Source organism: Podarcis vaucheri (genome assembly GCF_965113315.1).
Source record: "Podarcis vaucheri genome assembly, chromosome: 15".
Taxonomy (NCBI): Eukaryota; Metazoa; Chordata; class Lepidosauria; order Squamata; family Lacertidae; genus Podarcis; species Podarcis vaucheri.
The window spans coordinates 42,139,914-42,284,092 of record NC_138753.1 but is presented as its reverse complement, the minus strand read 5'-3'; the positions used below and the strand labels follow the sequence as shown (position 1 = coordinate 42,284,092).

At 45.1% G+C, this 144,179-nt stretch overlaps 3 protein-coding genes and 1 long non-coding RNA gene across 7 annotated transcripts; 2 read left to right on the top strand and 2 right to left on the bottom strand.

The window, feature by feature from the left end:
* The first annotated feature begins 22,884 nt into the window (after positions 1–22,884).
* DPYSL2 (dihydropyrimidinase like 2) lies at positions 22,885–110,182 on the top strand. 4 transcript variants are annotated; one of them, XM_082200420.1, is made up of 14 exons: positions 22,885–23,562; positions 61,639–61,727; positions 64,595–64,779; positions 85,008–85,172; positions 86,656–86,717; positions 87,737–87,817; positions 88,244–88,312; positions 91,311–91,431; positions 94,200–94,356; positions 98,290–98,431; positions 99,683–99,853; positions 100,257–100,436; positions 103,530–103,707; positions 105,386–110,182. In XM_082200420.1, exons 1-14 carry the CDS (start codon positions 23,188–23,190, stop codon positions 105,475–105,477), a joined length of 2,067 nt encoding a protein of 688 aa, XP_082056546.1. In that variant the 5' UTR covers positions 22,885–23,187; the 3' UTR covers positions 105,478–110,182. The 4 variants fall into 4 exon arrangements, with proteins under 4 accessions (XP_082056546.1, XP_082056547.1, XP_082056548.1 ...); XM_082200421.1 differs by having other exon boundaries at positions 22,887–23,562; positions 103,530–103,695; XM_082200422.1 differs by lacking the exon at positions 22,885–23,562 and adding an exon at positions 51,784–52,269.
* On the bottom strand, positions 67,856–71,250 carry LOC309519612. The gene is made up of 2 exons (XR_014213874.1): positions 71,043–71,250; positions 67,856–67,973 (listed from the first exon to the last, which is right to left on the bottom strand). It is a non-coding gene; the product is annotated as an uncharacterized lncRNA (long non-coding RNA).
* Positions 110,183–113,944: 3,762 nt separating the features above from the next.
* Positions 113,945–119,196, top strand: LOC309519352 (putative CENPB DNA-binding domain-containing protein 1; the record flags this gene model as incomplete). The annotated part of the gene is made up of 3 exons (XM_082200185.1): positions 113,945–114,397; positions 115,297–115,437; positions 119,191–119,196. The coding sequence occupies 3 exons, from the start codon at positions 113,945–113,947 to the stop codon at positions 119,194–119,196; spliced, it is 600 nt and encodes a 199-aa protein (XP_082056311.1).
* LOC309519587 (uncharacterized protein) lies at positions 118,972–135,490 on the bottom strand. The gene is made up of 7 exons (XM_082200737.1): positions 134,377–135,490; positions 132,482–132,663; positions 127,744–127,824; positions 125,047–125,089; positions 123,189–123,242; positions 122,094–122,184; positions 118,972–121,442 (listed from the first exon to the last, which is right to left on the bottom strand). The coding sequence occupies exons 3-7, from the start codon at positions 127,770–127,772 to the stop codon at positions 121,300–121,302; spliced, it is 360 nt and encodes a 119-aa protein (XP_082056863.1). The 5' UTR covers positions 127,773–127,824; positions 132,482–132,663; positions 134,377–135,490; the 3' UTR covers positions 118,972–121,299.
* Positions 135,491–144,179: the final 8,689 nt, after the last annotated feature.

Sequence of the window (144,179 nt, the reverse complement as noted above, 5' to 3'; positions counted from 1 at the left end):
GACAACGACTAAACCTGCCTCCTCTGTAATGACATGGTCTGGTCTTAGCGTAACTCCTCCTCCTACCCGTGATCACTGAGATCGGTTGTCCCAGTGCATCCCCCCCCTGTGGAACATGCCCCAGCCATTTTGTGGGCTGGGGCCCACTCCCCGGCAGCCCTGACCCCTCCCCCTAAAAACAAAATAACACCTTAAACAAACAAACAAAACCAATAAAACAATACAAACAAAAAAATGTAAAAATTACAAAAACATCAAAATAAAAAAAATAATAATTCCCCAAGCCCAACCAAACACCCATCCCACCCCCACATACAAAAAATCCAAAGAAAATTTTTAAAAACATTTTAAAAACACTCTGTGCCTCTCCGGCAGTAACAACTGTCCTAGTGAGGCCTGTCAGGCCCCGCCCTGGGCCAGGTGGTAAGTGGCAGGGAGGAGCAGGGCCCTCAGGCACTCACTCAGGGGAGTCTTCCTGGGCAGCAAGCAGCACACAGTCCTTGTGAGGTTTCAGGCCCCGCCCTGGGCCAGATGGTAAGTGGCAGGAAGGAGCAGGGCCCTCCAGCACTCACTCAGGGGAGTCCTCCTGGGCAGCAGGCAGCAAGCAGCACGCAGTCCTTGTGAGGCCCCAGGCCCCGCCCCAGGCCAGATGGTAAGTGGCAAGAGCAGGGCCCTCAAGCACTCACTCAGGGAGTCCTCCTGGGCAGCCAGAGATGCCAGTTTGCCAGTTAGGGCCAGAGATGCCAGCTTGCGAAGGGAATGGGGAGGTAGCATGCGTGAGCATCACGCCTCTCTCCCTCAGCTTCCTGGGCTTTGGAAAGCAAGCGCCAGGGCTCTGACTGGATTCTGAAAACTTCCTGCCTCCTTCCCAAAGCCCTCCCGACTTTGGGGAAGTGGTGGGAAGGCTCTTGGACCCTACTGGAGCATCATGCACTGTAACTGCTGAGAGAGACAGGGGAGTTTATATTGGATCACAGTCAACTATTAGTAAACAATGTGATGTCACTGACCTTAAAAATCCATATTTGGGTTGCATTAACAGAAGTATGATATGTCAGCTAGTATGTCAGCTGTGCAGCATTGTTTAGCCTGAGGCTCAGAGCCAATCTCTATACCACTTTGCAGGAGACTGAGAAGCAAGCTGCTTTTGAAAAAGCCCAGATAGGAAAGGGAATTATTATCATATAAAGACATACTCCCAATGTGTCGAATTCCGCCTCCCATTTTTTCCAGCCGCACATTATCTGCTTTCCAACTGCACCAAACTTTCCCCAAAACAACTGGTCCTTATTTCCATATTAGCAAAGGAACAGGGTCCTCTAAGGGCAGCTGTGAGGGTGCCGGATAGTCAGATGGTACATACAGCTATTCTCCTGAGAAGGGTAGAGCCAAGGGGCTCAGGAGGAATAGCTGGGGGCAGGCGCTGCTATCACTGCTGGAGGCAGTTGCCCACTTTGCTGAATGCTAAAGCCAGCTCTGGCAGGAGACCCACTCGAGGAGGGGCCCCCACTGTGGGAAACTTGCCTGCAAAACCAGGTGTGGTACAGATGTCAACCCCCATCCTGGTGACATTTTAAGAGGCCTTTCCCTATATCTCAGAGCTGCGCGACGCCTGTCAGGCCTTCTGAACTACTCACATCTGAAAGAGCTTCTTCATTTCTTCACCGAACTGGCTGTCTGCCTGGGAGGCAAGACCCTTTCGCTACGGAGAAGAAGAGGACAAAAATGAGAGGAAGGCTCAGCTTGACAGATACTGCAAAGGCCTTGGCTTGATGACTGGTTACCAAGGCAACCAGGCTTTCCTTGGAATAATTGCTTGCTACGCAGACAACACCTGCCCCTCCCCCCCATTTTGTGCAGAAAGCTGCCCTGTTTCATTAGAAGATGCATAATATGCCACATATTAAAATCTCTGCACCACATGTACGCAAGGCTACACGACTGGTCCTCTTAGCAAAGCATTAGGTGGCGGGATCTATTCATATAATAATAATTATTATTATTATTATTATTATTATTATTATTATTTATTACGGCCATAGGCCCATACACAGCCATAGGCCCATATACAGTGGTACCTCTACTTACATTCACCTCCAGTTATGTATCCTTCAGGATATGTACGCAGCAAACCTGGAAGTATTTTCACGGGTTTCGCCGCATGCACATGCACAGAAGCGGCACCTCCAATTGCGAATTCCTCAGGATCCGACCAGAGCTCTGGAACAGATCCCATTCGCAACTGGAGGTACCACTGTACATTCATGACACCTAGTTCAAGATTGTCCTATAGATCTGGGATGAATGAAAAGAAAATTTCGTTTTTTGTTGTTCTTACTAATGCAAAACATGTATGACAATTTCCTGCCCTATATGTACAAAAGACCTCAAGTGGCCCACGATCATATCAAAACATAATAAAATGTAAGAAAGTAGAAAATGGTACAGTGGCAAAATTAAACTTGATAGGCTATGTGTGAGGTTCTGAAATTAGAGGGTGGAGTGCCCCTATTTTCCAGGGACAGTCCCGGATTTACAGATGCTGTCAAGGTTTCTGATCTGATCCCGGAATGTCCTGCTTTTCCTTAGGACATCCCTATTTTCAACTGAGAAATTTTGGAGGGTATGGAGTTATCAGACCCCAAGCCATCTGAAGGCAGCCCTGTATAGGGAAGGTTTTTTTTAATGTTTAATATTTAATTATGTTATTACAGATGTTGGCAGCTGCCCAGAGTGGCTGGGGCAACCCAGGTTATAAACAGTAAAATTTTTATTATGGAATACAGTAGGATGTTGGAGGCTATGTGGGGTCTTTCTATTTGTGGAACTGGACTTCTGGTTTCTAATTCTTCCTCTCCAGACCCCACAAAGCACCCAAAATCTGTTTCCTTCAGAGCGGACCTAGGTGTTATGAAAGCGGCTGTGGCTGGGGGGGGGGGAGAGACGGGACAGGAAGGAGAAGCCCCTTTGCCTCAGAGGATACCCACTTGCACTATGCTGCCTGTCACCCATAACATACTTACTGCATTAAAATAAAAACCCTTTGACATCTATTTTGCAATTTATTTATTTTTAAGAAGAAAGGGAAATGATAATAGTAAAACTGCAATTATTTGTGGAGGATTTTGGTCCAAGAGAGGCTATTGAGGACGCCCCTCCCCCCTTCCCAACAACACTTTAAAAAGCTGCCGCTATATCTAATATAGGTCTTGGATGAGTATTTCGTTGGACATTCTCTTATAAAGGAATCCCAATTCCTACGGGGTGTCCAAGACTCCTGTGAAAGAACCTTCATCTCAAGGGCAATTTAAAATTTATTGGCTGCATTTACCTGAGAGTAAGCACCGTCAAACATAAAGGGGCTTTTCTTAGTAGACATGTCTAGGATTACACAAAGTGGCAGTTAGGGTTGTCATGTGTTTTGGGAAACTTCCAGGCAGTTTCTAATTTTGGATAGGATTCAATCGCATCCCGGCAAATTCAGACTGTGCAGTTATAGTTGGTTGGGAGGCTTCATGCAACAAGCCCCCCTCCCACAAAGACCAGAATTTTTGAAATAAGGAAAGTAATGGGAAAATGCGCTGGGAAATCACTTGCTTTAAGGGTGTCCAACTTCAGACTTCAGAGTAAAGCTCCTCCGAATGTTTCCTTTAAGAAGAAGGGAATTTCATTTCCTCCCAGGCACATTCTGCAGCTATTGCTATAGTAACTTCTTACACTCCTGGGTTCATTATGAATGGCAGTGGGGGAAGCGCCCCCCCTCCCTGCACAGAAGCTCTATTCACACCCCACTGGCTGAAACATGCTTGGAGGGCTGTTTTTCTTTTTAACCATGGAAAGAACATTGCTTTGTGGCTGGGGGCCTCGCTGTGGGAACTCCCTCCCGGGGGTTCATGCATGTTATCAGCAGTTGGAGAAGGAGGAGAAAGGGCAATCTTGGATCCGTTTCTGCAGTACAAGGGATGTCTCATGCCCTGTGTTCTGTGGAGTTTTGCAGGGCTGAAGAAACCAGTTACAAAGGATTGATTCTCCTTGATTCTCATTTTGGTGTTTAAAGAGCCTGTTGCCCGCCATCAAAAGAGATAACTTATTATCTGATATCTGTGACTGGGAAATCACTGTGTTTTGGGGACCCCTTGACAAATTTTGTGGAAAAGCATCCCTACCAATATATAACACGCACCCACTATTTGTAGTTTCCAGAAACTATTGAAGACAAGCTTCTCTAGCTGGATGAGGGGAAGTGGAAATTAGGTCTGTGCCTTGGGTGTTTATTTGTATTGTTTTAAAGCCATATTTAGTCATTTTAATGAGTGATTGAAAAATATATATGAAAAGTCCTTTAGCCGACTGATCCTTTTTCTGGCTTAGTTTAGTCCAGGTCCAACCCCCAAGGCGTCTGAAGGCAATTCTATATACGGAAGTTTTTTTTTTTAATGTTTAATGCTTTATTATTTTTGTTTATATGTTGGAAGCTACCCAGAGTGCTGGGGCAACCCAATAAGATGTGTGGGTATAAGTAGTAAAATTATTGTTTTGGAATGGGACGTCCCTATTTTCATCAGAGAAATGTTGGAGCGTATGGGAATCTCAGACCAGTGGGGGGAATGTCTCTTCTCAGCCACAATCCCTCTCAGCAGGACAGAGGCACCTCAGGATGTCAAGCTGGGGCGGAACTGAACATGGCTGTAGGGCTTCAATGCCCAGCAGCTCCTCCTCTGCCTCCTCCTGACACCACCAATGGTGGGAGGCTGCTTCCACCCACCTTCCCCTCCTTGGCAGCAGAAGGAGAAGGAGGAGCTGGCCACTGGAGCTGTGCTGTGTTTGCTCTGTGCTCAGCTCTGAAACAGAAGAGTTTGGATTTGATATCCCGCTTTACCACTACCCTAAGGAGTCTCAGAGCTGCTAACATTCTCCTTTCCCTTCCTCCCCCACAACAAACACTCTGTGAGGTGAGTGGGGCTGAGAGACTTCAGAGAAGTGTGACTGGCCCAAGGTCACCCAGCAGCTGCAGGTGGAAGAGCGGGGACGCGAACCCAGTTCACCAGATTACGAGTCCACTGCTCTTAACCACTACACCACACTGGCTCTCACTGGCTCTGTGCTCAGCCTCCTCAACATTTGGGGGGTGGTCCCCTGCCAAAAGATATTGAAAGGGCCGCAAACAGCTCAGCCCCCAGGAGCTGGTGTCCCTGCCCCAAGACACACTCCTCCCTGGCCCTGCTATGCTTCCTCTTTGCCTGGATAGAGGGTAAAGTGTGCATGAGTGTGTAGAAATGGGCCCACTGTGCAAAGGTACAGTGGCCCCTACAAAAGATGCCCCCATAGAAATGAGGCCCTCGATCTGAAAAAGTCTCCCCACCCATATACCAGGCAGTTGTGGAAAGCAATATGGAATTGGAGGTGCAAAGGTATGCTCTCTGCTGTAGCTTCCAGCAGAGCTGAATGCAGTCAATGTGTTCCTTTTTTTTTTCTTTCAAATTCTTTTTATTTTATTCCATACAAACCAGACACACACAAAAGATCAACAAAACACAAACATATAAAGAAAAAGACAAAAATTCTCAATCACAACAAAAAAGCGCACAAAGTTCTTATTTCCATAGTTTTTTCATAACATATTTCTTTCTTTTGGGACTTCCTTCAGCCTGGCCGCAAATCATACGAAGTAAATAAGTAAAGTCACACGTTTCATCCTTTATATTGTCATTATGTCCAATTTTGTTCTCTATTTTCCTTATACAATAACCTTAGTCTGTCACAGTACATCTCTAAACCCCCTTAACGTTATTTGTCCATCACTGATGTTTTCCAGATAATTTGCATATTTTCCCCAGTCCCTGATGAACACTTGATCTTTTATATATCTGATCTTTCCCGTTAATTTGTCTAACTCTGCATATTCAGTTAGTTTACATCTCCACTCCTCTACTGTTGGAGTTTCTTCCTGTTTCCATCTTTGAGCTATTAAGATCCTTGCTGCCGTAGCCGCATAGTATACCATTTTGCAATCCTCCTTTCTTATCTCTCGTTGTAGTATTCCTAATAGGAAAGTTTCTGATTTTTTTATAAACGTGTACTTCAAAATCTTTTTCAGTTCTGTATATACCTTTTCCCAGAACTGTTTTACTTTTCCACACTCCCACCACATATGGTAGAAGGTGCCCTCTGCGTCTTTACATCTCCAACACTTGTTGTTCACCTTGTACATTTTTGAAAGTTTTACAGGTGTCAGATGCCACCTATAAAACATCTTCATAACATTTTCTTTTAACGCCGTACACGCTGTGAAGTTCAATCCATCTTTCCATAATCTTTCCCAATCCTCATATTGTATACTGTGGCCTACGTCTTTTGCCCAACGAATCATCACTGATTTCACCTCCTCGTCTCCCAGATTCCAGTCTAACAGCATCCTATATGCTTTAGATATATTTTTCTCCTTATTATTTATTATTTCCGTCTGGAATTTTGAGTCTTTGTCTACATACCCTCTTTCTTTAATATCTCTACTAAGCATCTGGTTAATCTGTTGGTGACTAAACCAATCGTACACATATTCTCTAATCGTCTCGTAGGGTTTGATTCTCCATTTCCCATCCACTTTAGTTACTAATTGGTTGTATGTTGCCCAGTTACCTCCCATGTTGATAGTTTTCCTGTTTATTATTTCGAGTGGTGCTAACCAGTGAGGTGTTTTCGGTTCCAATATATTTTTGTATCTTTCCCACACTTCTATTATCGGTCCTCTAAAAATGTGATTGCTAAATCCCCTGTGTACTTTCGTTTTATTCTTCCACAGGTAGGCATGCCAGCCGAAGTGGTTATCGAAACCCTCCAGATCAAGTAGCTCCATATTTTCTAATTTGACCCAGTCTTTTAGCCAACTTAAGCATGTCACCTCATAGTATAACATAAGGTCTGGCAGCGCAAACCCCCCCCCCTTTCTTTTACATCTGTGAGTAATTTAAATTGGATTCTGGGTTTTTTGCCCTGCCATATGAACCTCGAAACTACCCTCTGCCATTCTTTTAAAGTCTTACTCCCTTATATTATAGGTATAGACTGAAACAAAAACATCAATCTTGGTAAAACGTTCATCTTTATCATGTTTATTCTTCCCCATAATGATAGTTTTAATCGTCCCCATTTCTCTAAGTCTTTCCTTATTTCCCTCCATACTGGCTCATAATTATTTTTATAAAGGTCCATATTTTTAGATGTTATCCAGATGCCAAGATATTTGACTTTCTTTACCGTCCCTATCTGCCATTGCTGTTGGATTGATTCTATTGTCTTTGGGTCCACATTCTTATATATCATTTTTGTTTTTGTCTTGTTTAATTTAAATCCAGCCACCTTTCCAAATGATTCTATTTCTCTCATTATCTCTCCTATTGATGTTAATGGGTCTTCCGTCATCACCACTAAATCATCGGCAAAAGCCTTGGTTTTATATACGTTCTGACCTAAAGTCACGCCTTTTATATTTCCATTTTTCCTTATAGAGTTTAGGAGGGTTTCTAGCACTGTTATAAATAGTAACGGGGAGAGTGGGCATCCTTGCCTTGTACCCTTCCTTATCTTAATCTCTTCCGTTACTGTGCCATTTACAATCAGCTTGGCCTTCTGATCCGTATATATTGCTTTCACCCCGTTATAGAAATCACTGCCTACACCCATGTGCTCTAGGTTTCTTAACATAAAGTTCCATATCACATTATCAAACGCCTTTTCGGCGTCGATGAACATCATTGTAACTTGTTTATTAAACCTAATAGATAAAAATTCTAACATGTCCACAATGTGTCTTATATTGTCTCTCATCTGCCGACCTGGCAGAAATCCCGCCTGGTCCTTATGAATAACATCTGCCAGTACGTCTTTTATCCTTCTTGCAAGGATTCCTGCGTATATCTTATAGTCTACATTCAACAATGAAATTGGTCTATAATTTCTGACTTGAGTTAGGTCCGAATCTTGTTTGGGTAGGAATGTGATAAACGCCTCTTTCCAGGTTTCCGGGATTTCCCCTTTCTTTAATATTATATTCATTGTTTTTTTCAGAGGTTCCACCAAGACTGATTTCATTTCCTTATAATAGCCAGCCGTGAGCCCGTCGGGACCTGGGGCTTTTCCCCTCTTCAAATTTTTAATTATCTCCTCTATTTCCTTATTTTCAATAGGTATGTTCAGTCTTTGTTTTCCTTCCAGTGGAATTTTTTGTCCTCCTTTGTCTTTCAAAAATCTCTCTATCTTCCTTTGTCCTATCTTTTCTTGATCATTATATAAGTTGCTATAAAAATTTATAAACTCGCTCCTTATTCCTTTAGGATCAGTTCTTTCTTCCCCCTCTACTGTTATTTTATTAACTATCCCTTGTTCTTTCCTTTTTTTAATTTGCCAGGCAAGCCATTTGCCTGGTTTATTAGCATGTTCAAAGTTTCTTTGTTTAAGTCTTTTTATATTCCATTCCACCTCCCTATTTATTATTGTGGCAAACTGGGTTTGAAGAATTTTTATTCTTTCCTTTGTTTCTGAACAATTGGGTTTCTGAACTAATTTTCGTTCGTTTATCATTATTTGTCTTAAGATTTCCTCTTTGTTTTTTTCTCTATTTCTATTTTTAATTGCATTTTGTTGAATAAAAAGTCCTCTTATGACCGCCTTGCTGGCATCCCAAACTATATTTTCTTTCGTTCCTTTGCCACAATTATCCTTAAAATATTCCGTCAATTTTTTCTTTGCCATTTCCACCACCTTTTGATCATCCAACAAGTAATCTTTTAATCGCCATCTGTAAGATCTTTTCTCATAACTGTCCACTTCCATCTCTAGTGGGTTATGATCTGAGATTACTTTTGGCTTTATCTCTATATATTTAATTCTTGGACATAATTCTTTAGAGATCCAGATCTGATCCAGTCGAGAAAAGGATTGGTTGGGTTCTGAATGAAAGGTAAATTGCTTTTCTAGCGGGTGTCTCAAGCGCCAAATATCTACTAAGCCGCAGTTTTCCACCATGGAAAAAAAAGATTTTGGCAACTTCCCTTCTTTATTTGCTCTATCTCTAAGTCTGTCCATCTCAAGTGAGACCACTGCGTTCATATCCCCCATTAATATTATTTTTTGATCGGCATATTCCATTAATTTTTCTTCTAGTTTCTTAAAGAATTCAGTTTTGCTGCCATTCGGCGCGTATATCCCCACTAGCAGTATTTTTTCCCCCTGCCAATTGATGTTAACCACTATCATCCTCCCCTCCTCATCTTTAAACATTGTTTTGGCTTCTATCTTATTACTGATATACAATACCACACCTCTTTTTTTAACCCTGTCCAGGGCTTCATACTCATTTCCCAACCGTTTGTTAATTATCACTTTTCTATGCTTTCTGGCCACATGTGTCTCCTGGAGACAGATAACATCCAGGTTTTTCCTTTTCAAACATTGTTCAATTTTATTTCTCTTTCTTTTGTCATTCATCCCGTTAACATTCCAATTCCAGATTTTTAACCCCATAGCCCGTATATTATCCTTTTGTTATTTTTGAAATTTTCTTATCTATTGTATATTTTCTAAATCCTCTGTTTCCTCTTCTTTTTCCTCTTCTTCAATGTGTTCCTTGAAACATTGGTTGAATTAAAGTCACAGCAGCAGCAGAAAGCAGACTGGACTGCAAGTGGATGCAGTCAAATCATTTAAGCATTCTGCTACATGCAGAAACCCATGTTTTTCATAGTGCCAGGTTACATCAAAAGCTAGATGTGCTTCAAATGGATTTTTTTAAAGAATAAATCTTTGAGCCACAGTGATCATCAGCTAGTTTGCTCCCTGAACTTTTCTTCAAAACTCTTTGATTTTTCATTCTGGTCTTGCTTGGTAGTGAGTACAGTATGGGATTCAGTGGGACAGGATGATAACATTATTTGAAAATTAGCCTTTAAAGTTTTATACAACAGCCTTTTCTTTTGTTTGCGCTACTAAACTGCCATCCTTGGATTTCTCTCTTTGACATTGATGACTTTTTATATGCAAAGGAATTCAGTCCTGCATCTGACCAGATTGCATGTTTACTCATTAGCAGAGCAAATAAGAAAATTGCAGAACATATGTTTGACATTAATCCAACTCATATGCTTCTGAGACAAAAATGGCAAACAATTTAGTCCTTTTTTCCTCTCACCCCCATCTCTTACTTACAAGCTGTTGGTTGGAAACTATGAAATGGTATACAGTGCTCCTTTTTTAAGATAAAATGGTAGTTGAGATTTCTGAGCTAAAACCCCACCTTGTGTTCATTCATTTCCATGTGGAGAAACCTTCTAACCCTGTTAAGAATGAGAAAAATTCTCAATTTCTGGTGTATATGTGTGTCTTCAGGCCTTTCTATATGGCCCAAAAGATTTTGCATACAGTACTGACATTCCTTGAACAACACCAAAGTGAACTGAAGAGCAGTATGCTATTATTTGCTTGGATATCAGAAGGGGTTGCTACTGATTTATTTCCATAGCCACAAGATGTGATTTGGGTAGCATAACCACCATAAACCTCATGTAGTCTTTGTCAGCTGCTGAAGCAATTAAGACCCTATAGTTAATTCAGCTACAATGGCAGGCCTTTGCATTGGATAGCTGTAATGTTTGCTCAAATAACCACCTTGGTCAGGGGTGGTCACTATGCAAGGAAAAAGAGGATCTTAGTGGATGGAGGTCTGGCAGACCATGAGGAGAAGAAAGCCCTGTTTAGGGAAGATTTTAATGTGTGAAGTTTTATTCTGTTTTCATTGTTCTGTTGGGAGCTGCCCAGAGTGGCTGGGGGAACCCCCCAGATGGGTGGGGTATAAATAATACTATTATTATTATTATTATTATTATTATTATTATTATTTGGCAAATGTTAACAAAGAGACATATTAACATTATAGAATGGAATCTAATAACTAACATAAACTATAAAGCCAATAATAACTAATATGAAATATAAAACTAATAACACGGGCAATAAGCAAAGCAATAACAGAGATATAATCACAGAATAGTTTCAGCTGCATGTCTTCCCTAGCCATTGGAGATCCCTGGTGCTTCAGGTGGGCAGACAATTTTTCACTTGGGCTCACAGCCTATGTTTACATTACGGGATTCATATCAATATCTCAATGTCTTATCAAACTGCTGTCTCTTATATAGTTTATAGAGGGGGTCCTGTGCCAAGCCGATAGCAGGTGGTTTGTGCTGTAATCATTTCCCCGTACTTTGAGGTCGGCACCTGAGTGGGCACAGGGCAAGGTCAGCCTTTGCTTGCCTTCCTTCTTTATCTCTGCAGCTGGTCCAGAGCAAGGCCACTTCCTGCTTTCTAATACGGACAGGTGTTTGATAGCTGGCCAAGCCAGGATGTTGCAGCAGATGTAAATACTGTAATAAAAGCTACAGTTACATTGAAAACAGGAGCACCACCTACTGGCTGTTTCCCTGGCAACACAATAGCTCAGTTGGCTACAGCATGGTTCTGATAACGCCAAGGCTGCAGGTTCGATCCCCGTATGGGACAGCTGCGTATATGTGCATTGCAGGGGGCTGGACTAGATGACCCTCAGGGTCCCTTCCACCTCTCCAATTCTATGATTCTATGTTCTTCTTTGGAACTGAAACAAAGATCAATTGCTAAAGTGTCATTTCAGAATCAGCAGAACATCAGTGCGCACCATAAAGCACATTTGAAGAACACTCCCCCCCCCCAGGAATGCTGTGAGCTGTTGTTTGTTAAGGGTGCTGGGAATTGCAGTTCTGTGAGGGGTAAGCTGCAGTTCCCAGGATTCTTTGGGGAGGGGAATGTGCTTTAAATGCATGTTGTGTACAGAGGCATACCTGGGGTTGGCGAAACCAGTGCCCATCATAGGTGTACGATGTAGATGCATGTGGCGATGTGACACTGCTGATGCGGTGAGATAAAACATGTGAGAAGCTTGCCATCCTTCTCACACTGCGGCGGAAAGGTGTGTGGTCTTTTTTCACCCTTCCTACTCCCCCCCCCCCGGATGCTTCAAGTACTTTGTTCACGTTAAATATAGTAATTTCCAATGTGGCTATTGTAATAAAGTGATTTTTCTTTGGGTTGCGTATGTGCACGGGCTGATACAGCTCCTTTCCAAGGGTGCAACAGATAGCTATATACACGGCAGCACTGATATTTGCTGCTTGGGGGGGAAACCTGTATAGAATTGATCCAGTCTCTATCACAAGTTTGACTAAAATAAGCATGAATGATACCACTAAATACTTTTATCTGAAAATTATAGTGATAAACATTCCATACAAAGGCCACTGATTCTTTCCCCCTTTTTCAAGCAGTGAATTGCTAGTAAATCTTTGTTCTGCTTACAGCCAATGGAATCCTAGAGGGGTGGTACCATCTTTTTTTAATTATTATAAAAAAACCCCCTTCTTTTCTCCGCTAATAAGATGCAGTTTTGTTCACAGCACGGCATGCAACTCCTTTAGAGAAGAATGAATGTCAGGCATCTAAGAATGTGTCAGAGAAGCTGGGATTGCTAAAACGACAGGGCTAATGAGGATTTAACTACTCCTGACACCTTCTTTCTTGGAGCAAGGGGAGACAATAGAGCAAGCTACAGGGTGAACAAAGGGTTTCATCCAACATGGATCCAAGTTAGGCTGCATGCCCATACGACTTCTCCCAAAGAATCCTGGGAACTGTGGTTTGTTAAGGGTGCTGTAACTCTGTGAGGGGGAAACTACAGTTGCCAGATCCTTTGGGGGAAATAAACGTTTTTGTTTAGGCAAGCGTCTCCAGATATGTAGAACGTTGGCATGTGTTTTAATCCAGTTTTTAGGTGATCATTGATGATAAATGTTTTTGAATGTTTTAAATAGTTGCTTTTAACCGATTTGACTGTTAATTTTATTGTTCTATTCTTTTTGTAAACTGCTTTTGGGTATATAAATATTGTAAAATAAATAAATGGTGTGTACACAGCCTGAGTCATTTCCATTAGGAAGCTACTTTGTCCTGAGTCAGACCGTTTGGTCCATCTAGCTCACTAGCTCTACAGGATTTCAGACAGGTGTCTCTCCCAGAACTAACCTTGAGATGGAGGGAATGGATTCCAGGACCTTTCACTTGCAACGTGGTTGCTCTGCTACCCCCAAACTACTGTCCTCTCCTGTTGATTTCAATGGACCTACCCTGAATGGAACTTCATTGGATGCAAGCCATGATATTGGACAAAACAATCCAATGGGATCTGGAGCCAGTTGAATTTACCTCTAGGCACTCCCCCCTGAAAACACTGACAGTGAAGTACTGTTGAAAAGGAAAACAGCAAATATTTATTTAATTGTTTGTGGCTTTTTGACCTTTAGCCAAAAAGGCTTACAAAAAATTAATGTCAAGGTACTCTGTGCCTCTACACTCATGATCTAAAAAGGCATGACACAAAAAAATTGCAATATGTACTGGCAAAAGAGCTTTTCAGTTTTCTGAACATCTCCTACACTTTGAGATATAATTTTTTTTTTTTACAGTTGGAGACTGTATGCTGACATAATCCCCCCCCCCCTTCACTCCTCTTGTGTTTCAGGAACAATGTCACCGGAGGAGTAGCTATAAACAGATAGCCTTGGGAAGAGACATTTTCAGGGCCACCTCAAGACATTTTTGCTGCCTAAGGCAAAGGACAACACAGTTCAGAAACTTCAGCTGGTGCAGAATTCAGCGGCCAAGTTGCTCACTGGGGCAAGACAGTTTGAGCACATAACACCAATTCTGGCCCGACTGCACTAGCAACCAATTAGTTTAAGGGCCCAATCCAAAGTACTGTTTTTGACCTATAAAGCCTTAAATGGCTCAGGACCATAATATCTCAAGGTCCACCTCTCCCCATATAAACTGACCCAGACTCTGTGATCATCATCTGAGGTGCTTCTTCATGAGCACTCTCCACAAAATGTTATAAAAACAAAATTATGAAATGTGAATTCAGGACTTTTAAACAGAGGTTGCATGGCAAACTGTCAGGGATTCTTTAGCCCTGATTTTTTGCATTGCAGGGGGTTGGATTAGATGATCCTTGTGGGGAGCGGATTGCTTCTAATTCTGCAGTTCTATGATTCTGTGATACATTAGAATCCTGTGTCAGATTGCTTGTTCCCATTATTTTATAGATGATGCCTTCTCTTTCCCCTATAATTTGATAATTAAAATTCTTGCAACCAGCAGTATATTTGCCACCATAGTTCTGTCTTTTTAAACTACTGTCCCCTCAATCTTATTTATTTATAAAAATATTTCTATACCACTGTTTCAGGGTGGTGTACAGAAATAAGGCATTGTTGAAAATAGAACAAAGCAATCATTACAATGATGGGCCAGCCAAAAAAGCATAAAACAGATAGGGCTGTCGGCATAAAAGATTATTCAAGAGATGCCTGAACATCCAAACAAGGATGCCAAATTGCATCCCCCACTCTTCCAGCAGAATTTTCTCAGCAGACTAGCCATGGGGTGTAATTCCAATATATAAGTTGTCATTTCATCAATCTTCTGAATTCATTCTTGTGGGATTATTATTATTATTACTTTCATTACTATAGTGTTTGATATTTTTAAGGGGAAAAATCCAGTGATTTACAACCTACGTTAAAACACCCAGTGAAACAATCCAGAACAAAACATTACTGAAGAAATTCCAATACAGTGGTACCCCGCAAGACGAACGCCTCGCGAGACGAAAAACTCGCAAAACGAAAGGTTTTTTCGTTTTCGAGTTGCCTCGCAAGACAAATTTCCCTATGGGCTTGCTTCGCAAAACGAAGCTTGCCCCGGGGACAGCGGGTCTTCTCTTTTGAAGCAAGGGGCAGCGGGGAGATCGCTTCTCCCGGTGCTCCGAAGCCGGGGGGGCGGGAACACCTTCTGAAGGCTGGCGGGGGGCAAAAGTCTTTGTCCCCCCTGCCTGCCTTCCCAGGGGCTTTTAAATCGCCCCGGACAGCGGAGAAGTCCTCCGCTGTCCCGGGGCGATTTTAAAATGCCGCCCGCCAGCATTTTAAGATTGCCCGGACAGCGGAGAAGTCCTCCGCTGTCCCAGGGTTTTTTAAAATGCCGGTGGTGGGAAGAAAAGCCCTTGTCCCCCCCCCCCCAGCCTTCAGAAGAGGTCCGGGGACAGACTGTCCCCGGACCTGGTCTGAAAGCGGTTTCCCTAGGAACGCATTAATTGATTTTCAATGCATTCCTATGGGAAACCGTGCATCGCAAGACGAAAAAACCGCAAGACGAAGAGACTTGCGGAACGAATTAATTTCGTCTTGTGAGGCACCACTGTATAAAGTATACATTTCAAGCAAGATAATTAACCAGAAACTAAAATATTCTCGTAAAGATTTCAAAAGAAAACATTGCGAAGGAGGTCAGCTACGGAATACACATTTGGTGCAGCAAAAATAACAACAACAACAACAAAATATTATGCATTTTGAAAGAAAACGTTGCTAAAGAGTTGTTGCCAATCAAGGATAGACAGTAGACTGTATTAAAGAAGGGCCAATGGTTTGACTTAAACTAAGGCTGTTGCACAGCCTGAGATTTTCAGGTACCCAAGCGGAAAGCGCAATCCAAACCTTCTTTGTGTGTGTGTTGGGTAGCACTGTCCCACTGCTTGGACCTGCTGCCCTTTGCCCAAGCAGTGACAATTACCCATTGTTCACAATAACAATAATTTCTTTTAAAAAGAGAGAGGAAAAGAAAGAAGCATTCCAGAGGGTATCTGGTGTGGTGCTCCCTGTACCTCCTCCCAGGGCAGGATCCTTGCTAGACATAGCCCATGGCAAGCCCCCAAATGAGACATTACAGGGACAGTGAGTGTCCAAGTTGTCCTGGGATCTACCAGGTCTTAAGCTGGTTCCGCTACCATCACTTGATGGTATTGGACCTAACTGTTGCATCAGTTCCAGGCTGGCACAGCAACATGCCGGCCCCTGCAGCTTCTGACCCAGCTGCCATGCGCAATGGGGCTGAAGATACGGTGGTGCCTCTGATGGTGGGGTTTCAATTGTCCAGCCCTTGTCCAGCCCTATTTTGGCATGAATGTTGTTGGAAGCACAACAGAACGGATCATTCCATTTATAACTTCAGGGTTATTCTGTTCTCAGTAAGTCAGCTAACAAGAGGGCAGAGGAAGTACTTCTCAACAACCAGGCCGAGTGGCATGCTCTCTGCTGAGGTGTCATGTGCCTGGACTGACTCCGTTACCTCCATAAAGTATTACGGTACCTGCCCGCCCCACCCTCTGAACTCCATCTGCATTTCTTAAGTGACTTTGCTAACAAATGTAACTTTGACTTGTTTTATATCTGAAGGCAGCCTTGTTTAGGGAAGCTTTTAATGTTTAACAGACCACTGTATTTTAATATTTTGTTGGAAGCTGCCCAGAGTGGCTGGGGAAACCTGGCCAGATGGGTGGGGTATAAATTATTATTATTATTATTATTATTATTATTATTATTATTATCATCATCATTATGGCATATATGATGTTTTGTACTGATCATTCTGATATTTTGTGTTAATTGAGTTGTTTTCAATTTTCAGTTATCTGCTTTGGGCTTCACCCAGGAAAGAAAAGCAAAATGTAAGCAATAAATGAAATGAAAAATGAAATCAAATCTACAACCTTGAGGAATCATTTAACCAAACTGACCCAATATGATTATCACGAGGCTAAACTGGGAAGCCATTGAGGAACTCTCCCATTCTACAAAAGAAGCTTACTGTAATTTGTGGTGACTTACCATGTAGGCACCATGTAAAAATACTTTTTAAAAAAATTATCCTGAGGCTTTTACTCTTTCTAGATAAGGCTTTCTTATAAGTTCCTTGCTTTCTGGGCCATCTCCAAACTTTTCCTCAGTGTATTTATCACAACTGCACGAAAACAACTGCTTTAAAAATGCATTTCATTTGTTTGAGCAGATGCATGGTCTTTGGTCTTCATCATTCATTGCTGTATTATGAATGATATCTTATACTATAAGACATTCAGTATGAAAAAAAGTTTAAAGGAAAATGGAATCTCTCTTTCTTTGGTTCAAAGAGCTTAGGTAGGATCTGATATTAAGTTGGCACCTGTCTGTCTTGAGAGAAAATGCAGTGTGCCTCCCGGGGTGAAGTTAAACTACTGCATTAGCAGCACCAAAATTGGGGAAACAAGCTTGGGCTGTTTGTTTGGAGGTCCTGGGCTACCCAGACAACAAGACTCCCCTCTTGGCCTCGCTGGTGTGGTCCAAAGGAAAGCAGAGCAATACATTTGGCACCAGCTTGGCTGCAGGAGTTGCTGGAAAGAGGTGTACAAGGCACCATCCAAACATCTTAGAGACTCCATTTTGAATTTGTGTAGGGTTTACTCCTTAGCCTTTTCTTCTAATGAAGATATCCCACAAGACAGCAGAGGGTGAGGATCATAGTTTTCCTTCTCCTAGATGGGGTACCTTCCCAGGTTGTCAAGTTCCATCTGCCCTTCAATTCTCTCTACACCACATGCAGAAACTGCCTTCTTGACCACTGGATCCGCTATTGGTCTCGTCTGCTCAGTCTGCTGGAGCCTGTCTTAACATGCATGGGAAGTCCCTAACTCACATAGAGTTTGAGACCCTTTGGCTACCCTCACCTAGTTTAGCCAGCCAGTTGAAGCCATTCCCAGAGTGTGGCCGCTGTTGCATGCTGACAGCTTCTAGGAGCCACAGGTGAGAGCTGAGTGCAGGGTGGGAACCAAATGTGGACAAACAACCCCAGAAGGAGAGCAATGTCTCCACCATCAGAGGTACTACACCTTCCCTAACACCCCAACACCCCAGCTGATATTAAATACTGAGGCAATTAAAAAGATAGCTCCTTTCATCTCTGACCACTGATCATTCTGGCTGGGGCTGATGGGAGTTGGAATCCAACAACATCTGGAGGGCCACAAGTTCTCCAGCCCTGCTCAAGATTCATTATTGCAAAATTAATACACAATGCCCATGTGTGCTGGAGGTGGGGCTGTGGCTCAGAGGCAGGGCATCTGGTTTGCCAGGCTCAATCCCTGACTTCTCCAAGCAGGGCTAAGAGAAGCTTCTGCATGAAATTCTGCAGAACGGCTGCCAGTCAGTGAAAACAGTCATGGTCTGACAATTCTGACCAAGAGTATGACTTGGTATAAGGCAGTTTCCTATTTTCCTACATATGTGTTTGTAGTGCTTTTACAATCATGCCTGGATCAACTGGTGTGTTATACAAGTCTGTGTGGAAGACACCTACTGAATTTGGCTGTGGCCTGAAGGTATATGGGACCAGTATCTTGTTGAAGCTAAGCAGGTCTGTGTCTCACCAGTGATTGGATAGGATACCTCTTTGGGACTGCCTTGGATGGGATATATAAGGAACATTTTGGATATGTTCTTCAATTACTGGTACCTCATGCCAATCAGTTCTGTTGTGTATCATCTATTACAGTGGTACCTCGGGTTAAGTACTTAATTCGTTCCGGAGGTCCGTTCTTAACCTGAAACTGTTCTTAACCTGAAGCACCACTTTAGCTAATGGGGCCTCCCACTGCCGCCGCGCTGCCAGAGCATGATTTCTGTTCTCATCCTGAAGCAAAGTTCTTAACCCGAGGTACTATTTATGGGTTAGCGGAGTCTGTAACCTGAAGCGTATGTAACCTGAAGCATATGTAACCTGAGGTACCACTGTATTGCAATGGATTGCATTAATAATTACATCAATTGAAGAACTACATGTCAGTTAAATGAATGCATTTTAAAATTACCACAGTTCCAATATAGTTTGGAATAGCTGAAATCAGAACCTAGATCTTCATAGACCGGGGTTGGGGAAAACCAAATGGGGCCCCCAGGTCTCTCTAGCCCAAGAGAAAAGATTTTGCATCTTGGGAAACCACCACATATATTAGATTAAGTCTGATAAATTGGTCAGACAATGAAATACTTGTGGGTTCCTTTAGAAATTTCAGTACAAAAATAATAAAAAAGCAAGGAGGATAAATTTCAGACAGTGTGTGGGGGAAGAGACCTGCATATATATATATATATATATATATATATATATATATTCCGCACTGTACCGGAGATGTAACTATAGCTGAGGTCACCCACTCCCCTTAACATAAATGCAGCCATTAAGGAAGCACACCAATGCCATTCAAATAGGCTCATTCAAATGGAGCTGATTTGTTCAGCAACCCAGAATAATTTCTATCAGGAGTGCAACAGTGGCGTCAGAAATGGCTTTTGCTGTTGTTGAAACATTTTGAATGTTGTGACTTTCTATTCTGGATTCAGGGCCACATCAGGTGAGCAGCTTTAGAAGTGTCCCATTTTGACCTTGTCATAAGGACCATCCATGGAGCTTTGGGATGCATTTCATGTCACACCCCAAGCTTTGTTTCTGGCTGCCTATGAAAAGCACGTTGTAAATTGCAGCCAGCGTGGTTATTATTATTGCAGCCTCTTGAACACCCTGCTCTTGAAGGCTCTGGCAATGGCCTGCATTGATTAACTGTTCATCAGCAAGTCTGCTATTAATATTTATAAACCTTAAGTAGTGCATAGATTTACTTACCTGATAGACCATATGCTGCCCTTTGTCCTGTCAAGGCACCTGAACAGGAGAGGGGATTGTAGCTCTGTGTTATTTCTAAGTCTGATCTTGAGAGTGGTGGAGGGAATGGAGGTGGGGCAGAGATTCCCCATGAGGACCTACATCTCGTCTTCCTCATTAGTCCCCAAAGCACATCTTGGGTTTTCTACAACCTAAAGCTCAGGGATTATTTCCTTCCTTCAGAAATGTCTTTTTGTTTGTTTGTTTAAAACCATTAGGTTGTGTTAGATTTGTCTGCTTATTTTTTACAAAATATTTTGCCCTTCCTTGTGACTTTGACCGATTATGGTTGCAATCCTAAATACACTTTCTAGGGAATAAGTCCCACTGAACACAATGGGTCTTCTGAGTAAGGCTGCATACCATTGCTCTCTTAGAAATCCTGGTGACAAGGAATGTGTGTGTGTGTGTGTGTGTGTGTGTGTGTGTGTGTTTTAAAAAAGATTTGTATTTCCTAAGGGTGAGTATCTATGCTGGGATTGGGGGCAGGAAGTGCACAGATGACTGTAAATTAACATTTAATGCTATGCATCTGAATGAATGAATGAATAATGCATAGCAATAAATGGCTTGGGGAAACTATTTGGACTGGGACGATACTGAATATGGATTAAAAATGATAATATTCCTGAACAGCATTTTGATTTACTTTATTATATGGGTGTGTCCAAAGCTTGTCTGCATGAGGCTTGTCTTTCTTTTTGGTTTGGAAATGTCTCTGTACTAATCCACTCACATGCACTTGTCATATTTTATTGCAATTGCTCAGTGGGTAATTATTGGAATTGTTTGAAAATTTGAAGGCATTAGTCCATAATGAAAAACCACAAGATAATAATATACTGAAAAATGGTTAACCTTCCTCTGTTTGACAGTGGAACGGTCTCTCTTGGGAGGTTGTGGTCCTTTCCAACTCTACAATTTTATGATTCTATGGCTGAGGCAAAGCTGTATTATGTGGATGGCATGAATGTTATGCATAGTCCCTTAAGAAGAAATCTGTTGGATCAGATCAAAGGGATATCTCCAGTCCAACAACCTGTATCCCACAGTGACCATCTTGATGCATCTGGAAGCTCACAAGAAAGTTATGAATGCAAAAGCCCTCCCCCATGGTTTTCTCCCAAGCAAGAGTCATTTAGGGATAAACCGCCCCTAAACCTAGAGGTTCTATTAAGTTATCATAGCTAATAGTCATTGACAGGATGGTTTCATCCATGATTTCATCTAATTCTTTTTCTGTTCTTCTGCTGTTGTGTTGCCCAAGCTTTCTGTGGCAGTTATGGTGTGTGTGTGTGTGTGTGTGTGTGTGTGTGTGTGTGTGAATGAATTGTAAATGCTCATATGAGAATGTCAAGGTTTTGTATAATAATAATAATAATAATAATAATAATAATAATATGTACTATTATTTATATGTTAACCATATGAATTTTTAATGGTATAATGTATTTATGTTTTGAAATGTAAGTTGTTGGAGACCTTGGTAACAAGCTAGTAATAAATCTAATAAATTACTATCATTGATATTATTAACATATTTTCTTATAATATGTCCTGTCTTTCATCTATTCTGGAACACGTGGTTCCCAGCCAGTCACTCATCCAGGCCCTGTCCAGATTCAGACGTGCTTAGCTTCAGCAAGCTGGTGGTTTCCTGTGCTTTCCGACCATTCCTATTGTATACCCAAGAAGTTTGCTCTGCTTATCCTTTTAAAGCTTGTTTTAACCTTGTTTTAAAGCGTCTTAACCTTTCTCGTGATTTAACAATGTCAAGTCAAACTCTAATTTCCTTAAATAAATTCTCCTCCCCACCCAAATTACATATATTATTTATTCTCGGGCAATCAGCTAGCTAATGGTTTGAGGTGCCTTCCGATCATACCCTGAAGGTACATCTAAGCCAGTCGACGTCACCTCGTTAATAAAGGGGATGTATTATTTGCCCAAGGCCCACTCCTCTTTCCTGCTTCGGGGGTGGCTCTGGTTTCCTCACACTAGGAGCAAAGCGGCGTGGTGCTGAACGGACAGCGCCACCAGCGCGAGGCGAATAGAAGAGACCGTCTCGCTCACCAAGAGGATCCCGTTGATCGCCAAGGTTGGTACTTTGTAGGTAGAGCTTGAGGCTGGTTGCCTACCATCGAAAAACGCAAACTCCAGCTCAATGATAAGCACACTTTTTCATGCAGGGGTCCTAGGATCAGTCTCCAGCACCCTCTGGAGTAAAGGATCTCAGCTACCGGAGACCTTGAAGAGCTGCTGCCAGTCAGAGCAGGACAGGGATGGAGAACCTGTGCCCCTCTCATGTGGCTGGACCCTAACTCCCATCAACCTCAACCAGCATGACTAATGGTCAGGGATAATGGGAGTTGTAGTTCAACAGCGTCTGGATGGCCGCAGGTTCCCCATCTATGGAGCAGGCAATACTGGACTGGATTCTTCAATGACCCTCTCCCTTTGCCTTAAGCGCCCCTCCTCCCTTACACCACTTCACCATACCCACAAGGACCACAGCCTTGCCAAGGTCAAACCCTTATGGTCTGAATACTGCCTTTGCTTCGTTTCCTCCAGCCTCACCAATGCCAGCTGTCTCTCGCCTCTACCCTCCCATCTCTTTTCAGGCCCCAGGAGAGTAGGGTGAGGAGAGAGAAAGAACACTTCGACTCACAGCAGGGGCTCCTCATATCTCTGACTCAGCATCCTCCCCCCACTGCCCCCTCCCCAAATCCCCCCTCTTCTGTATACACGCTTAGCCTTGAAAGCGGAGTGTGTGTGTGAAGAGCAAGAAGCCGGCAGCGTGCTAGCAGGAGACGCGAGGTGGGTGTGGCTGAGAGGAGCAAGCCTTCAGCCTCCCGACGCGACGCAGCCCCTCTGGCCAAAGTGGCGTGGTGGGCGTTGAACACCTCCCCCCCCCCACACACACAGACACACCTTCCAGCTTCCTCCCCACCACTTGTGGAAGCTGCAGTGCACCCAGGGATCCACTCCCCCTTTCCCACCAGCTGATCCAGTCCATTTGCCAATTTCGTTTGTCACATCACTTCCGGATCAATTCCCAGTTTCTGCTGCAGAGTGAGTGAGGCTTTTTTAAATTAAAAAAAAACCTCTCTCTGCTTTGCCTGTCCCCTCCCCCTTCACATCATCCTCATCGTCATTTGGATGCTGCTGAGAACTTAAACCCACCCCTCCCGGCTGCACTGCTACCGACAGTCTCTCCCCCCTCGCCTCCTTCCCTCCCCTGATCGCCTCTCAACTTTGCATCGCCTTCAGCCTTCCAGCTGCTGCCCTCCACCTCGCCCCGCGAGCAGCCCGCCCTCCTCTCTATGAAGGCGGCCAGCAGTACAAAGGCTCGGCTTCTCCACCGCCCAGGCGTCCAGCCCTTGCTCGCCTCTGCAAGCCGCTAGCGCCAGCCGCCGCCGCTTCCCCTGCCTCCAGGGCCAGAGCCGGAGCTCCGATCGGGAAGAGCTTTGCCTTTCGCAGCTGCGAGACCCGACCCGGGGAGAGAGCGAGGGAGCCATGGCCGAGAAGAGGCAGTCGGGCAAGGCCACCGAGGACGAGGAGGAAGTTCCAGCCTTCTTCAAGAACCTGGGCTCCGGAAGCCCCAAGCCCCGGCAGAAATTCTGTGGCATGTTCTGCCCCGTGGAAGGCTCCTTGGAGAACAAAACCATCGACTTCGATTCCCTCTCGGTAGGACGCGGTTCCTTCTCCTCCTCCTCCTCGGGCGGTAGGATCGTGGCCAAGCAGAAGGACGTGGCCCACCTCGGACCGGATGCTCAGTCCCATTATTCCTGGCAGAGCAGGAAGGGAGGGGAACCATCTGTTGATTTCGGGAGGAAGGTGGAGATCCGGAGAGCCACGGGCAAAGAGGCTTTGCAGAACCTGAACGACAAGGTGAGAGGTCTTTTTTGCTGCGGGGAGCGGGGGAGGGATCTGAGACCCAGTTGATCTTGGGCTCGCTTTTTCACCGGGGGCAGACAAAGTAAACGGGGAGGGGAACCGTGCTCAGACTGTCCCCATCGACAGATCGTCAGGGAGGTGATTCTGCTCTTTAGGGTGTGAGTGTGGCACGTGTGAGGCTGCAGCAACCTTCCACCCCAGCCCCGCCAACCGTTTCTTTCAAGCTGGCAGACTTTTTCCTCCTTTTCTGCCTTAGGCATTTTCCGAGCAGTGGTATAATAAGGAAGCCCCACCCATCTGATGCAGGTTCCAAGGCGGTAGGGAGTCAATTGCCAGACAAAGATGCTCACTGGCAAGCAAAGCAAAACAAAAGCGAAACGAAACGAAACGAAAAGAGCTACATTTGCAGATTGTGTGGACTAGGATCCTCTGCCTGCTTTGGAACTCTCCCAGACTCAGGTCATTTTGAAGGCTTTGCCTTTGAACAGGGATTGGGAGAGTCAAGGCCAAACTGGTCTCTGTCTGGCCCTTGGAACACTCCCCAAGCCACACCCCTCACGAGCCATGCTACACACACCCCTTGGGTGTTTTTGCTTGTTTGGAATGTCCCTTAGAAGTCTGATAATGACTTTTGTTTGCCCTGATGGAGAATGGAGAGGGGTGAGAATAGTGTGTTGAAACTAGTGCATTGTACAAAGGTAACATTAAATTAATTGCTCCACCCTCTGGCCCTGGAAGGCTGCCCAGAACGGAATGTGGTCCATGGACTGAAAAAAAATCCCCCATCCCTGCTTTAAGAACTTGAGCTGAACTTGTGTTAGTCCAGAGAGAACCTTTCTTTGGGTGCAACTGGAGCAGTCAGTCTGTTAGGTAAATGGGATATTTGCTCCAAATCACAAATTACAGCACTGTTCCAATTCTGAGCCAGTGCTGGTCTGTCTGGTCTGACTACCTGTAGGCCTGGTCCCAAAGGGAAAGATGTACTTTGGAAGTTGTCATATTGAATCAGACCCCTCATCCAACCGGCTCAGTACTGTCAACACTGACTGGCAGCAGCTCTCCAGGACTTTCAGCAGATGTATTTTCCAACCCAACTTGGACACTCTGGGGATGGAATCCAGTGTGGTTGCTGTTAGTAATATAATAATAATAATAATAATAATAATAATAATAATAATAATAATAATAATAAATAAATATTATTTATACCCCACCCATCTGACTGGGTTTCCCCAGCCACTCTGGGCGGCTCCCAACAGAATATTAAAAATACAATATAACACCAAAGATTAAAAACTTCCCTAAACAGGGCTGCCTTCAGATGTCTTCTAAAAGTCAGGTAGTTGTTTATTTCCTTGACATCTGACATCTGGAAGGGCGTTCCACAGGTGGGCGCCTCTGCCTGGTTCCCTGTAATCTCACTTCTCGCAGTGAGGGAACCGCCAGAAGGCCTTTGGATCTGGACCTCAGTGTCTGGGCTGAACGATGGAGGTGGAGATGCTCCTTCAGGTATACTGGGCCAAGGCCATTTAGGGCTTTAAAGGTCAGCACCAACACTTTGAATTGCACTTGGAAACGTATGGGTCACCTTCAAAGGTAGCCCCACATAGAGTGCATTGCAGTAGTCCAAGTGGGAGATAACTAGAGCATGGACCACTCTGGCGAGAGAGTCTGCAGGCAGGTAGGGTCTCAGCCTGCGTACCAGGTGGAGCTGGTAAACAGCTGCCCTGGACCCAGAGTTAACCTGCGCCTCCATGGACAGCTGTGAGTCCAAAATGACTCCCAGGCTACACACCTGGTCCTTCAGGGTCACAAGTCACCCCATTCAGGACCAGGGAGTCCTCCATACCCACTCGCCCCCTGTCCCCCCTAAACAGTACTTCTGTCTTGTCAGGATTCAACCTCAATCTCTTAGTCACCATCCATCCTCCAGCTGCCTCAAGACACTCACATAGGACCTTAACCGCCTTCACTGGTTCTGATTTAAAAGAGAGGTCGAGTTGGGTGTCATCTGCATACTGATGAACACCCAGCCCAAACCCCCTGATGATCTCTCCCAGCGGCTTCATATAGATGTTAAAAAGCATGGGGGGGGGAGGACAGAGACCTGAGTCACCCCACTTGAGAGGTAGGGTAGAATTGGGGAGCAGAAGTACAGGGCCCCCATCAGCAGAGACAGCATGGAGGGACTAAGGGCACAGGAGAGCCGACTTACTACATTTTGAAGTGAGTGAAGTACTCACCATAGGAAGATGAGCCACCCAGACCATTTGGCCCAGAGCCTAAAATTTCCTGACTGCATTACTGATTGATGCAGTGATGAAACTCACTCCATGCAAAACAGGCATCTGACGCTGAGAGACAGCCCTTCCCTTACAAAAACCTAGTTCCCCTGCAGCTGGCCCTAGAGCAAAAGACATTGGACATTGTTCTATTGATTTCAATAGGGAATGAGTGGGTAGCAGTTTCAGTCTGAGGCCCACATACCCCCATGGACAACCCCCAGCGGACCACATGCTTCAGGTGGGCGTGACCAGAGACAAAAGTGGGTGGAGCAAAGGATGAAATACTTAGCTTTGCACAGTAAGCTACATTCCACCCATGCAAAATATGTAATGTTTCCACACACACACAGTTCTTCATCAGGGCATGCTAGAGTCTTTGACACCAACAGTTAAGCACTTAAAGAGTGGGTGGAACAGGACCAATGAGGGGAGTGGCATGGGGAAATGTTGTGGTCCAGGGAGAGTCCTGAGGGCCAGATACAGATGCCCAGAAAGGTACATTTGGCCCCCTGCCCTGAGGATCCCCTCCTCTGCTATAGGATTTAGGGTTCTTATCTTATACAAGCACATGGCTTGATAGAATAGGTTGTGGGATGTGAATGATGGTCTCAATAATGAGAGAGGGGATGTAGAGCCATCTCAGTACCTTAGGTGAAAAAAATCTGTCCACCTTCACTTGCAAACCTTCAAAGGTATCATACATAAAGACCAGGGAAATATAATATATGATGATGTACAAAAAATGTTGTGTGTTTCTTAGCACCTCTTGGTCAATCCAAGCCCTGAATGGCTGCCTCCATGAGAAAGCAGTGCATCCCCTGCCTAGGTAGGGGAGAAGAAGAGAAGGTGGAGAAAATGGAGAGAAAGATTTCTCCTCTACAATAACACTCAGGGGTATCCAGTAGATCTGGGACATAGAAAAAGGAGGAGTCATTTCACACAATGTACAAGTAACTTCCAGAATTCATTCCCGTAAGACATGGGGATGACCACTTGCTAGGATCGCTTTAAAAGTGGATTAGGCAAACTTAAAGATGAAATATTTGTATCAACAGTTATTAGTCAAGACAGTGATGTAGAACCTCAATGACCAGAGGCAGTGTATCTCCAACAGTTGCGGGGAAGAAGATCTCTGTTAGCTCAGCCAATAAACAACTATCCTGTCCAGAATCCCAATTCTCACAGTGACCAACTAGATTCCTATGGGAAGCCTGAAAGCAGAACATGAGCACAACAGCACTGTCCCAATTTGTGATTTACAATAACTGGCGTTCAGCCTCCATATCCTAACTGGAGGCTCCCATGAAGAATCTGGCTGGCCCCTGTGGGAAGTAGGATGGACCTTTGGTCTTATCTGGCAAGGGTCGCTGGTTATGGTTTGAGCAAGCCATTTTTAAGGGGCTCCCAAAATGGGGTGGGGAGGGGGTGGGAATTAATAACTCCTTATTTAATAATCACTCAACTGTCAGAAATCCTGCCTGCTGCAAGTAGAGGCAGCCAAGGCATATGTTGACCACTATGTTTATCCCTTTTTCTGTACCATTTCATTTTCTTTTTATGGCAACGGTTATAAAAAGAAGCAGGTCTTCCCTTTTTGCAAACACATATTTGAGGCACAGTTCCGGCTGGCCGTGAACAGTTGCTTTCTAAGAGCAATATAGAAGCAACTTCAAACAAGCTTCTCCGGGATGTCAGCCAAGGGATATTGCCACACTCTGCATTTTCCTTTGCCATTAAAGAGCTCACATTTGCAGCTTTAAAGATCAGAAGCAGCTAAGTCTACCCAGCAACTAACAGACTTTCCGTTTCAAAGCAGAAAGTGGCTTTTTGTGTACTTCCGCTTGCACAGCAGCTACAATCTCTTTAGGTAGCATCTAAGGAATGTGGCTGATGCACCACTTTGTTAGATATTACACAATTGCAGCTCCCCTAAGTGCTTGAATTTTCAGGAGTCAGCAGCTCAGCTTATCACCTCAGAGAAAACCCCTATCCTCTCTGTGGAAACCAAATGACAAGTTCACAAACTCTATTTTTAAAGCACACACACAAAAATTTTGTGTGTGAATGAGGGCCATACTAAATGTGACACCATTCATGCAAGTAGTATGATTAAAAAAGAAAAAAAAGTGGTGAGGATCTGCCCAGGGGTCAGATCCAGGACTGGCCCACCCTCCATAGGCCCTCCTACCTGTCAATCACCTGATGTTATATGGTGATTCAAATTTTATGCTGGTAGCAGGCACAGGTTCAGATATGATCTTAGTGCTGTAGACCCACAGTGCTAAGATTGGACATGAGTCATTGCTTGCCAACTTGGACTGACTCCCCATTTGTATGAATGGGCAGCCGTGCCATCAGGGCAGGTACGAAGTCCCCCAAACATAATAAGGTTGGCTTAGGACATTTTGAAGTAAGTGAATAATAATAACCATTGTCAACTAAAGAGCCCTCCGAATAAGGCCATTAAGTTTCGGGCATCAATACCATTAAGCCCAGAGTCTAAAATGTCCTACCTGCAGGGGGACAAAGTGTCAACCCCCCCTCCCCCACCAAAGTCCTAATATAGACCAAGCCTCATCTAACTTTTGTAAAGAGCCATTCCACTATTGCTAATTGTGTGAATGGCATCACATTTAATTTATTCCAAGACAAACATTTATTTGAAACTGCAGAGAAAGCTGCTTATCCTGTCAGTCCATTGATCCATCTATGTCATGACTGTCTACATTGACTGGCATTGACTCTCCAGGGTTTTATATGATGGGCATTCCTACCTGGAGATGTTGGGAATTGAACTTGGGATATTCTGCATTAACCAGAGACCCAGGATTGGCTGCAGGTCCCTATCAATTGTGTACTTGGCCATTAACTTAGATTTTCTGCACAAAATGTGTATGTCAATTGTACTTGGAGCCTTGTACCTGTGTGGAGCCTGTTTCCAATCCTACGACAGTTTTGCACTGGTAAACTTAGCTCCTTCTCCATCCAGGTGCAACATTAAACTGGAATGCTGAAACACCAGCAGAGAAATATTCATCACTACGGCTGAGCACACTTTTCTAGTGTGGGGACAGGCCTGGGGGTCAACTGTGGCCCTCCAGGCTTTTCTATCCAGCCCTTGGGACTCTCCCCAGGCTAAACCCTTTATTGGTCCTAGTTTGCACCCTCCTTGATTATATTTGACTGGCTAGAATGTGTCCATGGACTCTGATCGTGCTTTTTGCTTGCCCGGGCAAAATATAGAGGGTGTATGCAAGTGTGTGTCAAAACTATCTTACAGGTAAAATGTGCATGCTCTGCTCTGCTCACTTGTTGTCTATGACCTCCTGCCCACCACTAGCAAATATCCACCCAATACTGCCTGGAAGATAATGCTGCCCTCGAGCTGCTCTAGTGATTTGATAAGGGTGATTCTGCCTCTGATAAACGCTTCCAAGCCCAGGCATAACTCCTTTTTAGCTGAGTGTCATTCACTTGGCTTTGGGCTCATAGAGAATTTCTTTGCTCCCTTACTGTTGGCCTTCTCTAGCAGTCATGCCCCATTCCTTGATCTTTCAGCATTGGGTTATATTTTACTCACAGTGGCAACATCACTTACGCTCCCTCCTCTCCACCATGCAACTAAATGAGTGCATGCCACAGAACAGGGTGGGAAAGCTGTGATAATCCAGAAGTTGCTAGACACTGGTCAGAGATTATGGAAGTTACAGTCCAACAACATCTGGAAGGGCCTAAGGAGCACCACATGAGGTCTATCATATGCAGCCAGTGGGACTCTCCTCCCACTTGGGTGCTGGTGGTGGGGAAAGATAACACAAAGCACAAATCAAAGCACCAAGAGCACATGCCTCTGCATGCGGTATCTTATGTGGCACATACTATTAAGTGCCTGACAAGTGCCTCTACATTTCTCGCTCAAATGAGTGAGGTTGCCACTGTGACTAATGTATGTACTAAGACTCTTGATTGCCAAGCTGTTGACCCCTACTGCCACAAGGGATGTATGAATATTCAGATGTAGGATTTATTGTGTGAATTTCATTGGTTGCAATGCTAGCACTTCTGCCCAATTTCTAACATTCCTTTTACAGCAGAGTACCTGTTGCATTATGGAACTATGACTTTTTGACTAATGTACTGCAATGTCGTGCTAATTTTTAAACAGTGGGAAAGAACTGGGATACCACGCCAATTTTCATCATGTGAAATTACAACACAAAATGCCCGTGATTTTCCAAGTTTACAGGGTTGCATGTGGACTTTTTCTGGAAACAATTTAACACAGAAATGAGCACTAAATTTCCATTAGATTCCACTAGATTTCTAGAAGTGGCTTTTACACCATGTGTGATATAAAAGAAGAGAAAATTTACAGGCAAGAAAAAGTTGCAAAGACTGAATAAAGTGCTGTCTGAATGCAGGCTTCAGCAATTTCAGTTTCTCTTTCTCATTTTTCCAGTATCAAATTCAGTTCTCTAAATTTCCACATCAGATTGAGATTTTTTTGTGGGTGTGGGGATCCTCATGAAAATTCATAAGCATTTTGGTGCGAATTTCTTCAAATATACACATTTTTGCAAAACAATTTCCCCTAATATAATACAATTTAATACATTATTTTACCAATACATGCATCTATATGCACACTTTAAATCCTGGGATCCCGGAATTGCACCCCTTGCAATTTACACATGCTTTAACGTTCATAGATAACTATATGGATGGTTAAGGAAATACACCTGTAGCTTAAAAAACAGGACAGGTTTCCACATTTTTCCTGTGAGCAGGAGATATTTAAATTCATATTTTCAGTCCATTTGTAGCACACCATCTACACTTCCAAATGTAATATTTTATACTGGGAGAAATCAGGATGGTCAAAGCTTCAAGTATATTAAAAATCAAACATACTCTGCCTCAGTGGCGTGGGGGGTGCCAGGGGTGCCGGCCGCACCGGGCACAACATCTGGGGGGGGGCGAGTCCAGAGGGAAGGGACAAGTTCCTTCCTCCGCCGGGCTCCCTGCCGCCGCCGCCATCCCCTCGGCCCAGCCACAGGCGGCGGCTGCTTCTGCCGACTGGGAGGAAGGAGAGCTCCGAGGGGCCTCGCCGCGCCCTGCGCTCCCCAAAACCCTCTGAGAGGAAGCCGGCGGGCGGGCGAGAGTCTCCCAGCAGAAGGGGGCACCGCTGGCTCCGGCTCTCAGCGCAAGTCTCAGTCGTGGGGGGGGGGGCGAGGACGGAGCACGGCTGGAAGCCCCCGGACCCGGCTGGGAGGAGGAGAGGCACTCGCCAAGCCCGGATCTGGAGCTCCACCTACAGCCCAAGGAGAGGAGGGGGCGGGGAGGCGCCCGAGGGGAGGGGGCTTCGGCTGCCTCGGCCCGCGGGGGCTCCGCAAATAATAAATTTAATAAATTCCTGCTGAGCCTTTGGGGGGGGTCCTTGGCTCCTTCGCTCGCCCCCAGCCCCAGTGGCGTAGCGTGGGGGTGCAGGGGGGCCGGGCAACATCTGGAGGGGCGCGCTCGCACTCGAGTCCTAAAATCCACGGGTTAGGGGGTGCAAATTACCTGCCTTGCCCCGGGTGCTGACAACCCACGCTACGCCACTGCTCTGCCTGCAGTTGTAATGTTGCAAGGTGGTTGATGTAAAAGAGTTTGTTGCATAAGAGGGTGAAGAACTCAGAATTCATTAACAACTTGTAGAATGGTGGGAGATTGAGCAATGATTAGGGGTTGTACTACCACTACCAACAAACAATAAATATCTAGTCGAGTCTACACTATGTTCAGTTTTAATGTGCACACATTTTTTATGTGAATTGTTTAATGTTCTTGTAAATGCCTAGCTATTGAATCCTGATATAGTACTTCATCCCCTCCCCACCACGGCTTTCTCATGAGTTCTCATCTTGTTAACGGTTCGGGTATTTAGTGATAGCAAATCAGTGTATTAGTAGAAGGAATAATAATGTTTCGCCTTTAAGAAAAGGGAGTGCCTTTCCCTTTTCCAGACCTCACGGCAGGCGGGGAAATGAAGGCACAGTAATATTCTAGTTTCTGTTGGCTCTACCCAGAGCGGTGGGAAACTCCCTCTCTCCTTCGCAACCTAGTTCAGTTTATTTATTTATTTTATTTATTGAATTTATATACAATGGTACCTCGGGTTAAGTACTTAATTCGTTCTGGAGGTCCGTTCTTAACCTGAAACTGTTCTTAACCTGAAGCATCACTTTAGCTAATGAGGCCTCCTGCTGCTGCCGCCGTGCCGCCATAGCACGATTTCTGTTCTCATCCTGAAGCAAAGTTCTTAACCTGAAGCACTATTTCTGGGTTAGCAGAGTCTGTAACCTGAAGCAAATGTAACCTGAAGCGTATGTAACCTGAGGTACCACTGTACTACCCTATATCCAGAGGTCTCAGGGTAGTTCACAGAAAAGATCACAATATATAAAATCAAAATAAGAACAGTAACCCAATAACACACACACACACCCCGAGTCAAATTTTAAAAGGGTATAGGATGTCGATCAGGTCAACCAAAGGCCTGGTTAAAAAGGAACATTTTTGCCTGGTACCTAAAGGTGTAGAATGAAGGCATCTGGTGAACCTCCCTGGGGAGAGCATTCCACAAATGGGGAGCCACTGCAGAGAAGGCCCCGCTCTCGTGTTTCCACCCTCTGGACCTTTTGAAGAAGAGGCACATGAAGGAGGGCCTCAGAAGATGATCTCAGGGCCCAGGTAGTTTAGTTCTTGCAAGCCCAGGAAGAGGAATAAACTCACTCGTTCTCCACCAAGGAATCCATAGAGAACTCTATAGAGAACTTCATAAAGAGCTCCCTAACCACATTCATTCAGAGCCAAAAGAACAGCCTACTGGAATGTGAGTAAATACCTCTACATGTGCCCTGTGAGCCAATAAAATAAATGTCTGAGAGCTTTGTGGACTTTTGTTTATATTCTACAGACTGACAGAAGTCTCAGGATGGAGCATTAACCATTTCTCCTCCATTGTTCATATTCTGATTACCTTCACAGTCCACTTCAGAAGTTTATTGCTGCAATAAACCAACTTTCATATCATTTAACCACTCTGGATCCCTTTCCCCCTTTTCTGAAACAGATTTTCAAGCCCAGGGTCCAAATGCAGCCATCCAGGTTTCTCTGTCTCCGCCATGGGACCATCCACTCCACCTCCCCAGACACACCTGCTTTGTTTCAAACCCAGCTTTACTGTTTTTGCATTTTGGAATGTGTCTCAGAAGTTTGAGAACTGCTTTTGTTTGCTTGGATGGAGAATAGAGAAGAGTGTGAGGGTGTGTGAGTCACTTTGAAAGGTGAGAAAGATTTGTCTTCAAGCCCATCCGAAAAGGAAAAATGTTCCTTTGCTCCCATGGTTCAACTGCAAACTGCATGGGCAAAAGAAGTGAGGATGTAGCTGCTGCTGGTCAGCTGTGGCTGCAAATACTGCTTCCTTGGCTCTTGTGATTTTGCCTGTATCGAGAATATTTGCTACATGGCAAATATTCAATAATGTGGCACTGAAGGAGGGCAACCCTACTGCATCATAACAGCCAGGCAGATGGATAAGGCAGGAGGCATTCTATCAAGTAAATAGACCTTTCCAAGGATTTTGCATATCACAACAAGCATCTTTAACTTGGCTCAGCAAATTGAGAGCCAATGCCACACCTTCAAAACTGGTGCAATATGCTTTTGCAAAGTTGTCCTGATTAATAACCCAGTAGGAGGTGATATAAGGAACGCAGGTAACGCTGTGGGTTAAACCACAGAGCCTAGGACTTGCCAATCAGAAGGTTGGAGGTTCAAATCCCCACGACGGGGTGAGCTCCCATTGCTCAGTCCCTGCTCCTGCCAACCTAGCAGTTTGAAAGCAAGAAGTGCAAGTAGATAAATAGGTACTGCTCTGGTGGGAGGTAAACGGCGTTTCCGTGCGCTGCTCTGGTTCGCCAGAAGCAGCTTAGTCATGCTGGCCACATGACCCAGTAGCTGTACGCCGGCTCCCTTGGCCAATAAAGCGAGATGAGCGCCGCAACCCCAGAGTCGTCTGTGACTGGACCTAATGGTCAGGGGTCCCTTTACATTACCTTTAGGAGGTGATACGGAAAATAGAAGGGGTGGCTTTTGCTGCCTAATTCTAAGTCCGTGATTGGTCAGAGATGAATGGATGGAAGCAGTATGCAGTGAAAGCAAGGCAAATCTTTATTTTTCTTTTGCAACAGAGTTCCCTCCCCTCCTTGCAAGGAGGTAAGGGAGACCCAGAACAAAAGTGTGCAAACCCCTTTAAAGACTTTTGAAATTGCCCACCCCTTGGCCAAATACCATCCAAAAAGCATTGTACATACATCACAGGAGATGGTCTTTCACAGATATTTGAGTGTTGCTTTTCTCCTGTCTACCAGGATACCTGATAACTGTCACAGGCCGCCTGACCATTCTATTGAGATGGTAAATACTTTAGTTCCTGAATTTCTTATTTACAAATTTATACCTATTGACAGTTCCCTCAGCTTAGCAGAAACTTGCCAGACTGGATTTGCAGGGAGGAGTAAACTCCCTAGATTCCAGGCCATTTTGTTAATAGGATTTGCAACTCAAATGACAATTGGAAAGTTTCCCCACTTGTTTCCTCCTACTGCAGAGGAATATTTGAGGTCATTTTGGGACCAAATCACACAGAACACATAGCATTAGTCTAGTAGGAGGAGGTGGCAGAACCTGGCGTGGGGTAGCTCCCTATGATTTGTTTGCAAAGCATTTTGAGGATAAAATCACTTGCATCTACTGGGATTTTGACTCGGTTGTTACAGAATCTGAAGGGGTGTCCAGAGCGCTGTTTAGTCCTGTTGTGTTGGATGAGTTTCAGTTGGCAAGGCTTGAGGATGTGGACAAGGTGCTCGGATCAGTCAGGGTGAGCCTGATAAAAACTAGCAGGGAGAGAACAGTTGGCTGGGCCAGGGGGTGGTCCCTACCTGCTTGAATGAGGCAGTGGTAAGAAGCTCACCCTAGGTTTGGAAAATCTTAAGTAACTACTGGTCAGTTGCCAATCTCCCGTCCTTGGGCAAGGTTCTTGAGTGGGTGATTGTAGACCAAATCTAGGCACTCTAGGAGAAAACTGGCTTTCTAGATCCATTTCATTTGGGGTTTTAGCTAAGTTTCGGCACAGAAACGACTTTGGTCGTCCTGTATGATGACCGTTGTCAGGAGAGAGACAGGGGCAACGTGTCCTGTTAATTCTCCTTGACCTCTCAGCAGATTTTGATACTATCAACCTTGGTGATCCTCCTTCTGGACTGGCTAAGTTGCAGGTGGGTGGCACTGCTTTGTGGTGGTTCTGGTCATACTTGAGTAGTTGTTCCCAGAGGGTGATGCTTGGGGAGTGCCCTTTGGCCCAATGTGTTTCTCAGGTTTTTATCTCCTGTGCTGTTTCACATCTACATGAAACAGCCCAGGAGGGGTCATCCAGAGTTTTGGAGTACATTGTCAGCAATATGCTGATGATGCACAGCACTACTTCTTTTTATCTGCAGGTGTGGAAGTGAATGTGCTGGACTGTACTGTTGTTTTGCCTTGTTAATGGGTTGGATGAGGGCCAACAAACTGAAGCTCAATTCAGATAAGACTGAGGCACTGTCACTGGGCAGTGGACTGGACTGGATGGATGAGAGGTTGCCTGCTCTTGATCTGAAGGAGCAGGTACGTGGCTTGAGGGTACTTCTACATTCATTGTTGTCACTTGAGCTTCCGCCGGCCTTCCATCAGCTTTGGCTGGTGGTCCAACTGCATCTCTATGGAGCTAACTTCTGTTCTCTATGCTCTGGTAACCTCTAAGGTATATTACTGCAGTGGCGTAGCGTGGGGGGTGCAGGGGGGCTGGCCGCACCGGGCGCAACATCGGGGGGCACGCTCTCACTTGCAGCTCTCTGCCCCTACCTGGCTCACTCACTCTCTCTCTCACTGCAGTGCTGGCTGTGCGAATCCGATCCGAGCCGCTGGGTCGCCGCCCACTGTGGAGGGGGTGGGTGCCAGGCGTGCGGTGCAGAGAGAGAGTGAGGGACTATCTGGGGGAGGGACAGTGCAGCGGCCGCCCAGCACAGCGCTGAGCGTGGGAGAGAACCACACCAGACCAGACCAGGCAGCAGCAAGAAGAAGCTGGCAGCTGCGGCAGGTTAGGGGTTAGGGGACTCAAATTACTTGCCTTGCCCCGGGTGCTGACAACCCACGCTACGCCGCTGTATTACTGCAACATGTTATACATGGGGCTGACTCTGAAGATCATTTGGAAACTTCAACTGATGCAGGGCAAGACAGTTTGAGCATATCACACCGATCCAGGCCCAACTGCACTGGCTGCCAATTACTTTCTGGGCCCAATTCAAAGTACTGGTTATGAACTATAAAGCCTTAAACAGCTCAGAACCACAATACATCAAGGCCTGCCTCTCTCCATATGAACCTACCAGGATCCTGAGATCATCATCTGAGGCACTTCTTCATGTGCCTCCTCGTGAGAGTAGCAACCTGAGAACAGGCCTTTTCTGCAGTGGCTCCCTGTTTGTGGAACGCTTTCCCCAGGGAGGGTCACCAGGTGCCTTCATTACATATATTTAGGCACCAGGTGAAAATGTTTCTTTATTACCAGGCCTTTAGTTGATTAAACCATAGATGGCTTTTTAAATGTTTGTGAGAAGGGGGTTATTGGCTTGTTTTTCTTTTTATTATGTATTTTGTTCTCTCATTTTGTATTTTTGTGTTGTAAAATGCCCTGTGAACTTACAATGAAGGGTGGCATACCAAACAAACAAACAAACAAACAAACAAACAAACAGGTTGCAGCAACTTCTGTATGGAAACAAAGTTAACACATTTGGGGCTTTTTAGTTTGGAGGAAAGTTCATGACTACAGAAGGAAATGATAAAAGGTAAAGGTAAAGGGACCCCTGACCATTATAGGCATATATAAAATAAGAGGGATGGGTGGCGGACACATTGTGCTCCTTCTGGGTTAGATTGTCCACTTTTGGTACCCACCCTTCACTCAGTTCTCACCTATGGCTCCTAGAACAGTGTTTCCCAACCTTTTTTGGGCAAAGGCACACTTGTTTCATAAAAAAAATCTCGAGGCACACCACCATGCCAGATGGGGAAAGGTCACTTTTTACTTATGTAAAAAAAAATAAAAAAATAGTAACAGCATAGAAGGTAATGGTTAGGCTAGCATCCCTCTTCCAAATATGCTAGGTTTTTATTTGCAGGGACTGTTCTACATGGGAAGGGGAAAGGAAAGTTAATAGAAGGAAAGGCAGGTGGGAGAGAAAGAGAAAGAAAGAGGGAAGGAAGGGGGGAAGAGAAGTGGAAAGGAGGGAGACCGAGGCAGGGGAGAAGCGTCTGGAGAGTTGCTCCGAAGTTTGGGGGCCGCGGGGGTGGGTGCGCGTCCCAGGAGGCGGAGGCCAGCCCGGGCTGGGAGCCGCGCCGCGGCCCGGGGGCGGAAGGCGGACCGCGGCTCCTAGGATGTGGAAAGGGGACGGCGGCGCAGGGGGAGGAGACCCGCACGGCTAGGGCAGCGCACAGGGGGGGAGCGGGCCGGAGGCGGGCGAGGGGGGCCGCGATCCCGCGCGCCGCGAACATGGCCTCCTTCCCCGCGGGCCCTGCCGAGCCCCCTGGCCGGGGAGGGCGGCGCGCCCCCGCCACCGGAGGAGAGCAGAGGCAGGAGGAGGAGGACGAAGGCGCTGCCGAGGAGGCGCGCCAACTTCTGCCAACTTCGGCGCCCGCCCCGTCGCTGCAGGCTCCTCCCGGCCGAGAGCCAGAGGACAGCGGCGGAGCAGGAGGAGGAGGATCGGGTTTGGCGACGGCTGCTGCGTCCTCTCCAAGCAAGGGGCTGGCCTCCGCTGCGCCCGATCCTCCGCGCTCGCCGCGCTTCTCGGCGGAGCAGGTCTCGTGCGTGTGCGAGGCGCTGCTGCAGGCGGGCGACCCCGGCCGGCTGGGCCGCTTCCTGGGCTCGCTGCCGCCCGACGCCAAGGCGCCGTGCCTGGAGGCGCAGGCGGGCGAGAGCCTGGCCAAGGCGCGCGCGCTGCTGGCCTTCCAGCGCGGCGACTTCGCCGAGCTCTACCGCCTGGTGCAGAGCCGGCGATGGGATGTGGGAGGGAGCTCGCTCGCCGCCCCGCGTGTGCCTATGTGGGGCACGTTACAGCCCCGTGACGTCAGCGCCACGCAGGCAGCCAGGCAGGCAGACGGCGAGAGCCCCGCGCTGGGCGGCCTCTCCTCGCTGCCGCTGCCCCGCCTCTCGCCGCCCGACTCGCCCGCCTCCCTCCCACGGCACACCAGGCAACGTCTCGCGGCACACTAGTGTGCCGCGGAACACCGGTTGGGAAACACTGTCCTAGAAGCTGTCACCATGCGAGTCAGTGGGTCTCAAACTCTATGTGAGTTAGGGAGGTCCCCTGCATGTGAACAATGGTTTTGGCAGATGGAGCAGACGAGACCAATAGTGGGCCCAACAGTTAAGAAGGCAGTTTCTGCATGTGCTGTTGAGGGAAATGAGGGGCAGATGGGGCTTGTCAGCCTGGGAAGGTAGCCCAGCTAGGAGAAGGAAAACTATGATCCTCACCCTCTGCTGTCATTGGTTCCATACCCTCCAACATTTCTCATATGATAATAGGGACGTCCCATTCCATAATGATAATTTTACTATTTATACCTCACACTTCTTAATGTGTAATGGAGAGAGCTTCCCTCTTTTGCATTGGAATCACTGCAAGGAATATGATTAGCATCAGTCTGTGTTGAAGTTGTCAGCAGGTCTATGCATCTAACGTTTTACAGTCAAATGCTACCACTGCTCAGGGGCGCCAACTTGCCCCCCACATTGAGGAGGCGAGGTCATGTGATGTGTTAAAGGTAAAGGTAAAGGTACCCCTGCCCGTACAGGCCAGTCTTGCCAGACTCTAGGGTTGTGCGCTCATCTCACTCAAGAGGCCGGGGGCCAGCGCTGTCCGCAGACACTTCCGGGTCACGTGGCCAGCGTGACAAGCTGCATCTGGCGAGCCAGCGCAGCACACGGAACGCCGTTTACCTTCCCACTGGTAAGCGGTCCCTATTTATCTACTTGCACCCAGGGATGCTTTCGAACTGCTAGGTTGGCAGGCGCTGGGACCGAACGAAGGAAGCTCACCCCGTCACGGGGATTCGAACCGTCGACCATGTGATCGGCAAGTCCTAGGCGCTGAGGTTTTACCCACAGTGCCACCCGCGTCCCCTAACACATGTGATGTGTTAGGTTACACATTTATGCCCTCCAGGCCCAGAAAAGAATAAAAGAATGCAACATAGACCCCTGGGGTTTGCAGGCAGTATGCAACCTCTGGATTGGCTATGGCTGCAATCCTGTAGACAACGGAGTCTACATTGTAAGTCTGGTATAATATTGGAAACTTTTCCTTTTTTGTTTTGGAAAAAAAATACAAATGCAAACAGAAGATTTGAAGAATCACAATTTTAAAAAATTAAGATCTATTTTTTAAAAAACAAATAAATAGTATTATGCATTTAACTTTGACCAAATTTAACTAAATTAACCAAAGCTGAAGAAGGAGAAGAAGACAAAAACAAGATCCAAGAATACAGCATAATCATTGGCAACAGGAAAAAATACAATAAAACAATTCTGGGATCCTTTGTCCCTTTTCTAGGGAACACAGCATGGTAACAACAGTGCTCAAGCGATGGAGGTTTGCGAACACACACAGTTTTCAGGTCTTTTTGGCCTGGCCCTGACATATGAGCTGCAATTTAAAAGATAATTGTCTAGATCAATGTTACAGGATGGAACAGGTGTCTTAAGTGCTTCACTGCACTTTCCAAATGTTTGAAAATGAAATCCAAAAGCTGCCAAGTTTTGGCATGATGAACTAGCACCAAGGCTGATCCACATCGCTGGGCACTTGCTGAGGCCCCAGTAGATCCCACTGCCAATTTCTGGAGCTTCCTGGACATGAACCTCCTCCTCCTCCTCCTTGTTGTTTCTGGCTGGTGTCCTGACAGTTCTAAGTGGAGAGAAGGAGCAATAGCCACTTCTCTCTCTCTCTCTCTCTCTCCCCCCCCCCCGGTGGGTGAAGAGATTTTGCTTACATAAGAGGTGGGGAAACTTTGGCCCTCCAGATGTTGTTGAACAACAACTCCCATCAGCTGCTGCAAGCATGTTCAGTGGGTAGGGATGATGGGTGTTATTGTTCAGCAACATCTGGAGAGCCTAAGATTCCTTGATTATTTGCAGAGCAACCTGGAACGTTAGGTCCTTCTTAGCGTAGAGGCGTTGTTGCAGCTTCTCATCCTTCAGGCCACCAACAAGAAGAAGAAGAAGAGTTTGGATTTGATATCCCGCCTTTCACTCCCTTTAAGGAGTCTCAAAGCGGCTAACATTCTCCTTTCCCTTCCTCCCCCACAACAGACACTCTGTGAGGTGAGTGGGGCTGAGAGACTTCAGAGAAGTGTGACTGGCCCAAGGTCACCCAGCAGCTGCATGTGGAGGAGCGGAGACGCGAACCCGGTTCCCCGGATTACGAGACTACCGCTCTTAACCACTACACCACACTGGCTCTCGAAGGCGGTCACGAAGCATGTTCTCCAGCTCTGAGAAGTTGCAGAACCGGGCGGCTTGGCGGAGAGAGGTCACAAACCCAGTTATGGTTTCCCCAGGGGCTTGCCGCTTTACGTAGAAGGCATTTCAACGAGCCACCACTGAGGGCTGCGGCGAAAAGTGCCCCTTCAGCTGTTCCATTATTGTTTTGTATGGAACAGTAGCGACGTCTTCAGGTGCAAGGAGAGCCCGGGCGATTTCAAACGTCTCCTCTCCATAGATGCTGAAGAATATCGCCCTCTTCTTGGCGTCTTCTTCATCGGTGACCCCTTTGGGTTCTTGGAGGAAGGTGAAATGGGAGGCGAACGCTTCCCAGTCTCCAGATGCTGGGTTGAACGGCGAGAAGCTGCTGTCGGTTGCCATTCTGAGTTCCTTGTGTCCCGGAGCTGAAGCCTGGATATACGGTGCGAGGCAGCGGTGCGGCAGGTGCAGCAGGTGGCAGTGCTGCGGTGCTGTGTGTGGCAGTCAGCTCAGCGGGATCCCACCTTCATCTCCAGTGAAATATACTCAGAGTCGCAAAGTGATTTCATGCTCTTTATTCAGCTCATAGTGGTGAGGAGGAATGAATGAAAGTCTCCTCAAAGTATCTGCTTTATATACATTATTTACACAATGGGCTGCACATGATTGGCTAATTCTGGAATTCTACTGTAAGCCAATCAGGTTGTGGATTCACTTATATCTGGAGCATGATTGGGTGGTTCCTGCCAACCAATCATACTGCTGCATTGTTCTAGGACCAATCAGACTGCTGCATTCTGAATCCTATTGTTCTAGGACCAATCAGACTGCTTCAGTTTGGATCCTATTCAACTCAGTACATAACAGCCCCCAAAAGCAGTTGTGGAATTAAAAGAAGAGGAGAAAAAGCAGCAAAGCAATTCTGTGGCTAATTGAAGAATTCCTCTAAATAGGGTCTATTCATGAAGATCACACTTTGGACAACCAGGCTAATGCTTTTGCAGAAAAAATATTCCTAGACACAAGACTTTTATTTTTTATATTTTAAGCCCTTTCAGTCTTCCATCTCGAGGCTAAGTCCAGCAAACTGTACATTCCCACCCCTCTCCCCAGGGCCGGATTATTGACTTCTGTGTGCTTGTGTATCTGGGTCTCCCTTGTATCTATTAGGGGCTATTCTCTCGCCTTTCCGATGATATCTATGCTGCTGATTACTTCTGCCGTTTTAATTTTAGAGAAAGTGTTTAATTTAAAAGGATCTGTACTATAGAAGAACAGTGGTAACAATACATTGAGGACAAGTAAATATTTTGGGGAGGGTGGTCCCAGAGCCCTAGTGCCCCCATCCCAAAGAGGATCAAATGGACAGACTTTGGCACTCTTTTCTCCTCCCCTCCCCCAATGTCTTTCCCTCTATCTGAGCTGGCTCCCTGCCTGTTACGTTACATGCGGGGAAACCCATGTGGGGTTCCTCTCTGTGTAAAGTCTTTAAGCTTTTCCTGCACACGCCTGACAAATCTGCCCCATTGTCAAAATTTACCTTTTCCCCCACCTCCGGTCTCTGTTGTTGGGTGTCCTGGCTGAGGGGGAAAACAGAAGACAGATGGCCATCGGCCAGGGATGGTCTAGTTGAGATTCCTGCATTACCCCAGGGGTTTGGCTAGATGACCCTCAGGGGTCCCTTCCAACTCTACAGTTCTCTGGTGCAGGCTTGTGCAGAGGTTTAGGTACAAGTTGGATGCGAGGGGTGCAAATGATTGCAGCCCATCTTACGCACCGTCAGCTAAGGAATAAGTCCCACTGATCATGATGACACTAGATTGCTGCTGTGCAGTCCTGCTTTTTAAATAAATGTTTTCCTTTTCAGATAATACAGAGCATGATGAAATCACAATAAATAAAACCTCCCCTTCAGTACATTGGTACCTCGGGTTAAGTACTTAATTCGTTCTGGAGGTCCGTTCTTAACCTGAAACTGATTTTAACCTGAAGAACCACTTTAGCTAATGGGGCCTCCTGCTGCCGCCGCGCCGCTGGAGCACAATTTCTGTTCTCATCCTCAAGCAAAGTTCTTAACCTGAGGTAATATTTCTGAGTCAGCAGAGTCTGTAAAAAATAATAATAAAAAAATAATTGGGGGGGGGGTGACAAGAAATTTTCCGCACCGGGCACCACCTGACCTTCTTTAGGGCCCGCTCCACTGTCATGTTTGGTGTTCAGCAGCAGGAGTTTTTGAAGGAATCCTGTAAGCAGGGCCAGTTGGGGGGAGGGGTTGCAGGGGGGCATTTGGCCTGGGGCAAAACCTCAAAGGGGGCCTCAGATTTAGTCACTTCTTAATATTTTTGGTATTTGATTCTTCTCTCAGCTTGTTTCTACCTGCAGCAAACCAAAATGTGACTCCCACTCCCAGCTTAGAGCTGCAAACTTAAGCAAATGAGAGATGTGATTTGGTAAAAGACATGGTTCTTTTTTGTTCGCAGATATTTCATCAGATTTAATTACATCTCACTTCTTTGGTGTCTGGCGCTATTTTGTTTTGTGTTCCATCATTTTTAATTTTTTACTCTGCCTAAAGCTGGAAGTGGCCTAGGTCTCTCTGGACCCCTGAAACCGGGTGTCCCTGATCATTGGTCTTGCTGGCCAGGGCTGGGAGCAGCACACAGACACTCAAAGGCTTGGCCAGTATTCTCTGTAAAACAGACTGCAAACACACACAGACACAGACACACAGAGGAAGCATGCCCCAGAACCTTTTGCGATTTGCAGTGTTTCTGAAGAAAATTCAAAAAGCACCATAGACAGTAGAGTCTGCAGTGAAATAAGCACTCCAGCATAAGTTTGCGATGAGATAACATTCTTTTTATTGTTAAAAGAGATATAGCATAAATATCTACAGGGAAAAATAACAGTTTTATACTTTTCATTTATTCCCCCAATTTATAGTTAACCCTGTGTTGTAAGCATCCCAGAAGCATTCAGTTTTTAAAAACCAACAACAGAATATGCATAAGAAAATAAATATACACAATGTCCCCTGCTACAATTTTTAAAAAGCCAGTCACCGGACGGGAACCATTCGTTAGCCATATTGCTAGTGAGCTTGGCATGGTTTCCATTTTAATATGACTTTGACATCTCCGCTAGATAGTGGGTTTTTCTCCTTCACATTCCAGTGTCACAGAAGAGAAGTACTGTCTGTATTTCATTGGGTTTTCAGTGTCTGTAACACTTTCTGGGTCATTTACAAATTTTTGCTTGGGAGTGTTTATTTCACTCATTTTCCAAAAATATTTTTCACTCAGAACCAGAGTTCCGCTTAAAAGCTGCGAAGCTGCAGCAAGAAACCCAATATAGATGGCCATTCCAGCATGTTGTTCTGTGGGAATCGGAGGCACTCCCAAAACCTCCGAAAGCGGAATTCCTTCGTTTGATAATACAGAATGAAGATTCCATGAAATGGGAATCAGTACACAAGTACCCGCTGCCAACTCTATCCTTGCTCCGATTGAAAAGAAGCTATCGACGAAATTCTCAGCTTTTCCCGGCTCAAAGATGTTGCATAGAGCAAAGGCCATCCAAAGAACAGTCAGCGCATTGGCCACTGAGGCCATTGGCATCAAGTCCTGGGCCACGATGATTTCAGGTGGTAGGGACTCCTCCTCATTGAATGGTATGCATATCATGTTGGTTTTCTTCATAGTAACTCTTCTTACAGAGCAGGCACCCCAGATGCCAATGCCCACAATGCCCTGCTGGTTGCTGCCCATGATTTTGTCCACTTGCCACACTCTCCAGTCAAGGTTGGCAGATGTGGAGCAGATGCTCATTAGGCAGCCCAGGACAGCCAGGAGAAAGGCAGCGAGTTGCACGCAGGACACCCTGCACAACAGGCGGACTGGGAAGGACCCATCATGCGCCCGGGGTGGAAGTTCCGCTTTAGTGCTGGGAAGGCTGGCGATAGAAGGCATGCTGGAGAAAAAGACAGACAAAAGATAACTATTAGATACTTCGGCACAGTATCATATGGACACCTCCTAAAGTTTGAGCAAATAGTGATGTGCAGCTAAAACAATGCCATCATTCTAGGGCAAATTCTGCATTTCCCACCTTGAGACGTAGGAATGGAAAAGTCTGCTGTTCCTGCAATCGTAAGTGCCAGGAATCAGAGTTCCCCAGGGGTGAAGAAATTGCACAACCGCACAACCCCTTTTGTTCTAGGGACCCCCTCCATGCAGATAATTGGGCTCTTGTCTAGTCCACTCCTCCTCTGCATTCCTATGCTCCCCTCCCTTCCCTCTCTATTGGTAAAATGTCAGGCATGATCCCACCAAAGTTATGCATTCTACCCTTGAAAGAAAGTTTGGTGCAACAGACCAATACAGCTCCTGTTCAGGAAAGAATCCCTTCTGGCTTTAGTCCTCATTCTCTCTCTCTCTCTCTCTCTCTCTCTCTCTCTCTCTCTCACACACACACACACACACACACACACACACACAGTGAAAAGCCTACCAAGTGGCTCTTAGACAGGACAAAAGGCAATAAAAGTCAATTTGTTCCTATCTGAGAAAACACTGCTCTGTTGGTGGGGAACTGAGGAGCGCTGCATATATGCACCTGCGTGAATCAGTTCTTCAACCAGTCTTTTTCCAGAGCGAGGGCTTTTTCCAGGTCTTTCTCTTCCAGCGTCTGATCTAGGAGAGGACCTGGAAAGAGTGAAGCTGGTCGGAGCACCGTAGCAACTGCTCCTTGGAGTTCTGAGGCAGTTAGAATGCAGCTTCCTTTGAACGCTCAGAAGAACACAAATCATAACTCCAGGGTACTGGTCGTTTGGAACATTTGGCAACTGCTTGGAGGCAGTGTGCATTTGAATACCAGTGTGATTCTGCAACTTTTAAAAGACACTTTTTTGTTAGATGTAAGATTATGCAAAGATTGAATGCAAAAGGTGGAAATAAACACCTCAGCTGCCAGTTCCAAAGGAATGAGAGAGCAAGAGTTGAAATAAACCAGGGGTCAGCAACCTTTTTTAGCCGTGGGCTGGTCCACCATCGCTCAGACCATGTGGTGGGCCAGACTATATTTTGGAGGGGGAAAAATGAACGAATACCTATGCCCCAGAAATAACCCAGAAATGCATTTTAAATAAAATAGCACATTCTACTCATGTAAAAACACGCTGATTCCCGGACCGTCCATGGGTCAGATTGAGAAGGCGATTGGGCCGCATCCAGCCCCCAGGCCTTAGGTTGCCTATCGCTGGTGTAGGCGGTCAAAGAGGGCAGGGGGGCAGTTCCCACTTCATGGCACCACCACCTCTGGTCTGATATAAATGTGGCAAGCACATCTACCTTGCACACTATTGCAGATCACAATTTCTGAAACTCCAGGTTGATAAGAAATAGTTTTATATGGGTGTAGTAGAATTGGGCCGGGAGCATGGAAGGACTGGAATCAGCTAGTGGAAAAGAAGGAACAATGTCAGCCTTTAAACTAGACATGGGTGCTCAGGTTAATATGTTGTCCGATGATTATGAAAGACTCCAATTTAGGTGAAAAATACTTTCAACAAGTATTTAACTAATGGACTATTACCAGTAAAGGGACACCATATTGGCAGCATCAGATACAAAGACACTGAATATAGCTTGCCATTTATTATAATTCCTAAACAGACTTAGCATAATTAAATGGGAACTAACCATGCAAGACAATGGGAAACAGGAATATGACACACTGATTTTGTGTTAACAAAATATATTTGAAAATATATATACTTGGCTACTTACCAGGTGAACATACTATCCAAATAAATAAACAAACTACCATATTTTTCCATGTATAAGACAATACTTTTTCCTTTAAAAATTTAGTCAAAAATTAGGAGTCGTCTTATACATGGATGGTGAATCTCAGGTGTTGGTGGGGCCTGCTCCGTTGCTATGCTGGTTCTGGTGCTTTGAATAGTTAATAAAATACCAAAGTTGTTCTGTTTGATGTTTAAAATATCAATTTCTCAATTTGGGATTAAAAAAAAATAGGGGTCATCTTATAGATGGCGGCATCTTATACACAGAAAAATACGGTACTAATGTCCTCAGAGATCCATCCGTGCAGAAATGTGCATTTTGCACTTTGTGACAAACTCAGAGAGAAGTTCTCAAGAATGGGTTTTTTTACAGGTCATAAAGAAGATTGAGGAACCCACAGAATGGGTGATGCCAGAAGCCTTAAGGCCATCAAGACTGAGTATTTCAAACTCCCCACTAGAGAGAAAATCATGGCACAATTTGCAAATGCTCACAGAGGACAACCCAAACACTTCACAGTCAATACCCCTTTGAGAGGTATTACTTTCTGTGACACCTATTTGATGTTGCTTCAGCACCTGACATGTACTATAGAACCATACACATGATATATGAGCACACCGATGGAATTGACACTTCAATAGATGATATTGTGCGGCACTCTGTCAAAGGTGAACATGATCTAACACTTGGGAAGGTCTTAGATGCAGCAGGAAATTAAACTAAATAAAGAACATTGTGGTTTTGGGATCACTGAACAGACATTTTGGCGAAATGTTATCTCTACTAATAGGGTAAAACCTGACATAGAGAAGTTTGAGGCTACTGGAAATATACCATGACCCTAGTCCAAGAAGGATGTGGATTGGCTTCTGAGGTAGTTAGCTAAATAGCTCTTGTCTCAAGACACTGAACCTAAAATTATTACATTATGGTGCAGGGCAGGACTTCAGGTTGGCTCCAGGTATGATGGGGGCCTTGGCAATGTGCCTTCTGTGTCCCGTCCTATGTTGGTAACCTGGCCTGGCTGTGGGTTTTACTCGGCTGCTGAGCTGCCAATTCCCAGCGCAGGAAGCAGCCCAGGGGTCAACCATCTTTTGGCGCCTGTGGGCACATTTAAAATTTTGAGAAAGGGCTGTAGGGGCTAGTTAGAAAATGTCTGCTATGGGTGTGTGGCATGACACAAAATGGCTGTTGTGAGGGTGTGGCAAAACACAAAATGTCTGCCACATCTAAAAGAGCAGAAAAAATGCCAGGATGACTTAGTAGTGCACACTTCCCCCTCCGCAAATCAGCAGGGGAAAGGTATCTCCATCCTAGAGTTGCCATATTCTGAAGAGGAAAAAAGAGGACACATTTGCTGGGGCAGGGTGAGCGGGTGCAGGAGCAGGAGCGGGTGCCAGGGTCATAGCTGTCAACGTTTTCCTTATTCCCTTATTCCGAATAGGATTCCTCACAAGAAAATGGAAAAGTTGACAGCTATGGCCAGGGTGTGTGCCAGGGTACGCTGTGGGCAGGGTACGCATTAGAGGGTGCTGGGGAGGGATGTGGCAAAATTTGTGTATGCAAATTGTGGGGGAGAGAAAGAGAGACGGACCCCCCCCACACACACACTGCCATCCCCTCCCCTGTGCGTGCTTTCCCCTCCTCGCTACCTTGGACAACACTCTCACACAGGCACACACTCCCTGACAGTTAAACACACAGACCCTGCACACGCTGCCCCCCCATGCTTTCCCCTCCTTGCTATCTAGGGCAGCTTTGCAGCTGGTTGGAGCCCAGTTGGAGGGCACCGGGGAGGGGTGCTGCTGGCATAAGCCAAAGCAAACAGGAACTGAGCAGAGAGAGCAACCGTGTTTTTGAGGTGATAATTACTGAGATCACTTGTGGGTGTTATGGGGAGGTACTGGTAGGCACTTTGTTGCCCATGTGGTGACCCAATGGTGACCGAGGTATTAGCTGTTGGGCTTTGCTGGAGTGCTGGGTCTCCAGCAGTTCCCCAAAGGCCCAATGGGCCTTCTTTAAGTGGGAGGGCCCAGATCCTGGAACCCCCTACTTTACGAGTCCTGGTTGGCCTTGTCTTTAATGGGTCTTCAGTTTTTTGTTAAACAAGCACTGGGGGTTAATATACCGTATTTTTCGCTCTATAAGATGCACCAGACCACAAGACGCACCTAGTTTTTGGAGGAGGAAAAGAAGAAAAAAAATATTCTGAATCTCAGAAGCCAGAACAGCAAGAGGGATCGCTGTGCAGTGAAAGCAGCAATCCTTCTTGCTATTCTGGCTTCTGGGATAGCTGCACAGCCTGCATTCGCTCCATAAGACGCACACACATTTCCCCTTACTTTTTAGGAGGGAAAAAGTCAGTCTTGTAGAGCAAAAAATACGGTATGTTCCCCCCATGCTACTCACAGGAATTCTGTTTTAACCTGATCTTGAGTTTTAATGGTATTTTATTTTCCCCCAATTATCTTGTGACTGAGCTGCCCGGCATAGTGCCTAATGGCAGGGTAAAAAAATTGCAAATAAATAAACGAGAAACTTCTGTTTGTGATATGGTGAATATGTAATGGCTCTGCCTGTAATGCTAAGCCATAGAATCAGCAAGCAAGAGTGCAGGTATGCAAGACAAAAATCGCAGCTGTTTTGCTGCTGCTACTGTGGTACCAGAGATTAAGCCATAGTTTGACTTAGTTGTGTCCGAACTCAGGCTAATGGTTTGCCTTGTTCCAAAGAGATCATAAGCTGTAACCACGGTTTTGTGTGTGTGTCTTACTGCCTTTTTTTTTTTAATTGTGCACTCATAAAGATATCGGAGTAGCTATATGTAATCCCACTTTCAATACTTTTTGTGCCTTCAACACTTTCAGAACGAACATATTACTTTGTTTCCAGTCAGTGTATGTCCCACCGTTGCCTGCTGAAATCCTGCAATTTTTACACCACAAATATTCTGGTTAATTTTTTTGTCCTGCTTTTGTGGGAGTGTCCCTCCAGATGGCAATAATGTGGTATCAGTCAATGTCACAGAACAACTAATAAACCAGAATTACCGTATTTTTCGCCCTATAGGACCCACTTTTTCCCCTCCAAAAATGAAGGGGAAACGTGTGTGCTTCCTATGGGGCGAATGCAGGCTTTTGCTGAAGCTTGGAGAGCGAGAGGGGTCCGTGCACACCGACCCCTCTCTCTCTTCAGGCTTCAGGAAGCTATCCGTAAGCCTGGGGAGTTTCCGCAGGGCTCCCTAGGCTGCGGATAGCAGCCTGCTGCCCGGAGCGCGCGGCGCACTGAAGCAGAGCGCCCCGTGCTTTGGGAAGCTATCCGCAGCCTAGGGAGCCCTGCGGGAGTTCCCGTGGCTGGGGGGGGGGGAAATATTTTTTTTTCTTTATTCCCTCCCCCCCAAAAACTAGGTGCGTTCTATGGGCCGGTGCGTCCTATAGGGCGAAAAATACGGTATGTGCAGAAGCTCCAGAATAAATGTACCACTCAGTGGCAGAGCTTCATGTTCTGGCACGGGGGGGGGCAGAGAGCAGGTGGGGGGCGGGGCAGCCGCGATGGCACCCCACCGGGATCGTGCTGCTGGGGTTGGTGTGCCCCCCCTGCACTCTTCCTCCTCCACCAGTGGTACCACTATGTTGCAGAATCTTGCAAGCAAAAACAAAACCACTAGTATGGAGGGCCCTGTTTTAAAATCATGATGATGATGATGATGATAATTTGCAGGCTTCCTCCAGGCATCTGGTGGGCCACTGTGAGAACCAGGTCTGTTCTTGGCACTAGTAGGGAGTGGGTGGCACTGTGGTCTAAACCAGTGAGCCAGTGTGGTGTAGTGGTTAGAGCGGTAGTCTTGTAATCTGGGGAACCGGGTTCGCGTCTCCGCTCCTCCACCTGCAGCTGCTGGGTGACCTTGGGCCAGTCACACTTCTTTGAAGTCTCTTAGCCCCACTCACCTCACAGAGTGTTTGTTGTGGGGGAGGAAGGGAAAGGAGAATGTTAGCCGCTTTGAGACTCCTTAGGGTAGTGATAAAGCGGGATATCAAATCCAAATCCAAACCACTGAGCTTCATATGCTTGCTGATCAGAAGGTCGGCTGTTTCAGTCCATGCTCCTGCCAACTTGGCAGTTTGAAAGCATACCAGCACGAGTAGATAAATAGGTACTGCTGCGGTGGGAAAGTAAACGGTGTTTCCTTGCACTCTGGCACTCACAAGTGTCCCATTGCACCATAGCAGTTTAGTCATGCTGACCACATGACCTGGAAAGCTGTCTGTGGACAAACCCCAGCTCCCTCAGCCTGAAGCCAGATGAGGTCAAGTTTGACTGGACTTAACCGTCCAGGGGTCCTAAACCTTTACCTAGATAGTAAATTTTCCTAGGTTTACTCAATGTACTAGCCAAAACTTGTTCATCAAAGGACAATTAACATGCACGTGGGAACTGACCAGCCCAGATTCAAATTCGTAAGACACACTTTATTAAAAACAATGCCTCCGCAGTGCATGAAACTGAAAGCAGTTTGAAAGCATGTTAATGGATAACTGTATGCCGTTTCACAATAACCTGCAATTTCTATTTTCGAAGAGGCACAAACGTACGTTTTGGAGGGACGGGAGAAAGTGTTAAAATTAAAAATTAAATGCACCAGTAAAGCTAGTATCAATCAAGGGAAAGAAATCTAGTCTAGCTCCTTTTAACATCCTCCATCATGGCCAATGTCTTTCATGGGTGGATGCCATTTCCTGCTTCACAGAAAAAGCCAAACAATACCTTTTCAACCCTTCCCCGCAAACTAACTGATCCAGCAGTTAGCAGCTGCGAATGCAAATGCAGCCAAGCGAATGCAGAAGCCGCTTCTCTCCTCCCCACGACAGCAAGGGATCAAAAGCATATACGCATTAGCCCTCTCTCTGTATATGTCTGGCTGGCAGAGAACAGGGCGTGGGCAGCAGCAGCAGCAGCAGCAGCAGCTCATCTGCAAGACTGCGGATATTCTCTCTCCTTCCTGCTGCACCAGGATGCAACTGAAACCAACACTGGAGCAACCCTTTGAAGGGTACAGCCGGAAATAAAACTGGCTCCCGTTGCAGCATTTTTAATTTTATTTTAAAAACCAGCCCCCGAAGGACAGGGATTTGGATGCATCCGTGCAAAGGAGATAAAGAGAAGCCCCGCCCCCGCCCCGCCGCTTCCTTATTGGCACTGCAGCCCGAAGGACGGCAGGGGCGGCGGCGGCGGCGTCCAGCCCGCTCCCTCGCTCGCGCGCCCTGCCTTCCAAGTCGCGGCGAGCCCGCCGAGGCCGCAGCCCGCTGCCGGTTGGCTCCTCCGCTGCGCCACTTTGCATGTTGCCGCTCTGCCCGCTCCCCATTGCACGGCGGCTGGGCGGTATTTGCATGCGGCCGACGCCTGCGGCCAATCAGGGCCCCGCAGCCGGCCGGCCCCTCTCGTCTGTGGAGGACAGGGCGTGGCGCGGCGCGCAGGCGCGGCAGCCCCTTCCTTGTGCTCGGGCTTTGATTGCTGCCGGAGAGGGCTTCTCTCTCTCTCTCTCTCTCTCTCTCTCTCTCTCTCTCTCTCTCTCTCTCTCTCTCCCGCCTCCTCCTCCTCGAGACTGGGCTGGGTTTGGAGCAGAGGGAAGAAAAGGCGTCGCACGGGGGGATCGCGGCTCCTTTCTCATCCTTGCGATTTTTTTTTTGGGGTGGGCGGGTGTGCAAACGACACCGCTGCACGGTTTGCTTTTCAAATATATATATGCTGCATCTGTACTTTTAAATTTTATTTCTTGCAAGGAAGACAAGCGCAGCACTGTTTGCGTGCCCTTTTCAAAAATACGAACAACACTATTGCAATTTTTTAAAGCAAACGAGCGCTTTTTTTGGGTGCACGAACAGAATCTGCAGAAAGTAGGGGTTTTATTTATTACTATTTTTTAAAAAAGAAGGGTTGCGTGGGACTTTGTTTCCCCGAGATGTCTTACCAAGGGAAGAAAAACATTCCACGCATCACGGTGAGTTGCAGGCGGTGGCGACGAGGGTGGCGCGTGGGAGGGCGATGTGGATCAAGCCCTTTGTGTGTGCATTAAGGGGGGAGAGGCAGAGAGGCTTCTGCAAGCAGCGCGCTCAAGAAAGCCTTGGATGCCGCCGTCGAGATATATCTAATGATGATAATAATAATGAAGATGATGGGGAGGGAAGGAGGGGGAACCTGGTGCAAGCGGGGGAACAATGGTTGCCTTGAAGTTGCGTAGCGGATGCAAACGTGAAGAGCTCCTCTTTCTCTCTCTCCCCCCCGCGCTTTGTTATTTGTGGCCGCCAGAAAGATGCTTTTATCTTGCCATCCCCGGATAGTCACAAGCCGATTGCAGATTTTTCAAGTGTACATGCCTGAAATGATAAAACTGGACACAGAAAGGGGGAGAGAGAGGAAGAGAGAGAGTTGTCCTGTGACTGTACGTTGTTTCATAAGCCCGTGATGAATAGCTGCCCTTAGCGGTCTTGAAGATCTGTTTTGTTCTTCCTTTAAAATACAAATTAACTCTACGCATTCATTCTGGTGGTGGAGAAATGGGGTCCGATGGGGTGACCCTCTTGGCAGCGAGGGTGGGCAGTTGGGAGGTCGACCTGAAGGTGTAGCCTCTGGCAGGAGAGCCAGTGGGTGTATTTTAAAAATTATAATGTCTTTTTAATTTTACTATTTGAAGCGAAGGTTGGAAGAAGGTGGTTGCGATGCTGGGAGCTTTGGCAAGTCTGCCCCACCCGCTGCCTTTTTGGGTGCTGGTGAAGGGAATGGTTGAGTGGTGGGCTTGGCTGGTGTCTTAAATTTCTCTTCTCCGCCCTCCCTTTCCTGATCTCACACCAATTTCGCCCTCTTTATTCATACAAAGGAGGCAAATGGGAGCGGGTAGGGGCAAGGTTGGAAGACGAACCCAGGTCTTTTCCCTCCCACCCCACCCCTTGCAGGAAGTAATGGCGGTGGTGGCTTGGGTGATTTGAGCAGAAAGGGGCTGGCCGCTTGGCTGTTCATCTTTGCTGTCCCTCCCCAGCAAGGAAAAATGGGGAGTGGGCAAGGAAGTGAATAAATGGTTGGTACAGGAGACCCTCACCCTCTGCAGCATGCTTCCATTCTCCCCTCCACCCACCTTTCCCCATCTTTATCCAAGATGAAATAGGAGTCATTTGTCTTCTGTAAGTATTTCTCCCCACTTTGTCAGTCAGAATCTCCCCATATTCATTCCTGCAGGGAATCCGAAGGGGGGCGGGCAAAGGAGAACAGTTACATAATAAAGTCCTAGTGTTCGTTATTGCAGGACCTGATTGCCATGCATGGATTTCAAGATGCAGAGGCATGAAACATGGTACACAGCACAGTTGGATGCGATTGCAGTATATATATTAGTAGGAGATGCAGCTCACTTCTTAAATTAATACTATAATGTGCTCTAAGAAGCAAGAGGCTTAATTTCCTTCTCTTTCCTGTTACTTAAGTGACAACTAGACATGACTGGGACATCATGCCAAACCTTTTTTCTTTGAGTATTAAAGCTGAGAGTTGTGAAGAAATTTTTAAGAATCCAAACAAAATGTTGGGTTGGACAGCAGTCTCTCCCTCCCTCTCTCTTTACGTAACATGGCTCATGTCAAAGAATCCTTTCAGTGAATTGGTATTTTCTCACCGACTCCTAAAATCTAAAACCTTAAAAAAACACACATTGGAGCGACATTAAGGTTATACTCTAGCATGAGGCTGAGAGCAATTCAGGCCTTCAGCTGTTTGGTGCACTTGTTTTTTCCTGCAATGACAGCAGTGCTCTAAGATAAACGGGTGAAATGTATAAAGAGTCTGATCTAGTTTGTTTCAGTGTGTAAACCTAGAATAACTGCAGGGTTAATGGTGTGACAACAATGGAAAAGCACTGACCACGTGACTGCACAGAAGTGGATTTTGCCAGGAGCAACACTTCTGCATCCAACAGTTAATAGAAGAGTGGAATTACTAGGCCTGGATGGGGTTTGAAATTCGTTTTGACTAGTGTCCTTCAACCTTCCAACTCTGTGGTTCATTTTGTAACTCTTAACTTGCAATATGGGTACTGATTTTATGTATTTATTTTTATCTTGTTCTTCCACATTCTTTCTCTGCTCTTTCTCCAGTCTTCTATACTCCTCTTTACAAAATGTAGTTGTGGCACTCTTGGTGCAATCTACTTAATCTAAAGGCATATCTCAGTTATCGGTTGCAACTCTCTGGTTGAAGGCCAGTGACCCAACCCCTTGAAACAAGACAAGTTTCAGTTAACCCAATATCCTTTAGAGACTAGGGTCACATCCACAGTATACATTTACAGACCTCACAGAGCTACAATTCCTGGCACTCTTAACAAATGACAGTTCCCAGGATTCTCCATCACTGTTAAGCTGGTCTAAGAGTTCTTTAAATGTATGGGATGGATGTGACTTAGCTCACGTATTCCACACTTGTAGAGGGATCATAGGACTTCTTCAGAAGTGTGCATGCACACGAAAGCTCATACCAATAACAAACTTAGTTGGTCTCTAAGGTGCTCCTGGAAGGAATAATTGCTTGATTTATCCTGAAGAAGAGCAGATTTAGCTCAAACACCTGAAGGGCTTTCACACAGAAAAGGCCAATGGCGTCTTTGCTGCCCCAGAAGGTAGGACAAACAAGATCATATGGGCCTATATGACGTGAGATTTCAGTTTAACATTTTGGAGGAATGGTAAATCATTTATGGGGTGGGGAGCGGACTGTCCCTCCCAGAAGGCCTTCAAGCAGAAACTGGGCAATTTGCTATGCTCTAAGTTTGGACTGCCCTCTTCTCCAAATGCCAAAGAAGGCTCTCTCCAATTCCTATGAATCTCACTCATTACAACATAAGAAGAGTCAATCTTGGTGAGTTTCATAGGCACCTGTTTGTGGGTCATTGTGCCTTAGAAAACCAGATCTAGATTATTCCAGGGAGTGAACATCTCATGCTGCTTAGCAGTGATGACGACAGGTCTTTTTGGCAAAAGTGTTGGGAATCCAAGTTTAATGTATAAGAGGTTGCCACCACAGAACATTTCAGATGTCTACTTTGACTTGCGGACGCATTTTGCGCTTAAAGATTCTCCATTTGCGAGCACTTCCAAAAGTCTGGGTGCCATTTTTTTGCACCTGGGTGACACTCATGAATTACTAAAATGTATGTGCTTTGAAACCACGAAGTATATGTTAAGGATAGACAATATGTTAAGGAATTTAACAATGAAGAGTAGAGTGTTTTGAAAACTGAAGTAAAGGTAAAGGGACCCCTGACCATTGGGTCCAGTCGCAGCCGACTCTGGGGTTGCGGCACTCATCTCACTTTATTGGCCGAGGGAGCCGGCGTACAGCTTCCGGGTCATGTGGCTAGCGTGACTGAAAACTGAAGTATGGTACCAATATTTTTATTGTAAACACCAAATTAAGCATGAATTAAGAATTTCTGCTAAAAATTTGATATTAGCAATGTTTCACTTATGTGAAATGTGTATTAATTCGTGCTTATCAAATTAATAAATAAAAAGTGTTGCCAGCCCCTCCCCCTGGTGGTGACTAGACATTCTGTTTTGGCGCCCACAACCCAGGTCCCAGAAGCCATTTGGCTCCTAGCTTTTCTACCCCAGTTTCTAACACTGGTTTCAGAGCAAGTTACAGTGCAAAGTTGAAGATGGATTCAAATGTGTGTGTCTGAGGCCCTATCTGCACTGTCATAGGGGCTGAGGTGGTGCTTGAATATGTGTTCCCTACTCCCCTGACAAAGCTACGGTTCTGAGAGTGGTTTAACAATCCCTCTTCCCAGGTAACTGGGAATTGTAGCTCTGTGTGAGGAATAGGGATCTCCTAACAACTCTCAACACCCTTGATAAACTACAGTTCTCAGGATTCTTGGGGGGAAACCATGATGGTTTAAAGTGGTGAGATACTGCTTTAAATGCATAGTGCAGATGGGGCCCGAATCTCTGCTGAAAAGAGACCTATGGCCTCTTGCATTTTGTGCCATGCATCTTGCATTTTCCACCTGCTCCATAGACTGACAACCCATCTGCAGCAAGAGTAACCTGCGTCCCTCCAGATGATGCTCTGTGTTCTTGGCAAACACAGCCCACTATCTACAGTGGTGGTCCCCAGATGTGGTACTCCCTCCCTGTGAATATTGCGTGTGTCTCTAACACGAGTGTCTTTTAAGGGCCAGTTAAAGGCTTGCTTCCGCCCCTCCCCCAGGCCTTTGGCACATAGTGTTAATGATACCCACAAACTTCTGCCGGTGGCATTTTTATGGTTTTAACAATGATTTCCGATTGTTTTGATGTTGTGGAATGATGATTGAAGGGCAAGAGATAAGAAAAATGATTGGATAATTACATAAGGTGGACCGTCGCTAGTCATGTGACTCTTGACCACAAGATTGCCGCTGTGCTGAGAGGATGGAGGAAGAGGTCCCAGTTTGATTGGAATAAGGCATGTGATTTCTTGCCCATGTGACTGGTTGTGAAAACTTGCTTTAAAGTAGAGTAAGGTTTTTACAGCCTCTGGCGTATCAATTTTTATGTTGTTGTTCCTAGCCTGAAACCATAGGCTGGGAGGTATGATTAGGCCAATGCAAAGGAATTGGGTTTACTCCTTGTAGTTGATCCTACCACTCTGGCTACCGATTGCAGCAGATCCCACCTAAATATTCTCTATATAACTACCATGGGTTATCTTTTGGTTTTCGAGTGAGGGTAAACCTAGATCCTTGGGGAGACAGGCAGAAGTTGAGCAAATAATAAAATATTTATTTTACAGAACAAAACTGATAAAATACAAGATGCATCAGCTGATAAAGGTCTTTCAGGAAACAGTTAGCTTATTAATCATTATACTAAACCTAGTAGGTGTTACTGGCTTCTAAACAAGGTAGTAAACACACAGTTGCGTAATTCAGTTATTACTCCTCATTTAAATGTTACAGGTTTCTAGACTAGTTGGTAAATGCTCAGCTTATTTCCAGTTATTTTGCTTCAGTTTTTAACTTAGTTGTTGTGTAGCTGTTACAGCTTAATACATTGGTTCTTAAACAAGGTGGAACTTTCTGTCAGTTCCCAACCTTTTCTCAATCCCACTCCTGAGGTACTTCCAACAGTATAATAGACAGTGGATCACTACACTGGTTTGGGAGTCTTTTCTTTCTAGAAGATCTCTTTCCTCCTGACTGACCAAGGAGACGGTATCCTCACAGCTTCTACTTCTCTAACTCAGCCCTCCAGTTAACTCCCGTCTAAATACTCTCCCAAGACAGTATTTTTGTATCTAAGGTCAGAGGCTTCCTTCTCTGGCTACAGATAATTTCCTCAGAGTGGATGTTGCACGCATAGATCCGAACCAACTCTCCTTCTCTTCCTCTTGCTCTCTCTTCAGCCTACCCTATCTGAACCCTCCCTCAGAAACGGCTCCTTTTATTTCCTCTCCCAAAGTGCTGGTCCACCTCCCTCTGACCAGCTGTCTTGGTAGCAGTCGGAGAGATGCTCCAGCCTCTGGTGGAATTCCAAGGCACTGGTCTGGCTCAGCTGTCTGTCACACTCCTCTTCTAATATCTCTTGGACCCACAGCTCATTGTCAGGCGGCCAGCTTCCATGGAGGCAGCTTATACTGTTTCTCTGTTAGGGATAGCCAGCATCCTGCTCCCCCCGTGGCCAGCCAGGTGGCTATGGGAAGCCCACCATCAGGACGGGAGCACAACACTTTCCCTGCTTGTGATTCCCAGCGACTGGCATTGAGAGGCATGCTGCCTCCAAGAGTGGAGCTAGAACATCTGCAAAAACCTTGCATTCTCTCAAAGCTGCAATTCCATGTGTGCTTCTTGAGCCTAAGCCTTTAAAACTGAAGTGGAAAAATGTTTTATTTTATGTACCGCTTTACTGTAAAAAGAAACAAAGCAAACCTTTAGAACGACAGCACAACTTCCCAGTAAACATGCATAGGTTCGGATTGTAATAGTTGCTTGAACCTTGCACATGAGCATTTATTTTAACCAGCCTGCTTTGTGTTTCTGTTCGCTTGATCTCCTGTTGTGCAGCTATGAGTTTCTCAGCAAAGATAATTAATCTGCACGGTTGCTTCTTTCTTCCTTTAAAAGCAGTTGAGTGTAGTCTCTTCATTTTTAAGATGCTGGGAGCAATTAATGGCCACAACGCTTGTTGCACGTTAGTCTGCTGTTTTGTTTTGGGGATCCATTATTAGAGATGCTAAATCAAAGGGACTGGATCACACTTTCCCAGCCTTGTGCTCACCAGTACTTTTAGATTGCAGCTGCTATCATCCTTGATGGGGTTTTTAAATAATAATTTTTTAATTAGTTTTTAATTACAGTCCAATAATAGCCTCATTATAACAATACCAACTTATAATACAATTATTAATACCAACCATTCAAGTAGCAAATTATATAATTTAGTTAAAGTGGCCCCCCGCGTGCTAGATTTGATGAGTTCATAATTTTCTTTATTTCTGCATTCCAAAATCTTATTTGTTTCAAGTACATTCCAGTCATAATAATCCGTTATACAGCAACTGCAATATTAATAACTTCCATTCCTGTTGACACATTAAATTATTTATAAAACTTTAAGTGAGGAACTCAAACTATATCCTTGTTCTTCCTGTGTGTGGCAATTATTCTGTCCATGGTGTTTCGTCCTGTCCTTGTAAGATGTTATGCCTTTCTTTCCCCCAATTGTTGCTATTATCCATCATCTCATTGTTATTCCAGAAATTTCTCCATCGCTCCATCTTGTGCTTCATTGTTTTGCACCGAGAACTTTAACAACAGCTGCAAAAGTCGCTCTGTCCCAGTAAATAAACTGTTGCCACCATTTATACCCTCAGCCTGGGAAGAAGAGTGGTCTGTCAGACTGCAGATGACTCAGTAAAGAACCTTATCAGTTCCTTGGCAGATCACAGACTCCTTTCATCCTTCCTTCCAGCTGAAGATATATCTTTCCAATTAAATTAACTTCCAAGTCCTCTTAGCGTTACTCTGTTCACTTCGTAGATAATAAAGGATGGGGAAGAGTCAGCTCTAAGTTTCCATCACACACCTTTTGTAAAATAGAGCTTCCCTCCCAAAATAGAGAAACCGTAGGCTCCCCTCCCCCTCCCACCGTCTTTTGCACTGAATGAAGTCTTATCTCAAATTCAAACCTTGAAGTCCTTGCAGTTGGTTTGTTCCGCAGTTTGTGATCTCATCTCTTCCAGTACTTTATTCCAATGAAGCTCTAATTAACTGGAGAACCTCGGCTTCTTAATGGCGGCATTGGAGGGTTTTTGTTAGGCGAAGTGCTTTTAAATTCAGTGCCTCCCTGCCCCCCCCATTCCATGCAGGAGCGAGAGCCAGGTACCCAGAGGAACTGTGAGCGAAGCCAGTTCCCCCTATCCTTGGGGGGGAATTTGCAAGGATGATTTACCCTCAATCATCCTTGTTTTTCCTTCGCCTACGATCTCCTGCTGTTGTGGGGCAGCCTCCATTAAGGCAAAGTGGAACTGGATGGTTGGCTGTGGTGACTGGTAGGGATGGGTGACATATTGATAAAACGTCCAAAATTGTTTGGAAGTCCACACCATGATAATGGTTTCATAATATTTGACATGGTGATATATTGCAAATCACAATGTGTGTGTGTGTGCTACGCAACTTTTACTGTCCCTGGCCATCGGGCATGCTAGCTGGGGCTGATAAGAGTTGGGAGTCCAGCAGGGGTGGAGGAATTGGAAGTTCTGACAACCGGGCAGGGAAGGTGACCCATTTCTGCATGCACTGTTTGAAATTGTGGCCAAGTGATTGCCAGTCCCTGCAAACTCTTTTATTTGGTTTCCCTGAGAAATTTGATTCCATTCACATTTAAAGGTGAATCTACCTAATTTGCACTTTCTGAAACAATGTGTACACTGAAACATAGTCATCCATCAAAATTGGCATTTTCCCACATTTTGCAATTCAATTTTCTATCCCTGGAATGAGTACAAAAATGCATACACTGGGGGAAAGTGTGCATAAAAAATGCATATTTTTGTGTGTGTAGAAAAGTGCATCCTATTATGGGAAATTGCTTTGCAAAAATGTCTGTATTAGGCAAAATTGCATTAAAATGTGTCTGCCTGGCTAAAATAGCACTACAATGCTGATGAGTTTTCATGGATATTCTTTTTATTAAAAAAACCTGTAAACTGACATGGAAATGTGGTGAACTGCACTTAAGACTGAAAAAAGGAGAAATTCAGGTGGAATCTACACACATATAAAAACAGTTCTGAAAATTCTTTTTAAAAGCGTTTTTAAAAACACATTGAATTTTCCATAAGGCTCACCAATGCCACCTAGTGTCACATTGTATATTGCACATAAAACACACTTTAAACGGTTTATTTGCAGCTGTATAGTCCTCAGAAAAATCAAAACTGACAGGTTCCACCATTCCTACTCACACTTGAAATAGATGGGCGTGGCTTGAGCGAAACAGCCTCAAAAGACAGAAGGGGAGGCCTGTGAACTGGTGGTTCACTGCCACAGATCTGGAGGGTCACATGCTCGCCATCTACAGTGGACAGGATGCAAATAAACATGTCTTCCTTAACACACTGGTTTCAGTGTGGGATGTGCTGGCTTCAATATTAGTGCAGGATAAACGCTTCTGTTTCTACTATTAAAACATTTTGATCTGGTTGAAATGTCGTCTCTCTGGCTTTCTGCTTCCCTGTCCCTCCCTTCTCCTGCTTAACTTGTGACTGTAGATGTGTTTTCATTGGACTTTACAGTAGCTGCATAAGAGGGGAGAAAATATCTCCTGAATTGAAACCTTTCTAGCCCTGAGCTGAAAGGACTTGTTTGTGTTGGAAATCCCATGGCAACAGACTTTTGGTCAGTTTCCTTACTTGCCGTTGACTCAGTACAAACCCAAGTGAAGTAACCTCTATGGTGTCTTTAGGCAGCTAAGCTTGCAGCTAAATTAAAAATAAGGCTTTTTGGAAAGCCATTAATATGCCTCATCTAAAGCATGTCACTCTGCAGTAGCCAAATCTTGGAAAGACTTTAATTGGTGGTGGATGCTGCTTAATAAACAGATATACAAACTCTGTCTGTGTAACCTAATTTTTACTGCTTTTCAGTTGTCACATTGACGAAAGGTTCTGTGGCTCTGAAGCATCATTTCATCTTTCCAGTTGAAAGTCTTGTAGCTGACTTGTTTATATGAAACAGCCTTTGAATAATTCAAAGAGAGATCCTGCCGCAGCTTTTTAATCTGGCACTGTACACTTGTCTTCGCATAATTAAGTATTGTTTGATGTCTCTTTGTTTCAGAGTGATCGTCTTTTGATCAAGGGTGGTAAAATTGTTAATGATGACCAGTCTTTCTATGCAGACATTTACATGGAAGATGGCTTGATAAAGTAAGTACCCAGTAATATATTTTTTTTGGAGTGGGGTTGCATATCAGAAATGTAAAATCTCATAAAAGAAATCGCAGAAGACAACTCAGCAAGGCTTTTGTGTTTTTGTTTTTAAAACCTTAGCTGATGATCGTAGGGTCCGGGTAGGTTTATGTTGGGAGAGTCATTTGTTAGATACTGGGTTCTGAACCATATAATGCTTTAAAGGTCAAAACTGGCAGCTTTCTAGGGTTGTCTAAAAACTGGGCATAGGGTTCCATTCTCATAAGAAGCTACCTAAGAACCACCTTGCCTTTAGGGAAGTGGCGAGAGCGAAAAGGTATAACACCTTGGAGAGCTGCCCAGTATCTGACTCTTGGTGTTCTAGCTAAGGTGGCCTCTCTCCCATGCATTTGAGGACTCATTTCTTCTTCTTTTTTTTTACCTTATTCTTGAATGGTGACCCACCTTGGATTAAGCTGTAGCCTGGTGGTAGGTCCCGATCCATCAGCTGAAGATCAGCGCTCTAGAGCAGCCTTCATTCAACCTTGAGTTGTTGGCATACAACCCCATTGTCCTCACCCAGCATGTGCAAAGGTTGGGGGTAGTGGAGTCTGCAGTTCACTGGAGTCTGGGGACCAGGGGTTGGGGAAGGTTTCTTTAGGATCTTGGGCAGAGCGTTTCCCATCACCTGTTCCCAGAACTCCTTTAACTTGTCCTTCTCCAACCTGGTGCCAGAGAGTGTGGTTGTGGAGGCACCAAGTTGCAGGAAGGCTTCTTTAATTGGAGATGCTAGCAACTGAATCTAAAAGCATTTGCTGTGCTTTTGGGTGTTTCACCCTCTCCTAGGCATTTTTTGCTTCAGTGTCCCAATAATAATAATAATAATAATAATAATAATAATAATTATTATTATTATTATTTTGTTCTCTAGTGTTATCTGCAAACTCATCCCCTAATCGACAGTAGCTTTGCCTACTTTAGTTTCTGAGCTATAGGTTGTCAGTAGAACAAGCTTTTTAGGCTACAGTCTGGTGCACACTTACATTAAACTCAGTGGGACTTCCTTGTGAGTAAGCATGCATAGGATGGCAGTGTTGCAGTAGGGCTGGGAGCCCTATCTCAAATCCTTTGGATCCAGTTGGGTGATTCTGACAATGTCGGATCCAGGTTTTAAGAGAGTTTCTTCCAGCACGTACTTTCTGACATAATAAAAACATGTTCCAGACTTCCTTGGAATAAAATTTTCTTTGCGTAGGAGAAAGGAGGAACATGGATACACATCTTGGCTACATGTTCAACACATCTGTTCTTTTACTCAGAATTTAAAGTAAGAGTAGTGAGTGACAGACATGTAATTATATTATCTCTCTCTCTCACACAAACAACAACAACTTTAAAATACAGTGGTGCCCCGCAAGACGAATGCCTCGCAAGACGGAAAACCCGCTAGACGAAAGTAGGAGACTCCACCACACTCCTTGGCAGCAAATTCCACTGTCGAACAGCTCTTACTGTCAGGAAGTTCTTCCTAATGTTTAGCAAGAAAGAAGATTCCACCTAAACATTAGGAAGAACTTCCTGACAGTAAGAGCTGTTCGACAGTGGAATTTGCTGCCAAGGAGTGTGGTGGAGTCTCCTACTTTGGAGGTCTTTAAGCAGAGGCTTGACAACCATATGTCAGGAGTGCTCTGATGGTGTTTCCTGCTTGGCAGGGGGTTGGACTCGATGGCCCTTGTGGTCTCTTCCAACTCTATGATTCTATGATTCTATGAAAGGGTTTTCCGTTTTTGAGCTGCTTTGCAAGACGATTTTCCCTATGGGCTTGCTTTGCAAGACGAAAACGTCTTGCAAGTGTTCCGATTTTTTTCCGCTCCCCCCCTTTTTCTAAGCTGCTAAGCCGCTAATAGCCTTTTAGCCGCTAATCCTTTAATAGCCACTAAGCCTTTAATAGCCGCTAAACCGCTAATAGCACTAAGCTGCTAATAGGGTTGCTTCGCAAGACGAAAAAACGAAGAGACTTGCGGAACGGATTAATTTCGTCTTGCGAGGCACCACTGTATGAGCAGGTTTAATATGCTTCTTGGATGAAGAGACCTGAAAGGTTTCAAGTCAGTTTCAGAAAGTTCTAAGTTTCTCCTATATCCGGGTCCTGGGGGCCACATGACATCCTAGGGAACCTTTCAGGGACCACATGACAGTGGTGGGTGGGGCCAGAGGAAAAAGTGGGTGGGGCAAAGAATGTGATTGTTATATTTGTACCGCAGGCTACATTCTAATTACAGTATGCTAAGTGAGAGGCTCCTGCGCACGCACATTTCTCTGATCTCAACCAAAGCAAACAAAACACATTATTCAACTGCAACTATTATTTCTTAGATTTATTAGTCACTTTGTTACCAAGGCCTTCATGTGGCTTACTTTTTTTGTCCTATTGAGGAACAGATGTGTATTAAACTTGGTTTTTCTAGAATTTAGATCCCACAGAGCTTCAATAATACTGTATACCATGTTGCAACTCCTATAGTTTATAAAAAAGCAAACACAACCTCTCTTGGTTTTGTGTAGCCACGAATGCAAACATTCCTGTTGGGCGATGAGAATGATGGCAAAGCAGAGGTGGAAAAAAAGAATCTGATTATATACCACATTTTTCTGTGGAGATGAAGTTGATGTCTCAAGTCTGCTCCTGTTCATGTTACAGCACAGAAGTTGCATTGCTGGAAAGTTCTCAAAATATGATTGGAGGGACACCTGGTGAAAATTTATTAGTTATTGAATTTATTGAATACCACCCTATACCTGGAGGTCTAAAGGCAGCATATGCTTGACTCTGTCCATGTGGTTATGACATTTTGTATGACTCTGCACAAATGGTCTCTTCTCAGACAAATTGGAGAGAACCTGATTGTGCCAGGGGGAGTGAAAACCATTGAGGCTCATGGACGGATGGTGATCCCTGGAGGAATTGATGTCCACACTCGCTTCCAGATGCCTGAGCAGGGGATGACCTCTTCTGATGACTTCTTCCAAGGAACAAAAGCAGCCCTGGCTGGAGGCACCACTATGATCAGTAAGATCTCGCTCTCTATCAAATATAAATGTAATAGGCTTAACACCAATACTTGTACAGTGGTACCTCGGGTTACAGATACATCAGGTTACAGATGCTTCAGGTTACATACTCCACTAACCCAGAAATACAGTCATATCTCAGGTTACAGCCGCTACAGATTGCGGACGACCAAAACCTGGAAGTACTGGAACAGGTTACTTCCGGGTGTCGGCGGTCGCGCATGCGCAGAAGCGCTAAATCGTGCTTTGCGTATGCACAGAAGCACCTAATCGCCAGGTGCAGGTTGTGAACGCTGTGGGTTGCGAATGTGCATCCCACACTGATCACGTTCGCAACCTGAGTGTCCACTGTAGTACCTCGGGTTAAGGACTTTGCTTCAGGATGAGAACAGAAATCATGTGGCAGCGGCGGCAGGAGGCCCCATTAGCTGAAGTGGTACCTCAGGTTAAGAACAGTTTCAGCTCAAGAACAGCCCTCCAGAACGAATTAAGTTCTTAACCCGAGGTACCACTGTAATAAGAGAGAGAGAACACAAGCTGGTTCCAGGACAAATGAGGAAAAGGCTCTGGTTGAAACAAGCTACAAATATCAATAAAGGGGTGTGACCAATGGAAACTGGGCATGAAATTGATTTTATAGTGTAAAAAAGGTTACCAACAGAAAATGCTCCAAGACTCTGCTCAAGTTCACATTGAGGTTGACAGCCCTCATGGCCAGTGGTCAGGGATTGTATTTATATTGTGATTTTATGTTGTAACCGCCCTGAGGCCTGATGATGATGATGATAATAATTAATTAATAATAAAAAGGAGTTCTAGTCCTACAGCAACTGACAGGTGACAGTTTCTCTTGCACATTTTACTGGGAAGTCATCAGAGAACTTTATTTGCAGATTCAGGTTGTGTTTGCAGTCACTTTTACTTAGGGGGAAGATTACAGCCCATCCATTAAAGAAGAGGCAGCTCTGTCATTTGCAGAACTTCCTTATGGGAAACCTATGATTTTGCTGAGCAGAGAACAGCCACACTTAGGGCAGACTTTACAAACCTTTCAAGTCAAGTAAAAATTTATTGGTTAACCCAATGCATGTTAGAGCCAAACATTTCAAGTGAGACTGATATTATTCACTGTTCCTAAGCCACCTTCCATGGCTCTTCAACTCCAGGTCTATAAAAAGTTCCAAGGAATGCCCAGGAAGGGGCAGAAGTAACCCTGTGCTCCCTCCAACCTTGCCTCAGATTATTTCCCTAACTTCAAAGGGGGTCACTGGCTGTCAGTGCCAGACCCAAGACACTATGCTGCCATAGGTATGAATTGAAAGAGCTGGAGTTGAAAGTGACTGTACCAATGTGAGCAGCTGTTCCAGTGCATATTTACACTGGAAGATGAAGTGAGACTGCCGAGTGAGACTGCTGTTCATGACCCCAGATATCAAAGTACCCACTAGCCACACCGCTAGCAGCTGCTAATTCAGCGTTAATTGTAAGGCATTAATTAGAAGGGGCTGTATGTGCGTGACCTCTTCCTCACAAACAGGACCTCGGTTTGACCCAGATGTACTGATTTGCAGCATCCACTTGTCTTTGCAATTAGAGACGATCAGAGCCTATACATTTTGTTTTGTATCTCTGGTTCTACAGAATACTAGAACGTTATTCATTTGAAATGAAAATTTGGGGATAATAGTTTGGGGGTCTGGCACCCTTGTACACCCCCCGATGCCCAAGTCTCTCACTTATTACCGTATTTTGCGCCCCATAAGACGCTCCGGCCCATAAGACGCACCTAGTTTTTTTGGGGGGGGAATAAAGAAAAAAATTTTTATTCCCCCCCCCCAGGTGCGGGGCTGGAAGAACCAGGTCGGGGAACAGTGGGAAGGCACGCTCTGCCTCCCCGCTGTCCCCCGAGCTTGTGGGGCTGGCGATGGGGAGAAGTGCACCAGTCCCGGGACCGCAGGCAGCTCTGCACGGCCACCTGGAGCGGGGCGGAGCTCCCCCCCCCGGCTCCCGGTGGCCGGGCAGAGCTGCGCTGGTCCCGGGACTGCAGGCAGCTCTGCGCAACCCTCGGAGCCGGTCTCCCGAGGCTTGCACAGAGCTTCCTGAAGCCTGGAGAGCGAGAGGGGTCTGTGCGCACCGACCCCTCTTGCTCTCCAGGCTTCAGCGAAAGCCTGCATTCGCCCCATAAGACGCAGGCACATTTCCCCTTCATTTTTGGAGGGGAAAAAGTGCGTCTTATGGGGCGAAAAATACGGTAATTTAGAAACAATCTAAAATACTCTCAATAGTAACACAGATAAAATCATCACAAAATTTAAAATAACTATACATAACTAAATTATATGCCTGGGTAGACTTGCTGGGGGACAGGTTTTGTACTCCCCCCGCCCCATACACATTTGCTGTGTCAAGAAGGGAAAGGCAGCCGGGGTGTGTGTGTGGCTCAGTCATGTGAGCCTCACTGGAGTCAGACGTCGTACATACTAGGTAGAGTCAATATGGTGCCCTTCAGATGTTGCTCAAGCACAACGGCCACCATCCCTGATCGTTGACCATGATTGCTGGGGTAGATGGAGGTTGTAGTCCAGCGACACCACATTGCATACCCCTGGCCTATAAAGAGACTCCTCCAGGTTCCTAGGTCTTCAGCCTGATATATATGAGTCTTTACTCATATTTTCATGCTTTTCCTCCAGACCTGAAATGGGGATCAACCATTTGGTACACTGACAACTGAGCAACTGCTTGCTCACCATGATCAGCTTTTAGCTTGCAGATGGCCAATGCGGTGTCCTCTGCCCGTCGCTGAACTACGGCTCCTATCAACCCTGAACAATTCTTGCTGTGGCTGATGGGATTTGTAGTCCAAGCGCTGCAGGGCGAGACCCCTGTTTTGGCTGCTGGCCTTTGATGCCTTAATAGGAACACAGGAGACCTCCTTGTACCAGGCCTGACTGCTTGCCCATTTACTGCAGGTTCCTTTTAGTCCCTGGTGTTACTATTTGTGGGCTTCCAGGCACCTGTGCCTCTGGACACTATATAGGGGGAAAAAATGTAATGTGAGACAGAAGCTGGTAGACAGTTGAATTTCTCTAGCAGATTCAGAGGTGTGATCCATAAGTTGACACTTTGCACATGGTGATACTTATGCCTTCCAGGTACGCAGAGATTCAAAAGACTCCACCTTTGAAAAATCTGGGGAAACAAAATCAATTGCGTTTCCTTTGGTTACTTGCAAAATATCATAAGATATGTATTTCTGCAGAGTTTGGAATGAATCAGGGATACTGGGCAAACAAGACACAGATTTGCAGATTTCCCTTCCCTTTTCTATTTTATACTTTGCTCCATCACAGTACATAAAATATAGCTCTGTTTTAATGAATCTTAAAGTTGTTACAATCCTAATTTAATTCCAGCGTTAAATAAAAATGTATTTAGTTTACATTATTTGAGGGGTGTGTGTATATATAGGCATGAATTAGAATCTTTTATTCTTCCTGTGGAAACTTAAACCTGACTTCCCAATACATAATAATTTAATTGATTGTAATAAGACCTATAAAGTTTTACAAGGAATATTAAAATTATCACTAAAAACAATTAAAGATAATTTTAATTATTAATAAAAAGGATTAAAATATGTCAACATTTATGTGTCTGCAGAGGCTAGCCTGAACAAAAATGTTTTAAGAAGGTGCTGAAAAGAGTACTTCCCCCTTATCCCCATTTCAGCGGCTCAGGGGAGGCTTTGGAGCAGCCGGCAGCTGCGCTCCTGGGCTGCTTCCGTGGGGGAGCTGCGCTGCTTTGCCAGCGGCGTATGGTCCTGAATATAAGCCTTCCTTTAACTTTTCACGTTCAGAATTTGGAAAACAAACTGTGGCTTATATTCGGGCCAATATGGTAAATGCTGTGTTTGATGCTGATCCTGGCCTTTGGGGGGGGGGGGTTAGGTCAATTTTTTGGTGTCCTATGGACATTGTCTTGAGTTAGCTGCTTTTCTACAAAATTCATAATAACCGCATGTTGTTCAAATGGGAAAGAATTGAAACTGGATACTCTTTTCACCTCTGGCACCAAAGTATTTTTTTGGTCTGCCCTGACACACTTTAAAACATTAATTATTTAACTTAATTTGATTAACATTTGTATGTGTGTTATATAACCACATTTATTTTTTATTACCTGAGGGATGAAAACACTTTAATAATTGCACTTTTACTTATCTGAACTTGCAGAAGCATTTGTTTGCCAAAACTACGTGGAATAAAAAACAAAAAAAGTCTGGCAGATGGATTGCATGCAGAGATATACTCCCTGCCCCACACCTTTTAGTATTGCTTTCTGGTAACTACTGTATTTTTCGCACCATAGGGCACACCGGACCATAGGGCGCACCCAGTGTTTTTAGGAGGGGGGGAATCAAGGGAAAAAATCTCCCCCCCCAGCCCCAAAGAGCAGCATACAGGCTGCGCACAACCTCTCCCTGCCGGAGAGGTCCTATGGTGCGAAAAATGGCACAAGCCAAGGCAGCGAGCAGGATGGATCCCGCTCGCTGTTTTGGCTTCCCCTTTAGCCCCGTGCAGCCTCTCCCTCTCGGGAGACGCTGCGCAGGGCTTTACTGGGAGGTGGGGGGATTCCCTCACCTCTCCCCAAAGCCCGCAGAAGCCGTGCAACCCCTTTAAAGAGATCGCGGCTTCTCCTGGCTTTTCTGGGAGGTGGGGGAATTCCCCCACCTCCCACAAAACCGGCAGAAGCCGTGCACACTTTAAAAGGGCTGCACGGCTTCTCCTGGCTTTCCTGGGAGGTGGGAGAAGGGACTGATCTCCCTCCTGTGGAAAAGCCTGCAAGAGCACACGGAGCTTGTGTGCAGCTCTTGGGGGCTTTCCCCTCCTGCCTCCCCCCTGCATTCGCTCCATAGGACGCACACACATTTCCCCTTGCTTTTTAGGAGGGAAAAAGTGTGTCCTATGGTGCGAAAAATACGGTATATATTAAAAGGTAAAGGTAAAGGATTCCTGGATGGCTAAGTCCAGTCAAATTTGACTCATCTTGCTTTTCAGGCCGAGGGAGCCGGTGTTTTTCCGAAGACAGCTTTCTGGGTCATGCGGCCAGCATGACTAAACTGCTTCTGGCGCAACGAAGCACCATGACCGAACAACGGGAGCTCACCCTCTCACACAAATTCTTACCTTTCCCATATATTGAAAAGCATGACTCAAGCCCTTAAGTTTAACATTGTCAAGAGGACTGGAAACAATTACAAATGAACAAAAAATAATTTATCAAACCCTGCTTCCAACATAATTTATTCATATGAACATATTAAGCCAACCTTGTAAATAAGCCCACAAATTCCTAGCCTGATTTCTTCTTTTTAACTACTCAGCTAAGAAACTACGTCTTCTACCAGCCTGTTCAGTAGAAGACAAAGAAGGAGCACAGGAATCTGTCTTATACTAAGTCACACCATTGCTTCAACTAGTTTGGTCTTGTCTACACAGTGGGTGGCTCAGTGGTTTAGATCACAGAGCCTCTTGGGCTTGCCGATCAGAAGGTTGGCAGTTCGAATCTGCCTGACAGGGTGAGCTCCTGTTGCTCTGTCCCAGCTCCTGCCAACCTAGCTTTTCGAAAGCATACCAGCACGAGTAGATAAATAGGCACTGCTGCGGTATTTCCGTCTGCTCTGGTTTCCGTCACGGTGTCCCGTTGCGCCAGAAGCAGTTTAGTCCTGCTGGCTTCATGACCTGGAAAGCTGTGGACAAACTCCAGCTCCCTCACCTGAAGCGAGATGAGTGCCACATCCCATAATCGCCTTTGACTGGACTTAATCGTCCAGGGGTCCTTTACCTTTTATCTGTCTACACTTATTGGTAGCAGCCTTCCAGATTTTAGACGGGACATTCCCAGTTTCATCTGCAGATTCCAGGAATTGAACCTGAGACCATCTGCATGCAAAGCTGGCTCTCTGCTACTGAGCTTGGCTCCTTCCCTCAGGTGTACCTAGGGGTTGGTTAGGTAGGCCCCCGCCAAGAGCGCAGTCCCTGGAGGGTGCAAAAATCACCCCTCTCCATTCTGGTTCAGAGTGGCTAGGGGGGCGACACCAATACATCTTGTCAACTCTGCCTTCCCTAAAGGATCATAAGAGGCAGAGCTGAGATGTGGGCTTCCCTTTCAGAAAACAGCACAAAACAGTGGGCTGTTGGAAGAGGAATGTCCCTCTTTTGCCAGTCCACTCACTTGCATGTTATTTTGCATACTCACCTCCGTGGGATTCCTGCTCCTCTAAATCTACCAGATGCACTGCTGAGTCAAATTATTGGTCCAGTTTTGCAGTGCCCCCTACTCTGATTGGCAGAGTCTCCCCACAGTCTCTGGTCATGGCTCTTTCCTAATCTCACTTGAGATGCTTTTAGCAAGAAATGCTGGCAACTAAACATGGGGCCTTCTAGATGCAAAGCATGTGCATCTCCCCCCCCAACCGAGGTGACTCAAGTTTGTTCTGTCTGACTTCACAATAAGAATATATTGTATACCCTGTCATCTGTCATCATAATAAATGGAAATTATTGCTTTTATGGGATTAACTCATGCAAATTAGCTGTGACATTCCTGCTCATGGTAGTTCATTCATTGGAGATACATTTGTCAAAGTGGCTTATGCCGTAAGAGACCTGCTACTTTTAAGGTGTCCCAAAGATCTTTGGGTGCTGTTACACAGCAGTTTATTGTGGACTCGATGCGGCCCATGCATGCAGGTTTTGTGCGTCGTCCACACAACATCACCACACATTATTTTCCTGTTTTATTGGTATTCATCATTTCCATGGAAAAGGTGTGCAGAGCAAAAATGTGTGGATTCTTTTCTTTCCGCAGTGGGCTAGTTTCTCCACCTGCTTTCCCTTTCTAGTGTCCAGGCAAGCAGGAGGCATTGCAGTTCAAGGTCACAATCCAGCCAGGCAAAAAATACTCAAAGAGGGTACAAAGTGGGACCAGTGAGGGATGTAGTTTGGGAGGCATGGGTGTGGCTGGCAAAGGTGTCTGGTCTAGTGAGATTCTTGAGGGCCAGAGCGAGAGAGGCCTGGTGGCCCCTGGGCCTCAGCTTCCACATCCGTGTTGTAGTGCTAAAGGCAGATATTGTATGTGTACTGTTACATGCCCAATAGCCTTGTCTGAATCCTGAATAACGCCTCAGATATTCCTGCCACTTGCTGAAGAGTGTAGCCCCCATCTGTTTCCCTGTCCCCTTCTTACTCCATGACTCTTAAGTGCATTGTGATAACACAACCAACATGAAGCCCGGTTGTGCATTGTGTCTGTGTGCTCCTGTAGCTGAAATGCTGCTTAAAAACCTTTCCAGTGCTATTTTCCTAGCTAAAGTAATTTTATGGATTGCTTTAATGTCGGGATTCTGCTGGGGCCCCTCCCCAGATGAAAGTACTGCTCAGCTGAGCCTGTGGGGTGGCTTGCCAATTAGCACAGAAGGAAACAGCTGCTTATGCTTTCACGTTGCATCAAGCTTTTTGCATCTGGTCATGTTGATAGGATTTATTATGCCATCTTGCTTCTGTCCAGAAAGAAAGATTACTGAGGGTGGAAGCCTCTTTTTGAAAGGGGGATGGTGTAAACAAAGATTATGGTGTCATGTCAGGCCAGATAAGGCACTGTGTCGTCTTTCAACAGGTCCAAAACAGAATCTTGAGCTTGTTTGTCTTGCAGGATATTGTAGCAGGAGCAGAATCCCATGGATTTTGCAGTCCGTTGCCGAATCCAGTAACAGCTGGCATGCAGGATAGGAAGGGCGTTGGAAAATATATTCCCTCTGGCCAACAGGAGGTGGTACCACCGAGATTTGGTTTGAAATTAAATTGAGGGTTGAATGAATGAATTTTCATGAGCACCTTCTTGAAGAAATAGTACAAACTGAATAAATATTACAGCTGTACAAACTGTGGAACACAGATGTGGGAAAAATGAGAGAGAAACTGAAACTGACAGATTCATCCAGCCTTACTAAGACGTGTGCACCATGTCTGCCGCAAACGCTGTGAATATCCTTCCACAGCAGGCTTGCTGTTGAAATTATGTATATCTACGTTTGCAATCTATGCCTCTCTTAGACTGCAGGCCTTGGTGCAGATTTATTCTGGCCATTAAAAGAGGTGAGTGTGATGTTGATGATGGTATGGCAGGTTGAACCCTCTCTTGGCTCATGGTACATTAAAAGGAGCAAAGTGGGAACACGGTTGCTTTTTATTCTAGTTGCACTGTCTTCCATACTGTCACTTAAGAGTGTGTGTGTGTGTGTGTGTGTGTGTGTGTGTGAGAGAGAGAGAGAGAGAGAGAGAATATGAGAATGTAGTTTTCCCTGTAGGTCCCCTTCTCCCAATCCTCCCGAACAGTGGAATTTGCAGATAGGGAAGGGAGAGAAGGAACACTTCAAGATCTAAACCAGTGATAGGCAACATGGTTCCCTTCAGATGTTGTTGAACTATAGTTTCTACCAACCCCACCCAACGTAGCTAATGGTCAGGGAAGATGGGAGTTGTAGCCTAGCAGCACCAGAAAGCTAAAAATGAGGTAGGGCCATAGCTCAGTCGGTAGTGTTTAGGATGCAGAAAGTCTCACGTTCAGTTCCTGGCATCCTCAGGTGCGGCTGGGAATGTCTGCTGCCTGAAACCCAAAAAAGCAACTGCCAGCTTTCAGTGTTCCTAATGAGGCACCTGAGTTTTAAAGAAGAAAAGCATACCCATAAAATTGTATTTAATTGTGTGACTTGATTTCATAAGCAACTGCATTTGCCACGTTCATTATTCAAGCTACTGTATGGTCATTAACAGGGGCTAACAGGCTTGAATGAAATTGCCTTATGGGATGGCGAATTCTTTGCTTAGCTGAAGACTACAGAGTGCTAAAATGGCATTATTGCCAGCCTCTTTCCAACAGACGTATGTGGATGGCTGACCTAGATATTTCTCTCTTCCTTCTCCCCCTCCCCACATACTCTGAATATGACAAAAAGGATTTGGCATCTTTTCTAGGGAAGCAACCACTGTTAAGTGCTCTGTGCAATCACATTTTAATCTCAAAATGCCACAAAATGGCCCAGATCAATGCAAGCTTCTTTCATGCTGGAGGGTAAACAACATTCTGATGGACTTGATTCATGCTCTTCCCCTTTTGCCTTTAGGTTAGTATTGCTCTGTTCAAACTCACAACATTTATGTCTCTTTCTGGATGACCTCTGTACTTAGTTTGTAATAACAAAAGTGTGAGGATATAAGGTTGCATGGAAATAATTTATCCTGGCATGCATATTACCGTATTTTTCGCTCTATAAGACACACTTTTTCCCCTGCAAAAATTAAGGGGAAATGTGTGTGCATCTTATGGAGCGAATGCAGGCTCCATGGCTTCGTGTTGCTTTCACTGAAGCCTGGAGAGCGAGAGGGGTCAGTGCGCAGAGAGGGAGAGCTGCGCAGTGCCCCTTCAGCGAAGCGGGAGGAGAAAAGGAGCCCCTTCCGTTTCTCCTCCCGCTTTGCTTGTTCTCCTCCTCTAAAACTAGGTGCGTCTTATGGTTGGGTGCGTCTTATACAGTGAAAAATACGGAAATTGGGAGTGCTGTGGACTGAACCTGGGACCTTCTGCATTCAAAGCGTATACACTGCTGTTGTGTTATGGTCCCTCCCTAGAGGGATAAGCGTTGTGTTAGTTCAAGAACAAAATGGCAGAATTTGGAAGATCTACACAGATGGAACACAACTTCTGGAAATAAGAAATTTGAGCTTTCCCAGGGGCAACACTGGGGCTTTGGAAAAATGTAATGAAAGAGTGCACTTCAGAAAATGAATGGTTGTTGCCTAGAGACAATGGTTCTTGGCAATGGTTCTTTCCAGTGCCTTTTGGGTCAACACAGCAGTGGTTGGTGAGCACATACTGTGGTTGCTAGGCACTCACAAAACACCCCCAAAACCATCAGAATAGGTGTTTAGGAGTTGCTCAGGGCTGCTCACTCACCACCCTCTTAGAAGTGTCTGTGTGCCTGAGCACCATAGCATGAAAGCCAATTCTTGCTCCTTGTTTCCTTCAAGCATACTCATTCTTAAATTGGCTTAACTTTGATTCAGGGTTTAGTTGCCAGTTCATAGGAACATAGGAAGCTGCCTTAGACCACACCAGACCATCACCCAGGGTTGTCCACACTTGGTCAGCTTTGACTCTCTAGGGCTTCAGAGCAGGGTCTCTTCCAATCAATACTTCCAGTGTAGGCAGCAAGAATGAATCTGTGTTTTCTCTGTATTCTGGGTATTTTTATCATTTCTGGGCATTTGGACAGATTAACTAATGGTTTCATTTTGGATGTACACTCTCCTATTGTTTAATGCTTTTGGATCCAGATCTTTTTATTCATTTTTTTATTTTGGAATTGATGTGGCAAGTGAAATGTCAGTGGCTCTGTGCACAGCAGTTGTTTATATCCCTAGTGATCACCATTCTTAGACTAGCTTGCATCATCTGGCTCCCCGCTCACTTTTCTTTAAGCTCATCCATTTCGTTTTGGAAAGAGAGACTTATTCATTGGATCTAGCAGACAGAAAACAACATATAACATCATTTGTCTCCTTGGATTCATTTAGAATCAAGAAGTAAACAAGACATTGTTGCATTTGCAATTGGTTTAGCAGTTGTCTCCGAGTGGAATATCGCTCTTTTCCTAATCTGCATCTATTCCAAGTCAGTTACTTAAATATTTGATTTGCAAAGGATTTGTGAAACAGAAGGGAAGCTTTTGTTTTATTCTTAGCTTGGAAAGGAATTTTAGTTGCAAATGATTCCCAGGCTATGCACACACTTCCTTTTTTCTCTTCTTTTTTGTGGGTCAGTGGCGACAGAACGTTGGAGATCTTTTAACCATAGAAGAGGTGCTGTATCCATAGAAGTCATGCCTCTTACTGCTCCAAGCCTCCCCATCACATATTTCCCTTTGCAAACCTTCATCACAGTAAAGCATTACGTTGATTACCATCAAGGGAAGATTCCCAGCTGGGTATAATTGCTGTTTACAACTCAGCAATTCTGGCATCGTCGATCTCATTTCCTTCCTTTCCTCTTTCCCTCCATACTTCTTCCCTTGTGTGTTGTGTCACCGAAGCTAGCCATGGTTAACGCTAATTGGACTGTTTTAAAGCAGGTCTTGAGGCTGGTTAGCAAACCCTGGTTAAGAGGGAAGCTGGTTAGTAGGAACCACAGCAACTTATGATTGTGCTTTCTTCTGTTAGCCTGATTAAGCTAAGTGGCCTGGTTAACACATCAGTGGTAAGCCATGGTTTATGTAGCTTAAATGATTGGTTTGTATAGCCAACTAATTATGGTTTGCTTATGGTCTATGAACCAGAAGATGAAAACATTGTTTTAATTGTTTTAATTTGGCAAATGATTCTTTGCTTAAGTAAACAATGGTTTCTTGTTACCTATGACACCATTATCCATTATATATATTTATTTTTTTATTTTGACTATGGCAGACCAACATGGCTACCTATCTGTAACTGGAACCATTATCCTCATTTGTTTTGGTGCCGCATCCCCACATGCTTACCAGGCTACAGAGAAGAGAGGCAAGAAGAGTTAGAAAATGAAACCAACACTGAGCAAATAAATAAATAAATAGTGCTGTGGCTACTCATCTGTGAGACTGATTTCTGGCGTATTATTGTTTGTGAATTCAGCCACCATGCGTGCTCCATTTCTCAGCCTGGCCTTGATAGCCATTGTTAAGAGAATTCCAATGTTATATCTGTATTGTCACTATGAAACTGAGAAGAGGTTTCCCAGGACTTGGGCAATACTTTGCCTTCCAGTATTTGCCAGGTGCAAATAAAGTGTTCGTTCTATTTCATGAAAAGCAGCAGTGTATTTTAATAAAACAGTTAAACAAGCCACAGTAAGGAACCCATTGGGTGGGATGTCTCACTAAAGGACTCCTCGCCTCTTGAAAAATGCATGACTTTGCTTTATTATTATTATAATTTATATACTGCCCTTCATCTGAATATCCTAGGGCGGTGTACAACATTAAAAACATAATTTACATAACATAATAAAAAAGCAATAAAACAATCTCAGAAAATACTAATAGTAATAATACAATCCTCCATATTTAAAGGGCATTGATTGTTTAATGGCCAAAGGCCTGGGGGAAGAGGAATGTGTTCCCTTAGTGCCTAAAGACATGTAATGATGTCACCAGGTGAGCCTCTCTGGAGAGACTATTCCACAGACGGGGAGCCACTACAGAAAAGGCCTGTTCTCATGTTGTCACCCTCTGGACCTCTCATTGGGGAGGCACATGAAGAGGGGCCTCAGATGACAAGCGCAGGGTTTGGGTCAGTCCGTATGGGGAGAGGCTGTCCTTAAGGTATTGAGGTCCTGAGCCATGTAGGGTATAGCAGATCCCACTGCTAACCCCAAAATGTTGCAGATCCCCCTGCTCCGGTTGCAAAATGCGGCAGAGCCCACCTATGTCTACATTATATAACCACCCTGGGTTATCTTTGGGTTTTTATGTGGAGGTAAACTTTTTCAATTGATATTTTATTGAAAAAAATTAAATTATAAAGCAATAAAGTGATACAAAAAGATTTTTAAAAACTGTGTAAAGAAAACAAAACTGTGTCAGGGGAAAAAACATATGAATATGAACAAAAATACCCTAACCCATACATTCTTTTATAAATTTGATATTATTATACTAATACTAATGTAAATATTAATGGCCTACTACATTTTGTATAAATTCATTCCAAAATTGTCATATTTATCCAAGCAGTTGCAAGTGTTATCATATTATCAATCCACTGATTAAAGGAGATAATGTCTTTATTCTTCCAGTTCATCAGTATCGTTCTCTTGGCTACCATTAGAGTGCATAAAATCCATTTTTGTTGTCCTGTTGTTAACTTCCATATAGTAGAAGAAGCAGCTTATACTCTTCTCTTGTCCCTCACTGGAAACTTCCTAAATCAGTGGTGTCAAGTGTGAGATGTGGTTTTAATAAAAGTCCCATCCCACAAAGTTTGCTGAGCACTGAGTAGGCATATTCTGCAACAGCAACTCCAAATTCATGTGTAGGGAGGAAGCTGGCCAGCTCCCACTGCTAACTCGTAATTACATTCTTAAATGAAATGGCTTGCAAGAGGAAATTCACTTTGGTAGAGTTCCCACAATTTCATCACATGCAGGCAGACCTAATGCTGTTGAGGTTAAGTCACCCTACTCAGATGTATTAGAACATACAAATGTTATTTAATATTTCACTTGGGAGGCAAAGATGTCCACTAAGAGTTTTTTGTGTATCCTTTTTTTTAAGGATTTCTGTGTTATAAATGACTTTTGACTTATGATCAGCTCTTGCTAATTTGATTTTGTGTGCATAAAACAGTAAGCGTTTTTATAGTGTGCGGAAAGTTTGATGCAACCTTAAAGCAAAGTTTCTAATTAAAACTAACACCCGTTAACATGAAACAGTTTTCCTGCTGTTGTTCCCTAACTCAAATAATGAAGGAAATTTCCTATATGCTTTTAATGATTAGCCAGACCTTTGTGTGTGAGAGCATAAAGTTTAGGGGAGCAGGGAAGAGAGAGCGTTCCCTATGTGCAGATAATTGTTATAGTGTCTATTAATAGTTATGCCAGGAAAAAGTGGCCGAATAAAGCACGCACTGTTCATTTGCACAGCCAGGATGTTTTGTACACACACATGTGCACAAAGATGGCAGTTCAGTATAATAGCAGGAAATGATAAAATGCTTCTTCCTTGCCTATTCCCTGCTCCCCAACTGTCCACAATTGATTTCACTTTTTTATGCATGCAGAGCTTTTACTATCAAAGGGGAGGTTTTTGCTGCATAGGATGTTCTCATACTCTTTATTTATTTACTTCATATAATTTATACACTGCTTGATTGTAAAAACAAACCTCAAAGCAGCGTGCAAGAGGAATAAAAAATGAAATTGTCAGTTAAAACAGTTCAAAACAATTATTCTTTTTAAAAAAAGTTAAAATGGGTGATACACTTGAAAAAAGATTAACATACCGGTCAACATTCTGCATGTCTGTGTAGGCTTGTCTAGCAAAAAATGTTTTTAACAGGGTCCGAAAAGAGTACAACGAAGGTGTTTGCCTGATGTCAGCAGGCAGCAAGTTCAAAAGTATAGGTGCTGCCACACTAAAAAGATCAGTTTCTTACGAATGCAGAATGGGCGTTATATGGCATTTGTAACAGTGCCAGTTGTGCAGATCAAAGCGGTCAAGTGGGCATATGTTACCTGAGGCAATATCTCAGGTACACCCCCAGACTATAGATAGTAGTAATTATCCATCCATCTATCTATCTATGGATGACTTTGCTGTTACACAATCCTGATGGAGCCCCATTCAAATAAAATAACTCCAATAGAGTGTCATTGTCCTGGGACCCACCAGGTGACTAAGCTTGGCTTCATCCAGGGCAGCTTGATTCCCTCTGTGCCAGGAGCAGATTGAGCCAATTCTAGCCAGTTGGTGTGGCAAATACACTAGAGTTGTTTGTCTTGATTGAGGGACTGCTAAACATTTTCTTTCAATGAGTGGCTTGATACTGGGGCACCCTTCACTTTTGATTGGCTCCTGCAGAACACGGTCCATCAGTAGAGTTGTCTGTCAGAGTAGTCACTATTTTGCACCTCAGAAATACCAGTGGCTATAACCCTGATTTTGGTGGAAAACATGCGTGATGCAGGAGATCTGTATGTTCTCCTTGTGTGCCCTGTGCCCTAAGAGACATCTTCTTCTTTTGCTCTGTAAGGCCCTACGTGCACTACACATTTATAGCTGTATCATACTGCTTTAAACAGCCACAACTTCCTGCAAAAAGAGTCCTGGGAACTCTAGTTAGTTAACGGTGCTGAGAGTTGTTAAAACATCCCCTTTTCTGCTCAGAGAGCTACAATTCCCAGAGTGTCCTGCCTCACAGGGAATTCTGGGATTTTTAGCTGGCAACGGCTGTAACTTTCAGAGGGCAAGAGCTGTTTGACGGTGGAAGGTGCCATTGGAGGTTGGCTGGCTAGCAGAGATCTGTATTGCAGGGGCTTGGACTAGATGACCATGGGGAGCCTTCCAACTCTACAATTCTGTGATTGTAGATAGGTGCTGTATAAATGGTTAAAATCAGAGGTTTTCAACCTTTTTGAATTCCACAGCTCCCTTAACCAACTACATTCTTTCTGTGGCACCCCTGTGTGGCTCAGGAGCCCAGTTATATCACCTCTTGCCTGCAGAGCTGGCAGCCTCTCACCCTTTTTCGAACACCCTCCATTGTGGAGTGTTCCCTCAGCCTCCTCTCCTCTCCCCTCACCTTAGGAGTCCTATAAGCTGCCCCCCCCCGCCTCAAAGAGAGATGCCTCCTCACACTGTCCCACAGGGGCCTAGGAAGCATCAATTGGCCAGCTCCAGAGGTACCAGGGTTGCTGCAACAGAGAGGCAGAGACGCAATGGGGCATCCAAGGAGGGGGGAAGGAAAGAGGGACAGAGGCTAGTGTTTTCTGCAGCATCCCAGGGTACCATGGCACACTGGTTGAAAACCACTGGTTTAAATAAAAAAAAAATAGAAGAACATAAATGTTTTGAGGAAAAGTTGGTCTTTCCTTTCAAATGTACCCATGTTTACCAATGTGGTGAACTTCCCATTATTTTCTGAACATTCTTGGTAGAATCATATTCTTGGCTTTTGACACTGTAAATTGTAATGCCCTGTGGACTGTCCCTCTGAAAACTGGCTGCCCAGATAAATTTGTGAACATCCTTCAGCTCCTCCATGATAATATGACAGCAACAATCACAGGTAACAATGGCCCTCAAAGTGAACCATTCACAGTGGGATCTGGTATCAAACAGGTTTGTGTTATTGCCCCAACTCTATTCATTATTTTCATTGCCATGATCCTACACTTTGTTGAAGGGAAACTCCCCACCGGAGTAGAAATAATATATCAAACAGATGGAAAGCTCTTCAGTCTGAGCAGGCTGAAAGCAAAGAGTAAGGATTCTGTAACTTTCACCATAGAGCTTCAGTATCCTGATGACAATGTAGTGTGCGCACACTCAGAAGATGACCTCCAAGCCATTCTTTGCAGAAGCTTACAAGAAGCTTGGCCTATCACTCAACATCCAGAAAACCAAAGTGCTACACCAACAAGTACAAAATAGCCCCTCTGCAGCACCACAAATCCAATTCAGTGGTGTAACGTTGGAAAATGTTGATCACTTCTCCTACCTAGGCAGTTATCTTTCCACAAGGGCCAACTTTGATGCCAAAATCCAGCATCGCCTGAGCTCTGCAAGTGCGACTTTCTCCCGAATGAAGTGCAGAGTGTTTGAGGACCGGGACATTCGCAGGGAAACCAAATTCTTGTTTACAAAGCTATTGTACTACCAACCTTACTATATGCTTGAGAAACATGGACCACTTATAAACGCCATCTCCAACTCCTTGAAAGATTCCATCAACGGTGTCTCTGAAAATTTTTACACATCACTTGGGAAGACAGGCGAACTGGAAGAAGCAAAGATCACCAGTGTTGAAGAATGATTCTTCAACATCAACATCAACTTTGTTGGACTGGTCATGTTGTGTGGATGCCTGATGATCGTCTTCCAAAGCAACTACTCTATTCTGAACTTAAAAGTGGAAAGCGTAATGCTGGTGGTTAACAAAAGAGGTTTAAAGACTGTCACAAGGCAAATCTAAAAAAATATAGTATAAACACTGACAACTGGGAAACACTGGCCTGCAAGCGCTCCAGTGGGAGAACAGCCTTTACCAAAGGCGTCATGGGCTTTAAAGACACTCAAACTCAGGACGCAAGGGAGAAATGTGCTAAGAGGAAGGCACGCTTGGCAAATCCACACCGTGATCAACTGCCACCCGGAAACCAATGTCCCCTCTGTGGAAGGACGTGTGGGTCCAGAATTGGCCTCCACGGTCACTTGCGGATTCATTGTTAAAACCGTGTTTATGGAAGACAATCTTTCTCGGCTATGAGTGATCGCCAAAGAAGAAGAAGAAGCAGCCTTATGAAATATTTCTTTCAACTCTGCTATTTATTTTATAATGTACCCTGTCGGATACATTAATGGTGCTTATCTCCCCCTACCAGTTTATTTTTTAAAAAAAAGAAGAAGGCACATAATGTTTTCAGTGTGGCTTGGTGCATAAAACCTCACTGATAAGCAAACAGTGGTTAGCCTTGTTGTCTAGCTTTGGCTTATTGTCTGTTTGTTTTTATTTTGAGCTGATTAATTTGCTCGGGGGAGAAGGAGGGCGGTGGGAAAGGGGAACAGTAGAGACAAAGGCAGCAATCAAGAAACAAGCCAGGGTTGGGAGGAAGAATGCGGGAGATTGTAATTGGAGGTTTGCTTTGGGAATTGGGGTCGAAAGTTACATGTGTCTGTGTGTGGGGGAGGAATGAAAATGGTTAAGGGAATCCACATTCTGCTGTGAGATGGCCAGAAGTCATTGGACGCATTCGTGTCTGGAGCTGACCATACATGAATGGAATAACACCTTGGATAGTCATGTATATCCAGTAAACTGCTCTGAGATCTGCAAGTATAGGGCAGTATACAATTTTAATAAATAATAAATAATTTAATAAATGTATTGAATTAATAATTCAACAACAACAACAACAAGCTGCTTTATACATGGGCTCAATACAGTCCACACTGGCTGGTATCAGTTCTCTAGCCATCCCAACTTGGGAGATGCTGAGGATCTTTTCCTTGTGAAGCATCTATAGTATGCCTCCACTGTGTGAAGTCTTAAAGTAACTCAAGATTGTGTTCTGAAGTGACATGGGCGTGGGCCGGACTCAGTGGAGACTCAGTTGTCTCCTGAGTAGGACTGGATGATAACTGGTTTTTGGCATTGTGATGTATCACCAGCCAAATATCACAATACTATACTGAGATATCACAATGTCTGAAATAAGGATGGAGCTATGTAGAGGCATTGGCTGGCTTCATGGTTTTCCCCACATTGTGATTTTTGCATAGCACATGCACACACACATCATGATTTGCAATACAGTGGTACCTCAGGTTAAGTACTTAATTCGTTCCAGAGGTCCGTACTTAACCTGAAACTGTTCTTAACCTGAAGCACCACTTTAGCTAATGGGGCCTCCTGCTGCCGCCGCACTGCTGGAGCACAATTTCTGTTCTCATCCTGAAGCAAAGTTCTTAATCTGAAGCACTCTGGGTTAGCAGAGTCTGTAACCTGAAGTGTATGTAACCTTAGGTACCACTGTATATTGTCAGGTCAAAAGTTATGAAACCGATATCACAATATGGATTTCAAACCATTTTGGACGATATATTGATATATTGCCCAGCCCTATTCCTGATTTCAGGATACAAGGTAGGAGAAGAGTGGGGCCTGCAAAGAGCAGAGGCATGACCACCATGGATCAGGGCCATCCACAACAGTTGGTTCTGGGACCTACTGACAATATTTGCTGGATCCATTTAGACAGGGGTTTTTTTCAGCTGGAACTCGCAGAAACTCACCTCTCAGGTGGGTGCCATTGCCATTCTGAGAGAATGAGTGAGGCATTCATAGTGAGATCTGGCACCTCTTTTTCTCTTTTTATAGAAAAATAGCACTGCATTTAGAGGTTCTGAATGCCATTTTGCTATAATTTGGCTGCTTTTGTACATGTGAAATACTTGGTGGGCCTTGGTGGCTGCTGTTTCCAGTACTGTAGTGTTTGATTTGCATAATACCCTGAGCTGTTTTGCAAATAGTGTATTATTTATCACGAGCAGCTGTCAGATTACAGATGAGAATTAATAAGTGGTGCCAGTCTTGGCTTAGTGCAGCCTTGAACTGTCAGAGTGCTGAAAGGGAATTGCAGAAAATGGGGTGACAGTGTTGCTTTCATGTGCCATGTTCCTAATCCTGAAGCAGACTTCCTTTTCCATTTGTACCACAACCACTTCTGCTTTCTTAAGCCTGCTGTGACGCATTGGTGGGCATTTGGAGCAGCGAGTGAACCCTAGCTGCTTTCACCAGTGATTGCGGAGAACGTGTCTTTTGTTTTTGCTTTTAGTTTTGGACTTGAAATTTGGGAAGGAACCATTTTGATTGCAATGAGTTTCCAGGAACGTGATCCTTGCAATTTGGCCCAATTCATTTCAAGTTTTGTGGCTATCTTCGGGGGGTAACTCTTTTAATTTATTCAAAGCAGAACTGAGGAATCCTTTGGCGTTCCAAAAGTTGTTGGACTACAATTCCCATCATCCCTCAGCATTGGCTTTGCTGACTGGTCCAGATGCGAGCTGAAGTCCAATAACACCTGGAGGGTCCCACTTCTGATTCAAAGTATGTCTGGAGCCCCTTTAAGAACCTTCTCCAAACAGTGTGGTGGTGGGAGCGGGACTGCGCCTACTACTTGTCAAATGGTCACAAACACTGTCTGCTCCACTGACCCTGTTCTCAACTTTTGCATGTCAAACCAGATGTCTGAAAAGCAGCTCCTTATTTCTGATCTGTGGCACTGTACACAGAGAGTGGCAATATTACGTTCAAGGCAGTGTTTTATGCATTGCATGTGGTGAAGGTCTGGAAGGCACTTAAAGCAGCCTCCTATACTTTCTCAAAGTAATGTTGCTGCAAGCCTTGAAATGTGTTGGAGAGGTCAGCAAATTAATTTGCAGCGCACCTTTTGGGGTTTCTTCTCGCTCACCACCCCAACAGCATGCCAAATATAACAGAAAAATAGATTTAAAACACTTTATAGTGATGAGACTCCAGACACAAATGACAATATATTTTTCAAGATTTTGGTTATATCACAGAAGGATTTTCAAACCTACAGGTGTGAAGGGGATTTTCCTGTACTGCCCGCATCTCTCCCATCTCTGCACACATTGCAGTGTGCAGGGCAAGGTCTGGTTCCGGTTCATTTCTAAGGCAATTCATAAGCAAGGGTTCACAAATGCCCTTTCCAGCTTGCCACTGGCGAGTGAATCTTTTGCTGCTAAGCATTTGTTTCTAGATTGTTGTTGTTGATAAACTTATAAAATGTTTTAAACTGCTTTGAGCATTAGTGATGAAAGAATTAAAAAACACACCCATGAGCATGCATTCGTTTTTGCCAATGTTTGTATTTTTTATTTTATTTCTTCAGTTGATCACGTTGTTCCTGAGCCAGGCACCAGTTTGCTCTCTGCATTTGACCAGTGGCGAGAGTGGGCAGACAGCAAGTCCTGCTGCGATTACTCTTTGCATGTGGACATCACGGAGTGGCATAAAGGAGTTCAGGAGGAGATGGAAGCCTTGGTTAAGGATCATGGTAAGCCTGAGGAGTCTTTATTTAGTGCTTGCTCAGTTCTTTAGTGTAATGATATAGGGGTTGCTCGTGCATAAGTTGCCGCCACTCCTGGCTATGTTGCCTTGTTAAACCTTTTCTGTCTGGACAGCCTTTCACTTCGTGGCTGCCTCAGTCGCTAGCAGAATCTGTCAGTGGGCGTTTCTTAAACCTTTTCCAGCATAAAAGCTGTTTGACGCCAAGTCTCCTCCTACTCTACCTGCGCGGAAGTCTTCTGCGCAGGGAGGGTGTGGGTAGCGGAGGACCCGTGCTCTCTCCGCTGGTGTCCAGCGAAGAGTCCTGGAGCCCTCTCGCCGATTCCCCCATCTGCCCCCCTTTATCCCTGGTGTTGTGCTGATTTCCTTCCCCCGCTGAGCTACTTCTCTCCCTGCTGGGTCCCTCTCCAGCATCACTTGAGAGCCTTCCCTCCGCCTCTGGCTCCGATGTCAGTTCCCTGACATTTAGTTTCTGAGGCAAACACAAAGGCACAAAAACATCTGCCTCCTAGCTTCAACTTTGACTTCTGCTTTCCACTCAGAAGTCATACCCGGTCTTGCTGAACAGGGCATAGAGAGGATTTATTTAAATAATGTATCTGTCATTTCCCCATGCTCAGTGTGGCTTATGTAAATATCCCAAGCATAAGGCGCACCAATGAGAGCAATAGCAACAGCCTTCCAACATACTACACAATTAATTTTGAAAAAACTCCAATTGAGTCAGCAGCCAAATGTCATCCAGAATGAATCAGGAAGCTGATTTACGACAGGGCAGATCTGTGGCACACCTAGCTCAGTATGGTCAACAGTGACTGGCAGTGGCTCTCCAGGGTGGAAGGCAGGAGCTTTTCCCAGCCTTGACCCTTGGTGCTTGTACATGCAGAGCATGTGCTCTAACACTGCTGTGGCCCTTCCATTTTGAATGGGCTTTCCATTCTGTCCAGAGAGGGACTAGCAGCTCCTGGCCTCGCCACAAAGTCACCATTCTCATACTCTATGTTATAACTGCTCTCGTGGTGCGCGTGGGATCGTGTTCCTGCAATCATAAGTAATGAGAACGTGCAAATAGGCAAATCTGATCTGCATTTGTTTGTTTGTTTAAAAACTTTCCCTGTGGCTCTTTAAGCAATAGGGTTTCAGATAATAGGGTTACAGATAAATTAAAAAGGAAAAGGAAAAGGAAAGACAGCCCCTCCAAATGGATTTTCCATCTAAAAACACAACAAAGAAAAAAGGAAGGAGGGAGGAGCAAAAAAAGCCAACTTTTAGCACCAGGTCTTAAAGCCAGAGGTACATAACTGGCTTGTCATGTGGTGTTTGGGTTTGAGAAGTTTTTGCCCTTTCTCTATTGGACTGTCTGGTACATTGGGGCTTCACACAGGTATGACCCAGGGTGGTTGTCCATATGTTTACAACTAAATGGAATTCTGATGGATTTTAAATTTCCTTCCCTCTCTTGCTTCTGATAGGAGTGAATTCTTTCTTGGTGTATATGGCTTTCAAGGATCACTTCCAACTCACAGATTCTCAGGTATGGTACCTTCTTGGTTTGCATTATAGCTGAACCAAAATATTTGGCCCAGATTTTTTGGACATTCCTTGGGTGCAGGGCAAAAATACCCTTTACAGTTTTTCAAGGAAATACGGATTTGAGGCAGGGTGGGGGCTAAGACCTTTTGGTGCCCCCCCCTTTTCAAAAACCAGGAGTGGGGAGCTTGTGACCCTCCAGATGTTGGGAATGCCAACTCCCATTGGGCCAGCTAGCATGCCAGTGGATGACAGGGACTATGGGAGATGTAAACTGGAAACATACATACATTTAAATCTCTTCTAGATTTTCAAACTCTGTACACCAGCAGGGGGTGGGCTCTTGGCTTCAGGCCCTGCCTATAGGTTTCCCAGAGGCATATTATTTGGTCACTATGTGAAGCTCATTATGCTCTTAGTTTACTTTGTGGAGAGCAGCTGGCCCAGCCCAGCTAGTATGGTTGGAGGCCAAGGTTCAAATCCTTGCTCTTTCTGGGCAGCCTTGGGGTAGCTTAACCCACCCTGAAGTGTTGTCAGATGAGGATAACACACTGAGAGCCAGTGTGGTGTAGTGGTTAAGAGTCACGTAATCTGGGTAACCGGGTTCGCGTCTCCGCTCCTCCACCTGCATCTGCTGGGTGACCTTGGGCCAGTCACACTTCTGTGAAGTCTCTCAGCCCCACTCACCTCACAGAGTGTTTGTTGTGGGGGAGGAAGGGAAAGGAGATTGTTAGCCGCTTTGAGACTCCTGAAGGGGAGTGAAAGGCGGGATATCAAATCCAAACTCTTCTTCTTCTTCTGACATAATCCTCATTATGCTGGAGGGAGATGTAGAAACGAGATAGATAGCTGCTCAGTTGTTATGGCTGTACGGAATCTTTGTGTTAACTTCTCAGAATTTCATGGATGGATTGAGATAGCTGGAAAACTCATTCCCTGAGTCCTGGAATGGGAGGGTGAGTTTTAGAGATGTTATAAACGTAATTTAGGAAAGCCAGCACCCTTTCTTTCTTGTCTGCCTAGATATACGAGGTCCTGAGTGTGATCCGTGACATTGGGGCCATAGCCCAAGTTCATGCTGAAAATGGAGACATCATTGCTGAGGTAAGCAGAGTTTCCCGATCACGAGAAGTAATGAACTCTCTTCAGGCGTTCTGAAAGGGAGTTTGCTCAGCAATAGTGCTGGCTTTTCCCCATTGGGACTGGGGCCAGAGCCGACAACGAGTGGAGCCAACTTAATTCTAGTTTTGTCCCCATCCTCCTACTCTCTGAATTCTACAAGGGCAAGACTAAGACTAAGGAGGAGGAAGATGGCAGAGACTGGTACCCCCTAGACTGGTTGTTAGTAAGATGGGGATGGGGCTGTATCCCATTTTCTCAAATGGACCAGGTTCCACTGTCAATGGGCAAGATGGCAGGTCGGGGGAGAGACCATGGAGACAAGCAGATTAGCTTCAGCACTTTGGAAGAAGTCCTTGACACATGCTAGTAAAAGACATTTAATCTTTTCTCCTTTCCATTTTGCTTTAGGAACAGCAGAGGATCCTGGAACTGGGCATCACCGGCCCCGAGGGGCATGTTTTGAGCAGGCCTGAAGAGGTGATGGATAGTTTTGGCTTACTCCTTTGCCTTGATTGCCTTTCATGACGCCAGTAGCAATAACACAGAATACTGCATCCCACATTGAGGAATTTGCATTCTACACATGGTAGCCACATGTACGGCAGAGGTGGTCAGATGGCACAGAGGCCCCAGTGGGGTAGGGGTTAGTTCACAGAACCATAGAGTTGGAAGGGACCCTGAGGATCATCTAGTCCAACCCCCACAATACAGGAATATGCAGTTGTCCCTTACGGGGATTGAACCTGCAACCTTGGTGTTATCAGTACCACTCTCTAACCAATTGAGCTATCCATCTCTTCAACTGAAAGGCAGTTGTAGACCTTGTTAGCCTGGATGAAGGGACAGAGACAGGTGTGTGTGTGTGTGTGTGTGTGTGTGTTTTTAGAAACTAGTCCTCTGTACAGAGGAAACATATTATGTTTGTAGCTCCGCCTGCTTTTGCCTGTGGCCCTGCCCACTCCTGGCACGTGGCACCCAGAAGGGAATGCCGCCTTCAGGCAAAACACGGTTCCCCAAGCCTGTTGTAGGAGGTGGTTAGCTAGGCATCTGGGTTAGCGAGCCTGCCAAAAGGTATATTGGTGTCACAAAAGCAAGTTGCTGGCGAAGGAAAACCAAGCATCAAGATCTCGTCAGGAAATGGAGGATCTGAAGTGAGGGGGGGAGTGCGGAGGGGCACCAGGCAGAATTTTGGCTCAGATTTCCAGTCTGTGCTACTTGGACCCATTGTGAGTGGGGGAGGTGAAGAAACCTCTAAAGGAGAAGGCAGCAACAATGGCAGGGATGGGAAGAAGGGAAGCCACGTTTCTGCAAGGGTAGGGAGCTGAAAGCTGCAGGAGCATTGCTGATTTCTTCCGAGGAGCAGAGGAACACGAGATGGGAAGGTTGGGGAGGCAGCATGCAGTGGTGAGGTAAGGGAAGATCAGGTCCACTCCCCCCCCCCCCCGAATGATTGCAGGATTCCCCTTACTTTCCTACATGCTTTCCAAATCCGCTTCATGGGACAGATGGAGTTTTATATCAGCATCACAGGAACTTGGACTGTGCTGAACAGAATGGTCCAGGCACAGGGAATGTTCTTCAGCTTAAAAGCCACATTCCTATCTGGGCAATCTTCTTTTTGGGGGTAGGGGTGGGGAGGGGGACACATGCTAGTACTGGGTGGGACCAGGGATCAAAATGTGTGGAAATTGAAAGCAAATTTTACCTTTGTACAGTAGGCTAGTTTCTACTCACCCCCTCTCACCCCCCTGCCATCCTCCATCCAGGCAAGCAGGAGGCGTGATCAAGGCTCATGGACCCATTCCATGCAGGTGAAAAGCATCCAAGGCGAGGATATGAAGTAGGACTGTTGAGGGGTGTTTCCTGGGGACAGGCCTGGAGGCTCCTGGGGTTCTTCACCCCTGGTAAAATGCTCAATGCATTTGCAAAGCTTTGTCCACATCAGATGCTATCTGTCTGTCTACCTATCTAATTTCTAAACTGCACTTTCATATAAAATATCTTAGAGCAGTATACAACTTGAAAAACACAGTCAAAACAATAATAATTGGCATACGCCGGTCTTGAGGGACGATGGAGTGCGCCTCTGGGAATGAAGTCAAACCACTGGAGAATCACTGTGGCTGCAGAGACTGGCAACTTGTATTGCTGCCTGAAGTGGTCTCTCTGGGATGCAAGCCTGGGCAGAGTTAGAACTTCTCCCTGCAAGCAAGCAAACAAACAAACAAACAAACAAATATGCATACATGCACGCAGGCATATGGACATATGGGTAAAAGCTGGTTGGCAAAAGAACTCAGGTTTGAAATTCCCCTCTGAATGAAACAGTTTTTAGAAGAAGTCTGAAAACGAGCAAGGCTGAATTCTGCCAAACCTCTGCTGGCAAAGAGGTCCACACCAAAGGCTCAGCATCTGGTAAAAAGCCCATCCAAACTTCAGGGGCACGGGGGACCACTGAAAGTGCCCCATCAGAAGACTTCACTGGTTAGGTGGAGCATATGGAATTGGACAGTCCTAAAGGTACTTTGGGCCCATGGCCAGTGGTCAGGGTTGCTGGGAGTTGTCGTTTAGCAACCACCTGTGGACTGCAGTTTCCCCATTCCGGCTTCCTAGCTTTGCTTGGAAAGAGAGGGAGGAAAAAGACAGCAGAATAGTCAGCAAGGAACACAGAAGTGCAAAGTGGGTTAAGATGTTTGGCAGTGATCCGTGTGACTATATTCATCCAGGCAGAAAGCACAACTTGCATTGCCCAGGGATTTGAAAGGTGACATTTTGCAGTCGTGGCCTCCCCACCCACATGGAAAAGGCCACAGTGAGGTTTTCATGTGGCTTTTAGTAATAGTTTGTTTGCCTCCAGCAGTGAGTCAGAAATACTTGCAGCTGCCTGAGAGGCTTTCTAAAATTTTGGAGGGGCGGAGGTAAAGGCAAACGAGGGGGGGGGGCTTTGTAAAATTATGCTTGGTTAGGAGAAAGTGGATAGAGCACAGCCCCCCCCCCCCCGGCTGCATAATATTGGACCGAGATCATCCGGCAAAGCTGAATAGTGGGAGATTTGGACAAGCAGAAGGAAGTCATTCACAGCACATCATTAAACTATGGAATTTGCTTCTAGACGAAGTGGCAATAGCCATCGACCAGAGGCGTAGCGTGGGGGGGGGGCGCGCGCAGGAAGAACCTGGGAGACTCCCAACTCTCATCAGCCACAACCAGCCTGGATTATGGGAGTTGTAGACCAACATGCATTGAGACAACAGTCATAACAACTACAATTCCCAGGGTTCTTTGGAAACACCACAACATTTAATCCAATTTGTTTGTAGTCTCCATATGCCACTTGTTTTGTGTCATTAATTTCTTCTTTTTAAGGTTTCATTTTCCAAAGGGAAATAATAATGGAATCCTTGGCTGGGGGTGCAGTGGCAGGGGGTGGCTTATTACTAAGAAAGATCTGTGTGTCTCCCCCTCCCCTCCATAGGTGGAGGCTGAAGCTGTCAACCGGGCTATAACCATTGCTAACCAAACCAACTGCCCCTTATATGTTAGCAAGGTGATGAGCAAAAGTGCAGCTGAAGTTATTGCCCAGGCCAGGAAAAAGGGTAAGTGCTGGATGGAAAATTCCTGTTGATGCTTCCACTCTTTTGTTTTCCTGGCAGTGCTGTATGGATACATTTGCATTCTCTGTCCGATCTGGATTTTAACTTCCCGAGCATTTAGTTTTTTTCTGATGAGCTTGTCCTACAGGCCAAATAGCTTGTTCGGGACTGGGGCTTTCTAATCCAACTTTCCTCCTTTTGTTTTGTTCCACCACTTGCACAGTTGCCTTGGTAACGCTAGTTTTGCAAGTATGAAAAGCATGATCTCTTTAACCATGTCCTAGACCTTTGACCACCAGCTCTTTTGACGACAAGAGCCAGTGTGGATTAGTGGTTCGAGTGTTGGAGTAGGACCTGGGAGACCAGGGTTCAAAACCCCACACAACCATGAAGCTCTCTGTTTGGCTTAGAGCAATTCACTCTCTCTCAGCCTACAGACTCCGCTGACCCAGAAATAATACCTCGGGTTAAGAACTTTCCTTCAGGATGAGAACAGAAATCGTGCTCCGGCGGCAGCAGGAGGCCCCATTAGCTAAAGTGGTGCTTCAGGTTAAGAACAGTTTCAGGTTAAGAATGGACCTCCAGAACGAATTAAGTACTTAACCCAAGGCACCACTGTAATTGCCTGATGTTTTTAGGCATACACTTTAAACAAGCGCAATGTGCAAAGCAGCCTTAAGGCTGGCCTTGGCTTCTGCTAGTGTCCCGTTCATTGGGACTGTGTGGGCCAACGGAGGCATCTTGTTAGACAGCAACAGAGCATTCTTTTTACTTCAAGTTCTTTCTCTGCATTCTAGCCTTGAGGGAATTGCTGTTCAAATGGCGTCAATAGCTCCCATTTCCCCTCTCGCCCCTCTCTCTTATTGCTAAAGCCTTATTAGGTTCTATTTAAAACATCTGAGATGTGGGTTGTTTTTTTAAAGATACCCGCCTTTCTTTGTAAGCCTGAGAATGTTTATTCACATCTCAGCAGAGCTCGAGCTCAAATGTAAGTCACGTTACACTGCCAGAAGGACACCCCCTTACACCCCCACAGACAACAGCTTCCTTCAAAAACCAGTTGCATGGCGCTTGCACTCTGTGCATGCTTAAATGCATTCTTTTGTTACTCCAAATGCTCCCAATTCTAAGCTGAATTCCACTATAAACAGGTTGGAAGACTAATCTCTGTTGCTGTGAGTTTTGTTTTTATTTTTTTTAAAAAAATGGGTGGGGGAGAGGGAAATGCCTGTTCCCTTTCGAAAGACCTGCTTTCATGCGGACTAGAAACCTGGGCAAACCTTCCTGAGTGTGAGGTACTAGCCCATCTCAATCCCTGCCTGGATATTCCTGCACTTGCAAGTTCTATTTCAAGCAGCGGCGCTCGTGTTTACTCGACTCCAGATCGAGCGAGGATCCTGTTTTGCCCACCAGATTCCGATTCAGAGTTGTCCTCCTCGTCGTCACCCATCCCTGGCTGCCAAGCCTTGCCAAAGGCTGCGGGGATTTTGTGCTCCCCACCCGCCTGCACCCCCCCGGGGGGGCGCCTTCCTCACCACCCCCTAGTTACGGCCCTGACCGAAAGAAGAAACAAATGCCTTTACTAGCCAGTGGGAAATGGTTAGAAAGGGATGCCCAGATGAATAACTAAAATAACTAAGACAGAAGACAGAAGTGCCTGGCGTGCTCTGGTCCATGGGGTCACGAAGAGTCGGACACGACTAAACGACTAAACAACAACAACAATATCTTGCCTTTTGCACCCACGGAGCTCAAATCAGCATGCATCATGTCCTCCCCGTTCCCTGGTTTTTCCTCACAAGAAGCCTGTGGAGTTGGTCCGGCTGTGAGATTGTATGCGACAGACCCATGGTAACCCAGCGGAGCGTCTGGCTGTGTCGTGGGTCCCATGGCTGTGTGGTGATTTGCGCCTGGCTCCCCTGTTGTATTTCAACACACTTAACTGCTACACCAGGCTGGCTCTCCCAGCAAGGATGTTCAGTCAGTAGGCAGATAGATATGAGAGGACGAGGCCTTTTAGGTATATTTAGAAACAGATTATTTTCAAACCACGTTAAACAGTGTTAACAAGAGCCGTGGCCTGTACAAAGGAAGGCAATGAAGAGAAGCAGAGAGAGGGAGAATGAAATCTGTGAGGGAGATCAGAGCTGGGGGGACCTCAACTTTGACCTCCAGGTGTCAAAAGGTACAGCTGTTGCTTTGAAGCAAGGAGCTTTTCGGTAGCTTAGATTCCCTGGGGTTACAGTTCTTGAAACACAGGAGAGTTGTTCGCAGAGTGTTTTTAACAGTTCCCAGGTTTCTTTGGAGAAAACCTTGATGGTATAATACTGTGTTAAGCATAAGGTGCCTCCTCACGGGCAGCAGATTCAACATGGAGGAAAGAAAACCCATTTTTCTGACAGCATGATTACTTTATGAGAGGAGAGGAGCCTGTGGCCCTCCAGCCATTGGCCCCAGCAGCTTGGGCTATAGTCAGGGAAGATGAGAATTGTAGTCCAACAACACCTCTGGAAAGCCACAAGGGCCTCACTCTTGGTCAGTGGGAGTCACTGCCACAGGATATGGTGATGTGAAAAAAGCCTGAAAAGCTGCTGACAGCCAGATTAGACAATACCAGGCTAGATGGAGCAATGGTATGGCTCGGTGTGACAGCATCGTATGTTCCCAAACTTTCAGACATCTCTTCCTTAGAACATCTGCAGAAAATGTGCATAGTATTGTATGTTCTGCAACGGTTACGTCTATCCTGTTTCTGTCACCCTGCTCTGCAGGCACTGTGGTGTATGGTGAGCCCATAACAGCGAGTTTGGGCACTGATGGCTCACACTACTGGAGTAAAAACTGGGCCAAAGCAGCTGCGTTTGTCACCTCTCCACCACTGAGCCCTGACCCAACTACTCCAGACTTTCTCAATTCTCTGCTGTCTTGGTAAGTAGAAGGAAAGTTCCTGAGATGGGTGTATTTAAAAAGAGAAATTCTGTGCTATCTGAATTCTGTGACCTGTATAAATTAGGACTGAACCAAAACGTTGTGTTCTACGAAAACTCTCACCACAACCTTCCCCCTTTGACAATAATTCAAGGAAAGTAGAAACATTTGCCCGTTCTTTGTGAAGGCAGAAAGCATTGCTCTCATTCTGGTTTGTCTTTACAACATTATTGTATAGCCAGATTTGGTTGGCTAACTGGCCACTGTGATGCTCTCACACAAACTGCATGGTTCCTGACAGGCTAGTTCACACAAGAGGAAGAATAATACTGTTTCTAAAAAGAGAAGAAGGCGCTGCCCAAGAGGAAGCAAAAAAGTGCAAAAACACACACAAGATTTTGATTGTCATTCAGACAGTTTTGCGATCCCTCCTCACCTCCCTTTTTGTGCAGAAAAGGTTTACCCGCTAATATCTTGCAGAGCCCTACAAATTATTCAAAAGTTCCTATATTTTTGCATTATGTCTTCATGGGAGCCAGCATGATGTTGATGATTGTTGTAGGGGGTCTCCCTGGTCCTGAATGGGGTAACTGTGCCCCTGAAGGACCAGGTGCACGGCCTCGGAGTCATTCTGGACTCACAGCTATCCATGGAGGCACAGGTCAAATCTGTGTCCAGGGCAGCTGTCTACCAGCTCCATCTGGTACGCAGGCTGAGAGCCTACCTGCCAGCAGACCGTCTCACCAGATTGGTGCATGCTCTGGTTATCTCCCACTTGGACTACTGCAATGCGCTCTACGAGGGGCTACCTTGGAGGGTGACTCGGAAACTACAACTAATCCAGAATGCGGCAGCTAGATTGGTGACTGGGAGTGGCCGCCGGGACCACATAACACCGGTCCTGAGAGATCTGCATTGGCTCCCAGTACGTTTCCGAGCACAATTCAAAGTGTTGGTGCTGATCTTTAAAGCCCTAAACAGCCCCGGTCCTGTATACCTGAAGGAGCATCTCCACCCCCATTGTTCTTCCAGGACACTGAGGTCCACCTCCGAGGGCCTTCTGGCGGTTCCCTCATTGTGAGAAGCAAAGCTACAGGGAACCAGGCAGAGGGCTTTCTCGGTAGTGGTGCCCACCCTGTAGAACATCCCTTCAGATGTGAAGGAAATAAGCAGCTATCTTCTCTTTAAAAGACATCTGAAGGCAGCCCTGTTAAGGGAAGTTTTTAATATTTAATGCTGTATTGTTTTTTACACTCGATTGGGAGCTGCCCAGAGTGGCTGGGGAAACTCAGCCAGATGGGCGGGGTATAAATAAATAATTATTATTATTATTAGTCCAACAACATTTGGAATCCAAGGTTGGGGGAGGCTACTGTAGAGTGTTTTCCCTTCCGGGATTTAATTAAACTTCTGTTCAAACAGGTTATACAATTATCTTCAGCTCCACCCCATTAGGCAACCTGTGGCTATTTTCCCCCTCTTTTAACCGTCCGTGTTCACACAGGATTGCTCACTTATTACCTCTGGGTGGTTCCCCTCCCCCTTTCTCCTGGTTTTTGATGTCTTCCTTTTCTGGAGCATCGAGCGTTGGGAGAGAAAGCATGATGTGAAGGCAGATAAGACCATTACAGTGTTAGCCTGTGGGCAGGGCTTGCCTTTGATCTTCTTCCTTGCACAGTGTGGACTGGAAAGTACTTTAGAAGTAATGAGTAGCATAAAAACATGAGAACAGTGTGTCTTGGCTGAAAACAGCGATCCAGTTGCTCCTATGAAGGAAGCTGATAATGGTTAACAATTCCCCCCAGATATTTTTTTTCATTCTGTACCAACTGCCCCCAATTTCCCATTGTAAAATTTTCTTTGTTTTGAGGGGATGTTGAGGATGAGTCCAAGACTTGCTGTGGCTCCTGTTTGCCCCCCTACACTAACCACACTAAACAGACTTTTCCAACCTGGTGACCTCGAGAAGTTTTGGATTAGGTTCTTATAATACAGAATAAGTATACAGAATAAGGGAGGGCAAATTGAGGGAGGGGGTGATTTTGAATACAGTATGGGCATTCACCCCCCACCCCCCGCTTTCTGGGCCTGTGAAAGGAGATTGGAAGGTAAGGATGAGAGGCAGCCGGCTTTGGTGAAGCTCAGTGTTTCCAAGGGAGTGAGAAAAGGAGAGGTAGTAGTCAGGCCATAAGCCTGGCAAGTAAATAAATGTGTGTTTGTGTGTGGGGGCGCACGCTTAAAGTAAAAGATCAGCTGTGAGGGGAGGTTAAAGATAAAAGTGCTATAAGGATAATGTGGCCAGTGTGGTGTAGTGGTTAAGAGTGGTAGACTTGTAATCTGGTGAATCAGGTTCGCTTCCCCGCTCCTCCACATGAAGCTGCTGGGTGACCTTGGGCCAGTCACACTTCTCTGACGTCTCTCAGCCCCACTCACATCACAGAGTGTTTGTTGTGGGGGAGGAAGGGAAAGGAAAATGTTGCCGCTTTGAGACTCCTTAGGTTAGTGATAATGTGGGATATCATATCCAAACTCTTCTTCTTCTTCTTTAGTTGCTGTTGGGCTGCAACTCACATCATCCTTGACTAGGTTGACTAGGCTGGTCGAAGATGATGGGAGCTGCAGTCCAACCACATCTGGAGATTCAAGGCTGAAGATCTAGGGGCCACGCCCAGCCTTCCTTGGAGATGCCAGGAACTGAACTAGCGAGCTTCTGCATACAACACCCATGTTCTACCACGAAGACCTTCCACAGTGCTTACAGGGTTTTGCTTCATGTCCGTGGTGATGATAGTGTTGATTCCACTGACTCCACATCCTTCCCTCCCCTCCCTTCCAACACAGCTGGGTGCAGCTGATGGGAGTTGGTATCTCAAACATATGGAGGGCCTCAGTTTCAAGAAGCTTGGTTTAGTATGATGTCTGAAGTGGGCTGTTGTGGTCGTCCTTTTCATGGCTGGCAATTGAGTCAACGTGAAAGCCAAATGAGAAGTGAGATTCGAATCTCCCCAGCTATGTCCTCCCCTAAACTTGATATCTGTTCCCCTAGAGATCAGTGTTGTCCTTCACCAGAAGCATATGTCTGAGTGCAGACTCAAACAGAATTGGTGGTTTTTTCAAACCTTAGTAACTTTCAAAAAATAAAAATAACATAAAAAATCTCTGACTCTTCTCCCCAGAGAAAATATTCTCTCCTTCCCCCACTCCCCCAAACCTTCCCATAAGCATAATTGGCATTCTTGTGGGAGGGAAAAAAGAATGAAAATAGCAGATTTAAGCATTTTCAAAGAGGACACAATGTTGCAGAAGGGCTGATGTAACTGTGCCATTTTTTTAGTTGAAAATGTCTAATTCCCCCTCCTTTTTTATAAAAAAAAGTTAAATATGTATTCTGCTAAAGCAGAATTTTAATAAATAAAACAAATGTTTAAAAAGCGGTCTCATTTGAGCAAGTTAGGAAGGTTGTGCCAGAAAACTCTCTTCCTTGGTTATTTAGGTGAATGCTAGCAAGCCATGGGTAAATAGAAAGGTTTCTTGGATATTAAGAGATGGGAAGGACACTAGAGGTCTTCTAGTCCAAATCACCTGATCGCTGCCAGAACTACAACACACAGCGCAACTGCAGCAGGGCTAGGCAGCATGGTACCCCTCAGAAGTTGTTGGACTTCAGCTTCCATCTCCCCTGGTCATACTGGCTGGAGCTGATCTCAGATTGTCTACTTCTGAACTACTCCATCCCTTAATGGCCATCCAGCCTCTCCCCAGCAGAGGAGAGACCATTACCTTCCAAGGCAGACCATTAGGAAGTTACGTCTTTTGTCTAGATGAAATGGGTTCCATTGTTTTCCATTCAGCCCTGTTTTGATCTTTGCAATGGTAGCTTCTTGCTCTGGATGTAACTCCTGTTGATGACACACCTATTGTCTTTGGTTTTAGTGGAGATCTCCAAGTCACTGGCAGTGGCCACTGTACCTTCAACACTGCCCAGAAAGCTGTTGGGAAGGACAACTTTACTCTGATCCCTGAAGGAACCAATGGAACTGAGGAAAGGATGTCCATCATCTGGGATAAAGCTGTGGTGTGTTGCTTTGATGGGGCAGGAGAGGTCTTGGTTCACCCAGGCAATCTCTTGCTGATGTTACTTGAGATCCTTGGCCAGTTCTGGGGCCTTTTGAGCATTGTTGTAATGGACAGAGCACAATGAATCCACAATGTTGGAAGAGTTTTGGTATTGAAACATTGGGCGAGGGGTGGGGAGTTCCCTTCCCTGCATGGACAGAATCACCTGAGCTCAAGCTGCACCTTAGCCTATCCATGGGATCATAGAAAGCTGCCTTGTACCAAGTCAGACTCTGGGTCAATGTAGCTCAGTATTGTCTAAACTCTCCAGGGTTTGTAACAGGATGTTCCCACCTCCAACCTGGAGATACAGGGGATTGAACCTGGAACTTTCTGCATTCAAAGCATGTGGTCGACCACAGAGCCACACCATTCCTTCTTGTCCCTTCCCTCTCCTATGATTATTTTGAATACTTTTGGTAGGGAACTGTGATAGCAGTGGACACTGGTTTGCTGCTCATTTGAGCTGGCCCAAACTGTATGCACTTTACTTTTAGAAGTTGGGGGAAGGAATAAATATTTTGACCATTTAGCAAAAGTGCTAAAGATATTCAAAATGCTCAAGTTAAATATTTTGTGATGAGTGTGGCTCTAAGTTGGTGGGGTATACCCCAAACGTGATAAACAGGTAACCTAATATATTCAAAGTATCACAGCTGACTCCAGTGGTCTCAAGTACAGTAAACAGAAGGCAAATTTATGTCCCAGCATGGATGTCAAAAGAAACCATGCTTTTCTGCTACATGAACAACCAGGTACACTTGCCTCTTTCCATTTCTCCTCTTTTGCACAGCAAAGGAGATCAGAAGTTTTTGTTTCTAATTTTGTTTCTAACCATAGTTCTTCATTAGGCCCAAACTCGGGTAACCAAGTTTTGATTAAACTATGGTTAGTGAAAATGAATCAGGTTCAAACTGTACCTGTCACACATCTTATAAGATATATAACAGCAAATAAAGATGTTCTATATAGGTGACATGCTTATCCTGATTTGAAAAAGCAACTTGATAAAAAATATAAAAATTTGGGAAAGGATTCCAACATTGGTCAGTTTCATCAAAATGGACAGAAGCTTCAACTAGTATTTAGATTAGCAGGATTGCCCCCTATTTCAGCACTGTATGAATTTTGAGTTACTGTGTTTGCTTTTAAGGATTTCTTTATTATTGCCTCTGTTCCTCTGATGGGACTGCTACCTTTTTACGGTTAGGTTACTGGTAAGATGGATGAGAACCAGTTTGTAGCTGTGACCAGCACCAACGCAGCCAAGATCTTCAACCTCTATCCCAGGAAGGGACGTATAGCTGTGGGCTCTGATGCTGACCTGGTGATCTGGGACCCAGACAGCGTCAAGACAATCTCAGCCAAGACTCACAACATAGTAAGTGGTTTCTGCACTTCCCCCCACGCCCTGTCCAAGCACAAACCTCCACTGCATTGTTTGTGTGAGTGACAGAAATACAGAAGGATTATGCAAGAACATGCAAGCTCTGAGTTTCAAAGAGCCCATATTTCAGTCCATTGCACATCTGGACTGAAGGGTTTCCCCCCAAACTTCTGATGGCTTAGGCACAGTTGCTGTCTGAATTAAGCTTGCTTTCTGAATTTGAAACTGGAAGCACACATCACACCTGGCACCCAAAAATATCACTTGGCACCAGAGGGAGCCTTTTTAATATGCCTAACTGTAGGGGGTGGGTGGAAACTCATCAGGGAGTTAACAGTGTGCTATGAGAACATTAAATAAGATTTAGACTGGGGCTAACTCTTCAATTCCCTCCTAGGCTGTGGAGTACAATATCTTTGAGGGCATGGAGTGCCGTGGGTCACCGCTGGTGGTCATCAGCCAGGGGAAGATTGTGCTGGAGGACAGCAACCTCCATGTGACCGAGGGCTCTGGGCGATACGTTGCCAGGAAGCCCTTCCCTGACTTTGTTTACAAGCGCATCAAGGCCAGGAGCAGGGTGAGTAGGCTGGGTGAACGTGTGTCCTTTGAAAGCTCAGTAACTTGGATAGCAGGATTTTAATCATTCAGGTTCACCTAGTTGCAACAGTTGAATTCCATTGAGGTAGCCATTGCCCTACCAATCTCAGCCTGCACTTAACCATCCTCCATCGGCCTGCCTTGATTCTTACAATTGTCAGCCTGTGCCTTTGGTTGACTGGCTCCAGCTACTGTTGGTCTCCCCTGACTTCTGCCCCACCAGTCCCAAGGAACACCAGCCACCACTGCCCAAAGACACCCGGTTGGCAATTGTGGGAAACAGCATGGAAAAATCGATGGTCCTTGGTTCTGATTCAGGAGGGTCCTCTTACACCATTAGGGCAGTCAGCCCCCTGCTGCAACATGGGGTTTGACTGGTACCCAGCAATGCCAGATCTCTGATACTGGCTCCAGCGAACAAATGCACATTAATGGAGAGCCAGTGTCGTGTAACGGTTAGAGTGTTGGACTGGGACCTGGGAGACCAGGGTTTGAATCCCCATTCAGCCGTGAAGCTCACTGGGTGACCTTGGAGTCAGTCACCATCTCTTAGCTTGACCCACCTCACAGGGCTGTTGTGATGATAAAATGGGGATGAGAACCACGTGCACCACCTTGGGATCCTCGGAAGATAAAGGTGGTATATAAATGTAATAAATAAAATAAATAAATAATCCTGCTTTGCATATAATTTGATGTGTGAAATGGGCACTCGCATACAAGCGGTGTCCTTTTTATTGTGCTGTTGGGTGAGTATTTTGGGAATTTTTCATTGATTGTCTTCTAACTGATTTTGCTTGCTGGTATTTTATCTTTAGCCACTTAGAGACTTACTTGTTTGAAACGACTAACAAATGTAATAAATGCTCTTGTTTCTGCTGCTACCGCTGGTCTTCCTATATACATAAAAATAGGGTTGCCATACACCTAGGAAAACCCGGCCGTGTCCTCTTTTTGGGAACCCAACATCCTCGTCTGGGTAGATTTTTACATTTTAAGGGAAATGTCTGGGTTTTGGGGTTTGTGCTTGGGCTCCGGGGGCTTGGGTTGCTCTGCATGCCGCAGCTGCTGTGGGTTTGATCCAGAGAAAGAGGCATGTGGGTCTGGCGGCCCCACTCACCCAGCCGTCTCTTTCTGTGGCTCAGGCTGGCAGTGGCTCGGGCTGTCCTCCTTTTTGCTCTTCAAGATATGGCAACCCTACATAAAAATGTAAAGTGTCATCACACTCTGCAGTTTGTGTGGCCCCTAGTAGGCTGTGCTAAGCGCAGCGGGGGAACAGCAGACAGGACCAGGTGAGCAGTTTAACAGAGGTGGGGGGGGGCTAGCAAGCCTCCCTCCCCCTTTGAAAGCAGGTGGGGCTTGGGGGAAGCCATGGGGGAGGAGTGGGACAAGCTGAGGGATTAAGCGAGGGGATGAGTGAGGTTTAGCACAAATGCAAAGGGGTAGGTGCAGCTGGCGAGCAGAGTGAATGGGTTGCAGCCCCTCGTAAAAGTGTGTACCACACACTGCCTTGTGTATTTTGGTGCTCCTGAGAGCCTGGTCCCAATGCTTACCTTCTGAACGACACACACACCATCTTAGGTCAAAGACCCGTCCTTGATTTTCTCCCAACTGAGAGCATTATTCGGAAAGCTTTAATGAAGAAATAAAACATTTTGGTTGTCTTTATTCCCCTTTTCCACCCACCCCTCAATTTAAAAAAAAAAACACCAAACAATTTTGTAGCAGAATGACTATGGCAAACTAAGGCCCAGGGGCCGGCCGCTCAGTCAGTCCCTGCGCTAACTGGAGCAGCGTGGAGGCTTCGCCGCACGGGGACTGACTTGTGTGACACTGGCGCGGCTTCGGATTGGCTGCAAGAAGCTCCTTCAGCCAGTCCAAAGCCGCAGACGCCTCTGGGCGATGCCCCTTCCTTCCCACTGAGGCGGCTGCGTATTGCCAAGAGCCAAGTGAGAGGAAGCGGCGGTGGCAGGGAGGCTGCTTCTGCTGCCCAGGCTAGTGGCATGGGCTCTGCGCCCCACGGACACCTAGCTGAGGCAGAGGACGATGCTGCTGAAGATGAGACGACGGCGGCATGAGTGGCGGTGGGGTCCTTTTGGAGGAGGGGGGTACTTTTGGGAGAGGGTGGGTCCACCCCCCATAAGGTCTGAGGGACAGTGGACTGACCCCCTCCTGAAAAAGTTTTCTGACCCCCATTTTAAGGTGTGGTTTAGGAATTCAATGGGCTGCACCAGAAACAAAAGCGCCAGAAACAAAAGCTATTAGCAAGAGACCAAAAGTTTAAAACATGCCTTGATTTTCTTCTTTTAGAGCCAAATCCAGTTGTAAATCATCATAGCTGCACTGGAGTTAAGCCTAGCTCACTGGCCTGGTTGTAATTGTTATCTAGCTCTCTTCAGGAGATCTAGGAAGAGAAGCTTGCCTTTGCCATCCTGGTGGCTTCTGGGTGTTTTGGGTTACGGCTGAGTTGTCTGGGGATGATGGGAGTTGTAGTTGAAAACATCCAGATGGCACCCAGGTTGGTGAAGTTTGCTAAAAGAAAAATGAATCTATTTCAATACTGCCCTCTTCTGGATGAAAGCATTCTGTTTGGTTTGAGTTTAAGCAGTGGAAAAGAGTTGGCTTGGGCAGGATGACGCCTCCATTTAGAACATTTGATCCGCAGGGCTAACTCTTTGTCAGCTTGCAGCATTTGGGCTTCAGTTCTAAGCACACTTACAGGGGAACAAGCCCCACTGACTGAACAGAAGTGGGGCCTTCTGAATAAGCATGTATAGGTTTGGCCCTGCAGATGTTGCTGAACTACAACTCCCATCAGCCCCAGCAAGCATGGCCAGGAGCAATGGGAGTTGTAGTCCCTCCAGACGTTGGACTACAACTCCCATCATCCTTCACCATTGACCATGCTGTCTGGGGCTGATGGTGGTTGGAGTCCAATGGCAGCTAGAGGGTCACAGATTTCTCATTCCTGCATGTTGAGAACTGGAACACTGATAGTTAAAGCTGAATGTGTCCATAATCAGGGCTGCTTCTCAGTGTTTTTTTCTCCTGCATTTGCCCTTCTTTCCCCTAGCTGGCTGAGCTGAGGGGTGTTCCTCGTGGCCTGTATGACGGCCCAGTCTGTGAAGTATCAGTGACACCGAAAACTGTCACACCGGCCTCCTCCGCCAAGACGTCTCCAGCGAAGCAGCAGGCCCCGCCTGTCAGGAACCTGCACCAGTCTGGATTTAGCTTGTCTGGTACATACCTATGTGAGGCTAAATTATTATGGTGAAATCTTATTTCTGTTTTATTTCTTGAAGGCCCTGGGTCCTCTTCCTTCCCATGCACAAAACAGGAATTCCACTCCAGAGGGGCCATTATCAAAAAGGCCCTGATTCTTGTCAGCGGCAACCAAAACTCCCCAGTGAATGGAACTTTGAGCAGGACCTGATGAACAAATTAGTAGTAAAGTGGTGCCTCGCAAGACGAAATTAATTCGTTCCGCAAGTTTTTTCTTCTTGCGAGTTTTTCGTCTTGCGAAGCACGGTTTCCCATAGGAATGCATTGAAAATCAATCAATGCGTTCCTATGGAGACCGTCCGGGGACAGAGGGGAAGCGCCGCGGACCTTCCCCTCTGTCCCCGGACCTGTTTTAAAGCAAGGGAAGGGGCAGCAGGGATAATCGCTTCTCCCCGTTGCCGCCCCTTGGTTCAAAAGCGGTTGGGGAGAGAGGGGAAAGCGCATGCGCCTTCCCCTCTGTCCCCGGAGATTGCGGGGCTGGCAACGGGGAGAAGCGATCTTCTCCCCGCCGCCCCTTGCTTCAAAAGAGGTCCGGGGATAGCAGGGAAGACGTGCTGCGCTTCCCTGCTATCCCCGAAGCTTGCGGGGCAAGCTTCGTTTTGCGAAGCAAGCCCATAGGGAAATGCGTCTTGCGAAGCAGCTAAGAAAACGAAAAACTCCTTCGTCTAGCAAGTTTTTCGTCTTCTGAGGCGTCTGTCTTGCGGGGCACCACTGTATTGCAGGGGTAGATGAGTTGATACGGAAGGTGCTTTCCTGTTTGTTGTGAAGAGAAGTCCTGAGAGTGTGCTGGATTGAGAGCATTGTGGACTTGGGAGCACATTTTATTGTTCATTTAAGTTATTTAAGGCATTTATATGCTGTTCAGTTATTAGCATTTTTAAAGTGGTGTGCATTAAAATAGACCCTGTAGAGAATAAAACCAGACACACACTGCCTTAAAATGGCTGCTGGAATAAGACAATGTTATGCATCTGAAATTCAGATAGGAGGGTGGGCACCTGGGAGGCAGTTCTACAAGCTTGGGACCACAACACTGAGCACACAGTTTCTAGACGTTACAAGGTGCACATCTAGAGTCATGGGGTGGGGGCACCATCAGAGACCTCCAAAAAAGCTATCCATGATCAGGTGATCCTTCAGCTATCCTGGACCCTAAAGGGCCTTGCAAATTAACACAAGGACCTTGAACCTGGCCTGGTCACTGGCAGAGGAACGGGGGTGCGGAGGGAGTGGATCGCCCCTGGCACCACTATTCTGGTAGGGTGCCATTGCAGCGCGCGCGCGCCCCCCGGCACGCACTGAGCACCTGCGCGTGCCGGGCGTCACGCCCTCGCAGGTGGCTTGCCACTCCCCCTGGCGCACGCGCCACGCCCACGTCTGCTCTCCTCCTCTGGTAGTGGAGCATGCAGCTTCGCCACTGGGCCTGGTAACCTATGGGCAGCCGGTACAAGCTTTTAAGCCCTGGTGTGCTGTGCTGATGGCAGTCTGTCCCCATCCAGTGTCTCTTTGCATCATTTTGCCCCAGCCAGAGCCAGACACTGAAGTCACCATTAACTTAAGTCACCAATAACTCTATGTATTTATGTATATATGCTCAGTTTTCCACTATGCTTACGCAGTTCTCCTTCTCTGTCCCTTTCCTTCTAGGTGCACAGATTGACGATAATATTCCACGCCGCACTACGCAGCGCATAGTGGCGCCTCCTGGTGGCCGTGCCAATATCACCAGCTTGGGTTAAAAAAAGAGCAATGAAAGGGGGAAAACACATGACCGCATAGCGGATCATGGGCGAGGGTGGGGCACTTGAAGACCCTTTTTTTGATTATTTTAGAGCCTGTGATGGTTACTGCGGGCAGCCAATGGGTAAGGCCTAGTTAAGGCTGCAGTTCCCCAGCCCCTTTGTTGTCAATCCCCCCCCCCCGCCATCTTCACAGAACCTATTCGTTCCTCCCCCTCCTTATACATTTGGGAAACTTCCCCTCCCCCATTTTGACACGTGGGGGATGCAGAAAAAAGGAGTAAATCATTGAAGAGTAGAACTTGTGACTTATATCATCATTAACACCATTTTATCTTTTTGTTTTTCTTTTAAAAAAGGAAGGAAAAAGTGAATTTCCCAGAAGCTGCTTTATATTTAACTTTTTATATAAATGAAGGTTCACGTTTAACTATTGGAAAGAGGAATAGGAAAAAAAAAAGAGGTTTTAAACTGGATGTTTCAGAAACTGGACTTGCAGCCCTGCATCTTAAAAAATGTGGGAGTCATGATTTCCCTAGGACCAAATCTGTATCCACCCCACTTTCCAATTAGAGGAAGGTAGAAGTTGTGCTGCTAAGGTTTCAGGTATTACGGTGCTGGGAGGATGTAGCCCGTGTTGTTCTTGAGTTTTAATGCGCTAATCCCATCTCGGAATTGAAGGATCATTTGTTCATCCATTTCCTTGTTTTAATAGATGTTTTGTATGTGTGTGTGTGAGAGAGAGAGAGAGAGAGGACATGTGTGCTTGCTTCATTGATGTGTTATGCTTTGAGATGCCTTATTTTGAAATTAAGCGCATCCTTGTCTTTCTGAGCCACATGAGGTCCAAGGTCCTTCTAACAACTTCTGGCCATCCTGCCACAGGTATCTGTATGTCAGATAATTCACTTGATTCTTGGGCCGGCTCCACCTTGATTTGTTGGGTGTCCAAGCAGTATCGTTAACTGGTTTTCCATTCTCCTTTTCGTAAGGGTGTCAGATTCTGCATAGAGTAAGTCACCTTTTATTGGCGCCATTGCATGTCCATCCATTGGAGAACTTTCTAAACACCAGCTCTTTATCTGTTGGGTTCAGAACTAAAATCAGGAGATCTAGCTAGGAATCATGCTGCCAAATGACCCATTCCCTTAAAAAGCAAAAACCAGCATCTCTTGACTTCAGTAGAACTTGGAGGGAAAGGGAATCTCTTTTAAAACAGTCTAGTCCAGTGGTTTCCAAACTTCTTTCTCTGGGACGCACTTTCAGAATAAAAATTTGTTTGTGCCACACCAATTTCTTTATTGATAAATGCATTGGACAACAAAAAGAAACAAGTCCTAGCAGAGCTTGATTCATAACGTAGAACACAACTACTTTATAATATGACCATTGAACACCCAGAAAGTATAAAACAATGCAGCTACATAAGAACATGAACCATCCCCAAAATATAATGATAAATAAGCCTCATGCATATGTATCTGAAGTATGTATGCTTACACATCAGTGAGTGGTGTGAACTTGCTTTTGCCTGGTAATCTCATTTATATTAGGTCTAATTTGAGACAAATTCTCATCTTCTCATCAACATAAAGAAGCCTTTCTCTTTTCTGACCTTCCATATATGTCAGAGTTGAAAATCCCTGTTCACAACATGTGGAGAAGTGTAGAAGAATAGCCAGTGCTCTTGAAGAGAGGCATGGATACAGTTTCTGGTTGTATATCCATGCTACACTGAAATGGTTCTGTGATTGTCCTTGAATCTTCCTGCCACGCTTGCCATCCTCTCCTGCCACACCTGTGTGGCTTGCCACACCCTTTGAGAACCACTGGTCTGGTCTTATCATGGATGCACCACCAGAGGCATAACTGTGCCTGGATTCCTCACCTCCTCATGTGCAAACACTGTGCCAGTCTCTTCCACCACCCCTCCTCCGTTACCCACCAACCCCCTTTGGCCCATGCCCACCTCCTATGCCTCCATCCACCCTTGCCTTCTCCACAGTCAAGGCTTGCAGTCTTATGGGTGGGGTTGCTTGAGTAGATGAGAGACTGAGCAGGTACATGGACTGCACATAAGACTCTTGGTTCCTTGGGCTGCCTTGGAACATTGCCCCTGCACATGAGAGCCTGTGTTATACCATATGGCAACCTCCCTTTGTGCTTGCAGCAGGACTCGGTTAGCCTGGAGCTGAATCTAATGTGCAGTGTCTGTGTACTGACCCTTAAATCGCTTGTGCCAATTTAGGTCACTGCATTCCACAAAGTTGATAATGTGCTAAGCTGTACTTAAATCATTCCTCCTTTTTTTTGGTGCACCGCTGTGTAGAGGCATTTCATTAGACCTATAGGGAATCTGAAGCCTTGACACCCTTTTAAATGTGGATTGAGCTACGTAGGATCTGTGTACATGGAAGCAGATTACACATTGTGGGGCCAATAGCATGTTCCCCCCAAACCCCCTTATTAGAAAAGGTTTTCCCAAGTACAGCCCAGATTCTTGTCCCTGAGTGTCCATGTGGAGGTGCCACATGATCAGCCCTAGTAAAGAACATATGGAAATGCTGCATAGAACCTTACAATAGATTCTTAATTGTGAAGGCAGCTTAACCTCATTTCCTTCGTTCACTCATTTCAATTGATTTTAAATTGATACTTTGTCACACATTTCCCCTCTTTTTTTAAAAAAGCAACAATACAAACTACTTAAAAAAAATCCTAACATCTGTATATTTGCTGATTCTTTGAAAGGAAAAGTAGAATATAGCCAGGCCAATGTGTTTTGTCTTTTAAAGTCCAACAAGTGATGGAGTTGTGATCTACAAAAGTGGCTCCACAGCCCGTTCCTCAAAACACATCTGCCACACTAAAGCCAATTTCTTTGAGTGATGTGAAAAAGGGAAGCAGCAGCCTCCTTGGAATCTGGGAGGGAGCTATGAGATTGCAGAGGCGGCCATCCCTACAGACTGAACTCACTCATCTCCCACCACTGTAGTTAACACCTGCATAATGCATTTGCCCCTCTCTGATCCTTTCTGGAGCCACACACCCAGTACAGAGGGGGGGTGGATCTCTAGTGCTGCCTAGTGTACCCTGCTGCACTGGGCATTTGGGGGGGGGGTGAGCCTTGAGTCCTGTGCATTGGTCCCCAAGTAGTGGGCCTGCTGGGCCTATGCTTGACACCACACGCCTCACCCCCTGTGTATTTGCCAGGATATATACAGCTCTGAAGACACGAGGCATTATTGCTGGGGACAATGGGCACATTCACATTCCTCCCTCCTTCACATATTGAGCTTACATGCAAGGGGTGTTCACATGTTATATGATCTGTGCACACAAAATACATTACCCTGAAGACAGATGCAAACTGTTATTCAAGTGTTTGCTTGAATGAATGTATGCTTGATTGTGCGTTGAATGCTACTCATGAATAACGAGTGCACAGCTCAACTATTTGTATACAGAGATCACACATTATATTCAGTGAGTGCACCAACACCCCTTTCTAGTGGAGCTGTGCTCTTCTGTAGATTTTCATAGGTGTGTTGTCAACAAGAGTGTAGTTTGCACAGTCAGTCAGCAACAGATGCACCCACACACACACAGCTTGTACCTGCGTTTAGTGTAAGGTGTGAACAAGTCTAAGGTAATAGCTCAACTGGATTTTAGTGTAGGACGCTTTCTGTATTCCAGGCTGTGCACTGTGCAACTCAGCCAGGAGTAGTAAAAATCTGCCAGTCAGATGCTGAAAGGCAGTCGAGGCTTGAACTGAATTCCCCCTTTCTCACCCTTTCACCCATAACTGATGGCTCTTCATCATTCCAGTTTTCATTTGTGTTTTGGTTCTGTTTTGTTTGCTTCAGAGATTGCACTTTTTATTAAATAATTAAAAAATATTTAGTTAAGGGTAATATATATATTTGCAGCTTTTTAATTTCTCTCTCTCTCCTCGCCACTTATGCTTTGATGAATTTAAGCAAAGTTCTGTTTCGGGAAGGGGGAGGGGGGAAGTGGCCATGGGTTGTATCCAATGTTAGTCCTGATCAGAGTAGACTCATTGAAATGAATAGACATGGCTAACTTAGATCCATTACGTTCAATGAGTGTACTCAATTGAGTAGAGGCTAGTTGGATGCAACCCCATGTTTCAGTTATACGAAACATGCGCAGCTCTTTGTGATTCACTTGAGTCTTCCTTTTCCCCCTCGTGTTCATTATTTTGTTCTTGGACCATTGTGTGTGTTTTTTTAAGGGGGGAGGGAATAAAGGATTTGTTAAGAAATAAAACTTTGCAGGCTATGTAAGCATGTTTTTTTCCTGTGGGAGCTTGCTCGCTTTGTGTGTCTGTTTCATGAATGTCATATGTAAATGCTTAAAGGAAATGACATTGAACTTGGAATTAATTTGCCGCAGTGACTTGATGCTCTAAAGAAAAAGGAAAATAATGATAATAATTTTAAAAAAATTAAACCATGTAGAATTTACTACTTAGATGGATTTTAACCCTTGGATTTGTGCTTGTGAACATGAGTGAAGGAGCTGTAAGTGAATAAGCTGATCATGTGTGTAGACAAAAGGAGTACTGATAAAATTTGACCATTCTCTCAATGGCATAAAATGAGTCTTGTGTTTTTTCTTCCTTACGAACTCTGTGTTATATTACCATGGGAACTCCTAATAAAGACAAAACGTCGTTGTTTCAGTCGGCGTCTCTTCTTTTGTCTTGGTGGTCTTATGTTTGGTTCTTCTGTGTTTGCGCAAGTTGCAATCTAGTGAGGTCCATGTTGGTTCATATGACAACTTGGATGGCTTTAAAGCACAAGGACTGTAGTTCAGGTAGTAAGAGACCTGCTTTGCACACAGAAGGTCCTAGGTTCCATCCCTGGCATGTCCAAATAAGACCAGGAGAGACTCCTTTCTGAAACACTGGAGAGCCGCTATAAGTCTCTGTAGGCAACAATGAGCTAGAAGGACCAATGGGGTGACTTACTGCTATTTTTCTAGGGGAATGGCAATGGCGCCCAACTGAGAGGTGCTGGAATTAAGTTCCGTTGAGTTCCAGCTGGTGTGACTACAGTTAAGCTTCCTGTTCTCTGCTTTCCTAAATTCATGCTACATAACACTGAATTTCGCCTACAGTGTTGAGGGCAGCATGCCACAGAATACTAGTTTTAAATTATGTTGCTTACTAAACATGCATAAACATTGCATTTGGTGCATACATCTTTCAGAATATACATTTTAATGAGTGCAACACACACAAAATGCCTGGTAACATCTTAAAGGCAAACACATTTTTGACCTCACATGTTCATATAAACATCCCCATGGGTGTGGATTGGGAAACCTATTGCAAGTGTTGTAGCTCTTCCGCAGAACGAACATGAAAGTTGAGTGATACTGAGTAGCCATACCCCAGAAGTCATGTGCTGGCCAGCCGCACCCTGGTGTCCACAGATAGCTAGGGTTGCCGCATTTCAAAAAGTAAAAACCAGGACACCCTGAAACATCCGTTGAAATCGCGGTGATGTCCAGGAAAATCTGGATGTATGGCAGCCCGTAAAGGTAAAGGGACCTGACTGTTAGGTCCAGTCACGGATGACTCTGGGGTTGCAGCGCTCATCTCGCTTTACTGGCCAAGAGCCGGCGTTTGTCCACAGACAGTTTTTCCGGGTCATGTGGCCAGCATGACTAAGCTGCTTCTGGCGAAACCAGAGCAGTGCACGGAAACGCCGTTTACCTTCCCGCCGGAGCGGGACCTATTGATCTACTTGCACTTTGACCTGCTTTTGAACTGCTCGGTTGGCAGGAGCAGGGACCGAACAATGGGAGCTCACCCTGTTGCGGGGATTCAAACCGCCAGCCTTCTGATCGGCAAGCCCTAGGCTCTGTGGTTTAGACCACAGTGCCACCCATAGCAAAAGACTTGCAGGAATAGGAGGCTCTGCTCAAAGGGCTCTCATTGACCTGGAACCCTGCACAACCAGGTCACGGGGGTACCTTCCATGATACTGCTGTGTGAGCAAAGCCCCCCTCCCTGAAGGTCTTTTCACTGCATGTGTGAACATGGGGGTGTGGCTATTCCAGGTGGCCCTTCTCCAAGGGTTTTTTTTTTTATTATACAATCAAGCTGTAAATAAATTTCATGAAGTACCTCTATTGCTCTACACAGGAGAGAACGTATCTGGATACAATGGTGTGTGAACATGTCATAATGGACTTGCTCAGATGGTGGTGCTCAAGCTCTTTGAGAAGTCTCTTTTTGTCACTTCAAAGCCAGGATGGGCTATGAACCTCATGATCCCTTCCAACTCTACAAGTCTATGTTTCCCGTCCCCCCCTTGTTCTTTGCATGTGATCAGTTTTAACTAATGTCGCATCTGCACTATACATTTAACACATGTGACTTTTTCAAAGAATCATGGGAACGGAAGGTTGGCAAGGGTGCTGGGAATTGTAGTTCAGTGAGGGATGAACTACAGTTCCTTGCATTATTTTTGGGAAGTCCTGTACATTAAATATTATGTGGATTAACCTGAGACAGTTCCCCTTTTCAAAGTGACAGTTCAGATCTAGTAAACAGTGGAGAAAGCTCAGCTTCATCGTTTGAGAACACACGGTGGTAGCAAGACACAGAACAGAAAAGCTAGAATCATCTTTGCTACACTTTCCGGCTTTCAAAAAGAGCTCCCAACGTGGCTTAATACTAATAATAAACAAGAGTGACAGAGAGATTTCTTTCTCTATATAGATTTCTAAAGTGCAAAACCTCATTGACTTTCAATAGCCAACAGATTGAGAGTTAAATGCTTGGCAAAATAAGGGCTTTGCCATTCAATTAATGGAAATACAACTCTGGGGGCATCTAAATACACTGAATATTAGAAGAAGCACAAGAGAGTACATATTCATACAGATGTCTAGAATAAGGTGGCTGTTTCCAAAAGGAAAAGATGAAATGCGTCACCAAGAGAAGATACAGATCTGCATAAATCTGCTTTTGCTACTTTATACGCATACATGCATTGCTCTAGAAATAACCATCACAGACCCGGGTGGCGCTGTGGTGTAAACCACTGAGCCTTGGGCTTGCTGATCGGAAGGTCGGCGGTTCAAATCCCTGCGACGGGGTGAGCTCCCGTTGTTTGGTCCCAGCTCCTGCTAACCTAGCAGTTCAAAAGCATGTCAAAGTGCAAGTAGATAAATAGGTACCGCTCCAGCGGGAAGGTAGACGGCGTTTATCTGTGCTGCTCTGGTTTGCCAGAAGTGGCTTAGTCATGCAGGCCACATGACCTGGAAGCTGTACGCCGGCTCTCTCAGCCAGTAAAGTGAGATGAGCGCCGCAACCCCAGAGTTGGCCACGACTGGACCTAATGGTCAGGAGTCCCTTTACTTTTATCCACTTAAGAATAGCCATTAGTTGTAGGTGTGTACTTAGGTACTGCTCCGGTGGGAAGGTAAACAGCGTTTCCGTGTGCTGCTCTGGTTTCGTCAGAAGTGACTTAGTCATGCTGGCCACATGACCTGGAAAAACTGTGGACAAATGCCGGCTCCCTCGGCCAGTAAAGCAAGATGAGTGCCACAACCCCAGAGTCGTTCGTGACTGGACTTAACTCTCAGGGGTCCTTTACCTTTTTATCATTTAAACAGAAATGCAATACACTCCACTGCTGTGGAGAGGACTGGCCAGTTGACCTCAGCTTACTATTCCGGGCAGCTTCAAGGCCCTCACTTTCCCAGTTTAAGGTTTTTAAAACCAGATGGTCCTTCAAATAGACTGCTGTCCCCTGTAAAGTACAGTGGTGCCTCACAAGACGAATGCCTCGCAAGATGAAAAACTCGCAAGACGAAAGAGTTTTTCGTTTTTTGAGTTGCTTCGCAAGACGAATTTCCCTATGGGCTTGCTTCACAAGACGAAAACGTCTTGCAAGTTTGTTTCCTTTTTCTTAAAACCGTTAATACCCAGGGTGCATTGCTTGAAGAGGTGCAGTTGCGACTTGACTTCGAGGAGCAACTCGTAGCACACAGTGTGGTAGCCTTTTTTGAGGTTTTTGAAAACTTTGGTGATTTTTGAAGCTTTTCCAAAAATTCTTTTGCAGCCATTTGGCAAGTTAAACTTTTAAAACTTTTTGGGGGGTTTTTGGATTTTGGGTTGGGGTGTTTGGAATTCAAGGAATTGGTGTTGGGGAGGGGTTTGCAAGAATCTGGAAGCTTGTATGTTTTTTTCTGCATTTTTATGATTTTTTGTGACCATTGGGCCACTCTGCTGTTGTTAAAAATTTTTTTTCTGGGTTTGGATTTCTGTGTGGTGGGTGGCTGGGGGGGGTTAGGGAATTGTTGAGAAGGGGGTTGCAAGAATCTGGAAGCTTGTGTGTTTTCTGGGAGGTTTGGTGCTTTTGAATTTTTTGGATGCGAAGCACTGATTTTTTTTTGGGGGGGGTGCGAAGGTAGGAGCTGTGCTGCCATGGGGCCCAAGAAGACTGCTGCTGCAGAAGCCGGTGAGAGGAAGAAGGAGAAGGTTATGCTGGAAATGAAGAAGGAGATCATCCGGAAGCACGACGGTGGAATGCGTGTGACGGACATCGCCAGGGAGTACGGGAGGAATCCATCAACCATCGGGACCATCCTGAAGATGAGGGAGAAGATCCTTGCGACTGATGTAGCCAAGGGAGTCACCAGGATCGTGAAGAACCGCCCAGCTGTTCTGGAGGAGGTGGAGAAGTTGCTGCTCATCTGGTTAGAAGAGAAGCAGTGTGCAGGGGACACAGTGACTGAGGCCGTGATTTGTGAGAAGGCCAAGGCCTTGCACGCAGACCTCGTCCGGGAACAGCCAGGAACCTCAGGCGAGCCAGAAGTCTTCAAGGCAAGCAGAGGCTGGTTTGACCGGTTCAAGACGAGATCTGGAATCCACAGCATGGTCAGGCATGGAGAGGCTGCCAGTTCTGATGTTCCTGCGGCTGAAGACTTTGCAGCGGAGTTCATGGAGGTTGTGACGACGGAGGTCTACGTTCCACAGCAGGTCTTCAACTGCGACGAGACCGGGCTGTTTTGGAAGAGGATGCCCAAAAGGACTTTCATCACTCAGGAGAAGGCCAAGTTGCCTGGCCACAAGCCCATGAAGGACCGTCTGACCCTGCTCTTCTGTGCCAACGCAAGCGGCGACCTGAAGATCAAGCCCCTGCTGGTGTACCACTCGGAGAACCCACGGGCCTTCAAGAAACACAAGGTCGACAAGGAGCGGCTGAGTGTCATGTGGCGATCCAACAGTAAGGCTTGGGTCACACGTGTGCTGTTTGTGGACTGGGTCAATCTTGCTTTTGGCCCTGCTGTCAAACAGTACCTGCTGGAGAACGACCTGCCGCTGAAGGCTTTGCTTCTGATGGACAATGCTCCTGCTCATCCTAAAGGCCTTGAGGAGGACTTGTTGGAGGAGTTCAGCTTCATCAACATCATGTTCCTGCCGCCTAACACCACGCCACTGCTCCAGCTGATGGATCAGCAGCTCATCGCCAATTTCAAAAAACTCTACACCAAGGAGCTTTTCAGGCGATGCTTCGAGGTGACTGATTGCACCAACATCACCCTGCGGGAATTCTGGAAGGACCACTTCGACATTGTCATTTGAATTGCGCTTGGCGCAGCCTGTGGCCGGACTGTGTGGCACCAAGTGACTCTGATGCACCAGAGTCAACAGTGGTGCAGGACATTGTTTCCTTGGGGAGGACCATGGGCCTGGAGGTCACAGAGGAGGACGTCAGCGAGCTGGTGGAGGAGCATGACCACGAGCTGACCACCCAGGGGCTGGTCGAACTGCAGGCAGAGGCTGCGCAGGAGCAGGCCTCGCTGGAAGAGGAGGAAGCAACTGAGGAACAGCTGTCCTCCAAAGAACTGAGGGACATTTGCCAGAAGTGGAAAGATGTGCAGGCTTTTGCACAACGGCACCACCCTGACAAGCACGTGGCACATGACCTTGCGAACACTTTTGATACGAGGGTCATGTCGTCTTTCAGGGAGGTGCTAAAAAGGTGGATGAAGCAGCAGACCATGGACAGGTTCTTCAGCAAGAAGCAAAGAGTGGAAGAGGAACCTTCTTCGACTTGTCCCCCAGAGTCTTAGAAAATGTATGTACAGTACACTTTGGTGATTTTTAAATGCTTTTCTGTCATGTTTAGAAACTTAAATTATTGTTCCTTCAGTTTTTGAAATGCTCTTTACAGTGTGTGTGACTTTAAAGAGCACTTAATAAACTCTTTTTGTACCAAATCTGGCTTTGTTTGGACTTTTTTTGACCATAGGAACGCATTAATTGATTTTCAATGCATTCCTATGGGAAACCGTGCTTCGCAAGACAAAAAATTCGCAAGACGAAAAAACTCGCAGAATGAATTAATTTCGTCTTGCAAGGCACCACTGTAGAAACATGGCCACACAGCTGCTTCTAGACCTGCCTGTAAGATGAATTAGGTTGACAGGCATTTGACACTGGGTCTTTTTGCTTGGGGCTACTCCCTTCCATAGGACGCGTATGGCGCCGTGATCCAAACCACAGAGCCTAGGGCTTGCTGATCAGAAGGTCGGCGGTTCTAATCCCTGCGACGGGGTGAGCTCCCATTGCTCGGTTCCTGATCCTGCCAACCTAACAGTTTGAAAGCACATCAAAGTGCAAGTAGATAAACAGGTACCACTCCAGCAGGAAGGTAAACAGCGTTTCCGTGTGCTGCTCTGGCTTGCCAGAAGCGGCTTAGTCATGTTGGCCACATGACCCAGAAGCTGTCTGTGGACAAACACCGGCTCCCTTGGCCTATAGAGCGAGATGAGTGCCGCAACCCCAGAGTCGTCCACGACTGGACCTAATGCTCAGGGGTACCTTTACCTTTACTCCCTTCCAAGTGAACAATTTCCCAAGGAACTATTGTTCCCAGAAATGATTTTCATCAGTATTGTAGCATAAGGCCTATTCACCATGGTCCTGATCTTCACTCCCAAGCTGTTATCCAGAACAGGGAAAGACAATTATTTAGAAGAAGGCAAAGCATCATCCCAGGCCACTGATCATGTTGTATGGGGCTGAAGGGTGCTGGGAGCCAAGCAAGCTCTGGAGAGCATCACATTGACTATCCCTGATTTAGAAGAATTAAACCAAGGCATGTTAAATGCACTGACTTTGGCTGCAACCTTAAGAACACTTGTTGAGGAGTAAGCACCATTGAAGCAGAATGAGGCCTTATTTTTGAGTACACATACAAAAGATTGCACTGTTTCAGTGCACCTGTGGAACCACAGAACCATAGAAGGGAGTTAGACGCAAAGTGTTAGATGCAACCATGAGGACCACCTAGTCCAACCCCCTGAAATGCAGGAATCTTTCACACGTAGGGATTGAACCCACCCACGTCCCTGAGATTAAGAGTCTCATGCTCTGCTGGCTGAGCAATCCCAGGTATTTCAATGAATATAGCAGGATGTTATAAGGGTGGTCTCTTCCACTACCAAGGGGACATGCAGAAGGTTTCAGGTTCAGTCCCTGCCATCTCCAGGCATGGCCAGGATAGACCGCTGCCTGAAACCCTGGAGAGCTGCTGATAGTGTCCACACTACTGAGAGATTGGCTCAGTATAAGGCAACTTCCTGTGTACCCACTGGTCATCTAGGTTCTGACAGCCAATGAACATTATTGATTGGAACAGGAAAGCTGAGTGAATTGGCGTTTGAACCAAAATTGCATAGAATATTTATGAGTGTCATGAGCTGAGGTGGTCCAGGGAGGAACTCTTGTCTTGACTGACAACCCACCATTCCTCTTGTTGAATTATGTGACTGCCAGGAGTGATGGATGAGCTGAATCCCAACTGAGACGGCGAGAAGGCACAAAGCTGGGGTCTGACAGGCTTCCAAGCTAATAATTCACCAGCAGCTCTCTTGGACTGTCAGACTTGGCAGAGTAAATGTTAAAGCACCAACGAGGGGCTAGGTATTGTTCAAATACAGCCCATCCCAAGGTATGAAAAAGAAAACGGCGCAGGTTGTTCTTTGGAAGAGTAATTATCTGAACATTTTCAGTGGATTGTTTCATGCATCACATAATCAAATTCTGGAATTCACAAAGAGGTAGTGACGGCTTGGACGGCTTTCAAACTGGTTAAGACAAATACACGGATGATGAGGAGGCTATCAGAATGAACAAAACCCCTTCACTGTCAGATACCAGTTGCAGTGAATCACAGGTGGAGAGGCTGTTGTTGCACTCAGATTTTCCGTGAGGATTTCCCCTCGGGGCATCTGGTTGGTGGTCTCTGTGAGGACAGAGTGCTGGACTTAGAATCACAAAATTGTAGAGTTGGAGGAGATCCCAAGGGGGTGTCTAGTCCAACTTCCTGCAATGCAGAAATTAAAGCTAAAGAATCCCTGACAGATGTCATCCAACCTCTGTTTAAAATGCTCTAGTGAAGTTCACCACCTTCTGATGGAATCCCTTCCACTGTCAAACAGCTCTTACTGTCAGAAAGTTCTTCCTAATGTTTAGTTGGAATTGCCTTATAATTTGAAGTCATTGGTTTGGGTCCTACTCTCTGGAGCAGCAGAAACCAAGCTTGCTCCATCTTCTATGTGACAGCCCTTCCGATACTGGAAGATGGGTATCATATCACTGCTCAGTTTTCTCTTCTCCAGGCTAAACATCCCCAACTCCCTCATCTGTTCCTCATAAGGCTTGGCTTGAGCCAACTGGACTCTTCTCATGACTCCAAATCAAGGTTTATTCCAAGCTTCCATCTCCCCCAATATTCTAGCTTAACTCCTTTCCCAGCACCTCTCCCAGTCTATGAGTATGATCTGCCCCATGCCAGCCCTAGAGCCTTTTTAAATTAAAAGAACACAAAAGGGAAGAGAGAGCATGAAAATGGAGGATAGACATAAAAACGGAAATGAAAAGGCCAGAGAAAAGAAGAAGGGAGGTACTTTGCAAGGAATAGCAGGGTCAGGGAAACCTCTAATATACAGTACTATTAGTATAAAGCCTTCCAGGTGTTGCTATACTCTAGCTGCCATCATGATCCCCCTTTCTGGGGATTCGGGTCAAAGTTGTTGAGCTTTGGGAGGAAGGCCCATGGGGGGGGGGTTCGGGTCAAAGACCAAAGGCCCATCTAGTTCACCATTCTGTTCTTACAATGGCCAACCAGAATACTTGTAAGAAGTTTACTTTTTCAGGAGGTGCTTCTCTGAATAGGCTTCATTTGCCCTCACTTTCCTGATTTGCTAGGATCATATGACTAGTCCAGGAAGGTTTGTGTTCACTCTAAGTAAGCTTTATTTGCCTTCAATGATCTGCCTCTGATTTTAACATGGATTTGGATGGAAGAATGTATTATTACCCTATACGGAGGAATGGTGGTGGGAATTAATGGAGGTAAAGTTAATTACCAATAATAATAAAAAACTGAGAATCCCTCTTGCACTTTTCATGGGGAAAATAAATGAATGATTCTGAGACACTTTGACTTAAGAGAAATATTGTTTATAACAGAAAGTGGAGAATAGGGATATTAACATGGACTGGCTGTCTTAAATAATCTTTTTTTTTTATGTAACTGGCAGATTGAAAATCAGTAGCCCCTTTTCTCAGTCTCTAATGTTTCTTTTTCCTTTGTATTTTATTCTTTTTTTTCTTTTCTTGTTCTCTCTCTCTCTTCCCTTTTTTCTTCGTTTCTTAAGGCTTAAGGCAGCCGTGTCCAGGGTATTAACTGTGCCTGATTTAAACAAAGAAGAAATCTCAGTAACATTATGCTGGCATTGTTGGAGGAAAGCTAAGGTGGAGAGAGGCAGGGATCTTGCCTAAGGCCACCTAACGATTTAATGGCAGCAATGAGTTTTGAACTGTGCATCTTCTTATTCAAAGCTCAGTATCTTAGCCCCTGATATCTGGCTTCCTCTCCTGCCCCCTTATGGGCCATGTTGAGTACTATCAGATTATCTATGGTATCTGGGAAATCATTTTTAGGCCAATAACTTCTGATGGACGCCTTTTAGGAAATAATGTCAATTATAACCTTGTAGGACTTCGTTATTTCAGTCTATTACCTGCAATGAGTTATTCTCAAACAAGGAGTTCAAATTGATAAAAGGCAAAGGAAAATCAATACTTGAGATTGTTGAGATTAATTGGGACTTTATAATGGATTTCTTTCCCCCCTTCTCTTTCCATTGGGACTTCCAAGAGCTCCAGCAGCAGCCCATCCTGAATGTGGATTTAGTGCTGCCAAATATGTGAAGTCAAAACTTTAAGAGATTCATATTTTTCTGCATTAAGATGATGAATATTTCAAAACTGCAGACCTGCCAAGATAAATGGGGCCCAATATGCACAATCACCTGCACACACACACTGAGCTTTCATTACCAATAAAAGAAAAATCAGTAGCTATTCTTCTCACTGGGAAAAAAAATCTAGCAGTCAGGTCATTGTTAAAAGTGTGTTTATTTTTCTTGCAGAAAGTGCTGTAAGCTCTCATAAATTGCTTTCTGTAGAGTGAGAAATTAGAGAAACTTGGGAGGCTACAGTGCAACCTCAATTGGCAGCCATTCAATAAGTTGTCAGAGAAGCTTCAGGAAGAAGATAGCAAGCAGCTCTCCTGGACAGTTTTGTTTCCTTGCCTTCCATCTTGTCATCTGATCTCAGACATCTCAAGTTGGGGAATCTGGCAATTTTCTCTATAGAAGAATGCTGAGTTTTAGTTGCTCCCCTATGGATGGCCAGATGGGGCAGTGCTTAGAACCAGGCAATTTGAAAAGCACCATAGACAGTAGAGTCTGCAGCAAAATAAGCACTCCAGCATAAGTTTGCAATAACATTCTTTTTATTGCTAAAAGAGATATAGCATAAATATTTAAAGGTAAATATAACAGTTTTATACTTTTCATTTATTCCCCCATTTATAGTTAACCCTATGTTGTAAGCATCCCAGAAGCATTCAGTTAAAAAAAAACCAACCAACAGAATATGCATAAGAAAATAAATATACACAACGTCCCCTGCTTCCAGTTAAAAAAAGCCAGTCACAGGACGGGAACCATTCATTAGCCATATTGCTAGTGAGCTTGGCATGGTTTCCGTTTTAATATGACTTTGACATCTCCGCCAGATAGTGGGTTTTTCTTCTTCACATTCCAGTGTCACAGAAGAGAAGTACTGTCTGTATTTCATTGGGTTTTCAGTGTCTGTAACACTTTCTGGGTCATTTACAAATTTTTGCTTGGAAGTGTTTATTTCACTCCTTTTCCAAAAATATTTTTCACCCAGAACCAGAGTTCCGCTTAAAAGCTGCGAAGCTGCAGCAAGAAATCCAATATAGATGGCCATTCCAGCATGTTGTTCTGTGGGAATCGGAGGCACTCCCAAAACCTCCGGAAGCGGAATTCCTTCGTTTGTTAATACAGAGTGAAGATTCCATGCAATGGGAATCAGTACACAAGTACCCGCTGCCAACTCTATCCTTGCTCCGATTGAAAAGAAGCTATCGATGAAATTCTCAGCTTTTCCCGGCTCAAAGATGTTGCATAGAGCAAAGGCCATCCAAAGAACGGTCACCACATTGGCCACTGAGGCCATTGGCATCATGTCCTGGGCCACAATGATTTCAGGTGGTAGGGACTCCTCCTCATTGAATGGTATGCATATCATGTTGGTTTTCTTCATAGTAACTCTTCTTACAGAGCAGGCACCCCAGATGCCAATGCCCACAATGCCCTGCTGGCTGCTGCCCATCATTTTGTCCACTTGCCACACTCTCCAGTCAAGGTTGGCAGATGTGGAGCAGATGCTCATTAGGCAGCCCAGGACAGCCAGGAGAAAGGCAGCCAGTTGCACGCAGGACACCCTGCACAGCAGGCGGACTGGGAAGGACCCATCATGCGCCTGGGGTGGAAGTTCTGCTTTAGTGCTGGGAAGGCTGGCGATAGAAGGCATGCTGGAGAAAAAGACAGACAAAAGATAACCGTTAGATACTTCGGCACAGTATCATATGGACACCTCCTAAAGTTTGAGCAAATAGTGATGTGCAGCTAAAACAATGCCATCATTCTAGGGCAAATTCTGCATTTCCCACCATGAGACGTAGGAATGGAAAAGTCTGCTGTACCTGCAATCATAAGTGCCAGGAATCAGAGTTCCCCAGAGGTGAAGAAATTGCACAACCGCACGACCCCTTTTGTTCTAGGGACCCCCTCCATGCAGATAATTGGGCTCTTGTCTAGTCCACTCCTCCTCTGCATTCCTATGCTCCCCTCCCTTCCCTCTCCATTGGTAAAATGTCAGGCATGATCCCACCAAAGTTATGCATTCTACCCTTGAAAGAAAGTTTGGTGCAACAGACCAATACAGCTCCTGTTCAGGAAAGAATCCTTTCTGGCTTTAGTCCTCATTCATTCTCTCTCTCTCTCTCTCTCTCTCTCTCTCTCTCTCTCTCTCTCTCTCACACACACACACACACACACACACATTGTGAAAAGCCTACCAAGTGGCTCTCAGACAGGACAAAAGGCAATAAAAGTCAATTTGTTCCTATCTGAGAAAACACTGCTCTGTTGGTGGGGAACTGAGGAGCGCTGCATATATGCACCTGCGTGAATCAGTTCTTCAACCAGTCTTTTTCCAGAGTGAGGGCTTTTTCCAGGACTTTCTCTTCCAGCGTCTGATCTAGGAGAGGACCTGGAAAGAGTGAAGCTGGTCTGAGCACCGTAGCAACTGCTCCTTGGAGTTCTGAGGCAGTTAGAATGCAGCTTGCTTTGAATGCTCGGAAGAACACAAATCATAACTCCAGGGTACTGGTCATTTGGAACATTTGGCAACTGCTTGGAGGCAGTATGCATTTGAATACCAGTGTGATTCTGCAACTTTTAAAAGACACTTTTTTTGTTAGATGTAAGCTAATGCAAAGATTGGATACAAAATGTGGAAATAAACACCCCAGCTGCCAGTTCCAAAGGAATGAGCGAGCAAGATTTGAAATAACCAGGGGTCAGCAACTTTTTTTAGCTGTGGGCCGGTCCACCGTCGCTCAGACCATGTGGTGGGCCGGACTATATTTTTTTTGGGGAAAAAAAAGAATTCCTATGCCCCAGAAATAACCCAGAGATACATTTTACATAAAAGCACACATTCTACTCATGTAAAAATACCAGGCAGGCCCCACAAATAACCCAGAGATGCATTTTAAATAAAAGGACACATTCGACTCATGTAAAAACACGCTGATTCCCGGACCGTCCGCAGTCTGGATTGAGAAGGCGATTGGGCCACATCTGGCTCCCGGGCCTTAGGTTGCCCACCCCCGGTTAAGGTCATATTGAATCCCTTCAGGCATTCAAAGATGGCGATCATATTATCAGTTGGAGAGTTGACAGGGTTTTTTGTTTTGTTGGACCCACATTTTCTATTGAATTGATATTACCATGCGCCATTTGGGAGGGTTTTGCTTGTGATGCAATTTTAATGGTTTTGTCTTTTTTCATAATTACATGTTTTATTGCTGTAACACTTATGGTGGGACCTTATAATGAAGACTGGGCAAGACATCTTATAGGTAGATGGGTCAATAGTCAGTCTAGCAAAACCAAATGTGTGTTTGCATGGGGAACATGATGGATAAGAGCAATCCAAACTATAGGAAGCTGCTGTAATATATGACGGGGTAAATGATGCTGCTGTAACTTACCTGTTTCAAACTCCATTGAGGAATGGGGCTACTGCTGGCCGGGCCAACTTGAGCCTGACGGAGAGAAAACAACTATTATACCACTCATTTTGTGAGTGTATCTTCCACTGGGTTACCTGAGCTGTGCAGAGTTTGAAATAGGAGCAGGTTCCCCCCTCCCCATTTCCATCTTCACTTTCCCAGAGCACCTCTTTTGGGGGACTTACCCAAGCCTTAGTCTTATAACACATGAATGTGTTTAATCCCCTTTCAAAGACATATAAGAGAAACCCAAGCAGTTTCTGACATCCATGTAGTTATCCCAGCCCGTTCCTCATCTTTAAAATGGGGCTATTGATAATGAATAAGATGAAATACTTCTAAAGTATCTAGTACAATGAAAACTGCTACTTAAATGATTTTGAGGATATGTTGCACTCCAGAGTCACTAGCTAGATCAGAAACTTCACATTTCTCAGGAACTTTGGGACAGATGCAGTCTTGATGCAGCACCTTCTTAATCTATGAGTTTCTGCAAAAGCTGCCAACATAGACTCTTCAGGTTGAATCAGTTGATCAGATTTATCACCTTAGAGGACAAATCAGATAAGGGGCTGTCTCTCTTGCCTTGCTATCACTTAACATAAAACTCCCTCCACAATTGCTGGTGTAATCCAGCCAGGCAGTTTTTAGATTCTTATAATGTTTAGATTTTCCAAAGATTCTGCAAGAGAAGATACACTTTCCTGGCATTTTGTTGTTGGAAATGAGAGCTATTGCTGACCTTCTCCTGAGTCAGTTTTGGGTGTAAAATTTGTGGACTAGTAGGAAAACCACCCTAATGCAAGAAGTAAACTTTTCTGCCTCTAATCAAAATTCAAACTGGAGACAAATGCCCAGTTTCCCTTACCCACCCAAGCTCCCTCTGCTAAATTCAGGCTAAATTCATGGTAGCTGACACATAAGCAGAAGAGACAGGGAAGGTTTGTCTCCTTCCATCTCCTCTTCTGTCTCCCTGACATTGGGGGGGGGCACTTTTTGTACCTCAACTCACTGCTAACCTGGGAGATAGAGATGCAAGAATACATGTTTCCCCTCTCTGTGTGCCCACTCCTGCCATTGCTCACCAGGTAATAGAAGGGAATGACTTTGGGCTGTCCTAGGGCTGGCAAAAATGGAAGATGGCATTTCCTTAAGCCTGGGAAAGTTTAATCACTTTTTCTCATGGGTTGTCACATGAGAAACATGAATAATGTCTGAATTAACCCTAAGAGCTCACCATTCTCTTTTGGAATGCTTGAAAGTATCGGATTGGATTGGATAACAAATCTCTCTTGTCCCCCCCCCCCGTACCCAATTCCTTTCCTTTGAATGATATGAATTCTACCAGGGTGCCAACTTGAATAAAATATTGGGGGGGGGGGGACGTAAACTGCAATCCGCATAATCAGTCACATGATGCAGTGCACGTGCAACATTTGAATGGCAATGCCCACCAACTGGCTCCTATGAATTCCACACTGCAGTCCTCTTTCTACCTTCATCTCCATGCAGTGAGTGAATGTAGACCCAGCTCCTGACCTTTGCATGTTAAGTTGAAGGTGGGAATGGGCTCTGTGCGCATACAGTGATGCAACAGGCACACTCCCCTTCCATTGAACTTGTGGCAGTCAGGTGGGGAGAGCCGATGGGTGTGATTCTGCTCTTCCTGCAGTGCATTCACTCAATGCAAGGAGTCAAGAGTTGAGTTCGGTTGTAGGCCATGTGGAAACACCATAACAATTTTGAAGAAGGGTACACGGAGGTTTATTTGAAATGCCTCGCATATTGAAAGCATGTGTGTGGAGAAGCTGTGTGGCTTGAGCCTGCACCTACTCACCGCATTTTTCGCTCCACAAGACGCACCTGACCATAAGACACACCTAGTTTTTAGAGGAGGAAAACAAGAAAAAAAATATTCTGAATGAAACAGTGGATGTATGATTTTTGTGGTTCATGCTGTGGCCACAGACATGTGATCTGATGGTGCATTTGGGGTGACCCAATGCAAAAATCCTGAGGATCCATGGGCTTTTCCCTCCACCCTCCCAGGCAGCCTCCGCTAGCCTGCTTATCTCTCTTCCGATCCCACCGATCAGCTGTTTCCTTTCAACACTCCCTTCCCCTTAGTGTCTTTTCCTTAGCTGGATCAGTTTTTTGCTCCTCCTTTTCTTCTCATTTCTCTCCTTATTGCTTTAGTCTTCCTGTTCCCCCCCTTTGCAAGTTTGCTGTCTTTACCTCCCCGCTCCCAGGCAGCCTCCTTTATATCTAGTGTCCCTTATCTCTCTCCCCGATTGGCAAGCGATCAGCAGCTTTGTTTCAACGCCCACTTCCCTCTTTCAAAAAAAAAAAAAGCATGACCTGCTTTTTACCCCTGGGCAATTTGGCTCCAGGGACCATGCATTCGCTTCATAAGATGCACAGACATTTCCCCTTACTTTTTAGGAAGAAAAAAGTGCCTCTTATGGAGCAAAAAATACGGTATATGCCCACCAGCCTTTGAACCACAGCTGTGCATTCAGTGACCAAGAGAAAGGGTTTAAAGGTCTTAATTCTGTATACATGTAGCTCCTCCATGTGCAAATCAGGAAGCGTTTTAACATGTGAGGAATTCCACACAACAACACTGGTTTGCAGAGACCCTTTTCATCATCACCAAACATGCAGCTGGTGGGATGTGTAACCGGTAGGAGCTCTGGGGCATTTATTACAAGTTTAAAGGAACCTGCCTCATCTAAAATCTTGAAAGATCTAATCATGTTAACAGTACAGTCATACCTCGGGTTGAATGTGCTTCAGGTTGAGCACTTTTGGGTTGCGCTCCGTGGCAACCCAGAAGTAACGGAGTGCGTTACTTCCGGGTTTCACTGCACACGCATGTGCAGACGCTCAAAATGACGTCACGCGCATGCGCGGAAACGGCAAAACGCGACCCGCGCAGATGCACCGTCGCGTCTTACGTTCCATTCAGGATGCAAACAGGGCTCTGGAACAGATCCCATTTGCATCCCGAGGTACCACTGTAATTGGGAGAATCATAGTAATAGAATCATGGAGTTACCCTTATCATTGATTGCATTCTGGTTGTTTTTATTTTCTCTATATACATACATACGTCATTGATAATTTATTGTTTTGATGCATTTACATTATTAATCTAAGCATATTAGCATGTCTTTTTTTGAGCAATATTTTGTCATATAATCATCAAAGAATTGCCATTTTAGTTTTTGATTTGACTGCTGTCATATGGATGCTGTTAATTTAGCCAATTTTAAATATTCATTTAATTTGAGAATCCATTCCTCCTTGGTAGGTAGTTCTTTAGCTTTCCATTTAGATGCTATTACTATCCTAGCTGCAGTGGTCGCATATAAGAAAATTCTCTTTAAAAAGAAAAAGAAAATTTTGCTTGTCTGTTTTCAACACCACAGTAGACATGCTTCCCCACAGGATGCTCCTGGAAGAGCCAGCACTTTGATCTGTATTCCATTCTGGTTCTGCACTTCTCCCTAGAAGCGGGGACCACAGCAGACTGAAAAACAGCACACACCTGACTGTACGTGGGGTGCTGTCCACCATTCCCAATCCCCCTGTGAAAAAGTGCTGTCTAGGTGCCTGTGTTGAACAAACAAATAGAAGTTTATATAAGCCATTGGAAATTTAGACCAATATTATATCAAGGGTGAGCTATAGAGTTTCCACACAAGAGGGCTCCAGAGGCACATTGTTTAATGAACACTTTGTGCTTTATTGGAAGTTGGAGACATAAATTGTAAACCTCTTGCTTCAACCGGCTAAGAAGAATTCAGGGCCAAGCTAGATAAGCAGCAGCAAAACATCCACACACCGCACATACTCATCTGTCTAAAAGCAACCGTGAATTTGATCAGAGTAACTGTTAGGGACAGTCATTGCTTCCCTGCTCACCACCCTGCTAGATTCCTTAAAACATCATATTATATTTGAATACAGGAGTTGGGAGCTGGGGGCACTGTTACGCAGCAGTTCCACTCCTTCCTCCTGGGTCAGGTCCAGAAAGTGGTGTTGGGAGGTGAGTGTTCGGAACCCGGGACGCTCACTTCTGGGGTGTCTCAAGGTTCTGTCCTCTCCCCCATGGTTTTTAGTATCTATATGAAGCTTATGGGAGAGATCATCAGGAGCTTTGTGCTGGGTGTTCACCAGTATGCGGAAGATATCCAGCTCTACCTCTCATTTAAATCAGAACCAGAGAAGGCAGAGAATGGGCAGGGTATAAATGATAATTATTATAATAATTATAATGGATCCAGTTGGATGATGGATGGCAGTTAATTGATTGAGGTTGAATCCGAACAAGATAGAAGTACTGTTCTTGGGGGGAAGGGTGTGGGTAGGTGTGGGGTCCTGAATGGGGTAACTGTGCCCCTGAAAGTCCAGGTGCGCAGCCTGGGAGTCATTTTGGACTCACAGCTGTCCATGGAGGTGCAGGTCAATTCTGTGTCCAGGGCAGCTGTCTACCAACTCCACCTGGTGCATAGGCTGAGACCCTACCTACCTGCAGACTGTCTCGCCAGAGTGGTGCATGCTCTAGTTATCACCCGCTTAGAGTACTGCAATGTGCTCTACGTGGGGCTACCTTTGAAGGTAATAATAATAATAATAATAATAATAATAATAATAATAATAATAAAAAATACCCCGCCCATCTGGGCTTCCCCAGCCACTCTGCGTGGCTCCCAACAGAATATTAAAAACAAATAAAAGATCAAATATTAAAAACTTCCCTAAACAGGGCTGCCTTCAGATGTCTTCTAAAAGCCAGATAGTTGTTTATTACTTGAAAACAAAACCCCAAGGTGGTTATCACCAATGGAGGCGAAGGCTCAGAAAAAACTTAATATGGAGGTCAAATGGCCAAAATATTGGGAAATTTTGGAACAAGAAGGAGATAAATTGAAATTGCAGAGTTTTGAGAAATTAAAAGATAAAGTGCGAGACTGGTTTCACTACTATCAGATAATGGAGGCATATAACTTGGATAAGAAAATTGGCTTCCAGGTGGAAAAATCAAAATTAGAAACAGAACTGTTAGAACCTAAAACTAAGACTTTGTCAAAGATGTATAACTTGCTGTTGAAATGGAATACTCAAGATGAAACGGTGAAATCTGCTATGATTAAATAGGCACAAGATGTTGGACATAACATTATGTTTGCTGACTGGGAACAGTTGTGGACCACAGGTATGAAATTTACGGCATGTAATGCCCTAAGAGAGAATATTATGAAAATGATATACAGTTGGTACATGACACCAGTCAAGCTTGCAAAAATCTATCATTTGCCCGATAATAAATGTTGGAAATGTAAAGAAACTGAAGGTACATTCTTTCACCTTTGGTGGACGTGCCCAAGGATTAAGGCTTTCTGGGAGATGATTTATAATGAAATGAAAAAGGTATTTAAATATACCTTCTTGAAGAAACCAGAGGCCTTTCTCCTGGGCATGGTCAGCCAATTGGTGCTAAAGAAGGATAGAACTTTTTTTATGTATGCCACAGCAGCAGCAAGAATACTCATCGCAAAGTACTGGAAGACACAAGATCTACCCACCCTGGAAGAATGGCAGATGAAGGTGATGGACTATATGGAACTGGCAGAAATGACTGGCAGAATCCGAGACCAGGGAGAAGAGTCGGTGGAAGAAGATTGGAAAAAGTTCAAAGATTATTTACAGAAACACTGCAAAATTAATGAATGTTAGAATGATGTTGGATAGAAATTAAGTGGTCTTTTGCTGTAATGCTATAAGAGAATATGAGAAAATGGTTATTAATAGGTAAAAAAATAATAATGTTATAATATTTAAAAATTGAAGATTAAGATGAATGAAGAGGGGAGGGATTTGCTGAATTAACAATTGGAACTGGAATACAGAAAAGGAAGGCGTGAGGAGGTCCGGGAAATAAGCAAATGAAAATTATGTGATAGAAAGATTGAACTGTTTTTTAAACTATTTTTATTTTGTATTTTTCTTTTTTCTTTTTCTTTTTTATTCTGTAACTTTCTTGAAAATCTTAATAAATATTTTATAATAATAATAATAATAATAATAATAATAAGAAGAAGAAGAAGAAGAAGAAGAAGAAGAAGAAGATAGTTGTTTATCTCCTTGACATCTGATGGTAGGGTGTTCCACAGGGTGGGCACCACTACCAAGAAAACCCTCTGCCTGGTTCCCTGTAACCTCACTTCTCACAGGGAGGGAACCGCCAGAAGGCCCTCGGCGCTGGACCTCAGTGTCTGGGTAGAACAATGGGGGTGGAGAAGCTCCTTCAGGTCTACTGGCCCGAGGCTGTTTAGGGCTTTAAAGGTCTGCACCAACACTTTGAATTGTGCTCAGAAACATACTGGGAACCAATGTAGGTCTTTCAGGATCAGTGTTATATGGTCTCGGCGGCCACTCCAGTCACCAGGGATTGACAGTTAAACCATTCTGGAAATTGCAAGGGGAATATGTGTCTCCTTTAAAGCACGTGAGTTCCCACAAAGAATCTTGAGAACTGTAGCTGACTCTTTACAGAGCAACGATTCCCATCACCATTGACAAACAACAGTTTCCAAGATTCTTTGAGGGAAGCCATGACTGGTAAAGCGGACAGAGTGCTTTCAATCTATGGCATAGATGAGGCCACAGTTTCAGAGCAGCCAAACAGGGCTAATTTCAATGGAATAATGTGGTGGCTATTATTCTCTCACCATTTGAGATGAATTTTATGAAAGATGGATTGTTTAATGTCGAAAAGGTTGTTGGTTGGCATTCTGGGTAATTCCTCTGACATATTTATGGACATATTATTTATAGAGATCTATATAGGGTTTGTATTGTTCCTTGGTTCTAGATATTATTGGGCAATTTAGCAGTCTGGGGAGAAGGGAAACACTCTTGATTGATGACATTGAAAGTTAAGGATGTCAGCAAGTCCTTCAAGAAATGGTCCCCAAGCACCTGTTCACTGTAACTTATGTCTTCAGCACACAGCACTTTGATTAAAACCTCTCATCACAGTAAAGCAATTGCATCTCAAAGAAAGATGGGAAACTCCCTCCCAAACTAGAGGGACAAATCAATTATCCTCCCTTTTTGCATATTCAGATTCCATCTACATATACACAGCAATATTATTCTGTGGAGATAATTAAAATACTGAAGGTAGTGGGAGCCGGGTGGCCACTTATGCATCACCAAAAGAGGGAAGATGCATCATTAAATAAGAGGGCACAGATTCTTGCATCTACAGTTTAAAAAGAAAGAGATGCAAATTAATAAATAATTAACTGGATTCAGAAAATCTGAGTTACTACCAGTCAGTTGCTAATCTCTCCTTCCTGCCAAGTTGGGATTCAAGGTGGCTTACAACATTTAAAAACATCAGTTATAAAATAATAACTAATAAAAACAAACTACTTAAAAACAATACTTTAAATACATCACAGTATATCTAAAACCAGCAATTAAAATAGTATTTGTACTGAAAGCAGCCCAGTCGTCAGCATCATTTGAATCTTCGTTTCCCAATGCAAATATTCTCCATATATTTGACACAGTCAGGCTGAAAGAGAGTAGGAGGCTCAAAGTCACCTTTGCACAAAAACTAAAAGGGGGAGCAGAAAGAGTCAAAAATATAAACAGAAAGGGCCAAAAATATAAACAGTCCAATCCTGTATGCTTATACTGCAAAGACTTGTTGAGTTCAATGGTTTACTCTCAAGTAAGCATGCAAAAGATCTGGAATGCCGCCACCAAGCCCAGCCCTGTACATTTCCCTGTGAGCAAAACCTTAACTCCAGAGTGAGTTACTTCAATGTAAATCTGCATATGTGATTTGGGATGGGCTTTAACAACCAAATAAATGGTGGTGGATGAGAAATAAAAACAAAATAAAAACATCAATTTGTTTAAGTGTGTGCTTGCGCAAACAAGCACCCTTGGGAACTGTGGTGGTGATAGAGGAGGCATAGCAAGAATTCCTGGTGGAATCAAAGAGAAAAAAGAAGTAGCAGCAGCACAGTTGAAGTTGAAGTCACTGATGATGATGCTTCTTGAAGGTTTCCTGGTGAGGGTGCCTTTTAAGCCAGGAAGGGAAGGAATAGCAGAGAGCCGGAGGATCTTTCTACAGAAGTGTAAGCTGAGAGAGGAGGGGCTTGCCTGGCTTGGGGCAGGAGGGCTCTGCAGGGTCCTAGGCTTTGAGAAGGAACCCTCACATCTTCCCAGATGCCACTGCTGCAGCCCCCACAATCCAGGCGCCCAGGATGAAGACAGAACCCTGCGGTGCCTGTAGAGAAAGAAGGACTGCCATGGCCAAAAAAGTCCCCCACCCCCTGCCAAGGCAGGTTTCTATTCTTGTGGCCTTTTTAGACTCTTAAAATTTACAAACTTGTCCCCCCCCAAAAAAAAGTGCTCCTAAAGTACATGCTCCTGAGGCAATCTCCCTGGCTGTACCCCCCACAGCACACTCCTGGTGCTAAAAAGTTTGGTCAGTAACTAGCCCTGCGTTATTTCTCTCCCAGTCTATCTATTCTTGATGGATGATGGATGATGTGGTGGCCTTATATCAAGTGAGACCACTGGTAGGTCCAGCTTAGCATAGCCCACCCTGACTGGAAGCAGATCTCCAAGTCTGAGATGTGGGACATTCCTGGCCCTCCCCGGGGATGCTGAGGACTGAACCTGGGACATTCTGCATGCAAATAGATGTGGTACCACTGAGCTTGTGGCTGATTCTTGGGGAGTACTTGGGTTTTCATAGAACTTTGAATGTTTCCAAGGAGTGGATTGGTGAAGGGCAAGAAGAGAAGCTGGGCTTCTGGCTTTAGCATGGCTACAGTGATATGGACTGCTATAATGATATAGGTCCTAAGAAGTTGAGAACCACACAACCCTGAATTGACTCCTCCATCTACTTTTGAGCTTTCTGCATTGCAGCTCTCTGCATGTTTCCATTTTCCCCTCAAGACCCTTGAGGACTACATGCTTTCTTTGTCTTTTAAAGAAAAGACAGTTGAACTTCTACGGTGATTAGATTCTGCATTGTGCAGCAGCGTACACATGGTCCTGAGTGTTGTGTGAGTCACCAAGGAGATGATGAGCATTTTGACTGCACAGTTTTTAACACCCCCTGCTGTCTCTCATTAAACCTCTGTAGACATAACAAATTTGCACTCTGACTCAGCCTAGCAATGCCTTGCTCCCTTTATGATAAAGTGGTGCTCTACCTTCTGCTGGGAACTTACGTGCATCCTCTTTGTGCACACCTGTCCTCGTGAGTCTCTTGACTTGCCGCGCTGAATGCTAATGACAGCTGTGCCTTGGTAAAAAGGGGGCCTCTTCGTTACTGCATGCTGTCAGTGCTTTGTTGGTAGCTATGGAAATGGCACCTTCTGCTCCTCCATTCGTTCCCTTTCATATTTGAGCACTGGAAATAGAACCATGGGGGTAAACACAGCTGATGAACAGACATGTCGCTGAAGATGCAGACTGCAATATTTCTTCAGCCTCCTGCAAGGAGGAAATGCTGCAGCTGCCATTCGCAGGTGGAGAATTCTGAAGTGGTGGGGAAGGGGAAATGAGGTGGGGAAGGGGAAATGAGGAGGACCAAGGGCCGCAGCTTGGCAGACGAGCTCATGCTTTGCACACATACTGTGCCAGGTCAGCTAGAGTGGGTCCTAAAATATGTATGTCTCACACTTAGTGAGTAGTCTGATTCAGTAGGGCAGCTTCCATGTGTTGCAGTGAATGTTAGTTTTACATATTTGTGTAATTATTTCATGTGTTTATATTTACTTATGAAAGTAGAATGGGGTATTGGGTTGTTTTTGTATTTGTTTTCATTGTGCATTTCATGTTTTTATGTTGTGATTTTATCCTGTGAACTGCCCTGAGACCTGTGGGTATAGGGAGGTATACAAATTTAATAAACAGTAATAATAATGTAAACCGCCCCCCCCCCAAAGGGTCTCCGGCACCACTTCCCCCATTAAAGCCAGTTGAGGAGATGAAAGGTATTCATTTTATTGAGAAATGCATCAATCAAGACACAGGGTGATTTTCACAAAGCCTGTGTGCCAAGCGTTGGGGGAAGCAGATACCGTACTTCTACACATTGCAAAAATACCTGGGCTTGTGCCCGATCCCTATAAGCCTCCCTAATTGGTTAGAGTCCTGCATGGACAAAACATGCTAAGCTCTCATTGGTCTTCTCCCCATTTTGTTGGGATTCTTGTGCTTTTTCCTTCCTTGCATTTGCAGTTTCATATATGATTTTAGCAAGCCCTCTAGCTTCCTGTTATGCCTTGTAGTTGACATTACCTAAGTACTTTCCAGACCCTAAAGGTCACATTTACAGTATTTTGCTAAGCTGGTAGATTCTTATCTCTATTACTGGAGCTATCTGCAAATTAATGCAAGCATAGCAAGGCTTCTGTTATACCATAAGGCAGGGGTCTGCAACCTTTAAGACAAAAAGAGCCCATTTCCGAAGAAAAAAACTGGGAGCCGCAAAACTCGTCATTATAAAAATAACTTTTTTGTCACTTTTTTATTATTTCTTTGTTTGACCCCTCAGAATTACTCCTCCTCATAGAAATAAATGTTAAATTAACAAGTTACCTTTGTGTGTGTGTGTGTGTGTGTGTGTGTATGTGTTCTTCACTCCCCTTCAAAACAGTGACCAGCGTACATGCCCCCTTTCAATGCAGTGACCAGCGTACATGCCGCTTACAATGTAGCGGGCGGGCGGGAAGGTGACGTCGGGACGGTGCGTGACTAATGCACACACCGCCCCCATGTGACGTCACAGCCACTACAGCGCCCGCCACAGTGGGGAGTGTCGGGGCGCACAATGCGCCTCCTCCCCTCGCTAGTATCCGCCCCGGAGCTGTGGCAAAGGTGTAAAAGAGCCACATGCGGCTCCGGAGCTGCGGGTTGCAGACCCCTGCCATAAGGGAAGGGGGCAGTTACAGAACTTCGTAATAGAAACATCCTGGTGATAATGATTGTACACTCATGTCTACCTAGCCCTGAATCCGTTGTGGGCTGGCTATCATTAACAATAAAGATTTATATACTGTCAACTCTTTCAATATAACAAGGATATATACAGTAATATATACAATAAAACGTAAAGCACCATGAGAATGGTACAAAATGATCTTTAAAATGGCTGATCAAAAAGCTTAAACGGTTGCAGAGGGCCTGCTAAAGTTATTCAGGCCGAACTGCTAACTGTGGAGTCACTCTGACCTGTGACTTTGCAGCCATTTTCTCTCTGTGTTCTCTGCAAGATTGCAGTCGGAGTCAGTCTGCCTCAGTTGTGAGCAGTATGTAATCTCAGTCAAACTGTGTGGAACCATGTTGTTTATGAAGAAGTTTATTTTAATCCAGTAAAGCTTTTATTCAATTAAAAACTCTGCATTATTAAATTATGCTGCGCGTCAGACTGTTGATGGAGACAATTGCCAGCTCCTAATTCCAGTGCTCAAAAGCCTGCAGTGGTTTTCATATGCTTCCAGGCCAGATTCAAGGTGCTTGCATTAATTTGCAAGGCCCTTAACAACTTGGGTGCAGGATATCTCAGGGACCACCTGATCCCTTATAGTGAAGAAAGACAGTCAGTTAGGATTACCCCCCAAACCCTTAAAACTGTTTTGTGAATCCCCCCCGCCCCCCCAGCCAGGCCTCAAAGCCTCGCCTCAAGCATTTTTAAAACTGCATTTCCTCTAAGACAAAAGGCATTAGCTAAGCATTCCTCTTGCTGTAACTATAAGACTGCAAGAAAGGTAGGGAACAGAGTCCATTGTTTTCTCAGAGCCTTTGGCCTGGCTTAAAAACCAGATTGCAACTTGCTTTCTGTCCGGGAGCCACGCCAAAGCACGAGAATGAAACATAACTGGAACACTCTGAGTCCAAAAATGGTCCCAAGACAGGAGCTTTCTGTTCATGCTCAGAGGAACTCATGGGCAGGACTCTTGAAGGAGGAGGAGAAAGGGGGAGGGAACTGGAAGGGGATATATATACTCTGTGCAATGGCTGTGAACTTTGTGCTTGTTTTGTGACTTATCACACTTGCTCCTCTGCCCCCCCCCCCCCATGGCAGAATAAAAGCTCTTGCTCTGGATTTAACCCCTTGGTGTCGTTTGGCTCCTTTTGTCCCTGCTCGGGTGCAACGTTTTCCTATCCATTTTAAGGGGCCTAGAAAGGCTACAATATCCCTCCTTGATCACGAGGGTCTTCCAGGGAGCCCCTGTTAGTGGTCCCCCAGGGCTCGGGTGGAGGGCTCTGACCCACCAGGAGCTAGCTGTTCATTCAGTATTGCAGGCCGAATTTTGTGTAACTCCCTTTCAGTTGGGATCAAACAGGCCCCCCTCTCTCGGTTGAACTTCCAGCACTTATTGAGGACTGTTTTTTTTAAAAAAAAAATCAGAAGGTTTTAAATATTGAGTTCTGATTTTACATTTTAAATTCATTTTTACCCTTATTGTATTGGGTTTCCTGTACACCAAGGCTCCGTAAGCTATCTGATGTGGTATGCTGTCAACCCCGCCTCTAATGTGCCAGGAACTGGTAGAGCCATTGGGGACCAGTGGTCAATGGCTTGTGGACTGCCACCAGCCCCATGGACCACTACTTTGAGTAGCCCTGCTGCAGCCCACTGGGAGATGGCCTTGATTAAGCAGTATACAAACTGTTGAAACATACAAACAAAATAAATAAAAAACTTCCTCATTTTGACTGTATGGCTTTTAATTGAGAAACTGGCTGAGCTACTAGCATGAATCTCAGTTTGGGCCAAGACACCATTTTCCCCAAACCACCCCCACCTGCCGCACAACTGGTGTGAAATAACCCAATGAATATAAGCAAGCCTATCCAGACATGTAAATTTGATGTATATTTTAGTATGTGGGTGTATTTTATTTAAAAACAACATCCCTGCTGTATATTATTTATAGTTTGAATTTTTAAAGGCAGACTTAAGGTATATTTTATATTTTATGTAAGCTGCTGAGAGGTCATGTGTCGGATACATGGAAATATGTCTGCCAACTTACTGGCACTGCTGGTGCAACGCTCTTCTTTAGCGGCAATCAGAGCACTTGTTTAAATATTGAATTATCTGTTCAGCAGCTTACCACACAGTCAATTATCTCTCGTTATAGGCCTTTTGTTTTCAGCCATCATTGTTTGGCTCTTCTTTAATTTCTCTCTGGAGCAATTAGACACTCAGTGTTTTCGAGTTCTGTGGCTGCTGGATTTTTGCCCATCCTGCTTTCTGCGGTGGCCCATGAACATTTAATTGGGCAAGACATTCACTTCCGCAGATTCCATTGTGCTCCTGATGGCTTTGGAAGGCCACTTGTCCCTTAAGAGCTGGCGCACTCATTCATGCCTTGGTCAAGAATCAGAAAACTTCAGATTCCATCCAAATGCACACTATCCAACCAGTGCTATTTTTCTAGAAAAGAGATGCCAGAATTCACCATGAATTCACCTCCCTTCTTCTCTTATAATAGCAATGGCATCCACCTGAGAGGAGCCAGAACTGAGTTCCAATGAGCGTCCAAATCAGCCACAAGTTTCCAAATTATCTTCAAGGGCAGCCCTATAGAGCACATTGCAGTAAGGTAGTCAGTTAGTCAAATAAATTGAACCCCATACCATTTTTGACTTTAGATCACTGGTTGGGAACTTCAAGCCTGGGGTCTTAATGTGCCCCTCCAGGACTCTCTGTCCAGGCCTTGGGGTTTTCTGTAGACCTTGCCCCTTTCTAGGCCACACCCCACCCTGACAGTATTCCATGCCCTCTTCAAATGCCTTTGCCTTGGTTGAAATATGTCACTGAATTGTCATAATGCCTCTTGATTCCTTCATTGCTTCATTGGGAATCTGGGACAGAGAGACATAGATAATATAGCCCTCATGATAAATATTTTTGTATGCAATTTTGACTAATATGCTAATTTTGGCAAGCAATTTCCCAAAATGTGATGTTTTTTGCATCACATTTTGGGAAATTGCTTGCCAAAATTAGCATATTAGTCAAAATTGCATACAAAAATATTTATCATGAGGGCTATATTATGTTTTTTGCATATTATTTTATATAATACAGTAGTACCTCAGGTTACATACGCTTCAGGTTACATATGCTTCAGGTTACAGACTCCGCTAACCCAGAAATAGTGCTTCAGGTTAAGAACTTTGCTTCAGGATGAGAACAGAAATCATGCTCCGGCGGCGCGGTGGCAGCAGGAGGCCCCATTAGCTAAAGTGGTGCTTCAAGTTAAGAACAGTTTCAGGTTAAGTACGGACCTCTGGAACGAATTAAGTACTTAACCTGAGGTACCACTGTACAAGCTTTTACATGCACATGTTATACTAGTATATACATTTTTTTTGGTACAGATGACTGCACTGCAAGATTTAGAGAAATGTGAATTTTAAATCATATTTGTGTTTTGGTTTTCATATTTTTTTTGAAGTGTGAATTAGGTAGGTTCACCTTTAAATGAGAACCAAATCAAATTTCTCCCCTGTCCCTATCTGGAAGGCATTCCTGCTTCCTATCATTTTCCTAACCTCCCCGTGCAATAATACAACTTTGAGGTGATCCAAGACTCCACAATGCTGTTTAAAGTTCAGAGCTGTTTATACTCTATGCATTCCCAAGAGCATCACCTCCTTCTAGATCTCTCAGCAGGGGCCTGTTTTTCACAGACATGATGAATATTCAGCATTCGTTCCAAATAATGGTCGCTATACCTTTAAGCCTGGCAACGGCACTCTCAGAATTTCAAATGACACATCAATAGGAAGTAGCTGATTAGAATTCTAAGGATGTGGGCTTCTTTGAAGAGGTAGTTTGTAGTGGCTGTCATGTGAATGGGGGAAAGGAGATGGAATAGACGTGTTATCCTACACCTCTCCCTGAACCACTAAATGTTTCATCAATAGGGTACCATGCAGGTACCCTACTGGATTACCAAATAGGCAGAGTTGGCATCAACCTATGGGCCTTTTAGGGGACTCACGACAATGGATCAAAATAATATTGATTTGATCTTGAAACAAAATTACAAAAGCCTATTAGGAGATAATTTGCAAGCTGCCTAGGGGTCTCCACAGGGTTTAATCTGGCAGAGGTCCATGGGAAGTCAAGGGGACAGTTGCTCCCCTAAACGAACCATAATTCTCAGGATCACAGTTTTCATTTTTAAAAAGCAGACGTTTCTAGCATTTGTAGAATGTGAGACAAAATGGAACAGCAGAGCGGATAGCAGCATTGAGCCAAGGTGAATGCCCTACGACAGAGGTCGGCATGGTTTACCTCGCCTGGGCCGGTTCACTCCAGCGGAGATCTCTCCGTGGGTCGGATTGTGCTCACACAGGAACGCATGCTCCTGCGATTTCTGGCATCTGCGCAGACACGATTTCCAGTGCCATGGAAGTGAGTTCCTGCGCCACGCATTGCTGGTTTAGCACAGCTCACGGGGGTTCGTCGAGCGGGTGGCTCGGTTCGGGGGTGGCTCGGGGGCCTTAGGATGCCAACCCCTGCCCTTCGATATTTAGGCACATCCAGATTGCTTAGATATTCCATAAGCGTTGAGAGATACCTGCTGCAATCATTGACAATAAAAGATGGGGACCTATCCAGATCCATTTGGCGTTCTGTGTCTGTGATACACTGTTTGATGGCTGACTTAGCCTGCCCAAACCCCATTCTGAGCAATTCTTCAAGGGAAAAGCCCAGAGCTAGAATTTAGGTCATAACTGCCTGATACTATACAGATTCTTCCTTGAGAACAATGGGAGCAAGCCCAGCAGGAAAAAATGAGAATCTTAGCCAATAGTTGAGTATAGACATCCCTATTCTGGCCTCTATGCTCAAGAGACCTGCCTCCAGCCTCAAGATGACACTGGTGACACATTTAGGGACCTGAAAGATTGATCTTAGAAATTTAGATTGGATGCACTCAGGCAATGTCAAATTTGGAAAGGGACCTAGCTGGGCACCATATAAGACTTGGGCAACAAACTTTACTTCAAATAATCTCAATGCTGCCGGTATATAATGGCCTCCTTTAGATCTGAAGAATTTTTGTATATCCATTGAGCTCCTCTCAGGATTGCTAGTAGCATAGTCTCCATGCGCTTTCCTGCTTCCTGAGGCATGAAAGACTATACCCAGGTATTTGAAGCAGGAGACCTGATCTATTTTATGTCCATCTATAGTCCAGCAGTGTCCCCTGGGTTGTTGTTTTTTAAGTCATCCTTGTGCAGGGGCCATGCTAATCTTCTCTGTATCGTTCCAATTTTAGTATATGTGCTGCCGAAGCGAGCACTGGGTTGTTGTCTTTTAAAACCCATGTCATAATTTTAGTTTTCTGGTGATTGAGCACTTAGATGGTCTTCTTTGATATATAGGTGGTACATGACCCCAGTCAAGCTTGCAAAAATCTATCATTTGCCCAATAATAAATGTTGGAAATGCAAAGAAACTGAAGGTACATTCTTTCACCTTTGGTGGGCGTGCCCAAAGATTAAGGCTTTCTGGGAAATGATATATAATGAACTGAAAAAGGTATTTAAATATACCTTTCTGAAGAAACCAGAGGCCTTTCTCTTGGGCATTGTCGGCCAATGGGTGTCAAAGAAAGACAGAACATTTTTTGTGTACGCAACAACGGCAGCAAGAATACTTATTGCAAAGTATTGGAAGACACAAGATCTACCCACCTTGGAAGAATGGCAGATGAAGGTGATAGACTACATGGGACTGGCAGAAATGACCGGCAGAATCCGAAACCAGGGAAGAGAGACGGCGGAAGAAGATTAGAAGAAATTTAAGGACTATCTCGGGAAATACTACAAAATTTGTGAATGTTAAATTGATGTTGGATAGAATTTAAGTGGTTATCAGCTGTAATGATTAAGATAATTGGGGGGGGGGGAGAAAGAAAGGTGTAAAATTAAGTGAAAATTAAGGGTGAGGATTTGCTGAATGAATAATTTGAATTGAAATACAAAAAGGGGAGGTATGAGGAGGTCCGAGAAATAAGTTAAAAGAAAATAAGTGAATGAAATTATACGTGTTGTTAATTTTTGTATTTTTGTATTTTGTCTTTTTTGTATAATTTTTGAAAAGTTAATAAATATATATATATATATATATATATATATATATATATATATATAATAGATGGTCTTCTTTGCAGAAAAGAGATAAAGCTCTCAGCACTCTTTTAAGGCCAATGGGAACTCTTGACAGTATGGAAGCATCAACTGCTTAGAGCAGGCCAGTGATGTCCCTTCCAGCTAGTTTTTGGGGGTGGAAATTAGTGTTGTGAAGAAAATCCACCATAGAATTGATACAGAAATTGAACAGAAGTGGAGCCAGTATGCAGCCTTGTTTAATCCCCTTTGCAGTTTTGATTGCTCTAGTAAGATGACCCTGAGGAGTATGTATCTTACTTTTAAGAGAAGTCCCTTCATGCAGCATTCAAATTAGGTAGATAAATCATCTATCAATCAAAGATGCCTCCAATTTTCCCCCACAGATTGGGTCAGGATATGGAATCAAATGTGGCTCTAAAGTCTATGAAGACGGCATATAGGGAAGTTGTTTTACAAGAGGAATATTTCCTAATCAAATGAGGTAAGATGAAGCATTGATCAATAGCCTTTCACTAAAACCAGGTTGTTCATCTGCTAGAATGTTCTCTTACTCCAACCAATCCAAGAATTTCCTTTGTAAATGTCTTGCATAGAGCTTGCTGATGGTATTAAGTATACTGATTGGTCTATAATTAGCCGGATCATCATTTGACCATTTTTAAAAATGGGAACAATGACTGCCAGCCCCCAATTTAATGGTCCATGGAAATAGATGCAAGTAAAGAGAGAGGCTAGTATAGGAGCCCAGAAGTCCAGATTGTTTTTAATAACTTCTGGTGGGATCAAGTCCTCCCTAGGGCCTTCCCAGGTTTTAGTTGGGCTGCAAGTTTATTGACTTCAGAAACAGATACGGGTAGCCATGTTAGATGATGGTCTATAAGGCGGCCAAAATCGTCTTTTCCAGAGTTATTTTTCCAAGCATATTCATATTAAAATAATTTATCTGGGCTGCTGGGTTTGAAATCTAACAATAATTTGATTATGATACTGATGAATTCCTAGATGGCTCGTCAGTTTCCAGGGTGGTTTACAAATAGAATAATGCATGGCAATATTTGGTAAAGAAATATAAAGTCAAAGGCAACAAAAAGTGGTTAAAAGCAGCAGAAAAACAGACCTTAAAAAACAATTTAAATGCATCGTGAATTTTAAACAACAGCCCAGTCATAAATATGAAATAAACAATCCAGTCATAAATATGAAATAAAATATAATGTATTTTAAATACTGTACAAAAAATTCCAGGCAATATCAGTCTGACACTAACCACAACACCACACTGGTTACCACTGGTTGCCATCGACCTTCCCTTGGGTGGCAGTGGGGTGGCTCAGGGGGGCACATTGGTAGATGGTGGCAATGCATGGGCAGATGGATACAGGAGCAGATGTTTCTCCAGGTACCTGGAACCCCAAGGCACATGATGCTTAATAGTTAAGCACAAGCACACTGAATTGAGTTGGGTATAGGTTGGGATCCAACAAAGTTCTTTCAACACCAGCAAGGCATTACCCCAATGGTCAGTTCCAGTTAGTACTCTAATGTTTTCATGCATCCAATAGTGCCTTGTTCTTATAGTTCAATGTCCTGAGAAAATTGATTTCTTTCCAAGCCGGACCATTCTAGGCTGACACCTAGGCTGGACTGATGCCACAACAGGCACCATTTCACTTGTAGCCTGACAGGGCAGCAATATTGTCTGAAGCCTCCATATGTCTGCATTGCATTGGATTAATGTGTGACTTCCACTTTCAAATGTGATGCACTCAAGCAATTACAGTGGTACCTCGGGTTACATACGCTTCAGGTTACATACGCTTCAGGTTACATACGCTTCAGGTTACAGACTCCGCTAACCCAGAAATAGTGCTTCAGGTTAAGAACTTTGCTTCAGGATGAGAACAGAAATTGTGCTCCAGCGGCACGGTGGCAGTAGGAGGCCCCCATTAGCTAAAGTGGTGCTTCAGGTTAAGAACAGTTTCAGGTTAAGTACGGACCTCCGGAACGAATTAAGTACTTAACCCGAGGTACCACTGTGAAAGAAACACAAATAGTTACTCTTCTTCATCTCACCTGCTTCATGGCAAATGTTGTTAACTTGCAGTAGTGGCAGCCAACCACCAGAGGGCATAGCCCTTCAATTCATCTTGACAACGACTCCATAGATATACTCTGCATTTTTTACATGAAGGACTTGGGTTGACTCCAGAAAGTTTGGGGTCAGCTTATTTAAAGTTCCTTCCTGTAAAAAGCCCACTGCCTTGCCTTGTGTAAATTTAGAAACCACACACACACACACACACACACACACACACGGGCCTGAAGTGCACCCAAGGATACCTTAACTTCAGTCAGTCACATCATTTTTTATTTTTTTTAAAAGATGCATTAAGAATGAAGAATGAAATGTCCTGAATTCAACTATGATCAAGCCATAGATATTAGTGGTATGAATCCAGGGTCCTACAATAGTTTCTGATCTGGTTTAAGCTATATGGCTGGAAGAAGGATCTTCACAAGCTGGAATGTTTGCAGAGGAGAGCAGCCAAGGTAATCAAGGGTCTGGGTACCAAGCCTTATGAGGAACGGTTGAAGGAGATGCTTATGTTTAGCCTGGAAAAGAGGAGACCTTAGAGGAGATATGATAGCCATCTTCAAATATCTCAAGGGCTGTCACATGGAAGATGGAGCAAACCTGTTTCTCCTACTCTGGACCAATGACTTGAGCCAATGGCTTCAAATTACAAGGAAGGAGATTCCCACTAAACATTCGGAAAACCTTTCTGACAGGAATAGCTGTTCAACAGTGGAACGGTCTCCCTCGGGAGGTTGTGGACTCTCCTTCCTAGGATTTTCAGCAGAGGTTGGATGGCCGCCTGTAATGGATGCTTTAGCTGGAATTTCTGCAATGCAGGGGGTTGGACTAGATGACCCTTGTGGTCCCAACTCTACAATTCTGTGATTTTATGAACCTGTACCCATCTTTCGTTCAAGGAAGGGGATGGCAGAGCTTTGCACTAGGCTGGGGAGGGGTGGACTGTCTCTCTGGAGTTGTCCCTCTGCCCAGCCCTGCTGGCCTCCATGTGCAGAGTAATGCCAATCACTCTGCCAGGATGTGGTGCCCCCCTTTTGTCTGCCAGATGTGAGGGTGAATTCAAGGGGGATGAGGTGTTCTGAGGTGGGGAAGGAAAGGAGTGCAGCTGGCCTTGATTCTGTTGCATCCTGAGCCAGCCCCATGGCCATCCCATGGTGGCACTGGGCCCATTCTGCCTCCTCCACGCTTCCCCCGCTAATGTGGGTGCTCCGCAGGGCTGCAGATGCAGCAGTGTTCCTGCTGCTCTGTTAAATCCTGCATGGCAACACCTGGGCTTGGGCTTATTGTTTATTATTTTTTAATTGCAAATTCATTAAAGAAAAAAGAATGAGGGAAAAAACACAAAGAGGGTGGACAAAGACAAATCAGCTCACATTAACAATACATTAGCTCTGTATACAGATGATTTAATAGTAGACTTGAAACTCTCCTCCGGGATTAGGCCTCACAGAGGCGCATCTGTGGGGGAGGGTTTTTCACAAACACCTGGGAGTCATGTGCTGCACTGGGGTACCCTCTGATCCACCAATTATCCTCCGCCTACTCCCCAAGGCCAGTGCTGCGGCTTCCGGGGGTTTTAACCGGAGGACCAGCATTTAAGGGTTCTACTGCTCCCTAACTCTCAGCAGAGGGGCAAGTAACAACACCTTCTGGTGAGCCAGTGT

Bases quoted from the DNA above. Each gene is read 5' to 3' on its own strand.
- DPYSL2 (XM_082200420.1), top strand. From the start codon at position 23,188: ATGGCCGAGAAGAGGCAGTCGGGCAAGGCCACCGAGGACGAGGAGGAA. The intron at 61,728-64,594 runs GTAAGTACCCAG...GTCTCTTCTCAG, and splicing joins ATGGAAGATGGCTTGATAAA to ACAAATTGGAGAGAACCTGA. The intron at 91,432-94,199 runs GTAAGTGCTGGA...CCTGCTCTGCAG, and splicing joins TGCCCAGGCCAGGAAAAAGG to GCACTGTGGTGTATGGTGAG.
- LOC309519587 (XM_082200737.1), bottom strand. From the start codon at position 127,772: ATGCACCACTCTGGCGAGACAGTCTGCAG. The intron at 125,090-127,743 runs GTAGGTAGGGTC...TCTAAAAACTAG, and splicing joins TCTGGCGAGACAGTCTGCAG to GTGTGTCTTATGGTCAGGTG. The intron at 121,443-122,093 runs GTGCATATATGC...CTTTTTCTCCAG, and splicing joins TGAAGAACTGATTCACGCAG to CATGCCTTCTATCGCCAGCC.